This window comes from Dreissena polymorpha, chromosome 6 (genome assembly GCF_020536995.1).
Source record: "Dreissena polymorpha isolate Duluth1 chromosome 6, UMN_Dpol_1.0, whole genome shotgun sequence".
Lineage (NCBI taxonomy): Eukaryota > Metazoa > Mollusca > Bivalvia > Myida > Dreissenidae > Dreissena > Dreissena polymorpha.
This window is the reverse complement of record NC_068360.1, coordinates 116,861,920-117,006,098: the sequence shown is the minus strand read 5'-3', so window position 1 is coordinate 117,006,098 and position 144,179 is coordinate 116,861,920. Positions and strand designations below refer to the sequence as shown.

The 144,179-nt window shown below is 35.5% G+C and overlaps 3 protein-coding genes, 1 long non-coding RNA gene and 1 pseudogene across 12 annotated transcripts in view; all 5 read right to left on the bottom strand.

Moving 5' to 3' along the window:
* Window positions 1-540, bottom strand: part of LOC127835243 (uncharacterized) — a 706-nt gene extending 166 nt beyond the window's left edge. Inside the window, exons 1-2 of the long non-coding RNA XR_008028423.1 lie at window positions 505-540; window positions 134-245 (exon numbers count right to left, since the gene is read on the bottom strand). This is a non-coding gene — a long non-coding RNA (uncharacterized LOC127835243). The remainder of the gene's footprint in view (window positions 1-133; window positions 246-504) is intronic.
* The window catches only part of LOC127835241 (uncharacterized), an 18,030-nt gene extending 1,690 nt beyond the window's left edge, over window positions 1-16,340 (bottom strand). The window contains exons 1-9 of one of the 9 annotated variants that reach the window (XM_052361569.1): window positions 13,480-13,604; window positions 13,370-13,434; window positions 11,265-11,402; window positions 10,902-11,039; window positions 10,152-10,289; window positions 9,448-9,585; window positions 8,621-8,758; window positions 1,015-1,142; window positions 587-636 (exon numbers count right to left, since the gene is read on the bottom strand). In XM_052361569.1, the coding sequence (XP_052217529.1) occupies window positions 1,027-1,142; window positions 8,621-8,758; window positions 9,448-9,585; window positions 10,152-10,289; window positions 10,902-11,039; window positions 11,265-11,402; window positions 13,370-13,434; window positions 13,480-13,598 (990 nt within the window). In that variant the 5' untranslated portion in view covers window positions 13,599-13,604 and the 3' untranslated portion in view covers window positions 587-636; window positions 1,015-1,026. Of the gene's footprint in view, window positions 1-586; window positions 637-1,014; window positions 1,143-5,672; window positions 5,732-8,620; window positions 8,759-9,447; window positions 9,586-10,151; window positions 10,290-10,901; window positions 11,040-11,264; window positions 11,403-13,369; window positions 13,606-15,704 lie in introns of those variants that run through there. The other 8 variants (XM_052361575.1, XM_052361567.1, XM_052361568.1 and 5 more) reach the window with 8 other exon arrangements.
* A 16,989-nt stretch (window positions 16,341-33,329) lies between these two features.
* On the bottom strand, window positions 33,330-36,581 carry LOC127836037 (uncharacterized). The gene has a single exon (XM_052362454.1). It carries the CDS (start codon window positions 36,579-36,581, stop codon window positions 33,330-33,332), a length of 3,252 nt encoding a protein of 1,083 aa, XP_052218414.1.
* A 15,109-nt stretch (window positions 36,582-51,690) lies between these two features.
* On the bottom strand, window positions 51,691-61,083 carry LOC127834791 (uncharacterized). The gene is made up of 5 exons (XM_052360833.1): window positions 61,001-61,083; window positions 57,085-57,213; window positions 56,686-56,814; window positions 53,876-53,992; window positions 51,691-52,249 (listed from the first exon to the last, which is right to left on the bottom strand). Exons 2-5 carry the CDS (start codon window positions 57,089-57,091, stop codon window positions 52,095-52,097), a joined length of 408 nt encoding a protein of 135 aa, XP_052216793.1. The 5' UTR covers window positions 57,092-57,213; window positions 61,001-61,083; the 3' UTR covers window positions 51,691-52,094.
* An 11,888-nt stretch (window positions 61,084-72,971) lies between these two features.
* LOC127836036 (uncharacterized) lies at window positions 72,972-100,894 on the bottom strand (annotated as a pseudogene).
* Window positions 100,895-144,179: the final 43,285 nt, after the last annotated feature.

Below are 144,179 nucleotides of genomic sequence, written 5' to 3'. Positions count from 1 at the left end.
GTTATTAAATTGAATTATTTAAACTTAAACAGCTATAAGCAAGAAAACTGATTTCATATGGTGTTTTATTATAAAACGGTTTAAAATGTAGCAGGATTGGTGTGGCTACATAAACACACACATACAAACATACCATTCCATATCAGAGTCCTTTTGAGCCGAAGGCCTGTCAAGAGGCTGCAAATGATAACTGACAGTTTCTGTCGACAGCTCAGCACTACTGTCCATTGATGGCTGATCAATCGCTGGAGGCAAATCATTTTTTGAAAGATAACAGCTTCGACTTTACCAGCTGAAACATCTATTTTATCTTTCACAAACTAGCAGATGTGTTCAATATAAATATCAATTGGCTGTTGCTCTGCATGTGTTATTAAATTGAGTTTATTTAAACTTAAACAGCTATAAGCAGAAAACTGATTTCATATGGTGTTTTAATTATAAAGAACGGTTTAAAATGTAGCACGATTGGGTGGCTACATAAACACACACATACAAACATACCATTCCATATCAGAGTCCTTTTGAGCCGAAGGCCTGTTCAAGAGGCTGCAAATGATAACTGACAGTTTCTGTCGATAGCTCAGCACTAACTGTCCATTGATGGCTGCTCAATCGCTGGAGGCAAATCATTTTCTGAAAGATAACAGCTGGATTTTACAATCTGAAACATCTATTTTATCTTTCACAACTGGCAGATGTGTTCATATAAATATCATGGGGCTGTTGCTGCAGTGTTCTTTACATGAATTTAAACTGAAACTACTGTAATCCAGGAAACGGATTTCATTAGGTGATTAACTACAAGATTGCTTAAAGTGATATTATAGGCCAGAGGGGCCAGATAAGATGCCGTATTTGCGTAAAGTATGCATGACAAAAAAGAAAATACGCACGACTTAAAAACAGCTATAGGCCAGAAAACTGATAACATCAGGTGATTAACTACATGATTGCTTAATATGTAGCACTTTTGGTGTGCTACATAAACACACACACACCACACAAACATACCATTGTCTGATTTCATGTCAGAGTCCTTTTGAGCCGAAGGCCTGTCAGGAGGCTGCAAATGATGACTGACAGTTTCTGTCGATAGCTGTCCATTGATGACTGCTCAATCGCTGAAGGCATATCATTTGCTGAAAGATAACAGCTGGACTTAACCATCTGACATATCTGCAGTCGAAACTCGATGGCTCGAATTTGTCGGGACCCGGCAACAAAATTCGAGCCATCCGGAATTCGACCCATCCAATTTCTATAAGTGTTGTTTACGAACATTTTACCTTCAGTTGACGAGTACGCATAGTGCTTAAACTCCTGTACCACTTCGTTCTACTTTCTGCTTTTGGAATTAATAACAAGAATATCAGTGAAACTGATGGAGGCTCCCAGATGATGCGCTTTGTCAATCTATGTGTTAATAACCACCTAAAAAAATCTACTATTAGCCTCTGTGACCTTGACCCACCCCAGTGACCTCAAACCTCATCAAAAGGTAGAGGTCCATGCAAGGTACCTACATGCCAAATATGGAAGAGATTGGTAAAGTATTGAAGGTGATATTGAGAAACTGTAACAAAAGTGTGACGAGGGAAAATCAATTATTAGCCTCTGTGACCTTGACCTTGACCCAGTGACCTAAAAACCTCATCAAAAGGTAAAGGTCCATGCAAGGCACCTAATGCCAAAATATGAAAGAGATCGGTAAAGTATTGAAGGTGCTACGAGAAACTGTAACAAAAGTGTGAAGGCAAAATCTATTATAAGCCTCTGTGACCTTGACCCCAGTGACATCAAACCTCATCAAAAGGTAGAGGTCCATGCAAGGTACCTACATCCAAATATGGAAAGAGATTGGTAAAGTATTGAAGGTGATATGAGAAACTGTAACAAAAGTGTGACGGGAAAATCTATTATTAGCCTCTGTGACCTTGACCTTGATCCAGTGACCTAAAACCTCATCAAAGGTAGAGGTCCATGCAAGGCACCTAATGCCAAATATGAAAGAGATCGGTAAAGTATTGAAGGCGCTACGAGAAACTGTAACAAAAGTGTGAAGCAAAATCTATTATTAGCCTCTGTGACCTTGACCCCAGTGACATCAAACCTCATCAAAAGGTAGAGGTCCATGCAAGGTACATACATGCCAAATATAAAAGAGATCGGTAAAGTATTGAAGGTACGTGTACTATGAAAAACTGTATTAAAAAAAAAGTGTGACAGAAAATTCTATTATTAGCCTCGGTGACCTTGACCCCAGTGACCTCAACCTCATCAAAAGGTAGAGGTCCATGCAAGGTACCTACATGCCAAATATGACAGAGATCGGTAAAGAATTGAAGGTGCTATGAGAAACTGTAAAAAAAAAGTGTGACAGAAAAAGTATATTAATAGCCTCAGTGACCTTGACCCAGTGACCTCAACCTCATCAAAAGGTAAAGGTCCATGCAGGTACCTACATGCCACATATGAAAGAGATCAGTAAAGTATTGAAAGGTGACATGAGAACTGTAACAAAAGTGTGATGGAAAAAGTATTTATTATTAGCCTCGGTGACCTTGACCCAGTGACCTCAAAACCTCATCAAAAAGGTAGAGTTCCATTCAATGTACCTACATGCCAAATATGAAAGATATCGGTAAAGTATTGAAGGTGCTATGAGAAACGGTACACAAAGTGGTGATGGAAAAAGTATATTATTAGCCTCGGTGACCTTGACCTAGACCCCAGTGACCTAAAACCTCATCAAAAGGTAGAGGTCCATGCAGGTACTAACATGCCAAATATGAAAGAGATCAGTAAAGTATTGAAGGTGCTATGAGAAACGGTAGCAAAAGTGTGACAGAAAAAGTATTTATTATTAGCCTCTGTGACCTTTGACTATGACCGAGTGACCTCAAACCTCATCAAAAGGTAGAAGGTCAATGCAAGGTACCTACATGCCAACTATGAAAGAGATCGGTAAAGTATTGAAGGTGCTATGAGAAATGGTAACAAAAGTGTGACGGAAGGAAGTACGGAAGTAAGGAGGAACTTCAAACTGGCAACTATATGATCCCCGAAAATTTTCGGGGAGCATAAAAAACAAATATATATTTAAAACTTGTATGTACCAATATTTTATTTTATTCAATGTCATCTTTTACTCAAATCAATTAACGATTGAGTCGATGACATGTTTGAAAACCGGTGTTATACTAAATATTGTGTTCCTTTAATCAAGCAGTCCTATTCGATTAAAAGTTTATGCGACCCGAAGCGAGTTCGAGGCCATCCGAACAAAAGAACGTGTGAAAATTGCGATCGGGACTGTTGAACAGTTTGAGCCATCCGATAATTCGAGCCTTGCGAATTCGAGCCATTCGAACAAAATTTTATATGGATAAACAGTAACAAAAATTCGGTGCTTTAATGAGAGTTTGAGCCTACCGGAAATTCGAGCCAAAAGAGTTCGAGCCATCGTGTTTCGACTGTATTTGATCTTTCACAACTAGCAGATGTGTTCAATATAAATATCAATGGGCTGTTGCTGCAGCATTCCTTTACATGAATTTAAACTTAAAACAGCTATAGCCAGAAATCTGATTCCATCAGGTGATTAACTACAAGATTGTTTAATATGTAGCACGTTTGGTGTGCTACACTAAACACACACACACACACAAACATACCATTGTCCTGATTCCATGTCAGAGTCCTTTTGAGCCGAAGGCCTGTCAGAAGGCTTCAAATGATGACTGACAGTTTTCTATCAACAGCTCAGCAGTACTGTCCATTGATGGCTTCTTAAATCGCTGGAGGCAAATCATTTCTGAAAGATAACAGCTCGACTTGACAATCGGAAACAACTATTTGATCTTTCACAACTAGCGACGGGTTCAATATAAATATCAATGGGCTGTTGCTGCAGCATTCTTTACATTTATTTAAACTAAAACAACTATAAGCCAGAAACCGGATTCCATTAGGTGATTAACTACAACATTGCTTAGTGATATTATAGGCATATTACCATTTATAGGTGTCTATCGCAACCGTTGTTTATTTTTGGTGTTTTCACTTCATATACACTTATATTGTTAATGCAGCATCAACATACTAAAACAATATCCCAGAAAGAGAAAAATAATGCATTTAAACATCAACAGTACTTTCGTTTTGACAACTGATGACACACAAGATTCGATTTACGATGTGAATCTCAATCTAGTGTTAGTGCAGATTCATTCATACGACACAAAGACACTACTTTGTTTTACGAATTATTTCGGCTTAGAGGACTGGGTGAGTCATGTAAAATATCGAACAAAATATATACTTTTTATAATCAACTGGTAGAAAGATGAGTTGCAGATAATTGGTCAGTAACCACATTTAAACTAACTCTTTTGACGTGTTAATTATTTTCAGCTCAATTCAACAGTGAAAAATGCACATAATATCACTTTAATATGTAGCAACATTTGGTGTGCTACAAAAGCACACACACACACAAACATACCATTGCCTGATTCCATATCAGAGTCTCTTTGAGCTGAAGACCTTTCAGGAGGCTGCAAAATGATGACTGATGGTTTCTGTCGACAGCTCGGCACTACTGTCCATTGATGGCTGATCAATCGCTGGAGGCAATCATTTTCTGAAAGATAACAGTTTGACTTTACCATCTGAAACATCTATTGGATCATTCACAACAAGCAGATGTGTTCAATATAAATATCAATGGGTTGTTGCTGCAGCATTCTTCAAATGAATTTGATTAACTTAATTAACTTCAATATTACTTATATGTAGCACTTTTGGTGTGCTACATAAACACACACACACACAAAAATACCATTTTCTGATTCCATATGAGAGTCTCTTTTAGGCCGAAGGCCGGTCAGGAGTCTGCAAATGATGACTGATGGTTACTGTCGACAGCTCAGCACTAGTCCATTGATTGCTGATCTATCCCTGGAGGCAAATCATTTCTGAAAGATAACAGCTCACTTTTACCATCTGAAACATCTATTTGATCTTTCACAACAAGCAGATGTGTTCAACATATCATCAATGGGCTTTTGCTACAGCATTCTTTACATGAATTTAAAATTAAACAGCTATTAGCCAGAAAACTGATTCCATCAGATGATTAACTACAAGATAGCTTAATATGTAGCATGTTTGGTGTGCTACATAAACACACACACACACAAACATACCATTGGCTGATTTCATGTCAGAGTCTCTTCGACCTGAGGCCTGTCTGGAGGCTGAAAATGATGACATACAGTTTCTGTCAACAGCTCGGCACTACTGTCCATTGATGGCTGCTCAATCGCTTGAGGCAAATCATTTTCTGAAAGATAATAGCTCGACTTTACAATCTGAAAGATCTATTTGATCTTTCACAACAAGCAGATGTTCAATATAAATATCAATGGGCTGTTGCTGCAGCATTCTTGAAATGAATTTGATTAAACTTAAACAGCTATAAGCCGGAAAACTGATTCCATCAGGTGATTAACTTCAAGATTACTTAACATGTAGCACTTTTGGTGTGCTACATAAACACACACACACACACACACACACACAAACATACCATTTTCTGATTCCATATCAGAGTCTCTTTTAGAGCCGAAAGCCGGTCAGGAGTCTGCAAATGATGACTGATGGTTTCTGTCGACAGCTCAGCACTAGTCCATTGATTGCTGATCTATCCCTGGAGGCAAATCATTTTCTGAAAGATAACAGCTCGATTTTACCATCTGAAACATCTATTTGATCTTTTACAACAAGCAGATGTGTTCAACATAATTATCAATGGGCTTTTGCTACAGCATTCTTCACATGAATTTAAAATTAAACAGCTATCAGCCAGTAAACTGATTCCATCAGATGATTAACTACAAGATAGCTTAATATGTAGCATGTTTGGTGTGCTACATAAACACACACACACACAAACATACCATTGGCTGATTTCATGTCATAGTCTCTTTGACCTGAAGGCCTGTCTGGAGGCTGAAAATGATGACTGACAGTTTCTGTCGATAGCTGTCCATTGATGACTGCTCAATCGCTGAAGGCATATCATTTGCTGAAAGATAACAGCTGGACTTAACCATCTGACATATCTGCAGTCGAAACTCGATGGCTCGAATTTGTCGGGACCGGCAACAAAAATTCGAGCCATCCGGAATTCGACCCATCCAATTTCTAATAAAGTGTTGTTTACGAACATTTTTACCTTCAGTTGACGAGTACGCATAGTGCTTAAACTCTGTACCACTTCGTTCTACTTTCTGCTTTTGAATTAATAACAAGAATATCAGTGAAACTGATGGATGCTCCCAGATGATGCGCTTTGTCAATCTATGTGTTAATAACCACCTAAAAAAATCTACTATTAGCCTCTGTGACCTTGACCCACCCCAGTGACCTCAAACCTCATCAAAAGGTAGAGGTCCATGCAAGGTACCTACATGCCAAATATGGAAGAGATTGGTAAAGTATTGAAGGTGATATGAGAAACTGTAACAAAAGTGTGACGGGAAAATCAATTATTAGCCTCTGTGACCTTGACCTTGACCCCAGTGACCTAAAACCTCATCAAAAGGTAAAGGTCCATGCAAGGCACCTAATGCCAAATATGAAAGAGATCGGTAAAGTATTGAAGGTGCTACGAGAAACTGTAACAAAAGTGTGAAGGCAAAATCTATTATAAGCCTCTGTGACCTTGACCCCAGTGACATCAAACCTCATCAAAAGGTAGAGGTCCATGCAAGGTACCTACATGCCAAATATGGAAGAGATTGGTAAAGTATTGAAGGTGATATGAGAAACTGTAACAAAAGTGTGACGGGAAAATCTATTATTAGCCTCTGTGACCTTGACCTTGATCCAGTGACCTAAAACCTCATCAAAAGGTAGAGGTCCATGCAAGGCACCTAATGCCAAATATGAAAGAGATCGGTAAAGTATTGAAGGCGCTACGAGAAACTGTAACAAAAGTGTGAAGGCAAAATCTATTATTAGCCTCTGTGACCTTGACCCCAGTGACATCAAACCTCATCAAAAGGTAGAGGTCCATGCAAGGTACATACATGCCAAATATAAAAGAGATCGGTAAAGTATTGAAGGTACGTGTACTATGAAAAACTGTATTAAAAAAAAGTGTGACAGAAAATTCTATTATTAGCCTCGGTGACCTTGACCCCAGTGACCTCAAACCTCATCAAAAGGTAGAGGTCCATGCAAGGTACCTACATGCCAAATATGACAGAGATCGGTAAAGAATTGAAGGTGCTATGAGAAACTGTAAAAAAAAGTGTGACAGAAAAAGTATATTAATAGCCTCAGTGACCTTGACCCCAGTGACCTCAAACCTCATCAAAAGGTAAAGGTCCATGCAAGGTACCTACATGCCACATATGAAAGAGATCAGTAAAGTATTGAAGGTGACATGAGAAACTGTAACAAAAGTGTGATGGAAAAAGTATATTATTATTAGCCTCGGTGACCTTGACCCAGTGACCTCAAACCTCATCAAAAGGTAGAGTTCCATTCAAGGTACCTACATGCCAAATATGAAAGATATCGGTAAAGTATTGAAGGTGCTATGAGAAACTGTAAACAAAGTGTGATGGAAAAAGTATATTATTAGCCTCGGTGACCTTGACCTAGACCCCAGTGACCTAAAACCTCATCAAAAGGTAGAGGTCCATGCAAGGTACATACATGCCAAATATGAAAGAGATCAGTAAAGTATTGAAGGTGCTATGAGAAACGGTAGCAAAAGTGTGACAGAAAAAGTATTTTATTATTAGCCTCTGTGACCTTGACTATGACCGAGTGACCTCAACCTCATCAAAAGGTAGAGGTCAATGCAAGGTACCTACATGCCAACTATGAAAGAGATCGGTAAAGTATTGAAGGTGCTATGAGAAATGGTAACAAAAGTGTGACGGAAGGAAGTACGGAAGTAAGGAAGGAACTTCAAACTGGCAACTATATGATCCCCGAAAATTTTCGGGGAGCATAAAAAACAAATATATATTTAAAACTTGTATGTACCAATATTTTATTTTATTCAATGTCATCTTTTACTCAAATCAATTAACGATTGAGTCGATGACATGTTTGAAACCGGTGTTATACTAAATATTGTGTTCCTTTAATCAAGCAGTCCTATTCGATTAAAAGTTTATGCGACCCGAAGCGAGTTCGAGCCATCCGAACAAAAGAACGTGTGAAAATTGCGATCGGGACTGTTGAACAGTTTGAGCCATCCGATAATTCGAGCCTTGCGAATTCGAGCCATTCGACAAAATTTTATATGGATAAACAGTAACAAAAATTCGGTGCTTTAATGAGAGTTTGAGCCTACCGGAAATTCGAGCCAAAAGAGTTCGAGCCATCGTGTTTCGACTGTATTTGATCTTTCACAACTAGCAGATGTGTTCAATATAAATATCAATGGGCTGTTGCTGCAGCATTCTTTACATGAATTTAAACTTAAACAGCTATAAGCCAGAAATCTGATTCCATCAGGTGATTAACTACAAGATTGTTTAATATGTAGCACGTTTGGTGTGCTACATAAACACACACACACACACAAACATACCATTGTCTGATTCCATGTCAGAGTCCTTTTGAGCCGAAGGCCTGTCAGAAGGCTTCAAATGATGACTGACAGTTTCTATCAACAGCTCAGCAGTACTGTCCATTGATGGCTTCTTAATCGCTGGAGGCAAATCATTTTCTGAAAGATAACAGCTCGACTTGACAATCGGAAACAACTATTTGATCTTTCACAACTAGCGACGTGTTCAATATAAATATCAATGGGCTGTTGCTGCAGCATTCTTTACATTTATTTAAACTAAAACAACTATAAGCCAGAAACCGGATTCCATTAGGTGATTAACTACAACATTGCTTAGTGATATTATAGGCATATTACCATTTATAGGTGTCTATCGCAACCGTTGTTTATTTTTGGTGTTTTCACTTCATATACACTTATATTTGTTAATGCAGCATCAACATACTAAAACAATATCCCAGAAAGAGAAAAATAATGCATTTAAACATCAACAGTACTTTCGTTTTGACAACTGATGACACACAAGATTCGATTTACGATGTGAATCTCAATCTAGTGTTAGTGCAGATTCATTCATACGACACAAGACACTACTTTGTTTTACGAATTATTTCGGCTTAGAGGACTGGGTGAGTCATGTAAAATATCGAACAAAATATATACTTTTTATAATCAACTGGTAGAAAGATGAGTTGCAGATAATTGGTCAGTAACCACATTTTAACTAACTCTTTTGACGTGTTAATTATTTTCAGCTCAATTCAACAGTGAAAAATGCACATAATATCACTTTAATATGTAGCACATTTGGTGTGCTACAAAAGCACACACACACACAAACATACCATTGCCTGATTCCATATCAGAGTCTCTTTGAGCTGAAGACCTTTCAGGAGGCTGCAAATGATGACTGATGGTTTCTGTCGACAGCTCGGCACTACTGTCCATTGATGGCTGATCAATCGCTGGAGGCAAATCATTTTCTGAAAGATAACAGTTTGACTTTACCATCTGAAACATCTATTGGATCATTCACAACAAGCAGATGTGTTCAATATAAATATCAATGGGTTGTTGCTGCAGCATTCTTCAAATGAATTTGATTAAACTTAATTAACTTCAATATTACTTAATATGTAGCACTTTTGGTGTGCTACATAAACACACACACACACAAAAATACCATTTTCTGATTCCATATGAGAGTCTCTTTTAGCCGAAGGCCGGTCAGGAGTCTGCAAATGATGACTGATGGTTACTGTCGACAGCTCAGCACTAGTCCATTGATTGCTGATCTATCCCTGGAGGCAAATCATTTTCTGAAAGATAACAGCTCACTTTTACCATCTGAAACATCTATTTGATCTTTCACAACAAGCAGATGTGTTCAACATAATCATCAATGGGCTTTTGCTACAGCATTCTTTACATGAATTTAAAATTAAACAGCTATTAGCCAGAAAACTGATTCCATCAGATGATTAACTACAAGATAGCTTAATATGTAGCATGTTTGGTGTGCTACATAAACACACACACACAAACATACCATTGGCTGATTTCATGTCAGAGTCTCTTCGACCTGAAGGCCTGTCTGGAGGCTGAAAATGATGACATACAGTTTCTGTCAACAGCTCGGCACTACTGTCCATTGATGGCTGCTCAATCGCTTGAGGCAAATCATTTTCTGAAAGATAATAGCTCGACTTTACAATCTGAAAGATCTATTTGATCTTTCACAACAAGCAGATGTTCAATATAAATATCAATGGGCTGTTGCTGCAGCATTCTTGAAATGAATTTGATTAAACTTAAACAGCTATAAGCCGGAAAACTGATTCCATCAGGTGATTAACTTCAAGATTACTTAACATGTAGCACTTTTGGTGTGCTACATAAACACACACACACACACACACACACAAACATACCATTTTCTGATTCCATATCAGAGTCTCTTTTAGCCGAAAGCCGGTCAGGAGTCTGCAAATGATGACTGATGGTTTCTGTCGACAGCTCAGCACTAGTCCATTGATTGCTGATCTATCCCTGGAGGCAAATCATTTTCTGAAAGATAACAGCTCGATTTTACCATCTGAAACATCTATTTGATCTTTTACAACAAGCAGATGTGTTCAACATAATTATCAATGGGCTTTTGCTACAGCATTCTTCACATGAATTTAAAATTAAACAGCTATCAGCCAGTAAACTGATTCCATCAGATGATTAACTACAAGATAGCTTAATATGTAGCATGTTTGGTGTGCTACATAAACACACACACACACAAACATACCATTGGCTGATTTCATGTCATAGTCTCTTTGACCTGAAGGCCTGTCTGGAGGCTGAAAATGATGACCGACAGTTTCTGTCAACAGCTTGGCACTACTGTCCATTGATGGCTGCTCAATCGCTTGAGGCAAATCATTTTCTGAAAGATAACAGCTCGACTTTACAATCTGAAAGATCTATTTGATCTTTCACAACAAGCAGATATCAATGGGCTGTTGCTGCAGCATTCTTTACATCAATTTAAACTTAAACAACTATAAGCCGGAAAATGGATTCCATCAGGTGATTAACTAAAAGATTGCTTATTATGTAGCACATTTGGTGTGCTACATTAACACACACACACACACACACACAAACATACCATTGTCTGATGCCATATCAGAGTCTCTTTGAGCCAAAGGCCTGTCAGGAGGCTGCAAATGATGACTGACAGTTTCTGTCGACAGCTCAGCACTAATGTCCATTGATGGCTGCTCAATCGCTTGTGGCATATCATTTTCTGAAAGATAACAGCTTGACTTAACAATCTGAAACAACTATTTGATCTTAAACAACAAGCAGATATGTTCATTTTTAAATATCTATGGGCTGTTGCTGCAGTTTTCTTTAAATGAATTTGATTTAAATTAAACAGCTATAAGCCAGAAAACTGATTTCATCAGGTGATTTACTACAACACAGCTTAATTAATGTATGTACCATATCTACATACTGGTATATACATTCAAACTACCAAAACTGCAACTATTTCTAAAGAAGTCAGTATTTTTGTAATTTTTGCTTCCAATAAAGGTTTATAACCATGCACAGCATGGTCATTTATAAAACAAGCTGTTGATAACTTGCACATTGTGATGTGGAATAAATAATGTCAACATGCATGGGAGGTTAGTATTGTATTGGTTCATTGGAAGGTATGGCATAGCCATCAAGTCCCAAAGCCCCATAGCGGTCAACCTTAAGGGAAACTCTACAAGTCAAAAATTTAAAAATATTAAAATTAAACAATCCCTCAAACAATGGCAAAGCAAAGTTGCTTGTCAACACATAAGAATTAGTGATGTTTTTGGCCTGCTCCAGTTGCATGCACGTTCACTTTATTATAAAATTGACTGATCAATGAAAACACTAAACTCCGGGTCGCTGGGAGTTGCAACTGGTTATTTGAATATTCCATGTCAAGTCTCCTCCCCGAAATCTGGGCGCTACTTTATTCTGTAATATTAGCAACATGATCTATTTTCTGGCATAAATAAACACAAACAGATCATATATATATTACAAATGCACAAATTAAAACAACTTACGCAGGGCCCTTTCTACACTTTGGGGGATTGGGGCCGGGCCCTTAGAGGGGGTTTTTTTTGAGTCGTTTTGGGCGAAAAGGGGACTTTTAGAAGATCTTATCACCAACCATTCAACACTTAAAATTGCTATATTTTAATGTAATTTACATAAATATACATGTTATCAAAGGTTCATAGCACAATACCAGCTGGCAACATAGGTATAAAAGTAAAAAAAATAAAATAATATTTTTTTTTTGGAGGGGGAATTTTTAGTTGAAATAGGGGAAAAAAGTATACTATTTTAAGGGGGGAATGGGGCCGAATTTCGGCCCCAAAAACGGCCAAACTAGGGCCCTGTTACGTGATGTGGTGTGTTCGAATAATAATCATATTAATCCCTAATGTTTAAAACATGTCAACAGTTTATAAATATGTTTACGTTTTTTAAATTGAAAAAGCCGAGTACTCCGAAAATTCTGAATTCAAAAATACGCTATTGTTTATCACCGGAATCCTCTGCTAGACAGATCTTGTGTCTAACCAACCAATTGTAATACACTGACTTTCTACGGAACCTCCGTAAGATAGATAATGGTCAATTCAAAACTTGGACTTTCGGTTTAACGACAGTTTTTATAAAAAAAATCTTTTTAGCATTTATCAACAAACAACACGCAAATTTATATCGATGGTAACAGGTATTGTGTTTGTTACGCTGTTTTAGGTTGATTGAATTCGAATTTATAGACAAACTTGAGACTTATTATTTTGACATTGAATTTGGTCTAATCAAGAACAGCTCAGAGCATTCAAAAAGAGCTCAGAGCATTCAAGAAGAACTAACTAGATGTAGTGAATATTTTAGTGTTTCTTGTAGCAACTATGCAAGGTTGATCTTCCTTTTTCCAGATAAATTCTCTAATTACAACAGTCTGTCCACTTGTTAGTCGTGAAAATTTAGTTGTGAAAATTTAGTTGCATCGTAACAGATGCATCTACCCTGTACAGCTTGGCATATTTAGAGGCATCTATCTCATTTTCGATGGGAAACTCTGCAGGAGGCTGGCAACTAAAAAAATCGTTTACTTTTGGCAGCTGAGACCTGAACACAATCAAATTGTCTGCGTAATTCGATTTGCAACAGTTATGATTGCAGCATATACATATGAAAACTGACCAATGGAAAGCGAAACTTTTTGAAGAATCTGGTGCGTAGACCTGTACTGTAGAAGAAACACGGTTGGTTTCGAACAAACACGACATGTCAGCTCCTCTGCGCTTGGAAGTAGATTCAATGACAGCCATGAGGGCAAACCGCATACTTTGCTCGGAAAGAATCTACTTTTCAGAAGGAATATCTCTTTTTCTTCGACAAAGCCCAACTCCACATTTCTTTTAGCGGCCATTCTGGAAATGGCTATAAATCACTTTGTTTGTGGGTTACAAAACACACTTAAAGCATCGGATTCGCTGTTATTTTGATCATTTTCTTAATAATGTAATATAAAGACTCATACAATTAAAAATTATGCACAAAGCATTTGCTAACAGACATTGTCTAACTTCCAGAATCTGTACCGCCTAAAAATTTGGCAGTGAGGGTGGAAGTATTGTTATTGCAGAATTTGCGCAATTTTACCAATTGTAAACATTCATATTGTCGTACAGTATATACATATATCTAATTCCTCTGGGAAATACCCATTTCTGCCAAATCATACAAATGTTAAGATTCATACAAATATAAAGACTCACACAAAGATAGAGACTCATACAATTTAAAATTATACATATAACACGACATATTAATAGTATATCAAAAAGTAAATGGAGGAAAACAAAAGTCCATAAATAAATAATTATTTAATAATGTATGTATACCTGTTATTTACCTAAGTTATTTAGTCATTTTTCTGGGCAGGAAAAGTAAATATGCGCCTCCTGTCAATAATACATGGATTAATTATCTTTCCTTTATGTTCCTCACATTGGGGACCGGCTATCGTCCCTCCCAGGTTGGAGTTGTTGAGGATATCTCCAAATTAACGATTTACTTCCCCAGTTTGCCGGGCCTTTGTTCCCCGGGCGTCTGTTGTTGCAGCCGGACCCCGTGGTTCCAAGCAATTACCCTGTTGTGTCTTGTCAGGCCACAAATAACCCCTTAGCCACTAATAACCCTCCGGCCATAAGTATCCCTCCTGTCCCAGCAGTGTTGACTTTCACAAATAAATAGAAATTCTTCCGTCGCCTACGACACCGGCCACTTGAACGTATCCCTTTTTGTTATAGGTGATGTGCTTTGTAAACAGCAGACTGTGCAGATTTACACACTGGTCACAAAACAACCCTCACTGTAGAACTCTGCCTCTGTTAAAGTGTCATTGCTGAGAATAATGTAATGTAAAAATAATGTAAACAATAATGTAATTCTGTATGCCAAAACATGTTAGTGACCCCAGTTAAAATAAAAATAATAAATAAAACTATTATATATTAAGTATTCATCATTAACTATTTAGATAATAAAGGTTAGGTTATTATATAATACATAGAACTCTTCCTCTAGTTTCAGAAGGACTACAGCCTTTGGTTTTTCCTTTTCGGGAGAAGTTGTTGACATAGAGTTCGCCCTCTAGTTTCAGAACGAAACAGCTTCTTTGTTTATATTTATTACAGATGATATGGCTTTATTCCACGGAGACTGACATCTTCCTGTTTCGCAGGTTGACGTTCAGAGCACAAAAACAGTCTCTGTCTCCAAACCCTGCTATTTAACCGACTGAGCTATTTCCGCGCCTTGAGTTTGAGCGGTATTCCAAACTGAATCAATGGTCGGACGAAGAGAACGCAGAACAGCCTCTGTTCTTCCTTGTGTAGGACCTCCACTAACCTTCTGCCATCTGAGCAAAAAACTACAAACTGCAGCTTTTTCCAGCAAAAGAATGGGCTTTTCCTTCAGTGCAACGGGCGCATTAATGAGCTAGCTAAGCTCTTGCTGCAAAATCATTATTACTCGTGTGACATTAATTTTCGTGGATTGTGTGGATAACCGATTTAAGAACAATTAATTATTTCTAATGTTTCCTTTTTCAAGTTGTATAACCAACGAAATCCAGACACTCGCCCCAACTGGAGTTCCTCTCCGGTGTTGGAATTGTGCCGAAGCTACATGGAGGCTCCTGCTCAATGTATTCCTCCTCAAAGTATCTAACTGTATCTTAAAGACCTTTGTTAATTTGTTAAATTGTGATTCAATGTGCACATCGACAAATGTCTCACATTGCTTGCGCAGTTAATTTGTAAAAATTTGAGTGTGGAGAGCCGGTTATGGGCCTTTCCCTTGTGTTATACAAACATGGTTCGCATAAGTTCGTCTTTGATTCGTGATTCGATCTGACTTCATTATTGATAAACATCGACTTCTTTTCTGTAGGGTTTTCACGATTAGCTTTCCGTGAGGTTCGTCTACAACTACAGCAATCACTAGCAACGACATTAAATATAATACTCACATAAACAACCTCGAGCTAGCAGAGTCTTGGATGTCGCCAACATGGTGAGGTCGAGACTGCCAGGGCAGGTATTCACCATCACATCAACCCTTTGTTGTAGGTTGCAAATGTTAGCTTTTTTACCACCAAGACTGCGATACTGCCAAGTTCACTTTCCCTTCTGTGGTATCGCTGTTTGCAGACATTAATAAATGCGTCGTCTTTCGCTCTAAATTCATCACTGCTGTTTTTCAAGGCCATTTCCAAACTTTGTCTTCATAAACGCTTCTAGAACTTCATCTTCCCGGTTTTTTCGTCCTGGCTGTTCAGGCTTTTCTCTGTTCCCTGGCCCCGAAAAACGAGTAAACTATTTTCAATTGAAATATTACTCGAATTTCCTGGCCGGCGAATTAATTGTATACCCGGTAAGCAATTTTTTACGGCTTACGCGACATTTTAATTAATAAGTGCAAAACAAACAAAACAAAATACGTCAATCAATAGTGTCTCTTGACATTTTCGTGCGTCAATCAATCAATTTAATTCAGTGCAACAATTACATATTGTTTGTCCATTAATAAGCAATAAATAAATATAATAATAATAATCCATTGAGTTATGTCTGTTTCAAGAGCTGAACAATTTGGGTCACAAACCACTTTATCTTGTTCATTGAACTATATGACGTTAAACCCCAATTTCTTGGCACATTGTTTACATTTTTATCAGCGACGCAGACATTGTAAACATTCAGGTCATCAGGTCATCTGGTGCACTTAAATCCGCACCACTGATCACGCGACCTCGACTGCAGACAATGTAAATTCACGTCTAGACGGCTTGTAGCGCATCAGACGTCTAGCATAGGCTACATAGCCTACTATTGGAAGACAATTAAAAATATTTGTGATCCTCTTTACTACTCTGATGTTTCTTTACTGGAAAACTCTATCCTATTCGCGGTGTTGATAATGTACATGTATTTCGGTGTACGCGGAGTATAAAAGTAATAGTTCTCTTAAACATTTTGAGTAAATTAATTTAATTGTTTTGAATAGGTATATGTCCTATTGTCTTATTGTTAACTCGGGTTTTTATCGCAATATTGTCGGAATTACGAAATTGAAATTAATCTGAGCAGTGCTCTGCGAAAAGGGGTTTTAATGCATGAGCGTGAGGCGTCGTCCCAGATTAGCTGGTGCCGTCCGCATTAAACTTCATGTAATTTCCATTATATGACAGCGCTTTAAAGTGCTTTGCACATTCACGGATGTGTTTATTTCCCGTGAAGTGGGTTTTTTTCCATTAAAAGGCCAAGGGAAGATTCATGCTGTGGCAGATGAGTTGTTTTTTTCTTTGTGGTAGGTTGTGATGGTGCCTGACGAGCACTATCAGCCCGCACCGCCGGATGTGGTTTCCCGTGAAAGTGTTCTCGCACATTCACCGATGTTTTTTTGTATGTTCTTATTAAGTCTGGTTTTTTCCTTGTGGTAGGGTGTTATAGTGCATGACGATCACTATCAACCCTGTCAAAAGGGTTAAAAGTATAAGAATAAAAATAATCTTATTTTTGTCCAAGTGTAATACCTATAATTACTTTACATGTATACCGATTAAGTACATTTTGCAGAATAATCACTTCATTGACATCTGGAGGGAAAGACAACTAAAATTAAACAAAAAACTATTTCACCGAGAAGTGGATCCGTGATTCTCGTGAATGTTCGAGTGCAGAAAAACAGCTCTTCCTTCTCTTGGAAATGTTTTCGTGGAAGTCTTAGTGCCAATGTGCTATGCCATGAATTTCATGTCGAAGCACATCTGCCCCGATTTGTTCCGGTACAGCTCTTCCTTCTTTTTGAGATGTTCTCGTACATCCACGGATGTTTCCTTGTGGTCGTATGTGACAGTGCCTAGCGGCCACTGTTACACCGCACCACCGGATGTAGTAACTATTGTTGTGGTCCGCGAAAATTCGGGAAATTTGTACACAAATACTTTGGTTTTCCCTGCAATATACTAGTCTTGGCAATTCCGTCATCTTTTATCCTTCCATGTTAAGATTCGTGAATCGATCTTACTTTAATCACTTCGTCATTTCTGTATCATGTCATTTATTTCAGTAACTTCTATAAATGAACTTCTTTTTTACCAACAATATGCTAAAGCAATGTCCTAGAAGTTTGTCGCATGAGTTTGTTTTTATAGGTGACAGTGCTTGACGACCACAGTCACACTCCACACTGTTTTTTTAAAAAGGGCCGGAAGTGGTATTTCCCGGAGTTTTTCTTTTAAACAATATTTGCTTGTCTTTTTAAATTTTTATGTGACCGTGCTTGACGGCAACTGTCTGGTAGCTTCACTTTGATTTTTTGAATGACCGGAGATGTTACCCGGTGCATGTACACTTTTATTTTGTTTTTATTTTTGTAAAGTACATTATTTCTCAGTGTGTTCTCCACATTCTAATACATAAGTGACTGTACTTGTTGGACGGAAGCCAACAAGAATGTTTTTTCTTGATTAAGTAATTGTCGGACGATAGCCGACAAGAATGTTTTTTTTTATTAACTAATGTGATGGAATTTTAAATATGCAAGAAACATATTGGTCACTAACCGCTAGAATGCAGCGGCCTGTATGTACCCCGTTGGGCAAAGGCACTCCTGTGCCTGCGGGAAGGGGGAAATCATGGTCCCATTTGAGTCTCAGTCTCTTCTGCCTTGGGTGCGACCGTACGATTACCATGGGGGGCGGCGGCCCAAGAGGAGAAAAGTGGGAGGAGTGTAGTGCCGGGCACGAGTCGTCTATGTGCAAAGGAACCAACTTCTATTGGACTACGCTTGGATGTTAGTGGATGTTGGCCGAGCTCCTCGAGAAGCGGGTCCGTGATTCTCTTGTATGTGAGAGTGCAGCCAGACGACCCTTCCTAGACGAGACGTTGATGCGAGCGGACGTGTGGAACTGCTTTGATCATTAAAGAAGCCAGGAAACGTATAATTGTTGTAAGTCACCCTTTATTATATATTTCTGTGTAGACTACCAGTAATGTCCCCGAACCGAAAGCTAACCGGATTAAAAACACAACAGTATGACGTTCATTCGCCTAACTTTAGTAATATTTTATTTCCATAAATATGGCATTGATACAAATTTATACATGTGTATGCAGTAGTAGTAGTAATAGTAGTAGTAGTACTTAGTAGTGCTCAATGCTCGATTGGTCATTGTCGGCTCGGGTACGACTTGCATGTACCCCGGGTTCTCATAAGTATACTTACATGTACCCCGGGTACGGTAAATAAAATATAACGTACCCGGGAAATTTACCGCTATATCGGTCGTTGTCGGCTTTTTTTGTAAATCAATTTATTCACATTTTTTGTCAATTTTCTGTAAAATGACATCTATATTATCGAAACTCATGCTCAAAAAGAACGTCGATGCCGTTTTTTTGATCATTTTCACGCCGTTTAGAAAAAGAACGTATGACGTTCATTCGCCTTACTTTAATAATATTTTATTTCCATAAATACGGCATTGATACAAATTTATACATGTGTATGCAGTAGTAGTAGTACTTAGTAGTGCTCAATGCTCGATTGGTCATTGTCGGCTCGGGTACTACTTACATGTACCCCGGGTACTTATAAGTATACTAACATGTACCTGGACTGCAGCCATTCTATTTTGATTGATACATTATATTATTTGTGCAGGACATTTTATATTCCTGCAGATACCTTTATCGATATATTAAAACTTTAAACATCGATTGATTCGATAGTTTGTCGTCGAACCCAAACTACGCAAATTGCGCGTAGCTAGGCCGGCAACAATGGCGCCCAACGTGGGGCCTATGGTCTATGACGCAAAAGCTAGAGCCGCTAAAATCGTACCAGGTAATTTGGTTTTAGTAAGAAATGTGACTCAACGCGGGAAGCAGAAAATCGCAGACAAGTGGGAAGATGTGCCATATGTGGTAATCGACCAGCCGAACACTGAAATTCCCGTGTATGACGTCAAGAAAGACCAACCAAGTTCTAAACGTATACGTTGTGTCCACAGAAAAATGTTGCTGCCGTTAGGAATAACGGAACAGCATCAACATAAAGAGCAAAAAGCTCCGAGGTACGTTATACCACAACGACGGTCAGACACACGTGACATTTATGACGATGGGAGCGTACCCATACGCGCTCGAACCGCCAACGTAAAGCACCTCACTTGTACGTTGCGGTTTCATGTGATATATGGTAAAGACTACCAGTGATACGATACAGTGACCTGTTTGCTAATGGACAATAGTGTGGCATAAGTTATAAAGAGTTTCGTATAAAAACAAAATGATGTAAATATGTGTCTGCACATGCTAATCTGTAACGGCACTGTACGCACATGCATTATGCCCAGTTTTCTCAGAACGCGACAAATATGATCGAATGCAACGTAGCTCGACCGGAAACTCAACCTGGATAACTAGAAACAAGTTCAGGGTAACAAACAAGAACAAAAGTCGGTCGGGTTGGTAGAACCATACAACCATTTAGAACGAATCTTAAAACATTAAACAGCAGTCAAGAACTATTTACACAGTATGCGGTAATCTTCAACGAGCATAGAACAGACCACAAAGCAAAAGCGCACTTAAATTTAAAGAAATATATCAGGTTTTGTAACATTGATTCGCACTTCTTGTGTATGCCAATCGCGGCTGCTGCATTTGATTAAAATCTGCAGGCACAGTTACTGCTTGACTAATGCAGTCGTTTATCTCAAACACCATGTTGAAATATAATACACCATCTTATGTTATATATAATTAATGCGCTTTATTTATTACAAATAATTTTATTGATTGTTTACCGTGTTCAAAATTGAATTTCTATCGATCGATTTCGAACACTGACAACTTAAAATGAGCTTCGTTTATAGTTTATAAAATGTATTTGAATATTCAGCGGCTTACAAAAAACGTTTCTAAACAATGTTGAGAATGCGTCACATCCATTCCGTGCGAATATTAAACAATTGTGATGCAATGAAGACTTGAAAGTGAGTTTAAACATCAAATTTAAGCATTTTTATTTTGTTGAACCTTAACAATTACAAATGTAGCGTTCGCGAGACTTTTAAATTTTAACGACTCTAATATTTATTACGGTATTCATGCGATTGGACATTAATTCACATGAAACTATAACTTTCATTAAACTTACGCATTTTGTACGACAATGCCCACTTGTCAAGCTCATTTACATATGGTTATTTAAGTTCGTGTATCGAAGTGTTATTGTATTGACTCTGAAGACCGCTTAAAAACATTAATGCAATATGTCGTTACGCCATCCATTACCGCACGCGAATGTTTATCATTTTGAAAAGTAATATTTTTTAACAATATAACAGTGAACTCTTAAGAAGTAACAATTGCGAAACCTATTATCCGAGTATAGTAATACGCCGTTGATAACATTTCAAGTGCGTTTTAGTTCTTACCGTGTATGCTTGTATAAGATTACATTAATTTAAGAAACAAGTTTATATCCGTCGAACAAGGCGCTGAGGTTTCAACCGCGTTCTTAAATTACCGCGAATTGTTACTGTACCATTTTCATGTGGTAGCGGTGATAACGAAGAGACGCTCGGGAACACAAAGTACGCCATCGATCGTTTTCGGAACTCACTACAGTCGAAAACGTTGACTGGCTTATTGTCAAAAACCATATCTCATGTCTATGAAATTCTTATTACAATGTAATCGATTTTGTTTTGACAGTCTAAATCTTTTGTCAACATTACGACGATCGCCATATTCATTAAAACAATGTTAATTGCGTGTTCGGTGTTTCTTCTATGCTGTTTATGGTGTTTTCGGTAAATAGACAGACACTGCGATTTCAGCGCTTTGTTCGTCCGATAAGTATTTACTATTTCAAGCATTTTAATATCTAAGTGTAAACACCAAAAACACGAAGTATGTCGAAGTAGCAAAACCTGATTATTGATTTGCAACTGACGAATTCTGAAAAATTTAGCCAAAGCAGTAACGACACCAGATATCTCCCGTGTGTGCTAGTGTAGGTGTCATTGTTAAGTTTGCATGTTGATTATGGCCACTAAAGGTGATTTTTTGTTTTGATACTAATTTGTTTACAAGTATTTAGTTCTATGTAGCACCTGCACACTGGTGCTACTTGCTGCAGTAAAATTCGAGGTTTTGTGTATTGGAAGGAAATGCTTTCTGCCTTCATATCTTGTCCTGTTTGTGTTTCATATATCTACATTGAACTTTTTCCATAAGTCTTACCGCGGTAGTACGTGGGGAAACCAGTGTGGTACTTAAGCCGGTCTATGGAGTAGACAGTATACACGTATGTCGAACCGCGTTTGTAGCTTGTTTTAAACGGACACACACATTCAAATGTAGCTCTTTGTGTATCACAATAACAATAATACAAGTAAATGCCAAAAAGATTATTCTTTTTCCTATCTGTGTAAGTTTTCAGTACATCAACTGGCATCAAACGAATAGAAACAAAGTCAGTTAATTTACACTTTAAGAATCGCTACATAACACGCCATATACGTGTTTGTGTGTGTTAAGACACACACATTTTTGTAGCACAGTAACATACTCATAAAGCTTCGATATGTTCGATATGTGCAATGCTTCGTAGCATTGGCCTAAGGCCAGACAGAGGCGATGTCGAAGTATACATATTCTAGTATTTTGAAAGTTTTCTGAGCACTAGAAAGCATAAAACAATTGTAGCACGCAGTTGGCGTGCTACATAAAAGTGTTGTGCTACATCCGTGAGTGAGTGTTGAGTGTTGAGTGCTACAAATGTAGGGTTTACACTTCCACACACACACACACACACACACACACACACACACACACACACACACACACACACACACACACACACACACACACACACACACACACACACACACACACACACACACACACACACACACACACACACACACACACATACCATACCATTTTCTGATTCCATATCAGAGTCTCTTTTAGCCGAAAGCCGGTCAGGAGTCTGCAAATGATGACTGATGGTTTCTGTCGACAGCTCAGCACTAGTCCATTGATTGCTGATCCATCCCTGGAGGCAAATCATTTTCTGAAAGATAACAGCTCGATTTTACCATCTGAAACATCTATTTGATCTTTTACAACAAGCAGATGTGTTCAACATAATTATCAATGGGCTTTTGCTACAGCATTCTTCACATGAATTTAAAATTAAACAGCTATCAGCCAGAAAACTGATTCCATCAGATGATTAACTACAAGATAGCTTAATATGTAGCATGTTTGGTGTGCTACATAAACACACACACACACAAACATACCATTGGCTGATTTCATGTCATAGTCTCTTTGACCTGAAGGCCTGTCTGGAGGCTGAAAATGATGACCGACAGTTTCTGTCAACAGCTTGGCACTACTGTCCATTGATGGCTGCTCAATCGCTTGAGGCAAATCATTTTCTGAAAGATAACAGCTCGACTTTACAATCTGAAAGATCTATTTGATCTTTCACAACAAGCAGATGTCAATGGGCTGTTGCCGCAGCATTCTTTACATCAATTTAAACTTAAACAACTATAAGCCGGAAAATGGATTCCATCAGGTGATTAACTAAAAGATTGCTTATTATGTAGCACATTTGGTGTGCTACATTAACACACACACACACACACAAACATACCATTGTCTGATGCCATATCATAGTCTCTTTGAGCCAAAGGCCTGTCAAGAGGCAGCAAATGATGACTGACAGTTTCTGTCGACAGCTCAGCAGTACTGTCAATTGATGGCTGCTCAATCGCTTGTGGCATATCATTTTCTGAAAGATAACAGCTTGACTTAACAATCTGAAACAACTATTTGATCTTAAACAACAAGCAGATATGTTCATTTTTAAATATCTATGGGCTGTTGCTGCAGTTTTCTTTAAATGGATTTGATTTAAATTAAACAGCTATAAGCCAGAAAACTGATTTCATCAGGTGATTTACTACAACACAGCTTAATTAATGTATGTACCATATCTACATACTGGTATATACATTCAAACTACCAAAACTGCAACTATTTCTAAAGAAGTCAGTATTTTTTTAATTTTTTCTTCCAATAAAGGTTTATAACCATGCACAGCATGGTCATTTATAAAACAAGCTGTTGATAACTTGCACATTGTGATGTGGAATAAATAATGTCAACATGCATGGGAGGTTAGTATTGTATTGGTACACTGGAAGGTATGGCATAGCCATCAAGTCCCAAAGCCCCATAGCGGTCAACCTTAAGGGAAACTCTACAAGTCAAAAATTTAAAAATATTAAAATTAAACAATCCCTCAAACAATGGCAAAGCAAAGTTGCTTGTCAACACATAAGAATTAGTGATGTTTTTGGCCTGCTCCAGTTGCATGCACGTTCACTTTATTATAAAATTGACTGATCAATGAAAACACTAAACTCCGGGTCGCTGGGAGTTGCAACTGGTTATTTGAATATTCCATGTCAAGTCTCCTCCCCGAAATCTGGGCGCTACTTTATTCTGTAATATTAGCAACATGATCTATTTTCTGGCATAAATAAACACAAACAGATCATATATATATTACAAATGCACAAATTAAAACAACATACGCAGGGCCCTTTCTACACTTTGGGGGATTGGGGCCGGGCCCTTAGAGGGGGGAATTTTGCGTCGTTTTGGGCGAAAAGGGGACTTTTAGAAGATCTTATCACCAACCATTCAACACTTAAAATTGCTATATTTTAATGTAATTTACATAAATATACATGTTATCAAAGGTTCATAGCACAATACCAGCTGGCAACATAGGTATAAAAGTAAAAAAAATAAAATATTTTTTTTTTTTTGGAGGGGGAATTTTTAGTTGAAATAGGGGAAAAAAGTATACTATTTTAAGGGGGGAATGGGGCCGAATTTCGGCCCCAAAAACGGCCAAACGAGGGCCCTGTTACGTGATGTGGTGTGTTCGAATAATAATCATATTAATCCCTAATGTTTAAAACATGTCAACAGTTTATAAAAATGTTTACGTTTTGGAAATTGAAAAAGCCGAGTACTCCGAAAATTCTGAATATAAAAATACGCTATTGATTATCACCGGAATCCTCTGCTAGACAGATATTGTGTCTAACCAACCAATTGTAATACACTGACTTATTACGGAACCTCTGTAAGATAGATTCAAAACTTGGACTTTCGGTTTAACGACAGTTTTTATAAAAAAAATCTTTTTAGCATTTATCAACAAACAACACGCAAATTTATATCGATGGTAACAGGTATTGTGTTTGTTACGCTGTTTTAGGTTGATTGAATTCGAATTTATAGACAAACTTGAGACTTATCATTTTGACATTGAATTTGGTCTAATCAAGAACAGCTCAGAGCATTCAAGAAGAGCTCAGAGCATTCAAGAAGAACTAACTAGATGTAGTGAATATTTTAGTGTTTCTTGTAGCAACTATGCAAGGTTGATCTTCCTTTTTCCATATAAATTCTCTAATTACAACAGTCTGTCCACTTGTTAGTCGTGAAAATTTAGTTGCATCGTAACAGATGCATCTACCCTGTACAGCTTGGCATATTTAGAGGGATTTACAGACGTTTCGCGCCCAAGTCTTTTCGCACCCTAGTTATTTCGCCCCCAAGACGTTTCCGCCCTGGTCGTTTCGCCCCCATACTAGCGGAACAATAGTTGTTGAGTAGTTTAATTGATGACAATTATATAATTTTATTAAGAGGATATTTATCACGTCAATTACTAAACTTATAGTCTAGACTCTAGAGTAGTAACAAAAAACTAAAAAGAGATATTTTTTCTGACCTATTTATTCATTTGACATACAATAACGTAGAATAACAGTGTAAAACAATGCGATGAACACATACGATATTTCAGTAGTTTAGTTACATAAAACGACAATGAAAGCATTCTTTATTTATATATTTTATGAACCACATAAACACAACAGCGTATAAGCAACACAAAGAAAAGTCCGTAGAGTCTATTTGTTTTTTTATTTGGCATAAAATAACGTAGAATTACAGTGTTGTAAAACATCGCGATGAACACATACGATAATTCAGTAGTTTAGTTACATAAAACGATTTAGAAAAGGAGATGGGCAATTCTTCACAATGAAATTAGATTACATCCATTAAAGTCATGCAAGTGAGTTCAGTATAAGAACATGTAATCATGTAACTTCGAAACACAATGAGCAGTCACTATGACTGTATACTGTCCAAGTCCTCGTCGGTGACGTTGTCATGAATGTCGCTTATGTCGAATCCCATTTCCCAATTTGCAGCAAAGTCATCGACATCAATATCGGCCTCTGATCTATGTGTCTGTTCTGTTTTAGAACAAGGACTGCAGACGAAGTCAAGCTCGCATCCTGACGTCACAGCGGCTTTGTATTCCTCAAGAGAAATACCTGTGGAACGAAGGAATTATTGTTTAATTACTGCATAGCGTCTCTTTAAATAAATACATCTAAAACAAAGGCCTCGATCTAAGAAAAAAGTAATCGCCATACAAATTACAACTTCTACCTTTACGGAGAATTATTAGAAATAGTGACATCCTTTAAATACTTAGGTATAACAGCCCAAACACTAGCAGAACGCGAAAATAGAACTCTACATAGACTTTTCACTATTATAAATTAATACGAAAAAATACATACAAAACTACTGCCATGCAATTTAATAATGTTTGTATAAGTAAATAATTCTTCAATTTTCTCGTATTACAATTTAAGATATAATTTTATAGATTAAGTACTAATGAATTACTGTCTTTTTGTCAACTACATACAAAACTACTTAGACTATAGCAATGTTATTTAATTAATTACATATAATATATCGATGGATTATATAATAACTTTTTATAATAAGTAAATGTATATCGTTTTATTAGTAAATCAAGTACATAGATGAACAAGTTGAATTATCATTTCATTATAAATAAATAATAATAATAACCCTAAAAAAACGACATTTTTAAAATCATTTTTACTGTGAAGCGAATACACGACGATCTTTATCTGATAGTTAAAATAATATTACGCAACAACATCGGATTAGTGGCAATGTTAAGATAAGCTGTCCGCATTGAATGGCATGTTTATAACACCTGTTCATACTGTTTATCAAATATCTATTTAGGGAGCACTTTAAAAGAAAACTGATTTGTTTATTTATTGACAATCGAAGGCGGGTGTCAGTAATTGATTGTTGCCTAAGCACCACTTTGTGCGTAAGCTGTCAAGTTAATCAATGGAACTTATCGCAATTAAGATGTTTAATTATGTCTTACGACTTAAACATAGAGTTTCAAGGTTTATTTCTCGTCCATGACATGTACAATATAATAATACATAAAATAACACAATTTACAAACATGCATGGCCAATCTTACAGATTTGCCCCTGTTAACCTTATGTTAAACACCTGTTATAAAATATTGAAGTTGATACAACACTGGTGTTTGTAAAACTGGGTACTAATGCGCATAGTAAAAAATTATGTAAAAGAGCGACGACCTAAGTGAACTGGTTAACAGCGGCTTTCTGTATTTTTCCTATATAATAGATTCTATACACAAAATATATTCAATATACCATCAACTTATGACTAGAATTTCTTACTATACACAAGTACATTATATAACAGAGATAATAAATATACTATCGCTGCTATTTAGATAAAATAAGCAACACTACTACTTATTTACACATGTCATCACTTTCTTATTATTATTTCTTTTTACAAAGTCATTTTTAATTGAATTTAATAAATAGTAATACTAATAGAATATCACGCATACAAGAAGCCAACTTTTTTATTTCCATACATTGTATTGTATTAAATATGAAATTGCACTACATGAATATTTTTTGGAATATAATAGAACAGAACACATACCCCGGTAGTTTATTCGAGTATACATAGCACACAATAATAAACTAGAAATGGCGCGGCAGAGGCCGACGCGTATCCCCACGCCGCATGTTTGACCCAAGGGCGCCCCAGGGTTGATCATGGGGCCATGCATAGTTGAGATTGACTGTATTGTCATAAGAGAAGTTCAGTATCAATTAGAAGTGAATGGGTGTAAAAATAAAGAAGTTATAGTAAAAGGCAATTTTGGGAGGGTGTGGCCTATGTGGGCGGGGTGCCCCAGGGTTGGTAATGGGGCCATGCATAGTTGAGATTGACCGTATTGTCATAAGAGAGGTTCAGTATCAATTTGAAGTGAATCAGTGTATTAATGAAGAAATTATAGTAAAAGGCAATTTTGGGCGGGTGTGGTCTATGTGGGCGTGGCGCCCCAGGGTTGGCAACGGGGCCATGCATAGTTGAGTTTGACCGTTTTGTCATAAGAGAGGTTCAGTATCAATTTGAAGTGAATCAGTGTAGAAATGAAGAAGTTAATGTAAAATAACCTAAATTTTTTTTATAGTAAATGGATTTTTTTGGTGGGTGTGGCCTATGTGGGCGGGCGCCCCAGGGTTGGGATTGGGGCCATGCATAGTTGAGATTGACCCTAATGTCATAACAAAAGTTCAGTATCAATTTGAAGTGAATCCGTGTAGAAATGAAAAAATTATAGTAAATGGAAATTTTTGGTGGGTGTGGCCTATGTGGGCGGGGCGCCCCAGGGTTGGGAATGGGGCCATGCATGGTTGAGATTGACCGTATTGTCATAGGTGAGGTCCAGTATCAATTTGAAGTGAATCGGTGTAGAAATAAAGAAGTAAATGTAAAATAACCTAAAAAAATGAGTGATAATTTCTGACGCGGCCCCACCCCAACCCCTATAACTTTTGACCCAGGGGTCAGATCAAAATTCCAAATAGTGCACCGTCGCACATATGCTCATAGCTACCATGTGTGTAAATTTCAAGGTTCTAGTGCTTTTAGTGTAGGAGGAGATAGTGGCCAGGACGGACGGACAGACGGACGGACAGACGGACGGACGGACGGCGGAGATCACCACAATATCCCCACCTTTTTTTCAAAAAGCGTGGGGATAATTACAGCAAAGCACATTTATAAACTGAATGAGTCGTAATTATTTACATTACAATATATAGCAGCACTGTTATTCTTTTAATACAGATCTCCAAATGTTTTCACATTTCGTTTTCTACAAATGGTAAGCGCTATAGCTACCATAACTAACACCTGTTTTATCACAATTACATAATGAGGGAATGAAATGCATCGTTAATTTAAGACTCATGCTATTTAAATTTACGGTCAATTGCCTCATATATATATATCTATATCTATATAACCCGCTTATAAAAGATACTCAAATCAAATTGATTGGATTGTGATTATCAAGTCAATTAAAAAAATACTGCATTCATTTTACATTAATATATATACTTATGGTGGCTAATTGCTTTTATCACCTACCCTTTGTCGGATAAATGCGTGATTTACTTACATTATTGAATATAATGGTCACCAATTTAACTACTCAACACCTAGTGTTCCACTAATATACTTACATTATTGATTCAGGGTACTTTCTTTGATGATTATATAATGGTCACCAATTAAACTACTCAACACCTAGTCCCTGGTCGTTTCGCACCTAATATGGGGGCGAAACGACCAGGTGCGAAACGACCAGGGCGGAAACGTCTTGGGGGCGAAACATCCGAGGACCTTTAGAGGCATCTATCTCATTTTCGATGGGAAACTCTGCAGGAGGCTGGCAACTAAAAAAATCGTTTACTTTTGGCAGCTGAGACCTGAACACAATCAAATTGTCTGCGTAATTCGATTTGCAACAGTTATGATTGCAGCAAATACAAATGAAAACTGACCAATGGAAAGCGAAACTTTTTGAAGAATCTGGTGCGTAGACCTGTACTGTAGAAGAAACACGGTTGGTTTCGAACAAACACGACATGTCAGCTCCACTGCGCTTGGAAGTAGATTCAATGACAGCCATGAGGGCAAACCGCATACTTTGCTCGGAAAGAATCTACTTTTCAGAAGGAATATCTCTTTTTCTTCGACAAAGCCCAACTCCACATTTCTTTTAGCGGCCATTCTGGAACACAGGTGGAAGTAACGTACCCTGGATAGTATTTTTTTTTTTGGAGCCCAATATATTCAAATAAATATATAAAATCATGTTTAATGAGAAAAAAATGACAAAGAGCCATGAAAAAAAAAATCCCGACCCTCTGATATTGGAATCATAACAAGGTCATTAACTAGAATTTATCATAGACCTGTCTTCGCTGGCCGCAAAAATGTCAAAAGTAGCTTTAATCAAAAGCATCCATTGATCCTCCTATGGGCAATTGGACAACCTTTCAAAAAAAGTTAACTTCAAAAATATCTGTCCAGCCGTTAACTCACAGTCGGTCAAAAAACGAGCAATATTTCGAGTCCGTTTTTCAACCCGAATAAATCTTCTACAGACTTTCAAACAATATTTTTGAGTTTTTGCCTCTTAATCGATAGCTCGCGTCCTATTCCTTTGAAACAACGAAGCGTGTCAAATAATGCATGCATATGCAACCACTTACCCCTAAAAACTAATTCCAAAATGTTATATTTTCTTTGCAACAACTGTTTTAACTCTAAATTTGATTTACTTGAAAACGAAAGAAGCCATCGCTCTTGAACCCGGCTTAGCAGTGAATTACACTGACAGAGCCAGGCACATAAATATGCAATCAACAACAACAACGATGTTTTAATAAATGTGAATAAATGGAAATTACTTTTCATTCTGATTGTATTGGAATAAGTTTTTAGGGGTAAGTGGTTGCATATGCATGCATTATTTGACACGCTTCGTTGTTTCAAAGGAATAGGACGGGAGCTATCGATTAAGGGGCAAAAACTAAAAAATATTGTTTGAAAATCTGTAGAAGATTTATTCGTGTTGACAAACGGACTCGAAATATTGCTCGGTTTTCGACCGACTGTGAGTTAACGGCTGGACAGATATTTTTGAAGTTAACTTTTCTTGAAAGGTTGTCCAATTGCCCATAGTAGGATCAAGGGATGCTTTGGATTAAAGCTATTTTTGACATGTTTGCGGCCCGCGAAGACAGGTCTATAATAAAGTCTAGTTAATGACCTTGTTATAATTCCAATATCAGAGGGTGGGGATTTTTTTTCATGGCTCTTTGTCAATTTTTTCTCATTAAACATGATTTTATACATTAATTTGAATATATTGGGCTCCTAAAAAATATATATATGAAAAATACTATCCTGGGTACGTTACTTCCACCTGTGTTCTGGAAATGGCTATAAATCACTTTGTTTGTGGGTTACAAAACACACTTAAAGCATCGGATTCGCTGTTATTTTGATCATTTTCTTAATAATGTAATATAAAGACTCATACAATTAAAAATTATGCACAAAGCATGTGCTAACAGACATTGTCTAACTTCCAGAATCTGTACCGCCTAAAAATTTGGCAGTGAGGGTGGAAGTATTGTTATTGCAGAATTTGCGCAATTTTACCAATTGTAAACATTCATATTGTCGTACAGTATATAGGCCAGTTCATTGTTATTGTTTTGATTCCCGATTTTCGCGCATGCGCAATGCACTGGTAGTCAAAAGCATTGCTTGCAGCTAACGCAAAGCATATGGATAACGAGACTTGTTTAGTCAATAAATCAAAAAGAAACTAAAAAAACAACACCTAAATAATATTTTAAAAATATCATGTTTAGTGCCAAAAGAATGCATTAACACATTTATTTGCATTTTAAAAGAACGCGTCATTAGCATAAAAGTAATTAAGATTGTCTGAAGACTGAACGACAGAAAATTCGACGCAACAAAGAGCTCTATGCATTAGCCGTATAATTATTTGCAGAAAAGCTTCAATAAAAATAATGATACATCTAATTATAAAATTATAATTATCATTGCATGCGTAAACTAGAATAATAAAAAATTAGTGATAGCTAGAATGTGTCAGTGTTTCATTGAAAATAAACGTACTACAAAGCCCTATTAAAAACGAAGTTCATGACGGTATTTACATGTAATTTTAATTTGGATGGGTGTTGTTCAGAGAATGACTTGAGGAATATTAACATTCAACTGAAAAACACAACCTCACATGATGTAAATTGAACTGTGTATTCATGTATTTTGTAAACTCGTTACTAGTGATCGAGTATGAGTGACAACTATCTAACATTTAACACACACGCACAAACACACACACACACACACAACATAATATATATACATATATAATATAATATATACACATTGTTTCATTATTATTTACCCCCATTGATGTCAAACGTAATTTCTTGTTTTTATGATGTATTTCGTGCATTGCCGTAACATTACATCTTCATACGGAATGACGTATTTATAATTAACCGATGCCCGCTAAATACGTTAAATATTTTTTATTTACATTTTATAATTCATAAATACTTTATTTTTTTATAAATAAAACGGGCTTGTATCTTTACCGTGTTCAATTTCCGATTATCTATAGACTTCAAATTTGTACAATAATTATGTAACATATCTAATTTAAGCAACTGTTAAGTATGTCGGTGGTAAATTTATTCAACCAAATGCCTAGTTACTTAATACTACCAGAATGAAGACATGGTGGCATCATCAATTGCGTTTAATGACCAGACTGTCATCTGCCACCTAGTGTGATTTATGACACCATGTTGTTAGTTAGGTCTGGACAATATCTGATCAAAACGAGATAATCGGATTAGGCAGAACAAAGGGGCAATTAAACACCGGAATACAAAGGCTTAAACGATTTTAAGATTGATGCAAACAATCAAATTAAAACTATTGCATTTAATTTAATTAAATGTTTATTTAATGTGTCAACATGTTAGTTTTCCCGGACCAGGGTAAAGGTCCCTGCCCAGACAAATACCATTATGGTTAATGTGTAAAAGTTTTTTATTTGGATTTGATCTATTTATTCATTGTGTTCAATCTTAGTTGTTTCAGTAACGTAGAACAACTTGTTGGCATGTTGAAAAATAAAATCTAAATATAATCGTTTAAATTTAATCGATCACGCTCTATTTCTCCCCATTGATTGTATCTTTCTTTTGACTACCAATATAGCCCGGATGTAAACACGCAGGTGCGCGTGACGTCACGCGTGAACTGGTCTATACATATATCTAATTCCTCTGGGAAATACCCATTTCTGCCAAATCATACAAATGTTAAGATTCATACAAATATAAAGACTCACACAAAGATAGAGACTCATACAATTTAAAAGTATACATATAACACGACATATTAATAGTATATCAAAAAGTAAATGGAGGAAAACAAAAGTCCATAAATAAATAATTATTTAATAATGTATGTATACCATAGTTGTCAGATACAGCCGTGATGCTGCTACTATCTCCTTCATCAGGTGGGTCCATATTCATCGGACGTTTCGGCACTGTCCCACTACGTCCTCCTATGGTGTGCCGACCGGAAGTGATCGATTTCCGGCCAGGAGATAGTAAGCTTCCGCTACACTTCCTCATCTGCCAGGTCTCGGTGGCCAGTCCCTAGTCGACAGCCCTGTGTCCCCCTATCCACTTCTCCTCTCTCTTCCGCCATAGCCACAAGGAAGCAGACTCTGTTTCACGTGCAACAACCGATATGGCCCGTTTCCGGACCTGTCCTGTAACCCCCAGTCTGCTGAAAGTGCGCCACAGTGATTGTGCTGGGAAACCTCTGCAGCCCACCTCCACTGGAAAACACCATGCCTTCCAGCCTTTCTCTGTGCAGGTATCTGTGAGGGCCTGGTACTTTTCGCGCTTCCGTTCGAAGCTCTCTTCAATCCGCTCCTCCCATGGTACTGTGAGCTCCACCATCACAACCTGTTTTGATGCAGCTGACCACAGTACTATGTCGGGTCTCTGGTTTGTCACGGTGATCTCCTGTGGAAACTTGAGCTGTTTCTTCAAGTCTGCTTCCATTCTCCAATCTGTTGCCGTTCCAAGAATCCCACATGCGCGTTTGGCCTTTGCCCCTTCTTCTCCGGCTCTGACAAAGGAAATGAATGAGGGGCCTTTGTTGGTCATCTTCTGCTCTTTTCGTGCTTGATCTAGATGATCGGCGATTGAAGCAAGAACCCTGTCCTGACGCCATCTGTATCGACCATCAGACAGGGCTGTCCTGCATGAGCTCAGGACATGCTCCAGATTCGCTGGTCTTCCACAGAGCTTGCAATCTGGCTTTTCGGCAAGACCCCAAGTCACTAGGTTTGTTGGACTTGGCAGCACGTCGTAGACAGACTTGAGCAAGAAACTAAGTCTGTCGCTTTCCATGGTCCAGATCGCATTCCATGTAAGCTTTCTCTGGGGTACTCCCTCCCAGTTCAGCCATTTTCCCTGTTTCCGTAGGGTAACAGCTCTGGTGAGCCTGGATTCTTCCTCCATTCGGCGAATCTCTTCCTGCACTTGGGTGCGTCGGTCTTTTGCACTGGCTTTGCTCCACTGCGAACGGGTGACGCATCCGAAGCCTAGTCGCCCGTGTGCAACATTACCGACAATGTCGCTGTGCCGAAGACGAGCCTCAGCCTCTTCGACTGCCTTGTCGGCCCTCCACTTTCTCCCGGTGTTGACCTGCACTCCTGCTTCTCTAACCTTCTCATCTCTACTGTCTCGTAGCATAATGACTTTCCGAGCCTTTGTGACCTTGTATTCCTCCGTCAGTGAACTGAGAGGTATCTGCAGCTTGCTGCCTGTGCAGTACAAACCGAGGCTGGTGAAACTCTTTGGCACCCCCATCCACCTCCTGAGGAATGAATTTATTGTCCTTTCCATTGCTTCCACTGTTGATGACGGTACACTGTACACCAGCAGCGGCCACAATAGGCGTGGTAGGATGCCATGTTGGTAAATCCAGGCCTTGAATTTTCCTGGCAGACCACACTTGTCCACATCTTTCAACCAGTTCTCCATTTGCACTACCGTGTCTTTGATACTCTGTTTATCATTGAGTGAGTCTCGAAACCACTTCCCGAGGCACTTCACTGGTTGCTCCTTAACAGTAGGGATGAGCTGATCTTTGATTCTATATCTTGCACTCTCTTGAATCTTTCCTTTCCTCAAAACCATGCTCCTTGATTTCTGGGGTTTGAACTTCATTCTGGCCCACTCGATAAGTTCGCCAATGTCGTGCAGCATCCACCTTCCCTCGACGTACGACTTTGCTGTAATAGTCATATCGTCCATAAATGCCCTCGTTGGTGGTTGGATACACCCCGAAGTCATTTTGGGTCCTCTTGATGGCTTCTCCGCTGACTTCACTATCAGATTCATGGCTGCTGCGAACAGCACCACTGAAATTGTGCACCCGGTAACGATGCCTACTTCAAGTCTCTGCCAGTCAGTGGTTATTGCCCTTGTTGAAAATCTCATGATGAAGCCGTCGAAATAGTGCCGCAACATCTGCCGAAATCGAACGGGTACATGATACAATTGTAGAGTCTTTTGTATCATCTGATGCGGAACAGAACCATATGCATTTGCTAGGTCAAGCCAGATCACTGCGATGTCTCCTTTGTTCTCGCGTGCTTCCTTGATGATTTGGGTGATGACACTGGTATGCTCGATGCACCCAGATACACCGGGTACTCCTCCTTTCTGCACAGCTGTATCTATGTACTTGTTCTGAAGCAAATAAGAGGTCATTCTTTTTGAAAGGACAGCGAGGAGTATCTTCCCTTCCACGTTCAGCAAAGAGATAGTCCTGAATTGACCAAGGGTTGACGAATCCTCTTCTTTAGGAATAAAACATCCCTCTGCCTTCAGCCATTCTCTGCAAAGCTCTCCTTTCCTCCAAACAACCTTTATAAGCTTCCACAACCGTAGCAAGATCTTGGGGCAGTTCTTGTATACCCTGTACGGTACTCCATTGGGTCCTGGTGCTGAAGACGCTCTGGCCTTCCTTACAATGTCCTTGACTTCTTGCAACCTAGGTTCTGCGCTATCAAAGTCATGTTCAGGATCATCTGGCGTGAGCAACTTGTCGCACTCGCCCAGTTCCTTGTGACGGTCGCTGTCACTGTACATATCTTTGATGTACTTGTTTGCCTCCTCTTTTGTGCATTGAAGTTCGCCTGTCTTCTTTTCTCCGAGCAAACGCTTCACAAACTGAAATGGATTGCTAGTAAACTGAGCTCTCTTTCGCCTTCTCCCGTGTCTCTTCCGGCGCAGATTCTCTGCTCTCCGTAAACACTGGATCTCCTTCCGTACATCATCTCTCAGTTCTGCCAGACCTTGTTTCTCCTCATCCTCTGCTTGTCTGTATCTGCTGTTCAAGCGTCTGAGTTCTCCCCTTAGGTTGGAAGTCTTCTGCAGTCTTCTATTCCCGCCAACCTTGAGTTGTCCGACTTTCTCTTTAGCTGTTCCGAATCGCTCTTTTCCAAATGTGTAGATCAGCTCAGACATGACATGCAGCTTGCTCTCTACTTTGCCTTTCAGAACGTTCTCCATCACCAGTTCCAGCTCCTCTTCAAACGCCTTCCACTTCGCTCTCTCTGTACTTGCGGGCCACATCACTTTCTTCCGCCGCTCTGTAGATTCTACCGCAGCTCGATCTTCAGTCCTCTCTGCGTTATCAATGGTTACCTCACCCTCTTCTGATGCGTGGAGGCTCTGGACACTGTGGTGTTCATCCTGATCCAGCTCCTCCTCCGTCTCACCAAGTTGCCTTGCGCGTTGCAACAGATTTAGGATTGGTGCGCATCCCATCTTTGTGCGATGAATCTTCAGTCCCACCTTATTCTTACACACCTTCCCACAATACATGTTCTTGCCCAGTCCGTGTTCTGATTCGTTGTCGGTTGATCGGGCGTGTTCGTTACCTGTTGGCTTGTAGGTCGATCATCCTCCCCCACTCTCGTACGACCTTGGGGGTATTTTTTGTGTTGTCTTTCTGTAGCTTGCTCGGGTTTCTTCTTACGAAGAACGTAAACTGACTTGCTGGGACAGTTTACCCCTATGCCAGTCTTTCCTAGCTGCCACCTGTCTCTCCATGGTGTCACTGTACTATTCACAGTTGTCAGCTGGTCTTTCCCAACAGTCACTGGATATCCAGAAGATATAGTTGTCAGATACAGCCGTGATGCTGCTACTATCTCCTTCATCAGGTGGGTCCATATTCATCGGACGTTTCGGCACTGTCCCACTACGTCCTCCTATGGTGTGCCGACCGGAAGTGATCAATTTCCGGCCAGGAGATAGTAAGCTTCCGCTACACTTCCTCATCTGCCAGGTCTCGGTGGCCTGTTATTTACCTAAGTTATTTAGTCATTTTTCTGGGCAGGAAAAGTAAATATGCGCCTCCTGTCAATAATACATGGATTAATTATCTTTCCTTTATGTTCCTCACATTGGGGACCGGCTATCGTCCCTCCCAGGTTGGAGTTGTTGAGGCTATCTCCAAATTAACGATTACTTCCCCAGTTTGCCGGGCCTTTGTTCCCCGGGCGTCTGTTGTTGCAGCCGGACCCCGTGGTTCCAAGCAATTCCCCTGTTGTGTCTTATCAGGCCACAAATAACCCCTTAGCCACTAATAACCCTCCGGCCATAAGTATCCCTCCTGTCCCAGCAGTGTTGACTATCACAAATAAATAGAAATTCTTCCGTCGCCTACGACACCGGCCACTTGAACGTATCCCTTTTTGTTATAGGTGATGTGCTTTGTAAACAGCAGACTGTGCAGATTTACACACTGGTCACAAAACAACCCTCACTGTAGAACTCTGTCTCTGTTAAAGTGTCATTGCTGAGAATAATGTTATGTAAAAATAATGTAAACAATAATGTAATTCTGTATGCCAAAACATGTAAGTAACCCCAGTTAAAATAAAAATAATAAATAAAACTATTATATATTAAGTATTCATCATTAACTATTTAGATAATAAAGGTTAGGTTATTATATAATACATAGAACTCTTCCTCTAGTTTCAGAAGGACTACAGCCTTTGGTTTTTCCTTTTCGGGAGAAGTTGTTGACATAGAGTTCGCCCTCTAGTTTCAGAACGAAACAGCTTCTTTGTTTATATTTATTACAGATGATATGGCTTTATTCCACGGAGACTGACATCTTCCTGTTTCGCAGGTTGACGTTCAGAGCACAAAAACAGTCTCTGTCTCCAAACCCTGCTATTTAACCGACTGAGCTATTTCCGCGCCTTGAGTTTGAGCGGTATTCCAAACTGAATCAATGGTCGGACGAAGAGAACGCAGAACAGCCTCTGTTCTTCCTTGTGAAGGACCTCCACTAACCCTCTGCCATCTGAGCAAAAAACTACAAACTGCAGCTTTTTCCAGCAAAAGAAATGGGCTTTTCCTTCAGTGCAACGGGCGCATTAATGAGCTAGCTAAGCTCTTGCTGCAAAATCATTATTACTCGTGTGACATTAATTTTCGTGGATTGTGTCGATAACCGATTTAAGAACAATTAATTATTTCTAATGTTTCCTTTTTCAAGTTGTATAACCAACGAAATCCAGACACTCGCCCCAACTGGAGTTCCTCTCCGGTGTTGGAATTGTGCCGAAGCTACATGGAGGCTCCTGCTCAATGTATTCCTCCTCAAAGTATCTAACTGTATCTTAAAGACCTTTGTTAATTTGTTAAATTGTGATTCAATGTGCACATCGACAAATGTCTCACATTGCTTGCGCAGTTAATTTGTTAAATTTGAGTGTGGAGAGCCGGTTATGGGCCTTTCCCTTGTGTTATACAAACATGGTTCACATAAGTTCGTCTTTGATTCGTGATTCGATCTGACTTCATTATTGATAAACATCGACTTCTTTTCTGTAGGGTTTTCACGATTAGCTTTCCGTGAGGTTCCTCTACAACTACAGCAATCACTAGCAACGACATTAAATATAATACTCACATAAACAACATCGAGCTAGCAGAGTCTTGGATGTCGCCAACATGGTGAGGTCGAGACTGCCAGGGCAGGTATTCACCATCACATCAACCCTTTGTTGTAGGTTGCAAATGTCAGCTTTTTTACCACCAAGACTGCGATACTGCCAAGTTCATTTTCCCTTCTGTGGTATCGCTGTTTGCAGACATTTATAAATGCGTCGTCTTTCGCTCTAAATTCATCACTGCTGTTTTTCAAGGCCATTTCCAAACTTTGTCTTCATAAACGCTTCTAGAACTTCACCTTCCCGGTTTTTTCGTCCTGGCTGTTCAGGCTTTTCTCTGTTCCCTGGCCCCGAAAAACGAGTAAACTATTTTCAATTGAAATATTACTCGAATTTCCCGGCCGACGAATTAATTGTATACCCGGTAAGCAATTTTTTACGGCTTACGCGACATTTTAATTAATAAGTGCAAAACAAACAAAACAAAATACGTCAATCAATAGTGTCTCTTGACATTTTCGTGCGTCAATCAATCAATTTAATTCAGTGCAACAATAACATATTGTTTGTCCATTAATAAGCAATAAATAAATATAATAATAATAATCCATTGAGTTATGTCTGTTTCAAGAGCTGAACAATTTGGGTCACAAACCACTTTATCTTGTTCATTGAACTATATGACGTTAAACCCCAATTTCTTGGCACATTGTTTACATTTTTATCAGCGACGCAGACATTGTAAACATTCAGGTCATCAGGTCATCTGGTGCACTTAAATCCGCACCACTGATCACGCGACCTCGAATGCAGACAATGTAAATTCACGTCTAGACGGCTTGTAGCGCATCAGACGTCTAGCATAGGCTACATAGCCTACTATTGGAAGACAATTAAAAATATTTGTGATCCTCTTTACTACTCTGATGTTTCTTTACTGAAAAACTCTATCCTATTCGCGGTGTTGATAATGTACATGTATTACGGTGTACGCGGAGTATAAAAGTAATAGTTCTCTTAAACATTTTGAGTAAATTAATTTAATTGTTTTGAATAGGTATATGTCCTATTGTCTTATTGTTAACTCGGGTTTTTATCGCAATATTGTCGGAATTACGAAATTGAAATTAATCTGAGCAGTGCTCTGCGAAAAGGGGTTTTAATGCATGAGCGTAAGGCGTCGTCCCAGATTAGCTGGTGCCGTCCGCATTAAACTTCATGTAATTTCCATTATATGACAGCGCTTTAAAGTGCTTTGCACATTCACGGATGTGTTTATTTCCCGTGAAGTGGGTTTTTTTCCATTAAAAGGCCAAGGGAAGATTCATGCTGTGGCAGATGAGTTGTTTTTTTTCTTTGTGGTAGGTTGTGATGGTGCCTGACGATCACTATCAGCCCGCACCGCCGGATGTGGTTTCCCGTGAAAGTGTTCTCGCACATTCAACGATGTTTTTTTGAATGTTCTTATTAAGTCTGGTTTTTTCCTTGTGGTAGGGTGTTATTGTGCATGACGATCACTATCAACCCTGTCAAAAGGGTTAAAAGTATAAGAATAAAAATAATCTTATTCTTGTCCAAGTGTAATACCTATAATTACTTTACATGTATACAGACAGTGTCCGACAAATCCATTGCCCGGAGCCCGGGGGCTACCGAAATTTTTCATCGGGCTACTGAAATTTTCCAGCTGACGCCTGCCGGGCTACTATAAATCTATAAGAGCGGTAGCCCGGTTTATCGACAGACATACGTAAAATAAACCCGCTGACCATGTGTTAGTACACTGTGTATTGCTTATAATCCGATAAAAAAGTGCAATCAATTATCTAATCAGTCACCGATCACTTGCGGTAATGTCTTAAACAGTAACAGTGTATTTTAATCATCCAATCAGAATCAACATTTGTCGTCTGCTAATAATATAATGAGAGCCGGTTGGATAGTTGGCGCACATGATGCAACATCATTTCGCAGTTTGGAATTCTTTGTTAACCGCAACAATGAGTAATAGCGACATCGTTTTTGATGTCGTTAAATATCCAAGGACGCCAAACATTAAATAAATCAAAACAATAGCGGATTCTTCAAAACGGTAACGAAACCGAAAATGAATATTAATGACAACTTTGTGAACGCGGTTAACACCTGCTAATTAGTTTGCATTGTCAATTAATAATTGGATTAATCGACTGTTAATCAATAATCCCATATTCATATATGCCCGATTTATATTTTTTAAACCAAATAATGGGTGGGTAATATAGACGATCAGAGTCATAAACACAAACGTTTGAAATTTTCTAAAGTGTCAAATGAATTTCGGCATATGTTTCTATTTAAAAATATGATGAAATAAGCTCCCAATCAGGACCGTTGTATTGCAACATGCGTAAATAACCTGCCACGGTTTGCACGCGTTGTGTACAGCTATTTTAGGTTACAAAATTATACATTTAAGAAATGAATTTCTTTGTCCTGATAAAAAGCGCGCGAAAATTGGCATGGGTGTATTTATTTGTAAATAAAAATTTCGTAGCGGGTACAACATTGAGATCATTTAATTTCCATTAAAAGTTTCGTTGTGAATTTCAACTAAAGTATCGGGGTATCTCGCGAATTATTTGGCATTGACATTTTCTCTAAATAAAACATCATGTAAACACGCTGTATCGTTACCGTTACGCTGTATCAGTTCCTTCATTATTGAAACAATTATTGTACTGACTGCACACAAGTGTCGTAACATACGGATGCAATACGTAAATTCGGACAGTACTTAAAGTCGGACACAAGTAAATAAATGATTTAATACTCTTGATTTCTTGAAACTCGGTATTTGTTGTTAAAAAGGGCAATTGCATTGATTAACACCATACGAGTCAATCGTATTGATCATCTAAACGCTTTATTTACGTTTACGACTTAACGTGCTGTCCGAATATAAGTACACATACATGTGCACATACATGTAATATCTACATGTAGTATATGATTTTCTTTGGTACATTTACATTTAAGTACACGATGCCTGTACTGTAACATTAATTTACGATATTGACTGTGTACATCAGACTACTTGCTGTTTTATGCATATGTATGTATACATATTATGTATATGTAAATGAAGAAATAAAATAAAGATGAAAACCTGCCCCTTATCATTTTGTAGGAAAATTTTATGGGCTACCAAATATTTTTTATTGGTAGCCCAGTGGGCTACCTGAAAATAAGAAATTGGTCGGACACTGAATACAGATTAAGTACATTTTGCAGAAAAATCACTTCATTGACATCTGGAGGGAAAGACAACTAAAATTAAACAAAAAACTATTTCACCGAGAAGTGGATCCGTGATTCTCGTGAATGTTCGAGTGCAGAAAAACAGCTCTTCCTTCTCTTGGAAATGTTTTCGTGGAAGTCTTAGTGCCAATGTGCTATGCCATGAATTTCATGTCGAAGCACATCTGCCCCGATTTGTTCCGGTACAGCTCTTCCTTCTTTTTGAGATGTTCTCGTACATTCACGGATGTTTCCTTGTGGTCGTATGTGACAGTGCCTAGCGGCCACTGTTACACCGCACCACCGGATGTAGTAACTATTGTTGTGGTCCGCGAAAATTCGGGAAATTTGTACACAAATACTTTGGTTTTCCCTGCAATATACTAGTCTTGGCAATTCCGTCATCTTTTATCCTTCCATGTTAAGATTCGTGAATCGATCTTACTTTAATCACTTCGTCATTTCTGTATCATGTCATTTATTTCAGTAACTTCTATAAATGAACTTCTTTTTTACCAACAATATGCTAAACCAATGTCCTAGAAGTTTGTCGCATGAGTTTGTTTTTTATAGGTGACTGTGCTTGACGACCACTGTCACACTCCACACTGTTTTTTTTATAAAAGGGCCGGAAGTGGTATTTCCCGGAGTTTTTCTTTTAAACAATATTTGCTTGTCTTTTTAAATTTTTATGTGACCGTGCTTGACGGCAACTGTCTGGTAGCTTCACTTTGATTTTTTGAATGACCGGAGATGTTACCCGGTGCATGTACACTTTTATTTTGTTTTTATTTTTGTAAAATACATTATTTCTCAGTGTGATCTCCACATTCTAATACATAAGTGACTGTACTTGTTGGACGGAAGCCAACAAGAATGTTTTTTCTTGATCAAGTAATTGTCGGACGATAGCCGACAAGAATGTTTTTTTTATTAACTAATGTGATGGAATTTTTAATATGCAAGAAACATATTGGTCACTAACCGCTAGAATGCAGCGGCCTGTATATACCCCGTTGGGCAAAGGCACTCCTGTGCCTGCGGGAAGGGGGAAATCATGGTCCCATTTGAGTCTCTGTCTCTTCTGCCTTGGGTGCGACCGTACGATTACCATGGGGGGCGGCGGCCCAAGAGGAGAAAAGTGGGAGGAGTGTAGTGACGGGCACGAGTCGTCTATGTGCAAAGGAACTAACTTCTATTGGACTACGCTTGGATGTTAGTGGATGTTGACCGAGCTCCTCTAGAAGCGGGTCCGTGATTCTCTTGTATGTGAGAGTGCAGCCAGACGACCCTTCCTAGACGAGACGTTGATGCGAGTGGACGTGTGGAACTGCTTTTATCATTAAAGAAGCCAGGAAACGTATAATTGTTGTAAGTCACTCTTTATTATATATTTCTGTGTAGACTACCAGTAATGTCCCCGAACCGAAAGCTAACCGGATTAAAAACACAACAGTATGACGTTCATTCGCCTAACTTTAGTAATATTTTATTTCCATAAATACGGCATTGATACAAATTTATACATGTGTATGCAATAGTAGTAGTACTTAGTAGTGCTCAATGCTCGATTGGTCATTGTCGGCTCGGGTACGACTTGCATGTACCCCTGGTACTCATAAGTATACTTACATGTACCCCGGGTACGGTAAATAAAATATAACGTACCCGGGAAATTTACCGCTATATCGGTCGTTGTCGGCTTTTTTTAAAATCAATTTATTCACATTTTTTGTCAATTTTCTTTAAAATGACATCTATATTATCGAAACTCATGCTCAAAAAGAACGTCGATGCCGTTTTTTGGATCATTTTCACGCCGTTTAGAAAAAGAACGTATGACGTTCATTCGCCTTACTTTAATAATATTTTATTTCCATAAATACGGCATTGATACAAATTTATACATGTGTATGCAATAGTAGTAGTACTTAGTAGTGCTCAATGCTCGATTGGTCATTGTCGGCTCGGGTACTACTTACATGTACCCCGGGTACTTATAAGTATACTAACATGTACCTGGACTGCAGCCATTCTATTTTGATTGATACATTATATTATTTGTGTAGGACATTTTATATTCCTGCAGATACCTTTATCGATATATTAAAACTTTAAACATCGATTGATTCGATAGTTTGTCGTCGAACCCAAACTACGCAAATTGCGCGTAGCTAGGCCGGCAACAATGGCGCCCAACGTGGGGCCTATGGTCTATGACGCAAAAGCTAGAGCCGCTAAAATCGTACCAGGTAATTTGGTTTTAGTAAGAAATGTGACTCAACGCGGGAAGCAGAAAATCGCAGACAAGTGGGAAGATGTGCCATATGTGGTAATCGACCAGCCGAACACTGAAATTCCCGTGTATGACGTCAAGAAAGACCAACCAAGTTCTAAACGTATACGTTGTGTCCACAGAAAAATGTTGCTGCCGTTAGGAATAACGGAACAGCATCAACATAAAGAGCAAAAAGCTCCGAGGTACGTTATACCACAACGACGGTCAGACGCACGTGACATTTATGACGATGGAAGCGTACCCATACGCGCTCGAACCGCCAACGTAAAGCACCTCACTTGTACGTTGCGGTTTCATGTGATATATGGTAAAGACTACCAGTGATACGATACAGTGACCTGTTTGCTAATGGACAATAGTGTGGCATAAGTTATAAAGAGTTTCGTATAAAAACAAAATGATGTAAATATGTGTCTGCACATGCTAATCTGTAACGGCACTGTACGCACATGCATTATGCCCAGTTTTCTCAGAACGCGACAAATATAATCGAATGCAACGTAGCTCGACCGGAAACTCAACCTGGATAACTAGAAACAAGTTCAGGGTAACAAACAAGAACAAAAGTCGGTCGGGTTGGTAGAACCAAACAACCATTTAGAACGAATCTTAAAACATTAAACAGCAGTCAAGAACTATTTACACAGTATGCGGTAATCTTCAACGAGCATAGAACAGACCACAAAGCAAAAGCGCACTTAAATTTAAAGAAATATATCAGGTTTTGTAACATTGATTCGCACTTCTTGTGTATGCCAATCGCGGCTGCTGCATTTGATTAAAATCTGCAGGCACAGTTACTGCTTGACTAATGCAGTCGTTTATCTCAAACACCATGTTGAAATATAATACACCATCTTATGTTATATATAATTAATGCGCTTTATTTATTTCAAATAATTTTATTGATTGTATAACGTGTTCAAAATTGAATTTCTATCGATCGATTTCGAACACTGACAACTTAAAATGAGCTTCGTTTATAGTTTATAAAATGTATTTGAATATTCAGCGGCTTACAAAAAACGTTTCTAAACAATGTTGAGAATGCGTCACATCCATTCCGTGCGAATATTAAACAATTGTGATGCAATGAAGACTTGAAAGTGAGTTTAAACATCAAATTTAAGCATTTTTATTTTGTTGAACCTTAACAATTACAAATGTAGCGTTCGCGAGACTTTTAAATTTTTACGACTCTTATATTTATTACGGTATTCATGCGATTGGACATTAATTCACATGAGACTATAACTTTCATTAAACTTACGCATTTTGTACGACAATGCCCACTTGTCAAGCTCATTTACATATGGTTATTTAAGTTCGTGTATCGAAGTGTTATTGTATTGACTCTGAAGACCGCTTAAAAAATTAATGCAATATGTCGTTACGCCATCCATTACCGCACGCGAATGTTTATCATTTTGAAAAGTAATATTTTTTAACAATATAACAGTGAACTCTTAAGAAGTAACAATTGCGAAACCTATTATCCGAGTATAGTAATACGCCGTTGATAACATTTCAAATGCGTTTTATTTCTTACCGTGTATGCTTGTATAAGATTACATTAATTTAAGAAACAAGTTTATATCCGTCGAACAAGGCGCTGAGGTTCCAACCGCGTTCTTAAATTACCGCGAATTGTTACTGTACCATTCTCATGTGGTAGCGGTGATAACGAAGAGACGCTCGGGAACACAAAGTACGCCATCGATCGTTTTCGGAACTCACTACAGTCGAAAACGTTGACTGGCTTATTGTCAAAAACCATATCTCATGTCTATGAAATTCTTATTACAATGTAATCGATTTTGTTTTGACAGTCTAAATCTTTTGTCAACATTACGACGATCGCCATATTCATTAAAACAATGTTAATTGCGTGTTCGGTGTTTCTTCTATGCTGTTTATGGTGTTTTCGGTAAATAGACAGACACTGCAATTTCAGCGCTTTGTTCGTCCGATAAGTATTTACTATTTCAAGCATTTTAATATCTAAGTGTAAACACCAAAAACACGAAGTATGTCGAAGTAGCAAAACCTGATTATTGATTTGCAACTGACGAATTCTGAAAAATTTAGCCAAAGCAGTAACGACACCAGATATCTCCCGTGTGTGCTAGTGTAGGTGTCATTGTTAAGTGTGCATGTTGCTTATGGCCACTAAAGGTGATTTTTTATTTTGATACTAATTTGTTTACAAGTATTTAGTTCTATGTAGCACCTGCACACTGGTGCTACTTGCTGCAGTAAAATTCGAGGTTTTGTGTATTGGAAGGAAATGCTTTCTGCCTTCATATCTTGTCCTGTTTGTGTTTCATATATCTACATTGAACTTTTTCCATAAGTCTTACCGCGGTAGTACGTGGGGAAACCAGTGTGGTACTTAAGCCGGTCTATGGAGTAGACAGTATACACGTATGTCGAACCGCGTTTGTAGCTTGTTTTAAACGGACACACACATTCAAATGTAGCTCTTTGTGTATCACAATGACAATAATACAAGTAAATGCCAAAAAGATTATTCTTTTTCCTATCTGTGTAAGTTTTCAGTACATCAACTGGCATCAAACGAATAGAAACAAAGTCAGTTTATTTACACTTTAAGAATCGCTTCATAACACGCCATATACGTGTCTGTGTGTGTTAAGACACACACATTTTTGTAGCACAGTAACATACTCATAAAGCTTCGATATGTTCGATATGTGCAATGCTTCGTAGCATTGGCCTAAGGCCAGACAGAGGCGATGTCGAAGTATACATATTCTAGTATTTTGAAAGTTTTCTGAGCACTAGAAAGCATAAAACAATTGTAGCACGCAGTTGGCGTGCTACATAAAAGTGTTGTGCTACATACGTGAGTGAGTGTTGAGTGTTGAGTGCTACAAATGTAGGGTTTACACTTCCACACTTCCACACTTCCACACTTCCACACTTCCACACTTCCACACTTCCACACTTCCACACACACACACACACACACACACACACACACACACACACACACACACACACACACACACACGCACGCACGCACGCACGCACGCACGCACGCACGCACGCACGCACGCACGCACGCACGCACGCACGCACGCACGCACGCACGCACGCACGCACGCACGCACACACGCACACACACACACACACCCACACACACACACCCACACACACACCCACACACACACCACACACACACACACACACACACACACACACACACACACACACACACACACACACACACACACACACACACACACACACACACACACACACACACACACACACACACACACACACACACACACACACACACACACACACACACACACACACACACACACACACACACACACACACACACACACACACACACACACACACACACACACACACACACACACACACACACACACACACACACACACACACACACACACACACACACACACACACACACACACACACACACACACACACACCGGTATTGCCAACATGGTGAGGTACACGTTTTGTACAAACGTACCGAGGTCTATGCTTTCGAGTAGATCTATACGGATATGTAATACAAGTCTGTAAATAGGATGGGTCATGGATCATATACAACACCTTGTTTGTCAGTAAAAGACTTATTTAAGAAACCAGTATGGCACAATCGTACCGTGGTATATACCTCAGTATGGACACACACGACACACTCATAGTATGGCACAATCGTCCCGTGGTATTTACCTTAGTATGGACACACACGACACACTCATAGTATGTCACAATCGTCCTGTGGTATTTACCTCGGTCTGGACACACACCACACACACTCATAGTATGTCACGATCGTCCTGTGGTATTTACCTCGGTATGGACACACACCACACACATTCATAACATGTCACGATCGTCCTGTGGTATTTACCTCGGTATGGACACATACCACACACACTCATAGTATGTCACGATCGTCCTGTGGTATTAACCTCAGTATGGACACACACACACAGCACACTCATAGTATGTCAAGATCGTCCTGTGGTATTTACCTCGGTATGGACACACACACCGCACACTCATAGTATGTCACGATCGTCCCGTGGTATTTACCTCCGTATGGACACACCAACAACAGCTGTTTCTTCAAAGTGTCCCAATGTGAGGAATGACATTATAATGATGCTACAAGAAAAGTTTGATGAACATCCAACAAGCCGTTCATGAGAAAAAGGAATTTGAAGTTTTTTCTATATTAAACTGTAATGGCCCCTACTAAGGGCCAAGTGCGTGCCCCCATCAAAACTTTGAGAAAGGATCTTATAAGAATGCTACAGACCAAGTTTAATGAAGATCCAGCAGGCGGTCGTTTCAATATATTTATATTTAGAGATTAATACCTCTGATAGTATAGAAGATATTAAAAAATGTCCAGTTTTTTCACGCAAATAATCGTACCGTGGTATATACCTCAGTATGGACACACACGACACACTCATAGTATGTCACAGTCGTATTGTGATTTTTACCTCAGTATGGACACACACCTCACACACTCATAGTATGGCACAATTGTACCGTGGTATATACCTCAGTATGGACACACACAGCACACTCATAGTATGGCATAGTATGGCACAATCGTCCCGTGGTATTTACCTCAGAATGGACACTCACCACACACACTCATAGTATGGCACAATCGTACTGTGGTTTTTACCTCAGTATGGACACACACCTCACACACTCATAGAATGGCACAATTGTACCGTGGTTTAAACCTCAGTATGGACACACACAGCACAATCATAGTATGGCATAGTATGGCACAATAGTCCCGTGGTATTTACCTCAGAATGGACACTCACAACACACACTCATAGTATGGCACAATCGTACTGTGGTATATACCTCAGTATGGACACACATGACACACTCATAGTATGTCACAGTCGTATCGTGGTATTTACCTCAGTATGGACACACACCTCACACACTCATAGCATGTCACAATCGTACCGTGGTATTTACCTCATTATGGACACACACACAGCACACTCATAGTATGTTATGTCTATATTCAGATTATTTCCTCTGATAGTTTTGAAGATATTTGAAAATGTCCAGTTTTTACACGCAGACAATAACCTGGCTGTGACAATTCTCAAACAGTCGAAGTAAAGAAGCAAAGAAAAATCAAGAGTTCGTATCTTTTATTATTAGGGAGTATTTTAACACGAGGAACAAAAATTAATAAACTATTTGTAAGGAAGTATTTAAACATGAGGAACAAAAAAAAAACAGCTGTTTTTCTATAGCTTACTTGCATATTAATAATTATGCAATAAGAACTGTCTCATCGCCCTCTACTATTCGAAGTGCTTGTCAGTAGAAAGAGAACTTGTCAATAAAAGGTGAAGGCCATGATGGTAAACAACTATTCCCAATAGTGTTCATGGTTAACAAGAAAACCTGGACTGAAATGATTTTTTTTTCGAAAATCATGATACATGTATTTCTAAGTGGAAAAGGGACCATTACTCCCCAACTTCTTGTCTTCAAGCTAGTAACACCTTGTTTAGTCTGGACAATCCAATAACAACCTTGTCTAAGATTTTAGAGGGTAACATTATGACCAAGTTTCAGCAAGATTGGGACCAAATTGAGAACTTTTCGAGTGTTAACAAGGTTTTTCTATAAATTGACCCAGTGACCTATTTTTTTTATCAAAACAACCCAATGTGGAACTCATCAATAGTAACATTATGACCATGTTTCATTAAGATTGGGCCAAAATTAACACCAGGAGTGAAAACCACCCCTCCTGCTGGAGCTTGGTAGAATTTTATATGAGGGCAGTCATGGAGAAAGGTCCTTTACAGGAGGTCAATGATAAACTGAGAAAATGTAAGTAGAAAATCTCTTTTGAACTCTGGCATTGAATCCGTCAAACAACATGTGGTACTACATAAAAGACCTAAAGACACCACAGCATTCTTTCAAGTTAACATGCAGCCACAAGTTTCTCAGTGTTATATCCAACATTATTTGATAATGGTTATTGCAATATTTATATCAGTGCAGTCATTCAATAAATCCCTTACGAGAGATTAATTCCTATTGGTAATAAAAAAGTTATTTAAATTCGAACATTTTCCAGCTCAAATGTTTGCCAAAGGGATATAAACACCAATGTGAGCACATTTTAGGAAACCAACAAAGTTTTAGTATCAGAATTGCTCAGAAATATAAAATAAGGCAAAAAGGCATGAGCAAAAATTCTAAAGTGTTAATTGTATGATATATAATATCAGGTAAGCTAATAAACATATATAATAAACATGATCTGTCTAGATTTATCTTTTAAAATAAAAATTTAATGAACTTTTTCAGAATTGCTTAAAAAATTAAAACAAGTTACTCAAATAATAACTAGAACATTGTTAATCCTTGTTTGAAATAACAAAAAAACACCTAAAAAGGAATTACTAGTCCATGAAATAAGCTCATACTGAACTGTTTTATAAGTATTTACAGTATTTCTTTCATAAAATGATGATTAATTATCCAGACAGTGTTGTTTCTCTATAGTATTTTTGTCATATATTTATGGTCAATCACCTTAACAGTGCTCATTTTCTACAGCAATCCAATCACACAACAATTATATAATGATGGCCAATAAACCCAATAGTGGTCATACTCTGCAGTAATTCAATCACTGTACATATAATCAATGACGATCAATTAGCATAAAAGTGCCTTTCCTCTGCAGTAATTCAGTCACATAATGAGGATTAAAAGTAGCCTCACAGTACTCATTGATTATCAATTAGCTTAACATTGCTCACACTCTGCAGTAATTCAATCACTGCACATATAATCATTGACGATCACATAATGATGATCAATTAGCCTTACAATGTTTATCCTTTACAGATGATCAATCTTAAAATGATGATCAAGCAAATTCGTTGAATTGATATCCCCCGCCACATACATTTTGTTCAAAGATGGGTGCAAATCAGACGGATGAACATACTGACAGATGGACAGATGGACAACATCAATATGATATCCCTCCGCCTTTGGCGCAATATAATTATGAGAGAAGGACATACAAGTCAGTACAAAGATGTATACATAATTATGGAAAAAATGCTGGTCAGTTTAGGGGTTTAGCGTACGACCTTACATGAAGTATTTGTGTAACCTTGACCCTTGATGTGAATACCTTGATGCATAGTAAAGGAATAACTAAGTAATGAAGAATTCAACAAATTTGTGACCTTTGACCTCAATGTGTGACCTTGACCTTAGCCCCTAGGATTATGGGTGTTGAATGTGAAGCACCCCAGATGATTGAAAACACCCATGGCAATTTTCATGGCTCTGGTTCACGTGTTAATGGAAATAAATCTCTAAGCATATATTAAAAAGCATTTTTTTTCAAGATACAAGAACCATAACTCCGTTATTAACAGATGGTGTACAATACCATTTGGCGTGCATCATCCTCTTATCCATATATATACTCATACCAAGTTTCAATGAAATCCGCCGAAGCAGTTCCAAAGTATGGCTCCGGACACAAAAGTGCCAGACAGACAGACGGACGGACAACGCCAAAACAATATCCCTTCGCCTATGGCGGGGGATAATTAGCCTTACAGTGTTCATTCTTTACAACAATTCAATCACATAATGATTAACAATTAGTCTAATAGTGCTTATCCTTTACAGTAATTCAGTCACATAATGATGATCCATTTCAGTAAATGAGCCTTACATTCTGAATGTTAATATCTTTATGTTTTCCGTTTCTCAGCCATTATCCAATTATGGACAGTGTTCTTAATTTTTTTTCCAGGTGAGGTTCTGAAGAGCTTCATGTTTCCTAGAAACCTTTTCACACTCATCTTTCTGTAGTTCTCTTCTTATTGCTATATTTGTTTTGAACAAAGTTTTAAGTAGCCTGTGCTGATCTTCTGTAAGCTTCACTACTTCTCCTGAAATATATCAAACATTAATTGAATGACAAGTCAAATGACTTGCCTCACAATAAACCTGGTAGCTTTTTATTATAAAAAGCAATTTCTGTTTCCCCCTTAATACTTTATAAACATTGGCACACAACAGTTAATGTGAAACAGACCCATTCAATAACATTTTTAAACCTAGCAAGGGCTTGGATAGAGAACACAGACCCGCACACAAAATTTCCCAAACTAACACAGTGGTATTTGCACACAAAAGATGGTTGACAAAAATGGGAAAGTTACCGCATAAACAAGATGAAACGTAAAATTTAAACTTCAAATGGCTCCTTTTCAACAATAAGTTGGACAAATTTTCTTCACTCTCAATGGGGTTCTGGCCCTTGATGACATAAAACATCCGTTGAAGTTTCAAAAGGATAGAACTTTATATGTAAAGAAACAAGAAATGTGTTTGTTGGAAACACTATGTCCCCTTCTGCGCCGCTTTGAATTATTTATTTTTTTACCTTTGACCTTGAAGGATGACCTTGACCTATCACCACTCAAAATGTGCAGCTCCATGAGATACACATGCATGCCAAATATGAAGTTGCTATCTTCAATATTGCAAAAGTTATGGCAAAATGTTAAAGATTTTTATTTTTTCTCAAATTCAAGGGGAGATAATTCTGGACTTATAACTCCGATATTGCTCATTTTCAATAGGGTTTGACTCATCATTTAGATAAAGACACTGTGCAAGTTGGGAAATGATTGGATGAAAACTGTGGACTTTATTGCGTAAACAAGCCTTATTTCACAATTTTCTCAAATTCAAGGGGAGATAATTCTGGACTTTTTACTCTGATGTAACCCTCTTTCAATAGAGTTCGAGTCATCATTAATATAAAGACACTGAAGAAGTTTGAAAAGAACCTGATGAAAACTGTGGACTTTATCTCGTAAACAATAAAAAGTCTAACGCACGCACGGACAACGGAAACCTATTTGTAAAAAACAAGAGATGTGTTTGTCAGAAACACAATGCCCCCTACTCCGCCCCTTTGATACATGTTTTTTGACCTTTGACCTTGAAGGATGACATTGACCTTTCACCACTCAAAATGTGCAGCTCCATTAGATACACATGCATGCAAAATATCAAGTTGCTATGTGAAGGGACATAGAAGTTATGAGCATTTTTCGAAACCAAAATGCGAAACCAAAACGCAAAGTGTGACGGAAGGACAGACGGACAGACAGATGGACGGACGGTGCGATCACTATATGCCCTCCTTTGGGGGCATAATTATACTACATATATGACATTTACTCTTATTTTAAAGCATTTTCAACTTAACATGTCTAGCTTTCTTTCCACAGTTTTGTTTTAACTATTAACCCTTTACCACTTAGATAAGTATTTTGACACGTATGAAGTCTCTCAGAAAGTTGAATTTAATCAAATATCTTTCTTACAAGATTCAAATTTTAAAGGTTTTTTTCCAACCCTTAGATATTGATGAGCAGCAATGCATTAAACCTGAACAGATTGCGAGTTATTCGCTCGCTGTTCTGGTTTTATGCTGTTTACACTTTGCCATTTTCACTTTGCATCTAAGTGGGAATGGTTAAATATTAAGTAATTCACTAAACCTGTAGCTGTGCTTGAGTCTCTGTCATGAACGTGCTTGGAGGCTGCAGCCAGGCCTTGTGGGAAAACTGATGCTAGTAAATTCTCAGCAAACTGTTCGTAGACGTCTTGTTGTGGTACTAATGCAAAACAAAATAAACATACATTAGAGACCTTCACACAGTTCATATGCAGCATTCTGGAATAGAACTGGGTTTCATACAATTGCCTAAAGTGTTAAGACATAAGCCTCTGCAGTCCGCACAGTCTAAACTGGGACAACACTTTCTGCCTAAACTAGATGTTTGCTAAGAACAAATTGCCTTTAAAAAAATCCATAAAAGGCGTTCAGTTCGTCCCTGAATAGCTTGTGCAGTCCACACAGGATATATTGGTACAACACTTTACGCCTATACTGGATTTTCATTAAGAAGAGAAACTCTTAAAACCTAAAAATCCATTTAAGCGGAAAGTGTTGTACCAGAATAGCCTGTGTGGACTGCACAAGATATTATTATTTTTTTAAGGATGTTTCTGTGCAAAATGCACATGCGAATCTGGAACAACACTTTACACACAAGTGTAAACTCCAGACAAAGGTGTAGATGATGTACTGGTGTAGAACAAAATCACTACACATACACTAGAAACCCTTACCCAATTCATAATAAAGAAATGGTGTGGAGAATTTCTAAATATACTGGATATCTAAGGTCATAAATAACCAAATGAAAGAAGTACTTTTTTTCAAAATCTAAACAAATACAAGGGCTGTTTGTAAAACATGCATGCCCCCCATATGGGCTGTCATTTGTAGTGGTAGCCATTGTGTGAATACGATTTTGTCACTGTGACCTTGACCTTTGACCTAGTGACCTGAAAATCAATAGGGGTCATCTGCCAGTCGTTATCAATATACCTATGAAGTTTCATGATCCTAGGCGTATGCATTCTTGACTTATCATCCTGAAACCATTTTACTCTTTCGAGTCACTGTGACCTTGACCTAGTAGCCTGAAAATCAATAGGGGTCATCTTCCAGTCATGATAAATGTTCATATGAAGTTTCATGATCCTAGGCCTAAGCGTTCTTGAGTTATCATCCCGAAAACATTTGGTGGACAGACCGACAGACATAACAAGAGATGTGTTCGTCAGAAACACAATGCCCCCTATTGCGCCGCTTTGAAATAAAAATATTTTTTATCTTTGACCTTGAACTTCCACCACTCAAAATGTGCAGCTTCATGATACCGCCGCTTTGAAATATTTTTTTTTTAACCTTTGACCTTGAAGAATGACCTTGACCTTGAACTTCCACCAGTAAAAATGTGCAGCTTTAAGAGATACACATGCATGCCAATTATCAAGTTGCTATCTTCAATATTGCAAAAGTTATGGCCAACGTTTAAGTTTTTTTCGGACGGACGGACAGACTGACACACTGACAGACTGACGGACGGACAGGTCAACTGCTATATGCCTTCCGGGGGCATAAAAAACACTGGTACTGGTCTGTTCTAGGCTATGTTGCAACCTACCATCCAAGCAAGCGGAGGCACACACAGGAAACAGTGCAATTATACAGAGGTACACACCCACACAAAGTCCTCAAGATCGTACTGAGGTATTCACGCATAAAGATGACAAACAGCTGTTAAAGAACAGAGGTACATACATAGCAAGTGCTTAAGTATCTAACCAATGAACCTACCAGTCATGTGCTTCAAAGCGTCATTTATCTGGGGCTTTGAAACCTCATCTTGTTTTGAACCGACACTGCAACCCTGATGTAACGCTGCAGTTGGGGATATTGGCACAGCTTCCACATCCTGCTTTGTGTATAGAAAAAGGAGAAAAGACACCATGTTAATGTAGACTGTAATGAAGTGACCCAGGTAGTTTGTACTGGTCTGTTCTAGGCTATGTTGCAACCTACCATCCAAGCAAGCGGAGGCACACACAGGAAACAGTGCAATTATACAGAGGTACACACCCACATAAAGTCCTCAAGATCATACTGAGGTATTCACGCATACAGATGACAAACAGATGTTAAAGAACAGAGGTACATACATAGCAAGTGCTTAAGTAACTAACAAAGGTACCTACCAGTCATGTTCTTGAAAGCCTCATTTATCTGGGGCTTTGACACCTCATCTTGTTTTGAACCGAAACTGCAACCCTGGTGTACCGCTGCGGTCGGGGATATTGGCACAGCCTCCACATCCTGCTTTGTGTCTAGAAAAAGGAGAAAAAGACACCATGTTAATGTAGACTGTAATGAAGTGATCCAGGTAGTTTGTACTGGTCTGTTCTAGGCTATGTTGCAACCTACCATCCAAGCAAGCGGAGGCACACACAGGAAACAGTGCAATTATACAGAGGTACACACCCATACAAAGTTCTCAAGATCATACTGAGGTATTCACGCATAAAGATGATGAACAGCTGTTAAAGAACAGAGGTACATACATAGCAAGTGCTAAAGTAACTAACAAAGGTACCTACCAGTCATATGCTTGAAAGCGTCATTTATCTGTGGCTTTGACACCTCATTTGGTTTTGAACCGACACTGCAACCCTGCTGTACCGCACTGGTCGGGGATGTTGGCACAGCCGTCACATCTTCCTGCACGCCATCTGGAAAGTAGTGAAAAAGATGTAATACAGACTATAATGAAGTGATCATGGGAGTTCTGTACTGGTCTGGTCAAGGTCATCTGGACTTACACAAAACCTGCCTTCAAACAAACCTTAAGTATACAAGTTTCAGTGCAATAGTAAAGATACTGATGTAGCAAGTGCTAAAGTAACTAACAAAGGTACCTACCAGTGATGTGCTTGAAAGCGTCATTTATCTGGGGCTTTGACACCTCATCTTGTTTGGAACCGACACTGCAACCCTGGTGTACCGCTGCGGTCGGGGATATTGGCACAGCCTCCACATCCTGCTTTGTGTCTAGAAAAAGGAGAAAAAGACACCATGTTAATGTAGACTGTAATGAAGTGATCCAGGCAGTTTGTACAGGTCTGTTCTAGGCTATATTGCAACCAACCATCCAAGCAAGTTGAGGAACACACAAGAAACAGTGCAATTATACGGAGGTACACACCCATACAAAGTCCTCAAGATCATACTGAGGTATTCACGCATATAGATGATGAACAGCTGTTAAAGAACAGAGGTACATACATAGCAAGTGCTTAAGTATCTAACCAATGAACCTACCAGTCATGTACTTGAAAGCGTCATTTATCTGGGGCTTTGGCACCTCATCTTGTTTTGAACCGACACTGCAACCCTGATGTACCGCTGCGGTCGGGGATATTGGCACAGCCTCCACATCCTGCTTTGTGTCTAGTAAAAGGAGAAAAATACACTATGTTAATGTACACTGTAATAAAGTGATCCAGGAAGTTTAGCACTGGTCTGGTCTATGCCCTCCAGAGCTACACTTAACATATGGTCAAACAAGAGCTGTCACCATAGGATGACTTAAGCCCCCTTTTTCCACATTTTTGTAAACCTAAACGAGTGTTTTCCTTATTGTTTGAGAGATTTTGACCCATATTTTTGTCCTTAAAGTTTTGAGACAGACAAAATGACAGACAGGCCAAACAAAACCTTAAGAAAGCACTTAGTAGCAAGAAGCAGTGCCATCATACAGAGGTATGCACCCAAAAACAAATTCCCAGAAAGTCACAATACTGTTAAAAGGCAGGACACTTTCTAAGAATTGCATCTCCTAGTGGCATACATTTATAAACATTTAAAAGTTTCAAGGTCAATGCTCTCAAAATAAAATTTAATCTGACAAAAAACAGAACAAAAATTAATAGAAGCGGTAAAATCTACTTATCCTGGACGGACGGGCAGGTCAATCGCTATATGCCTCCGGCATCAGTAGATGCCGGGAGCATAAAAATCTAAAATAAATACAATTGTATCCGAAAAAAATGTCCAATATTTGCCACTGTCTTTTTCCCATACACGGCCGTTCAATTTTCCAGTTTCAAGCAAAGAAAGGGCAAGCTTAAGGGGTAAGGATTGTATTAAAAAAAAATGATCAGCTATCTTCGGGTTATTTTGGATATTTGATTGTGATCCCTTACAAATTACTTAAAGAATAACATTTTGGTGAATACCTCTATCTGTATGTAGTGTGTTTCGAGTGTGTGTGTGTGTTCCTCGTACCTCACAATGTCTGTTTAGTAAATGTTATATTACACATTTTGTTTGTGTAACCCAGCCAGAAAAATGCCAGACCACCATGGGGATCGAACCCGGGACCTCCCGGTTCCAAATCAGGCAGACACTCTACCGCGTCGCTATAAAAGCTAGCTCATATAGCAAGGCAGTATAAGTTCCCCTTATACCGAACCCTGCTACATTTGTATTCATTTTTTGTACCACAATAACTACAGGCTGTGGTTTTGAACCCATATTAGGCCATACAACCAGTCCGTGGCATCTGAAAAGGTTGTTACTTCAGTTATGACCAATGAATGATAATTTTGTGAACTGATTTGTTAAAAAAAAGAAAAACTGTATGGAGGTGCAAAATCCAATTGATTAAAGATAAAACCATTAACATGTGATATTTCTTTTCTGGCACATAAAAATGGGAGTGGTTCTAGAAATGAGCCGTCCAGTGTTGTTCAAAAACAACTCAAATTCAAGCTCTTGTGGTTCCAAAATGAGCACCAAAGGCCAAAGTGCAGAGGTGGGTCTGATTATTGTAGTAAATGAGATCATAGACCATGATAAATTGGTCTGATGAGCTGGCTCTGCTAAACTTCAACACATTTCTGGTCATTATTTCCTCCATGTTTTTTATTCATATATTTATTACCTTTACGATAGACTATGGATACCTCTGTCTGTATGTGTTCAGTTAAGTACATAACATTCTTCTGCGTGCATGTGTGTGCCTGGTACCTCACAGCGTTTTAACATTTTCAGATGTCAATACACACCAACTTTAAGTTTTACTTTTTTGTGAATACCTCTATCTGTATGTACTGTTTTTCTAGTGTGTATGTGTGTGTGTGTGTGCGCCTTGTACCTCACAATGTCTTTACAGTAAATGTTAGATTACCCGGTACACCTTTGGATTGTATCAATGCACTTTTTGACCACAAAAAGTAAATGCTGTGGGTTTGAACCCTACTTGAGCCTTAAAACCAGTAGGTGGCCTCTGAGGAGTTTGTTGCTTCAGTTATTACTTATTTATTATAATTTTGTGAACTGCTTTATTTAAAAAATATGGGCTGTCCGTTGTAGCGGCAGCCATTATGTGAATACGTTTTTTGTCACTGTGACCTTGACCTTTGACCTAGTGACCTGAAAATTAATAGGGGTCATCTGCGAGTCACGATCAATGTACCTCAGAAGTGTCAGATCCTAGGCAAAAGCGTTCTTGAGTTATCATCCGAAAATTATTTTACTATTTCTGGTCACCGTGACCTTGACCTTTTACCTTGTGACCTCAAAATCGATAGGGGTCATCTGCAAGTCATGATCAATCTACCTATGAAGTTTCATGATCCTACGCGTATGCTTTCTTGAGTTATCATCCGAAAACCATTTTACTATTTCGGGTCACCGTGACATTGACCTTTGACCTAGTGACCTCAAAATCAAAAGGGGTCATCTGCTAGTCATTCTTTTTCTTCTTTTTATTGTTCTCTAATTACAGAACATATAAAATATAATGCACAGGTTTTTTTTTCCACTTTTTGAGAAGATAGCCCATGGCTTTGGAATTGGGAATTTTATCGGCATTTTCATGAAATTGGGAAAATAAATTAATTAGCCTTTTTTCCACATGAAAAGTCCACTGATTAGGGAAATACTAAATTTGATTTCTTTATAATCATTCAAATTAAAAGAACAAAATCATATAATACTTTGTTAGATGTAATTGAATTGAAAATGAGATAAAATACGCATTAGACTCTTTTTTTTTGGAAATTGGGAATTTTTTGCCACATTTTGGGAAAAAAGTATACTTTTGGGATTGGGAACATAGCCGAATTTCGGCTATAAAATCAGGCCAAAAAAAAACCCTGATGCATAGCGCATCATACATGTAAATACATATGAATACATTTTCGGAAATGAATTCACTCAGCGACTGTTTTTCTTCTCCATAAAGTACCGGTAAACGGCACTTTTCCAATTACGAAAAAACTACAAATTTCCCAATTGCTGTCCCAAAAATTACCAATTTAAGGTAAAAAAAAAATTTTTTTAGTTAGTTTCCTTTTGCAGCTATATGGCTTTAACCTAGGTAAATATAATATTGACAGTTTGAAAACACTTAGTTTTTTGAATTTTAAAGTATTTGGGAGCAAATAATCAAATAAACCAATTTCCCAATTTGAGGTTTTCACGACTCTATTTTTCCCAATTTTGAGGTTTTCACGACTCGATTTTTCCCAATTGAACCGGTACGGGTACTTTTCCAATTGGACAAAGAAAATCGCTGTCACTGTTTTTTAAATAAGACGCGATGTCCCTCTTAACACCGGCGTTAGCAGCACTAAACTGGACGCGTGTAACATATTGCTCCAATTTGTCAAGGAAATTGAAGAACTGACTTCCGCGCGTGTTTTGCTCGCAGAACTGCCTTACGTCGTTGATGCATGTGGTCACACGTTGATTAGATATCATGTTCATTCATGTGTTGTCAGCCTCGTCGTCGGCTTTTGACGACATTATAAAATTAACATGCTACGCACAGACGACAAAGGTGTAATTTACTAATTATCGGCTTTGACGCACAACGCGCAGACGATATAGGTGTAAAAATTACGCTCAGTGTTTTGCAGTTTTAACTTCGGATTAAAGATTGATAATAAGTTGCGAATTATAGTGTTGGAACCGACATAATCACTTCGAATTAACGATTTATTCGGTTTAACGAAGTTCGGATAAAAAATGAAATTTTACATTGAACAAAGAAGAACCACAATCGGGACCCGAAAAATAATTCGAAATAACGGTGACTTCGGATTATCGGTGTTCGAAATAACGGTGTTGAAGTGTATATAACCTGGTGTTCGAAATAACGGTGTTGAAGTGTATATAACCTACCGCAGAAACCTCAAACGGGTCCAGACATTTCTATGCACAATATTACCTCGAAAATCTCCTCAAAAACCAAGTCACGAGTCAGTTTGCGGCGGCCATGTTGATTTTCTGCGCATGCGCCCTTGATACCCGTTGACAGCACTAACCAATCTCCACGCAGAGTTGTCGTTCCTTGCTCTCACATACAATGTAATGTAACCGTCGTGCAAGAGATTGCACTAACATGCGAAACTAGTCAACTCGTACCTTAAGTCAACACGTACCTTCGGTCAACTCGTACCCGATTTGGTTAACTCGTACCCAATTTTTGGTCAACACGTTCCCCCACTATTCAACTCGTACCCGATTTGGTCAACGACTACCCTCCTAAAAATTATTTGTATATATATCAAAGACGTGAAGTTTTTTATATGTTTTTCTTGCTTTTTGTGATTTTTTTGGTATTGTACGCAACGGCTATAAATATGTGTAAAAGTTTCATCCTAATAAAAACTATTGTCATCGTCATATTAGAATTTGGCATTAACCTTATTTTTGCCAGTACTTTAGAACATTTATCAGTGACGCTTTAGAATTTATTACATGTATAGCCATGACGGCGTAAAAATCAATTAAATGCACTTATGTTTACAGAAGCAGCTTAACATATTTAAAAATAAATAAAAAGCTGTGTTAATTGTATTTTTTATATTAAGCAATACCGAATGCTTCATGTAAGTCCTTATCATTTTGAAAAGAAAAATGAATTTAATGGATTAAAAAAAAGAAACAAAAACATTTATATCATGACTATTTGTATACTTTTAGGAATAACACTTGCTCAGTACAACAGAATGGTGAAAGGTGTAATCGAACCCCTTTTGTTTGTGTGCCATGTAGAGAAAGGCCACCGGTTGAGGTCATGGACGTGTCTCTCTGTGACGACAGTATCTCGGAATCCGAGTCCGACAATGAGTCTGTGCCCGAGTCCGATCATGAGTCCGTGTCCGAGCCTGGCAAAGAGACCGAGTCTGAGACCGAGAGTCCGAGCCCGTGTCTGGCCTAGAGTCCCAGCTCGAGTCTGGTCAAGAATGCGAGCCCGATTCTGATATGGACACTTCTGTGCACGTGACAACGTAAAACAATTTTCTAGCTGAAGATGTCTCGAATTTTATTTATTTGGTGGTGGCTGCTTTTTGCCATTTTATTGGCGTATAAAAGGGTTTGAAGGACGCCAACACAACACGCCGATGGCTCCGACCCTAAAACTTTTTTAGCGCGTCTATACAACGCTTGCAGAGATGAAGATGCGAAAGATGTGTTGCTACGGCGTTCCAAACGCGCTCTCTTCAGTGCCTCTTGCAGACGTCATATTCAATGTATTTGGAATGATGTCGAAATAATCGCGGCGACATGGCGATCTAAGACTATGCCCAGTCACTGCTCGAAACGTTGCTGGCGACTGCATAACGAGCACCTTTGCGTTATGCATATATCTTGGCTGTCGTGAGTGCGCCATGCAAAGGTCGATGCAACTGTGGTTTAATGGTTCAGCGACATTTATAGAGCTATTTCATTAGCGAAAGTAAAGACATGACTACGCGATAGTATTACATACGCAGGCGATAGTATTGATCATGTTCGCAATAAAATTAGGACAGCAGGCTATAGTTACTATGTGAGAATGATATACCTAATACGTGCGCATGCGATAGCTATTACGTGTGCACGCACGAGTGATATCGTGCGCATGCGATAGCTATTACATGCACACGTGATATCTGATCAATGAGAATAGGTGTCTGATGATTCGTGAATGTTTACGTACGCTTGGGAAATATTTATAAAGTGATTGCTTATCACATAGGGTTCGATTTTATAAACGAATATTTAATTTCATAATTGTAAAGAATTGTTAATGTGACACTTCGAGTGCATAGAACTTCATTTGCAGTAGTAAATTTTTATGAATGAATATATATATGTATGTGTGTATGTGTGTGTGTGTGTGTGTGTGTGTGTGTGTGTGTGTGTGTGTGTGTGTGTGTGTGTGTGTGTGTGTGTGTGTGTGTGTGTGTGTGTGTGTGTGTGTGCATTTGTTAACCTACTGATTCGAGGACGTGCAAAGTGAGGACATTTTGAAAACAGAGGACTTAAACCCGGGTCCTCACATTGTTTTTGCATATTAGCAATCTAGACGAAGACCTACGTTAACTGTATGAATATTGCGATGTCCTCACTTTGAATGGAACTTAAATCTTGTATACACACATAATACACAAATCCGCAAACCACGTGATGTGAAAAAGTGTAAACATTGCTCCACCCCCTGTAAATATTGCTCCAATTAACTTTCATTTTGCAAATCTCATGACGCCTTTGTTAGAATCTGATTGGATGCACTCTTATCCCAGTTGTACGTTTCTAAAGACCAAATCAACTCGGTATACGTTCCGAGCGATTAGTCTATGTTAGCGTTACCAGCAGCCAAAATAGCCCATGACTACTGAAATCTCCAAATTGGCTACTAAATTTTCAAATTGGCTTCTAAAAGTTATGTACATTAGTGAGAAATAAAGCAGATGTTTACCCTTTAGGAGCTAACATTCGAAATAACATGAATTTTTATTCAGATTTCTCAGCGCCAACCTAGATAGTGTACATCGATTTTAATGTTGAAATTCAGGCTAAAATTAGTTTCTTTTAAAACAGGTTGGTAGGAAATTATTTATTCATGAAATACAGTTCGTTCATTATTTATAAATACTAAACGTGATAAAATATATATATCGAAAATCACATTCGACTCCAGACAGTGCCGGTTAGATTTAGGTGCCGCGTTTTAGATAAACATTTCAAGATGGCATATTCGTCGGATTTAACCTTAAACACAAGGTGAGTCAATTACAAGGTTTTCCAAAATGCCGTTTAATTTGTACGAGGTTGTTTTAACAAATATTTATTAAATCCGATCATTTTCTGACATAGTTTCTGACAATAATTAATGTCTTCCATCGAGAAGCATCCAGGTTGATCTAGACAATTATTTCGGATTCGTTTCGGATCCGTTGTATATTCAAATTAGGGAATGTAGAGGGTGTTGGGTATATTCGAACGCCTGAGCTATTTTATTACAAATTATTGTATAAACACTTTGATCTGGTTATTGCTAGTTTGTTTTTGATGGCATATATGTAAAATAAGTAAGCATTCTGTTTTTTCCTATATACGATATCTTTTAATGAATAAAATTTTGACGTGAAATAAGATTATGTCGGGTAGTCTGAACCGCTCATCGGGTTTTTTGGGACGTCAAACAACATTTTGAATAACATGTAATATCAATGATGGGAATTTAATTAACCTTTAAAATATAAACAAAACATTCAGGTATCTATAATAATTTGATATTTTTATATAGTTGATAAAATAATTACTACTGCGGCAGTGTATTGAGAATTTATTGTGCATTTGAATAATATATATGCAGTAAATGCTCTCAACGTCAATAGTCATGACCAACGTTATAACTTATGTATACAACTAATTTAAATGTTAAAAAAGTTCAAAATAAAAAAATGTAACGCATTGAAAGCCTGTAGCAAGGATATAGCCTTGTTAGTGACCACAGCATGGCTAAACGGCTCATCTCTGTAATTGTGAAACGACTCAACGCCAAATTGTCAACTAATTATGAGATTTTAGAAATAAAATTAAAAACTTAATAAATATGCGTGTACTGTTACTGTATGGTAAATGTTAATTCGTTGATCGATCACTCATTTTATAAATAATATATTACGAGGTGCGTTTTTTCCAAACCCAGGCTTAATGCATGCCCGTAAATGATTGCCCAAAGTTGGTTTGTGCAGTTGACACATGCTAATCAGGGATGACATTTTCTGTGTTATTTAACATTCTGTTTCTGTGCAGTGTCTTCTAAACATATTTTCAACATATCCCTGCTAAGCCTTCAAATTGGAGGATCGCAGGTTCGATTCTTAAGGCTCAGCACCATATGTGAGGTTTGGTAATGAAATTATTTCTTCTAAGGCCACTCGCCCCTTTCATTTAGTCAATTAGGGCCGTTATCTGTAACTCGCATGAGTATTAATAATACAGATAACAGGGGTTTTCCTCGCTTCATTGGGAAGAGGCCCCTTGCCTATGGATTTTGGGAAGAAATTGCTCATTTTGGGAAGAATTCTCGCTAAAATTACTTTGGGAAATGAAAAAGCTGGTGTAAGTTAGGATTTTTGGGAAAACTGCATGATGTCAAAGAAATTTTCAATTGGGAAGGGGCCTTTAATAGGCCCCTGTTATATATAAAGGCTGAAAAGCCCTGGATAAACCACCCCACCCAAGTAAACATGTGAGTACGTTAACTGACCGGTCATTTATTTGTGACTGAAATACTGTTGAATACAGCGAAAATAAAAATGTACAAAACAAATAAAGTATAATTATTATATAAACTTGCATCTGAATATTGATTTAGCAGCTAACATGACATTCTTATTTTTATCCATACATTTTTATACATTTATAATAAAGTACTGTACATTACAAAAATATACTGATAAGTTTTATTTCACGTTTGAATGGGACTTCATATTAAGTACATTTCCAGTGAGTTTTCACATCTGGATAAAGATAATTATTATTATATAGGGTTCAAAATTACCCGACATCAAAAATGTTGTCGTTAAATTACGAACAATAAATCTTAAATGAATCAATATTTTTTATTTAGTAGACGTTTGCATATGAAAGTTGTTTCCTTTACCATTATTTTCTGCTTGCGGAATGTCAAGCTATTATTTGGCTATTTTTAAAAGTCTAATTTTAGACAGAGAAAATTCAGTACTGCCCTTCCCAAATTAGTGTGAAAAACTCGTGTTAAACACGAGTTTTATACGTGTTAAACATAGCGGTATTGGCAGTTGGTTTAAGTGGGTCTTTTTAGCTTACCGACTTGGTTAAAACTGTGTAAAACACAGAAAAAATTCACTTGGTTCCATAGTGGGTTTCGATAAATGTTTTTTTGTTGGTTTTGGTAAGTTGGTTTTTAGTGGGTTTTGGTATGTTGGTTTTTGTGAGTTTCAGTAAGTTGGTTTTTTCTGTGTTTAAAGTAGTTATTTTTACCAACTTGGTTAAAACTGAGTAAAACACAGAAAAAACTCACTTGGTACACATATGTGGGTTTAGGAAAGTTGGTTTTTATTGCGTTTTGGTATGTTGGTTTTTTGTGGGTTTTGGTATGTTGGTTTTTTGTGGGTTTTGGTATGTTGGTTTTTGTGAGTTTCGGTATGTTGGTTTTTTGTGTGTTACAAAGACTCACAAAAACCAACATACCAAAACTCACAAAAAAACATTTTGCTTGAATTTTTTATATCGCTCAAAATGAAAGATTGATCTTTAACTTTATACTGAGGTTATTTTTGTCTGCCTATGTGTTAAATTCTCCAAAACTTTTGTATACACAAACACATTTTTTTGTAACTCTTGAATTTTAGCAGTAGAATTAAATTAACGCAAGACAGATTATGTGCTGGAGACAGGTAGATTTTGCAGTGTCTGGATTTTTCTGGATTTAACTGGATTTATTATGAATTTTTATTATAATCCTCATAAAATAAGACTGTGTCCATGCCGCGCATGAACACAGTTTTAAAATACAATTAAAATGATATAATTACAATCACTGTTAATGAAAAAGTCATGGAAAATTGCTTTTTAAGCTTGAAGTATTGATAAAATAAATTCAGATCTAAAATGATTAGTTTTGTTTGAGAAAATCACTTAAAGGATATCCATTCCCAGTTTGATGTCTTATTCAAAATTCACATAATACAGTGTTCGTGACAAGTGATAGGTTTTTACAAATTTTCTAATCTGAGTCCTGGGACTCAATTACTGGCAAATCTATGAGCCCCAGAAATGAAAAAATGAGTCCAATTTATTAAACGATATTATTTTTTTTTTATAAATTTCAATGCATTTTTTGGACTCACATTATTCGAAACTTTGCATTCCTAGAGGTTTTTGTGAGTATAGGATGCAGGACTTGCGTGTAAAAAATCACTGATTGACATTCAATATACAGCAACATTTTAATAATAAAAGTTTTCTTTTTTTTTCATTTGCAGTTCAAGAGTTAGAAAGGGAGATAGCCCGTCTAGAGGGTGAACTTGGCCGCATGAAAGTTCGCCCATCCAAAATGTCGGTTCAGGGCATTATTGATGACAATGATAAGGTATTTGTTTTTATACTTGTAAAATGTACTCAATGAAAAAATACGTAACAAAATATGTCATTCATTCATTCTGGTTATAATACAAGTTTCTTGTTTTGTTATTGTTGTTCCATTTGCAATTCGGTACAATCCATCATTTCGATACTGTGCACAAGTATATGAATGACTTTTATTATGCCCCCGGTAGGGTGGCATATAGCAGTTGAGCTGTCCGTCAGTCAGTATGTCAGTCCGTCCGTTCTTCCGAAAAAAAACTTAAATGTTGGCCATAACTTTTGCAATATTGAAGATAGCAACTTGATATTTGGCATACATGTGTATCTTATGAAGCTGCGCATTTTGAGTGGTGAAAGTTCAAGGTCATCCTTCAAGGTCAAAGGAAAAAAATAAATAAAATATTTCAAAGCGGCACAGTAGGGGGCATTGTGTTTCTGATGAACACATCTCTTGTATACCTATAAGGGGCTAATTGCTTTTCTTTTTAAGTTGGAACATATAGAATAATTATATCACTGAATCCGAATGATTTTTTGTTACACAAAATATGGAATAAAGTCAGTAAAGTACAAATGTTATGTTGATTGTATTAAAAAGCTTTATTTGTATATAATTTCTAATCTTTTTTATTTCCTACCGCAGTTAAAACATTGCTCACTCACAACTCAATATGTTCATGTCACACTGTTTTATTTCAGATGCTGCTCTACACATCTTTTCCTGTTGATGTCTTCCAAGTCCTGGTGGGTGTTCTGAAGAGGTTGGCTCCATTCAACTACTATGCTGGCTGGACTGTAGCCTGCTTCAGCCTAGAGGATCAACTATTAATCACCCTTATGAAATTACGTCTGAATTGTAAGGACTTAGATTTGGCAGTTAGATTCGATACAAGCAGTGGAACTGTTTCGAACATTATAAATACATATATTTCTGTGCTTCATGAAATATTGTTTGAAGGAATTTTACTTAAAGTAGGAATTCCAAGCCAACTCAAATGCATGCCGAAGTCATTTGAAGACTTTAGTTCTGCAAGAATTGCAATGGATGCTATAGAAATTGTGCAGGATGTTCCTTGTAACATGAACCATCAAACATTTTCTTATAGTAATGATAATAGTAGACAAACTGTAAAAGCTGTTATGTCACATGTGTTGCTCCAAATGGTGCATTAGTTTTTTGTTCATATCTTTATCCAGGCTCTACATCAGATGCAGCTATTGTTGATCACTCGAAAATATTATAGGAACTTAAACCAGGTGACTTGATTTTGTCTGATAAGGGCTTCAATATTTTTGATAAACTTCCTGCTGGAGTTTCTTTAAACATTCCTCCTTTTCTTTCTAGTAAAGGTCATTTCATAAAAGAGGAAGCTTTACTTTGCTTTAAAATTGGAAGGAGCCGAATTCATGTAGAAAGGGTAAATGAAAGGATAAACAATTATGATATTTTAGATCATATATTTGCACAATAGACATTTATCGACAAAAATTTTTAAATTGTGTTGCTGTCTTGTTAATCTTAAGGCTCCTATGTTAAAGGAAATAGCAGATAAATATGAAATTGATTCAAACTAGAGCTTTTTCACAGTAAAAGTGACCCAATGACCGAGTTTTTGACCCGGCACGGCCTATGTTCAAACTTGACCTACACATCATCTAGAAAAACCTTCTGACCATGTATGTTGAAGATCGGATGAAAACTACTTGAATAAGAGAGCGGACATCATGCTGAATGTTAAATAACGCACTAAGTGACCCTATGACCTAGTTTTTGGCTCAGCATGGCCCATATTCAAGCTTGGCGGAGATATCATAAAACTTCTGACCAAGTTTGGTAAAGATATTGGATGAAAACTACTTGAATTAGAGAGCAGACAACATGCTGAATGTTTAAAACGCACTAAATGGCCCAATGGCCTAGTTTTTGATCCGGCATAACCCATATTCAAACTTGATCTAGTCATCATCTGAATACAACTTCTGACCAAGTTTGGTGAGGATCGAATGAAAACTACTTGAATTACTTTGTGTACCTGTAAAATTCCTTCAAACAATATTTCGTGTATATGATGCTGTATTCCAAAATCATTTTGTAAAAAAATTAGTTGTGACTTTTATGTACCATAAAGAGTTGATCCTCTATGCTGAGGCAAGTTTCAGTCTTGCTAGCATAGTAGTTGAAAGGAGCGAACCTCTTCAGACACTCTGAAGACAGTGCAGAGGAATGGTTATTACATTTTAGTTGGCAATTTGTATTTCTAATTTTAGCATATGCTTATGCCGATTGTATATGGAATGCTTGTATTTTTATGAACTTTTGTGTGTATTGTTTAAATAACAAATCATACACATTTGGTTGTTGTTCTGCATTTTTATTTCATAAACATCTAACAGATGGAAAGTATGACTGGTATATTCAACCCTATCGGGGGGGGGGGAGGCATAAAACACAAAGAACCAAATAACAAGAGGGCCATGATGGCCCTGTATCGCTCCACTGTTTTTTCTTTGCGAAAAAAACGTGTAATGTGCATGGGTTGAAATGTACTCAAGCATGTGACTTTATCTTTCTATCCCTCGTCCCACTGGGCGCTTAAAGTTGGAAGGGTGAGCATTTTTATATATGGAAAAAGTTACTACCGTGTTAACTAAACAGACAAAAAAGCCCGGGAATTGTTGCACAGGTCCTTTGCTTATAACGTAGGTACATTTATCTCTCCACAAGATATTGCCGTTCTTTCTATTTCACATATTTTTAGATGCTGACGATCAAATCTATGCATTTGATTTGAAACAGATTCACAAGACCCATAGGAATCAAAATGCCTTAACCCTTTACCAAACAACACATTTTGGACTTTCCCAATTTGAAAGAGGTTGCAGACGTCAATTGAATTAAAATGGAATATGAAGGAAATGATCAGGTAGGGTAGAAATAATTGTGATAAAAGGAGAAATTGCTCATCAACCCACACATCCCTAAGACCAACAGGCCTGAGAATATAATGATAATCTAAAGATTATTTCTTTATATTTATAAATGTATTTAATTAAGTAATGCATTTGACTTTTAAGATCAATTCATAACTTATATTAAGAAAATTATTAAATGGTCAGAAATATATATAGATTGTTGAGCAATTGACAATCATTTAAACAATTCATGATCAGTCAAAATTCACAAATGGAACAATGAATCATTAGTTATTAAAAAGCAGCATATACGATAGTTAAGAACATTACACTTCATTAATGTCAACACCTTCTATTGGATACAAAGTTTGAGTTTACCGTGCAGTATCATATATTGACTTTCCTTGAAATAATTATGTTCATGGAAGTTGTGTTTTTAAAATCAATAATATATTATTAAACTGGTTTTAACACTACAAAAAAGACATGAAATTAACATGTCATCCAAAATATTTTCATCCGGATATATGGTCACTTTCGACATATTTAAATAAAACCCGACTTTTTTCATTTTATAAGAAAAACATTCATAACACATGTTCTTACTTCAATGCCTTTGTAAGCAGTCACCATCTGACCTAAAATGGCACTAAATGACAGGGTTTTATCTCATGTTTACAAGATGTTGATGTTGTTGTTGGTCACAGCCAAACGGCCGCAGTAATCTCCACTGGTAAACGTCATATGTTCAGTTTTGTGACCCCCGGGGCCGGGTCAAATTTGACCCCAGGGGAATAATTTGAACAAATTTGGTAGTGGACTATTAGATATCACTACATGCCAAATTTAGTAGCCCTATGCTCTATAATTAAGAACAAAAAGATTTTTAAAGTTTGCACAAAATAGGCCTTATTTAAGCATATGTTTATTTTTGTGACCCCTGGGGCAAGGTCAAATTTGTTCCTAGGGGCATAACTTGAATAACCTAAGTAGAGAACTATTAGATGTCACTACCTACCGAATTTGGTAAAAATAGGCCCAATGGTTATGAACAAGAAGATTTTTATAGTTTGCACAAAATGGGCCCAATATTCAATTGTGTGACCCCTGGGGAACGGTCAAATTTGATCCCAGGGGCTTAATTTGAACAAACTTGGTAGAGGTCTATGAGATGGCATTACATACCAAATTTGGTAGCCCTATGCCATACGGTTATGGACAAGAAGATTTTTAAAGTTTGCACAAAATAGGCCTTATATAAGCAAATTTTCGATTTTTTTACCCCCCGGGGCAGGGTCAAATTTGACCCCAGGATCATAATTTTAACAAACAAAGTAGAGGACTATAAGATGTCAATACATACCAAATTTGGTTGCCCTAGGCCCAATGGTTATGGACGAGAAGATTTTTAAAGTTTTCACAAAATAGGCCTTATTTAAGCAAATTTTTAATTTTCTGACCCCCCAGGCAGGGTCAAATTTGACTCCAGGGGCATAATTTGAACAAACTTGGTAGAGGACTATAAGATTTCACTACATACCAAATTTTGTAGCCCTTGGCCCAATGGTTATGGACAAGAAGATTTTTAAAGTTTTCACAAAATAGGCATTATATAAGCAAATTTTCAATTTTGTAACCCCCCGGGGCAGGGTCAAATTTGACCCCAGGGGCATAATTTGAACAAACTTGATAGAGAACTATAAGATGTCACTACATACAAAATTGAGTAGCCCTAGGCCCAATGGTTATGGACAAGAAGATTTTTAAAGTTTGCACAAAACAGGCCTTATATTGGCAAATTTTCAATTTTTTAACCCCCCGGAGCAGGGTCAAATTTGACCCCAGGGGCATAATTTGAACAAACTTGGTAGAGGACTTTGAAATGTCACTACATAGCAAATTTGGTAGCCCTAGGCCCAATGGTTACGGACAAGAAGATTTTTAAAGTTTGCACAAAATAGTCCTTATATTAGCAAATTTTCAATTTTTTGACCCCCCGGGGCCGGGTCAAATTTGACCCCAGGATCATAATTTTAACAAACAAAGTAGAGAACTATAAGATGTCAATACATACCAAATTTGGTTGCCCTAGGCCTTATGGTTATGGACAAGAAGATTTTTAAAGTTTGCACAAAATAGGCCTTATATAACCAAATTTTCAATTTTTTGACCCCCCGGGGCAGGGTCAATTTGACCCCAGGGGCATAATTTGAAAAAAAATGTAAAAGAGGTTCACCACAGGATCATTCCTGAGAAATTTCATCAGATTTGGACCAGTAGGTTAGGAGGAGAAGATGTTTAAAGAAAAAGTTAACGCACGCACGCACACACGACGGACACAGGACCATGTCATAAGCCCCGCTGGTCTTTGGCCAGTGGAGCTTAAAACAATTACATTTTATTGATAATGGCAACTCAGTTGACCATGATAAAGCTGCTGTTGAAAGGCATGCATTACTTACGACATGAAGAAATGAAAAACAAGCGATGTGTTTGTGAAACACTATGTCCCCATTTATTTGGCCCTGAAGTATGACCTTGACCTTTCACCACTCAAAATGTGCAGCTCCATGAGATAAACATGCATGCCAAATATGAAGTTGATATCTTCAATATTGCAAAGGTTATGGCAAATGTTAAAGTTTGCACAAACCAACCAACCAACAGACAGGGCAAAAAAAATATGTCCCCCAACATTCTGCTAAAAATGTAGAATTAAAGAATAACTGTACTATCACAAAATGGTGCATTTATCTTTATATAAACAATATATAAATAATCAACTAATTGGTAGTACATGTATTAACATATTTCTTCAAAAGGGCCTTTTCACAGATTTTGGCACGTGTTGAAGTTTGCCATTCAATGCTTTTACATTGATAAATGTAAACTTTGGATCTAAAAAGCTCCAGTTACAAAAATATGAATAAAAACAAAAGGTGTAGTCCTCAAATGTGGTCGAACCACTGACCCCTGGAGTCCTGGAGTAATAAAATCTCAGATTTAATGTAACCTTTATTCGTATAGTGATGGTAAAAAGCTCGAAAAATAAAAATCAATCATTTTTGACAGATTGACCGACCACAAATGATCCTTTGCTATTCTGATCACTTGCAAGTCTTTATTTGTCCACACAACAAGATCGCATGCATTAGTTCCCGTTATGTGTAGCTGTCCTTGAATCTGATGCCAGTAGTTGTGGGCTTGCTTGAGGGATAGCCGTCCATCAGAAGATTGATCTGAAATGAGTATGCATCCATGTGTTATAAGGCAATTGTCACCTAGTAGCAGGAATTTCAATTGAAGCACAATAATGCTTTTTTATGCTTTTGATTTTGAAATTGATGGTCTTTCGACTCCTGCAAATAATCTGCATAGCATCATTTTGACACAAATGTAACAAAGAAACTAACTTCAAAATATATTTCTTATACAATTATTGTTTGCATAGTATTTCATTTAAGTATATGCAAAACAACATTTACAGACTATATAAAAATTATTCAGGAACAGAAAACTTCATTTTTTGACCCCTGATTATTTTATTTGACCCCTGAAAAAGTCAAGCATGGGGTAATTTGACTCCTGGTTTACACAAATCTATTGAAATCCCTTTAGTAGTGTTATATACATAAAGAGATTGTAAGAGCAAGACCATCTTTTACATCAAACTGATTTTAATTATAGGAATGGATGTAATTGCACGTTGTATGCAAAATGGGTAATTAATGCATATTTTTTAATTGTATATACTATATCAATATGCATTACAACATTGAAAATGTAGAAATAATAGTTTACCTTGGTAGAAATCCTTGATAGATGAACACGCCTCCTGGATAGTTATGTCTCTGGCGGTGTAGGGGCACTTTACTTATATGATGTCTGCACTTCATGTTGCTTGTCCATGTTGTTGATGAACTAAACCCCTAAACACTCCTTCGACAAAACCATCTGGTGATGCACCCAAGACACCAGACTCGTGCAGCCGCCAAATTCCTGTAATAAAATGATAGAACATAAGATATGACCTTAAAAATTAATATTAATTTTATTACAAAGCATAACTGCATTAACAGGAGAATAAGCACATTATGAAATTCTATAACAACTAAAGATCAATTCAAACTTATAAAAAAACACATTTTTCACTTGCCTGTCGGGCGTACAGCGACTCCTCCAACCTTACAGTATTCAGCTATGCACACCTGCTCATGTGTTACTCCCCACTGCACAGGTGCCCTTTTTCCAGGTAATACGCGCTCAGCAGTCTTTTTTTCAAAGACACTGTCAGTCTTGAAAAACATATAAAAACACTTATTTATCTTGTATGTTTATTTACAAATAAACAACAGTAAAAGTAACGCTCGATTGGTCATTGTCGGCTCAGGTACTACTTACATGTACCCCGGGTACTCTTACGTATACTTTTATGTACCCCGGGTACGGTAAATATACTTAAACATACCGGGGCTATATTAGACTGTACCCGAGTTACTTTCCCGCCCCAAATCTGATGTCATAATAATTGCTACCGATACCGTTAAACGATATTGTTTATCTTAAACAAACTTCTCTTTAAAAAAAAACACTACATCACCATGCTTTTTGAGTATGAGTTTCGATAATATAGAGGCCATTTAACAGAAAATAGACACTTATGTTAACAAAATTCATTTAACAAAAATAGTCGACAACGACCGATTTAGCGTTCAAATTCCCGGATACGTTTAAGTATATTTATCGTACCCGGGGTACATGTAAGTATACTTAAGAGTACCCGGGGTACATTTTTTTAGTACCCGAGCCGAAAATGACCAATCGAGCATAAGTAACTGCAATGCAATAAAAACATGGCAGAAAAAGTAAAGCAAGTCTATTTTTTAATGTCGAGAAACATATATAAGAAGTTCATATTGACCACCCAGTTTAAATTTATATTAACTCACATTACATGAAGACATGTGCGTCATATATATTAAAATTATAGCAATATGTACTAGCACTTTGTTTGTCAAACGCTGACAAGATGTCCGAAGTTAGAGGCGGTAAATCTCAACTTGCGAACAGCTGCCCATAAGGCATTTTCCCTCTGTCCTATAAACAGTATCCAGATTAAGTTTGCAAATCCAGATTATTTGCAAACTTATTTTTTTTATTTATTGAACAATTGCTATGAAATTTTGCATATTTGTAGGGGGAATTGAGTACATATATATTATTGAAAAAAAAAGAGTTAAAATGTTTTTGGAAAATAGAGTTATTTGATGATAAAGATGCCATCCCCCGTTGGATCCAAACGGGGTTTTGGCTCCCCCGTTAAAAATTGCAATTCTCCAACGGAGTTTTTTTCCAGACGGGAGAATTTTACCTATATTTTACAAAAAATGTAATTTAAATATTATGCTTTGTTTTTTGTTTCAATGTTTACAAATACACATGTTTAAGTTATAATTGAGAGAAATATGTACTTTAATAAGAAAATAAAGTGTTTGTAGATTTTCTTCTCCCGTGGGGTTTTGACGGGGGATCCCGTCTATCTCCCATATCAATTTAACTCCAACGGAGTTTTCACGGGGGACCCCGTCAATCCCCCATTTAAATTAAACCCCAATGGGTGTTTGACGGGGAATCCCCGTTTAACTCCAATTTATAAAGAACTCCAATGGGAGTTTGACCAGAGAAGGGAGGGGGGGGGGGATCAGACTTCAATAAACAGTTTATACCCATTGCAATATATTGCATTGTATAAAGTAAAAGACACCAAACTTTATTAAATAATTGATGTTTTCTTTTTAAGGTGTCAAAATCAATTTATAATTTTTGAATTTTCTTTACTCGGTACGTTACGTTGAATAAAATGTCTTTTTGGAAGAGATTAGACCCACATATTGCTATTTCAGGAAAGATGAATTTAAAACGTTCCATAATTATGAAAGACTGTATAAATAATATAGTGACTTATCTCGAAAATATATTACATTTACATTTTGATAATCCAAACGTTGCTTTTATCCATTTCTGTGATGATAAATACAATCCAGAAAGACAATAACATTGGAAGCATAATTATTTTCATTCGGAATTGTATTTCTTTTGCTGTTTATTCCCGTGTAACAGTTTTGGAGGTTTTTTTCCTAGAAATTTAGCTTGCAAACATTTTCGGTGCAATGTCGTACCTTAGCGTACCGGTTACATTCCACACGTTTTTTTTACACAAAATGCCTGAATAGGGCAGTGTGTTAGGTTCATTGTTTTGTTATTGTAGTTGTTTGTTTTTTATCTTTAACAACACCGAGCACTGGTAGCGTTATTAGCAGAGACATGCGGGAGTCATCTTGAAACATACTGTACTGGCTAGTTTCAATTATGGGACACACCACTTCTCCAATAGATTCGATGATGTTTAAATACATTTGAGTTATATTTGCAGTTTCAGTTATTAACTGTTTTGTTTTCTGATAAGGATATGATATCCCAGACGTTAGTTTCTGTGCTGTCTTTTTCCCTCTAAACAAACAGACATATAACACCAAGGACTTATATCACTTTTCATTATTGTGTATAAAATACAAAATACCACACACAACTGAAATATTTGATATAACCCATATAAGCAGTATGATTTCCTTTCTAAATGTAATAAAAACTTAATTTTCAATCATGAACTAGTAGTTTCAGGAAAACAGGAAACCAAGAAAAAATGTGAAACCAACAAAGGCATAGAATTGTGAAATATGCAAGCCAGAGTTCTCGACTTATGATTGTTAAACGCTGCACTTCTATACACCACAACCTACCTTTGTTCGAAGTTTGATGTAAATGGGTCTAATTGTAATTACGTTATGACCCGGACAATAAAAAAGTGAGATAAAAAAAGTAATGAAGGGGCTATAGCTATAGTTCTTGTGCACTGAACTTCTCATCAGTGAGATCTATCCATATATGCATATATGAAGTTTCATGTGAATAGGTGATATAGTTAAAGACTAATACTCTGGACAAAGTACTGGAAGCTGCCCGACCCCAGGCATGACATAATTAATTCCTTAATATGGACTCCATTGGTCATTGTCGACTCGGGTACTACTTACGTGTACCCCGGGTACTCTTAAGTATACTTACATGTACCCCGGGTACGGTAAATATACTAAATCATACCCGGTCGATATTAGACTGTACTTGAATTGTATTCCCGCCTAAAATCATATGTCGTAAAACGCGCTACCGATTATCTTAAACAAACTTCTATTTAAAAAAAAACTGCCTCAACATGCTTTGTGAGTATGAGTTTCGATAATATAGAGGCCATTTTACAGAAAATTAACATAAATGTGAATATATTTAATTAAAAACAAGATGTGTTTGTGAAACACAATGTCCCCCTATATGACGTTTGACCTTGAAGGATGACCTTGACCTTGTGAAGGATGACCTTGACCTTTCACCACTCAAAATGTGCAGCTCCATGAGATACACATGCATGCCAAATATCAAGTTGCTATGTTCGTGAAACACAATGTCCCTCTATATGACGTTTGACCTTGAAGGATGACCTTGACCTTGTGAAGGATGACCTTGACCTTTCACCACTCAAAATGTGCAGCTCCATGAGATACACATGCATGCAAAATATCAAGTTGCTATCTTCAATATTGCAAAAGTATTCATAAAATGAGCGATTTGGGCCACTTATATTTGACCTCTGACCTTGAAGGATGACCTTGACCTTTCACCACTCAAAATGTGCAGCTCCATGAGATACACATGCGTGCCAAATATCAAATTGCTATCTTCAATATTGCAAAAGTATTTATAAAATAAGCGATTTGGGCCTCATATATTTGACCTCTGACCTTGAAGGATGACCTTGACCTTTCACCACTCAAAATGTGCAGCTCCATAAGATACACATGCATGCCAAATATCAAGTTGCAATCTTCAATAATGCAAAAGTATTCACAAAATGAGCGATTTTGGCCACATATATTTTACCTCTGACCTTAAAGGATGACCTTGACCTTTCACCACTCAAAATGTGCAGCTTCATGAGATACACAAGCATATGAAGTTGCTATCTTCAATATAGCAAAAGTTATTGCAAAATGTTAAAGTTGGCGCAAACAGACAGACCAACAGACAGACCAACAGACAGGGCAAAAACAATATGTCCCCCACTACTATAGTGGGGGACATAAAAATAGCCGACAACAACCGATTAAGCTTTAAATTTCTCGGGTACGTTTTAGTATATTTACCGTAACCGGGGTACATGTAAGTATACTTAAGAGTACCCGGGGTACATGTAAGTATACTTAAGAGTACCCGGGGTACATGTAAGTAGTACCCGAGCCGACAATGACCAATTGAGCCCTTAATATGCCCTGTATTTGACAGACATATAAAAGAGACAAATAATATGGAAAGGATGAAAAAAACAACACAGCAGTAATTAGTTTTATCAGAGACATAGATAACAGAGATAACAGAGATAGGCAGCTCGCCAAATATCGGCAAACTCTCGCGCATCCAGTGGTTTTGGCGAGATAGGTTTAATTTTAGTCTGTGCAATAAAAGAATGCATGAACATAGTTTTTACAATTTAATGATATTTCATCAAAACTTCATCATTCATAAACACATATCAATACAACTGGCATAAAAAATAAGCAATTTATTACACGTATTAAGCAAGTTGTTGATATTACAAAATTAATAATATATCGGGAGAAAACAGCTAATATTCTGCAGTGATGCAGGCAACAAACATGTAAGCATAAGAGCCATTATCGTATGGGGCAGGGTATTAATGTTGCTGAAGAAAATTCATAATCATATAAGAATTTTTCATCATGGAGATTGGACTATAAATGCGACTGAGAGTGTTAACATGTTTTTACCATAGTCATGTAAGTAAAAAGCCCCGCCCTTTGTTGGCCATGTTTTTCATGATATCATTGGGACACTCTATAGAGTGTTAAAAAGGTTTTTCGAATCCCGGACAATCGCTCCTACGGACAATCGCTCCTACGCTAAATTTGACAAGGCGGACAGTCGCTCCTACGATGTTTTGACAGGGCGGACAGTCGCTCCTACGATGTTTTGACAGGGCGGAAAGTCGCTCCTACGATGTTTTGACAGGGCGGACAGTCCCTCCTACATTATTTTGCCAACCCGGACAATCACTCGTACATTATTTTGTCAAGCCGGACAATCGCTCCTACATTATTTTTGACTCCACGGCAAAACATATTATTCGCTGATCAAAGGCTTACACCTATAATTAACCAACAATTAAAATTGCCAACCTGTTAACAGAAAGCCAATTTAATTAACATAAGCCGATCAATTTGATTTTAATTAATTAATTTACTTACTGACAAACTATGTTACAGTTTGTCGATTCTGTAAATATAAGGTAGTTATAAGGGCACTTTGGACAATGGTTCCTACATTATTCCTATCAGGGACATTCGTCCCTATATTACATTCATTGGAAAAAGTGCCATTTTGCGAATGGAATAAACATAAAAACCGCATTAAATCAATAATTGCTATAACAACAATGGTAGTATCAATCGATAATGACCACTTTGACACCTATGATGTGTGAACCGTGCATAAAGATAACAGAATGGCGTCACATTAAAGGGGCCTTTTCACAGATTTTGGCATATTTTGAAGTTTGTCATTAAATGCTTTATATTGATAAATGTTAACATCAAATTTTAAAGGCTCAAGTAAAAAATAAAAAAAAAACATTTAAAAAGGAAAACAAAAGTAGCGCGCAGCAGGACTCGAAGTAAAAAACGCATTAGCCAACTGAGCTATCCTGCCAAGGATACATAAAATGCGTATTTTATACCTTATATCATCGTAGTTTCACAAATTTAAACGACATCACTAGAACTTTCCAAATTATTCAATCGCTTCAATCAATTAAACATTGAATACAAAATTCATGAAATGCAACATAATGGCGAATTCAAATGTACATACATTTTTGATTTAAAATTTAAATATCTGGCTTATTTCGCATTTTTCGACACAAGTTGGCAATTTTAATTGTCGGTTAATCATAAGTGTTAGCCTTTGATCGGCGTACACTACATTTTGCCGTGGAGTCAAAATAATGTAGGAGCGACTGTCCGGGTTGACAAAATAATGTAGGAGCGATTGTCCGGGTTGGCAAAATAATGTAGGAGCGACTGTCCGCCCTGTCAAAACATCGTAGGAGCGTCTGTCCGCCCTTGCAAAACATCGTAGGAGCGACTGTCCGCCCTGTCAAAACATCGTAGGAGCGAGCGTCCGCCCTATCAAATTTAGCGTAGGAGCGATTGTTTGTAGGAGCGATTGTCCGGCTACCAGGTTTTTCTATAACTATATATAGACATATAAGGAAAAATGCCCCAACCCCTGGTGCCCATGTTTTTGAACCAACCGGAACCATTTTTGAACTTGCCCAAGATATCATTTTGACAAATCTTCTGACCAAGTTTCATGATGACGGACAATAAACCGGAACAATTTTTTAACTTGTCCAAGATTTCATTTGGAAAAATGTTCTGACCAAATTTCATGAAGTTTGGACAATTAATGTGGCGTCAAGATTGTTTACAAGGCAAATGTTGACGCCACACAACACGCACTCCACGACTGCCAAAAGGCGATCAAAAAAGCTCACCATTAGCACATTGTGCTCAGGTGAGCTAAAGGGCAAAAAGATAATCACTAGAAATTTGTTCCCACAAAAAATGGTTCTGGGCAACTTCCTAACCATGAACATATTCAGTAGTGTGTCCTGCTTCATTAACACATACTTTCATCCTTAAATATGTTTGCCATGCTTTGATCTGAATGTAAAAAGCGAATGTCCAGGTCTGTAGCGTGCGTATTGACAATAAATTGCTTTGGATCACTTCGTTCAGTATGTAACACTCAACCCTGACAGGCACAGTGATCTCAACTTGACAGTCTCCAACGTCAGCTGAGTCTGGTTCTGTTGTTGACGATGACTAACCACACTGAGTTGCTTTTTCTTCATACAATGCAGTGTTGAGAGAAGTATCATCCTCAGTTCTCAGTTATGGATTCATCCTCATCGAGCAAGAAACCATCCTCAAGCGCTGTTGGGGATGATTCATCATGTCGATATGGCTTGTGCTTCTTCTGCACCCCATAATTCAGTCACCCCCTCCTGGACATGGCCAAACTGAAAATACAAATGAGCATATGAGATGAACACCAAATAATATGAAATGTATTATGTGCTATTTTAAATTAAGATAAAACAAGAGATGTGTTCATCAGAAACACAATGCCCCCTACTGTGCCGCAATTTGACCTTTGACCTTGAAGAATGACCTTGACCTTGAACTTCCACCACTCAAAATGTGCGGATTCATGAGATACACATGCATGACAAATATCAAGTTGCTATCTTCAATATTGCAAAAGTTATGGCCAACGTTAATTTTTTTTCGGACGGACGGACAGACTGACATACTGACAGTTCAACTGCTGTATGCCACCCTACCGGGGGCATAAAATATAAAGGCCTCATGGAATTTATAAAGAAGGCATATAAGCATGCAATTTATAATGTTTCATATGTGAAATCTTTTTCTTTCTATCAGCATTTTAACCATTTTAACCCAACAACATTCAGGCTGTTTAGTTGACTTGTTACTGCATAATGTAATAATGGCAATTTCTCCATATGATAAGATACAACAGACTACTGCAGTTGACGGCAAATTACCTTTAAAATAGGATTTATGTGTGTTACATGAATATTGTAACTTAAAAACTCTTCCATAATACAAAATTCCTTTTCTTGTAATAGAATGAGCTTCATTTTTATAAATTCATTGTCATATTTCAGCAAATGAACACAGAAAGACAATAAACAACCAATCCTCCATTTACACCACACAATAACTGGTAATAAGACAAAATGCTGTCTTATTTCCAGGTATTGTGTGGTATTTAATATTACCTATGCTAAGACACCTTATTAAATTATCTTCCTATATTATAAATTGATCAACAAGCACCTGTTTAAAATTAAATTAAAATGGAATCTTTCTTGCCGCGTATTGTTACAACATCCAAACATTAAAAGTTTACTTGGCGCGTTGGCGCATATGAAAAATGCTGTACCGTACCATTCGCACTCGAAGGCGTATCATGCACCGTACTGAGAGGAGACTATTACGATATACCGTCCCACAGAGTACCGTGACACCCTTAATTCTTATCCTATTAACTTGCACAAAAAAGAAAGATGCATGGTACTGCACGATTATTGCATTTGATGTTCATGGGCATTTGAAAAGTGCAGTCACTCATTCAACTTCTATCAGAAAGGAAAGAAAATGCCAGAGTCTCTCCACTGGCGCAGAAGTTGCATGAATTGCCTTTTCAAAATGTAACTTGTATACATGGGTTAACATGGTTCACTAAAATTCTCATGAAATCAATTATTTGACTGATTACTTAACTGTTCCCACACCTATTTAAGCTCCAACACTTATTTTTTGCATAAATGCAGATCATCAATGCAATAGACTGTATTCGGAACTCCACTAATCGTTAGGTACAATAAACTTATTACCATTATGACCCTAGTGTCACATGAATATTCTGGTACCGTACTTACTTAGTTTGAACAAGACTATTTCAAAGCAATATAAGTCCAATACAGATGAAACTCCACCATTTTCAGCAATATTTCTAGTCTATTTGTTGCCATACCAATCAGAATTATTGATCTCCATGTTGCCTTCTATCCATGTTTCAAGTTTCATGAAAAAATATGTAGAACTTTAAAAATTATCGCAGGATCAACTATTTTCAGCAATATTTCTAATCTATTTGTTGCCATAGCAACCAGAATTCTTGACGTAGGAACAAAATGAAATGACGTGCATAATCTCCATATTGCCATCTATCAATATTTTCAAGTTTCATGAAAAAATATGAAGAACTTTTAAAGTTATCACAGGATCCAGAAAAGTGTGACTGGCTGACTGACTGACTGACAGACAGAGCAAAAACCATAAGTCCCCTCCATTTTCACCTGTAGGGGGAATAACAATACGCATTCCCGTGGATCTAGGTCAATTTTATTTGTACCTCATGTAAATTAGCGGAAAAACCAGTTGTAGGCAAGTTCCAAATAAGAACTATTGTTCAGACTTAATCCCTTTAAATACCCCTCGGACCGAGAGCTATCAGAGATCTACACCACTTGAGTAATTAACTACATGATAAGTTGGCAAGTGTCTGATGTTGTTAATATGTCATTTGTGTTCATGAATTGAAATTGAATCTGTTTTCTGGTCAAAAGTAATAATAATCATAAAATAATACTGAGTAATGACCTCTTGTAGAGGTAATCTATAAAATTATTATTTAAGTAATACAAAAGCTATTATTAATGATCAATCCATGATTAATGAAAAAAGTAATCAATTAATAATCATGATGATAACAGATTAACAATTATGATTACCCCATGTCTGCTACTGGCAACTTATTGAAAATATAACCCCATTTCTCAGGTAAAAAGTTTTATCAACTCATCAAATAATTATGAAATGGTATTTGTACTATATACTTCAGGTAAAAATGAAAGTTAGATTTAAAATTTGACATTTGCACAACAGTAGAAAGCAGCTTGTGCTTCAGTGATGTGAGACACAAAGAAACTATTATCAAGCATGTGCAATACCCTTAATGTTTTGAAGCATATTTAATTTGCATGAAATGTACAACTCTTTTATCTTGAAATAATTAATGAGAAAATCAGAGCTTCCCTTGACATACTTTTTTGTATCTTCATCACACCCTAGGGTGAATTAAAAAGAGACAAAACAAAAACACAATTTCTGATATAATATTGGAAATAATGTCACAAAGCATTTGGAGAGAATGTTCAAAAGAAATTGTAAATTTTAAATGTTTATTTATGGATTATGATGAACAATTTAATGATCAATATAAAAAGTGCTTATGAAATGCTGGGAACAAATTAAAATGAATGTTGCCTGATTGAAATCCCATTGTGGTTTTTCCAGAGACTGTTTATCATCTTTGATGTGAGGTGTGAGCATTTAGAAGCCCATAAATCAATTGAAAGTCTGTCACATTGAAACTTAAATTATGAGACTGAATATTGAATTGTGTAAAAGGTCCCTTTTTGGGCTGGACTAAATGACTGCCAACTTATGACATTGAACAACAAGTTTTACTATAAAGTGTCAAATGAGCAGTACAACAATTGGCCCAGTGACACCCCATTTGCACAAATATTTGTTTGCTACTTTTTCCATCATTTTTAACCCTAGCCTTATAACTCCTTAGTTAACTCCTAACAACAAGTATCGTTGAAAGCGATGGATGCTCCCCGATGATGCGCTTTGTCAATCTATGTGTTAATAACCACCTAAAAAAATCTATTATTAGCCTCGGTGACCTTGACCCCAAATGACATCAAGCGTCATCAAAAGGTAGAGGTCTATATATGTAAGATACCTACATGCCAAATATGTAAGAGATCAGTAAAATATTGAAGGCGCTATGAAAAACTGTAACAAAAGTGTGACGGAAAAATATATAATTAACCTCGGTGACCTTGACCTTTAACCCAGTGACCTGAAAAATTCATCAAAAGGTAGAGGTCCATGCAAGGTACCTACATGCCGTATATGAAAGAGATCGGTAAAGTAGTGAAGGCGGATGGCCCTATGAGAAACTGTAACAAAAGCGTGATGGAAAATCTATTATTAGCCTCGGTGACCTTGACCTTGAACCCAGTGACCTCAAACCTCATCAATAGGTAGAGGTCCATGCAAGGTACCTACATGCCAAATATGAAAGAGATCAGTAAAGTAGTGAAGGCCCTATGAGAAACTGTAACAAACGCGTGACAGAAAATCTATTATTAGCCTCGGTGACCTTGGCCTTGAACTCAGTGACCTCAAACCTCATCAAAAGGTAGAGGTCCATGCAAGGTATCTACATGCCAAATATGAAAGAGATCGGTAAAGTGTTGAAGGCGCTATGAGAAACCGTAACAAAAGTGTGACGGAAAGAAGGAAGGAAGGACAAACTGGCCACTATAGGATGTTTTGGGGCTTCCGATAATGACGTCACGTTTGCGCATGCTCAAATTTTGGCCGTCAAAACTGCGGCCATTCTGCTATTGTTTGCATGTGATGAAACACATCGTGATAAGGTTACAATCATATTCGCGACCCTTTTGAAGAACAAAAAAATACTCAGAACTTGCAATTATTTCAGATTAAATTGAATCCAATTAACGAACACAAATAAGGACGAAAACAAACAACAAATTGATTGAATTTATGTAATCAACATATAGAAACTGATTTGAACCTATTTGTCTGTAAAAACTTACCTTGTTACAGATTAACTAAATCCTCTTGATAAATGTAAATGCTTTTATTAAATTGTTCACACCAGTTTTGACACTCTTTGTTTCAGCATTTTTAACCCAGTGTTTAATTGCCCCTTTGTTTATCACAAACCGATTTTCTCGATATGATCGGATACTGTTCAGACAATAACTAAGAAAACAGGGTGTCATAAACCCAGGGACCTATACTTGTATGACTTTGTATGGGGTCTCTGCATAAACCACATGTGTCTGGTCATTAAACACAATTTATGATACCTCCATGTCATCTCCTAGCATATTAAGTCAAAAACTTAACATTTGCTTTAATAAAATATTTGAACATATTTAAAAAATAGACATTTATCCGAAATTGATTAACAGCTAGGAACTATTAAGTATATATATTAGCCAGTTTAAACATAGCAATAAAGTGTTTAATAACTATACATTTAAAATATTTTACAAATTTACTGCTACACAATTGACGTATATAACGGGTACCTGCAAATGTAAACTCTGCTATATAAATGTGTAAAGATCGTGCGTTACTGCAGCAGTGTTCGAAACATCATCATGAAAACAAGCAATCGCGTTTGGTGATTATATACGGATATAAAATACTTGCGTAAAATAAATTAAATGTGTAGATTTATGGTATCATAAAATGCTAGATTTGTATCACTCATCATCACTAGAGAAGAGTTTTCAATATACATGTACATGCAAAGACAGTTCAATTTGCAAAATATGCAGGTGTTTTTTCAAGTGGAATGCTTAAATTATTAATATTTTCATTCAATGTAAACGAAACGAAAATTCATTCAATGTAAAAGAAAATTAAAACTACATTTCAAGATTGACATGTATTGAGCTATTTAAGGGCTTTGTTTTTTTACTGATTCAATACACCTCTTACACTAAATTTCAATCTCCGATCAGAGATGTAGATGTTATCCACGTCTCTGCTCTGATGAAAAATAACACTATCGCATCCACACCACTTATAATATTAATAATATTCAAATTATTATATGTTTTATAATTTTTGAAATATCATTTATTAAAGTCTTACTTAAAAAACAATACGGGTATTTATAGTTTTGTTTTGTGAAATTGTAAGTATTAAGTCTTCCGACGACTTTTACTCTGATACAATATAATAGGCCGCGATCGAGAAGTTGACGGCCAATCTATTTTTAGTAACGGAAAACCCCTCTTGTGACGTAACACAAAAACCTCCTATATGCTCCGCCAAAATTTTATTTCGGGAAGCATAAAGATATAACACTTGTTTAACCCTTTCCCACACAAAAGCAAAGTGGAAGTGGCTATGTGCAAACAGCATAACTTCAGAACAGCCTGTGAATAAAACGCAGGCTGTTCAGGTTTTATGCTGTTTGCTGCTAATCAGTATCTAAGGGTTGGAAATGAAGCCTTTAAAACTTGGATCTAGTAAGAAAGGTTCCCCTTGAATTAAATATAACTTTCTAAGTGACTACAAATGCGTCAAAATACGTATCTAAGGGGTAAAGGGATAAACAAAAAGTAAGGATTTGTAGTAAAAAACTAAGAAGATTGCCAGTAGTATTACAAACAAATAAAACTATGTATTTAAAACTGATAATATTGTCTTTGTGAAATTAATCTGCAGATTCATTAGCCCATTGTTCTCAATAATTAAATCAAATACAACTGATAGATTTACCATGCCAACACATTGTTTAAAACAATTATTATAATACTTGTTTTCCTCAATAAAAAAATAACTTATTTCGTATTCATTTAAAATTAATAAAAAAAACCCTCAAATCTCAAGATTGTTTGACCTGGAGATAATAAGATATTTGTGTGGAGTGTGTCCTTCAGCTTATCAGTTACTGTGTTACTGATTGTAATCTAATAAACCGTGGGTGACTGTGCTCTCTAGGGGTCTAAGGTGACAAAATAAGATAAGACAGGATGCATGTATTTAAGAGGGCATAAGGCACTATTTGGATTTTTTAAATTAATAAATGACATTAAATAAAAATGGAAACTAACAAACTAACAGCTCATAGATTATGGGCATTCAATAGTGGTGATATTATATTGTTAGTAAAAAACAACTGCATTAATTTATCAAAAAGAAACTTAACACATTAAATTGTCTATTTGGTATCTGAATAATCTTTTCTTGCTGAAATTGTGATGTGCACACCATCAATGCATTTGGTTACGTAATATCCCATATTTCTACGAATTCACTGATGGTATTGACACAACTTACATGTAACTGTAACAATAATAAATATTAATAAAAATTATAATGCGAAAAAGTTTCCACCGTAGATTTTCATTTACAAGTAATTGATCGCCTGATAATAAAGGCCAATTTGGTGCAGTCACACCAGCAACCAGTATTCGATTTCCATTCTGGGACCAGGGTCCATGTAAATTGTTTCGGTGGTAACAATACAATATAGGTGGAGCTAAAATTAGGTACTCTGGTTGATCCACATGGCACATGACCATGTCAACTTTAAAATATGTTTTTCAGTGAGTCAGAGATTAATGCATAGATTTAAGCTCTTAATATTGAAAATTCTTCCCACATTTTGAGTCTTAACTGCAGGAGCTCCAGGTCAACACATTGTCATAAGCATGATAATACATATTCATCATCACACACTATCATGTAATTATTTAGGTGAGGAAGGAACTAAGAAATAAAATATATGCACACATGCACACATTTGTTCACAACCTGTGGCTTTCAAGCCTAAAAGATGCAGCAGACGTAAACATCCTCAGGTGTGAAAAAATGATGTTCAATAAATTAAAAATAATCTACAGTAGATACACTTGATTAACCACACAGACGAAATCTACAGTACTGTAACGACACTGAATCGCACTTAAGTATGTGAATAATTTCATCATTGTTCAATTAATGGATTTTTTTCAACATTTGACCAACAAATTTTTTGTTGTAGTAAATACATTCAATACCAACAACAAAAAAATCAATCATAAAAGTGGATAACATTCATTAACCCTTTCAGTGCGGAAACCGAATTTTAAAGGCCTATGCAAAATGTGGCGTCTCATCAGGATCCAAACTGTTTGCTATTCTGATAGTATTCTTTGAAAAAAATCAAAGAAAATGCTAATTTTAGAAATTCAGCAGACGACATTTTAGCAGACGACAAATTTCCCAGCATGCAAAGGGTTAAGGGGGCAGGGGATATATTTTTTTCCCAAATTTCAAGTTCAGAAAGGCAGCAAACAGTCAAATCCATTTCATCAAAACAGAAAGTGACACAAGAACTCCTATTTGTGTCAGTGTCATAACATAGCGCTAAGGCAACATGCATTGAAAATAAAACCAAAGACAAGGCCCGGCCTTGTCTTTGGTTTTATTTTCAATGCTAAGCTTCTTCACTTGTGAAACTATTGCCCTTGATCTTCCCCCCGGAAGCGAGACAATTCACCCCCAAGACAATTGACATGACTCCTTATTTATGATCGCTCTGCCCACTAGAATTGATCCACCAATCAGCGATCGATTAATCGGGCGCACTCGTTAGCAACGACCTGTCCGCCATTTTCTAGACAAGCTACATGTTTAGGTTCACTTTTATTCCAACGAGTTTCTTTTGTTTTACTAATAAAAAAAACGATTAAAAATGGTTAAACGGTGTCAATGGGGATTATGTAACTCGGACAATCGATATCTTGACAGATTAGTTGGTGACATTGAATTTATTTCGTTTCCAAAGCGGAAAGTTCCAACGAGGCAATGCGGTCTTGACAAGAGCGAGTGGAAGCTTCAAGAATTACTGAGATCCCCTTTATAGAACATTAATTTATTTCACAAACTTGAAATGTCATATAAGCAATAACTAAGCATTATTAAGTATGCATTATGTCACGTGTGCATGTAAAATAATTGAGAATTTTGGTACCCAATTCGTGTAACTTTACTACGAAATCCCCGTTAAAAATCGCGTTTCTGTGTGTGTCAGAAACAAGTGAAAACCATTTTGTTATTATTTTAATAAAGACGTATCGATAAATGCTATTGTAAAAGAGTTATTATTACTGATTTTAGTTAACCAATAAATGAGGTAACTTTGGGGAAGTCGGTACCTGCGCGAGCGTCTGATATTGGTAGCCTTATTAATTTATAATAGCCTGACCATATTCCATTTCGTACAACGCTAATTTTATGTCAGACAATGTCCAAACTTACTGTGTTGTTTTTGCGCTTTAAATTATAGTGATTGATAAATGTCCCATAAGCAATGTTTAATATGATTAATATCACTTTTATACGCAATAACATGTGGGATTGAGGTACCCACCCGGCGTCAGAAAGTGCGTAAAAACTTCACCAAATTCCCAATAATAAAGCGCTATTTCGTGTCAAATACACGGGTAGGGGGGCATGTTTCGGTAAAAATTTTGTTAATAACACGGGTAAATACCGGTGAAGTGTTAATTTATTGCAAATTCCACCATTACACGTAATAACGGGTTCGATTTCGGTAAGCGCGCAAGTGTTTGGGAGCGTGTTTAATGTACCGATTTACCCGTTATAAATAGCTGATGTTCTCTTTAATCGTATATTTTTTTTGCATTTGCAGAATAACTCAATTGCATCAACCCCTTTACAAGTGTAATATGGTGTTAAACAAGTCCATAAAATCATCCGGAATATCGCGTAAATCTATATGCAGTCTATAGGCAAAGAAGCCATTTTGGTGAAAGCTTGTCGAGGTTTTCTTCCCGCTGAGCCACTTGATTAAGTGGGCGGAGCGATCACTGATGAGGCGTCATGTCAATTCACCCCGAGGAGACAATTCACCCCCTAGACAATTCACCCCTGCTGCTGGACAATTTTTTTTTATCTTTTGCTGTTTGTTTAGGATTTAGTAATTACAAATATCTGTTTTCTAAGGATAGTTATTTGTATTCTTTTTTATTTTTATGAAGTTCTAATAAAAGCATATTAAGATGTTCTCAGAATTTCTTTCTTTTTTTCATAAAATTACTTGCAATAGAAACATAACTGGGCTTTTTATCTATTCATGTTTTTTTTTTTATTAACAATATCTTATTATTAACAATATCTTTTTATTGTTTTTATGTCATTAAATAATTTATTATGTGTTTATGTTTTATTTAAGATTGATTTTTTTTAATTAAAACAGTTTATATTTGTAAAAAGTGTATAAATAAATAATAATGGTATTGGATACATTATTTGGAAATAATCTAATTGTTTTATTTAATAAGTTATGCAAGATTTCGAAATTTTTATTAGATTACTATATTTATTTTTAAATGGGAAATATAATAATAATATATTTGTCACATAATCAGTCAACAAAGTAACAACACTTAAAAAACAACCTTTTTCATACCAATAAAGGTATCAATAAACAGATAATCTGTCAGGCATTTAGAGCTGATGAGGGTACTGATTATCTAATGGTAGATAAGGCTATTACTGATTGGGGTTGCTTAGAGATAAGGCTGTAGTATGGAATGAGTTAACATACTGTATGATTGAAGTGGACTTGAATTGAGTACAATTTTTGTAAAAAGTACATTACATTTCAAAACATTTCTAAGAGGAGCATACTAGCGGTATTATAGTAGATTTAATAAATCATGAGGTATTGGTGTATAAGTAGCATTTTAAAAAATTATAACATAAAATGGTGTGAATTTGATACTGGCTTTGAAAAGAATACTGATAATTGCAGACTAAAATATGTTTCAATACACAACATTACAAAACACAACATCTATCACTAATCCTTCAATGAGAGAAAATACAACAAGTTACTGGATAATACGAATAAAAATAATAATTTTTTTAATGAAACACTTTTGTTTATAGGCAGTTAAATAAAAAAATAATCAAAATATCAGGTGAACAACAATGGAATTTTTTAATACAATACCAGGTCTTAGAATTGCCCAGCCCAACATAATTATTTGTCAATGTGTGTAACTGAAGTCTTTGTTTATCTGTGTTGACACTTTGATAAAGCCTTGTCAGGTGTGTGAATGCTTGATTGTAATACCCATTAATAGCACGCTTCCAACCAGATTAAATTTCCTTTCTTATTAAACCATAATATTTTATTAAATTAATTATCCCATCTAACATGAATAAATAAGTAATTGTCATAATGTAAAATTCTAAGAATTAAATGAAACTAATTTATCAACTTCAATATTTGACAAAGTTCTCAAATAATAAAATAGCAGTTAATCTAATAATATTATTTCAGTCTTCACGATAGTTCATTTTATCCACTAGCCATTCGGGCTACTGGAATGGTAAAGACAAGTAGCCCAGCAGCAAAATTACTAGCCCAAAGTAAATTTGTTAAAATATACACCCTGTTAAAGGGTTTCATCTTTCAATAGCAGTTAATCTATTAAAAGTAAAATTGTATCCAGGGTATGTTAACTGTAAAGCCTATTGCAAAAACAATTGCAACACAATATAACAAGTCAATGTAATTATGTCCTTTATTAATTATAAGTATTTAACATGTGATAAACAACTTCTTCGTTCATCTAAGCATCACTGCAATTGACATGACGCCTTATCTATGATCGCTCCGCCCACTAGAATTGATCCACCAATCAGCGATCGATTAATCGGGCGCACGCGTTAGCAATGAACTATCCGCCATTTTCAAGACAAGCTACATGTTAAGGTTCACTTTTATTCCAATGAGTTTCTTTTGTTTTCCTCTAAAAAAAAACGATTAAAAATGGTTAAACGGTGTCAATGGGGATTATGTTACTCGGACAATCGATATCCTGAAAGATTAGTTAGTGACATTTAATTTATATCGTTTCCAAAGCCGAAAAGAGATCTTGAGAACTGTAAGAGATGTATAAATACATGCGGTCGTCACCACGAACAACTGAACGTCAACACTGTCAAAGACAATTATAATATATTTATATCGGATATACTAGCAGATTTAAATAGTTTATGTTATCGATCTGATTATCACATAATATTTCACTTTTTTTTAAATAGTTTTATCAGTTACTAGGTCAAAAGCGAGGTTCATCTGCATTACTTAAATAGAAATAAAACCCACCATGAAGCCTAATTCATGCTGTTTTTATTACTCTGATAGTAATGCACTTAATTGACATCATACATGTTATTTGAAGGTGACATGTGATTTATTATCTTATTAACGGTATCTACACATTTGCGCTCATGTGGTGTCACCAATAAACGCTTTTAATCCACACAAGGAGCTCGAATGCCTAGATCTCATTTTTTAAACGAGTTTCTATATTTTGTTCGGATTAATAAACGGAAATGAAATATGGCAAAAACGGTGTAAAAAGGGTTAATGCAACTCTGACATTTGGTATCCAGAAGGATAAGTTAGATGAATTAAATTTATACCATTTCCAACGCGGAAATGCGGTCTTGACAAGAGCGAGTGGAAGCTTAAAAAATTATTGAGATCCCCTTTAAAGAACATTTATTTATTTCACAAACTTGAAATGTCTTATAAGCAATAACTAAGCATTATTAAGTATGTATTATGTTACGTGTGCATGTAAAATAATTGAGAATTTTGGTACCCAATTCGTGTAACTTTACTACGAAATCCCCGTTAAAAATCGCATTTCTGTGTGTGTCAGAAACAAGTGAAAACCATTTTGTTATTATTTTAATAAATACGTATCGATAAATGCTATTGTAAAAGAGTTATTATTACTGATATTAGTTAAACAATAAATGCGGTAACTTCGCGGAAGTCGGTAACTGCGCGAGCGTCTGATACTGGTAGCCTTATTAATTTATAATAGCCTGACCGTATTCCCTTTCGTACAACGCTAATTTTATATCAGACAATGTCCAAACGACTGTGTTGGTTTTGCGCTTTAAATTATAGTGATTGATAAATGTCCCATAAGCAATGTTTAATATGATTAATATCACTTTTATACGCAATAACATGTGGGATTGAGGTACCCACCCGGCGTCAGAAAGCGCGTAAAACTTCACCGAATTCCCAGTTATAAAGCGCTATTTCGTGTCAAATACACGGGTAGGGGGGAATGTTTCTGTAATAATTTTGTTAATAACACGGGTAAATACCGGTTAAGTGTTAATTTATTGCAAATACCACCATTACACGTAATAACGGGTTCGATTTCGGTAAGTGCGCAAGCGTTTGAGAGCGTGTTTAATGTACCGATTTACCCGTTATAAATAGCTGATGTTCTCTTTAATCTTATATTTTTTGCATTTGCAGAATAACTAAATGGCATCAACCCCTTTACACGTGTAATATGGTGTTAAACAAGTCCATAAAATAATCCGGAATATCGCGTAAATCTATATGCAGTCTATAGGCAAAGAAGCCATTTTGGTGTTAGCTTGTCTAGGTTTTCATCATGCTGAGCCATGTGATTAAGTGGGCGGAGCGATCACTGATGAGGCGTCATGTCAATCCTGGAGATCCTCTTAGTCAGAAACCATATCCTGTAAAACAAGCAACCTGATAGTTATTTTCCAGAAGTTTACTTGACAAGTGAAGGCATAGATGGCATACTTTTATCATACATGTTGACTTTTTTCTTATGCTGTGTTTTTAAGCGTAGCTTATTAAACTCTGTCTTAAAGAAAAGGCTTCTTCTTCATCACTGATTTTTTTACCACTTTTCTTGAAATTCACGTTTCCGTGATTTTTCATAGTCATTTGTTGACTTACGACCTGAAGTGGGCAGTTTCTTGCCTGGCTTCGCTCCAGCTACGTATTTAAGCATTATGCAGCCTTATGCGCGTAGGGACTTACAACTTTGGAAATAAACACACAAACAAGGTTACAAAGTAAAACGATGTTTATTCCGGAAATGCAAGCCGCGTACGTTGATAAGTTTACTTCAGCAGAAAACACATCAGCATGACGTGTGCCAATAGTAAATAATCAGTCTAAATTGTTCACCACGTGGCCTGTGTTACGACTCGAAAATGACCGTTGAATGTATGGACCAATCGGAACGCGTTTAAATCTCGTATTTTAGGCGAAGTTGAACGAAGTTCTGTCGGAAATCTTCGCAAAGTACTCACAAAATAATGACTTTTATTACACTTAAAAATGAAACAATATTGATACACGGAATTTCTACTGGCCCGACGGGCGTACAATATGGCAATTTTAATAGGCCAGAGCTATAATTTACATGCCCAGGCCAACGGGCGTGCGCTTATTTCGCAGACTGTTATTTAAATCCAATGCACAAATATTATAAATACAAAATACTTAATTTGTTTCAATTTTATATGTTGTAACACAGTTTATAGAAACAAAAGCATTGGTTGGATTGCATTTGACAAAAAACACAATTTCATCTTTCATTTACATGCTACATGTATTATCTTCACATCAAAATTATGCTACAAAGTCAAAATTATAACCCCAAACATCTGTTTACAACTTATTTTAAAATATGACAAAAGCAAATGGCAATACAATATCATATAAAAAATATGGCAGTGAATTGTCTTGGGGGTGTATTGTCCAAGGAAATCAAATTCTGGAGTGAATTGTCCAGGGGATGAATTGTCTTGGGGTGAATTGTCTGACACCCTTTCCCCCATCCACCTACTTTTTAATGAAAAATTGAGAAATTTTACCCATTTCATGGCAAGCAAAGTACATTCAAACAGAATGCAAGTTTAGTTTTGGCTACATTACTCATTAATTTCAACCATGTGCTGTGCTTATTTACCTAGAAGTCTTTAGATTTTTCACAATTTACCTTTTAAAGTTCTGTTCAGTTTCTGCAGCGTGAAATATTGACCTTCGCAAAAACCTCCTTTTTGGAGATCCAAAATATCCTTGCAAGGGAGCTGTCGCTAGTTTCAATTTTCAATGTTTTTTTTTTTACAATATTTTGAGACATTCTTTCTTAAACCTAACACAAGAAATACCTTTTATAAATTCCTAATCGATTTTTAAAGACCATAGGTTACCCATACCCTAAAGAAATTTAATTTTCCCCCCTTTCACTGATATGTGCTCGGTACGACTAAAGAGCGTATATTACTATATTCGCAAAAGGGGCGAATATCAACAGATATCGGCTGTTTTAAAATGGTTTTCTAACATTTTTGATATGGAAATTCTTCTATGAATATAATTCTTCCTGATGTATTTATTCTGTTAAGATCGAGTGAACATTTAAGTGGTTTTTCGTGACATTTGTGTAATGTCTATGTAGTCTTTGTAGAGCTCTTTTTCAGCGTTCATGTTTTGTTTTTGTTAATTATTTGTATTCTAATTTCTATTTAATTGTTATAAATTTTATATAAGCTGATATGTTTTACTTTTTTAATAAGCTATGACAGATTTTGAAATGTTCATACGTTAGTATGTTAAAGTGATATTATAGGAATATTACAGTTTATAGGTGTCTATCGCAACCGTTGTTTATTTTTGGTGTTTTCACTTCATATACACTTATATTTGTTAATGCAGCATCAACATACTACAACAATATCCCGGAAAGAGAAAAATAATGCATTTGAATATCAACCGTAGTTTCGTTTTGACAACTGACGACACACAAGATTTGATTTACGAAGTGAATCTAAATCTAGTTTTAGTGCAGATTCGTTCATACGACACAAATACACTATTTTGTTTTACGGATCATTTCGGCTTAGAGGACTGGGTGAGTCATGTCAAATATCGACTATAATATATACTTTTTATAAACAACTGGCAGCAAGATGAGTTGCAGATAATTCGTCAGTAACAACATTTAAACTAACTCTTTTGATCTATTAATTATGTTCAGCTCAGTTCAACAGCGAAACGTGCCCCTAATATCACTTTAATTGTTAATTTGGAATTGTAATAATAAACCATATGTCATCTAATCAGTCAATAAAGTAACAATACCTGAAAACACCATATCCTATTTCCCACCCCTAAAATTACAATAAACAGATAATCTGTCAGTCATTCAGAGCTGATGAGGGTACTGATAATCGAGGGGTAGATTAAGCTATTACTGATAGGGGTTGCCTAGAAATAAGGCTGCAGTATGGAATACTTAAATAAATATTTTAATTTGTCAAGCTTTACAATTTAATATTTAATTAATTAATGTAGAACTGTAACTCATGTTCAAATTTTAATAATGCTGGGCAATGTTATTAAATTATTAATAAAATACACATTTGATTCTGTAAAATTGTATTATGACTGATTATTATTGTAAAATTAATAATCTTTGCGTACAAAAATGTTTCAATACATGTAGGTATGATAATTATATATACTCGGTTTATATGATACTAAGCTATACGTATTTGTACTCACGTTAACATTATTGTTATACGTTTTTTACTTATAATTGTGTGCGCAATAAGTTCTCCAATGGTAACGAGATCTTCATTAATAGTTTTATGACAAATATTAAATTCTTAATAATTCATAGCTCTATCAGTCTTTATGTCCTATTCATTAAATTACAATATTAGTGTACAAATTGTAAATCTTTTATAATGTGTGTAAATATTGAAATAAATATTAAAATAAAAGTATATAGATGTATGTCTACTTGTGTACATATTGTACAGCTTTGATACTGTATGTAAATATTGAAATAAATATTAAAATAAAAGTATATAGAATGTCTACTTGTGTACATGATAAAGCTTTGACAATGTGTGTTTCAAATATTTTAATAAAAATAATAGTTAAAAAAATATATTTTAAAAAGTACGTTTACTGTCTGTTATAATGTGCCGATAATGTAACCTGGTGTAAACACAATTTGTTAAAAAAATGTGTTATTTTGTGAAAATATTGCAATAAAAGTATTGAACTAAACTCTGAAAGTATTTCTCATTTGTGTTTTTGCATAAATAACTCATTCAGAACCCATCAACACATCAATAGTTTCACTACCGTGCGAGTTGACTCTTAGGTACGAGTTGACTTCCGTGCGAGTTGACCAAACAACGTGCGAGTTGACTACCGTGCGAGTTGACTTAGGTACGAGTTGACTGTAAACCTTGTATTGTAGAGTCGTCGTGGTTATTGTATAGCCTAAAAACAATGTTCATATTCGCGAACATGACTTTAGAGTTCGAAACATGATAATGGCTAGAGAATTGCTCTATTAATGTTAATTGTCTTAATTGTATTTTAAATTAAACTGTAATTTGTTGATGAAAACATTGCAGAAAAAGCATCAATATTGCAAATATTCGATCATATTCGTTCGTTTCGTTCATATTCGCGAAAATGAGTCATATACGCATTATAGACGGACCCAAAATTTCGAGCAAACAACTTCAAAAACTGTTAAAGGGGAATAAACAACACAATAATACAATTCCGAATGACAATAAGTATGTTTCCAATGTTATTGTCTTTCTGGATTGTATTTATCATCACAGAAATGGATAAAAGCAACGTTTGGATTATCAAAAGGTAAATGTAATATATTTTCGAGATAAGTAACAATATTATTTATACAGTCTTTCAAAATTATGGAACGTTTTAAATTCATCTTTCCAGAAATAGCAATATGTGGTTCTAATCTCTTTCAAAAAGACATTTTATTCAACGTAACGTATCGAGTTAAGAAAATTCAAAAATTATAAATTGATTTTGACACCTTAAAAAGAAAACATCAATTATTTAATAAAGTTTGGTGTCTTTTACTCTTTATACAATGGAATATATTGCAATGGGTATAAACTGTTTATTAAAGTCTGATCCCCCCCTCCCTTCTCTGGTCAAACTCCCATTGGAGTTCTTTATAAATTGGAGTTAAACGGGGATCCCCCGTCAAACACCCATTGGGGTTTAATTTAAATGGGGGATTGACGGGGTCCCCAGTGAAAACTCCGTTGGAGTTTAATGGATATGGGAGATGGACGGGATCCCCCGTCAAAACCCCATGGGGGAAGACAATCTACAAACACTTTATTTTCTTATTAAAGTACATATTTCTTACAATTATAACTTAAACATGTGTATTTGTAAACATTGAAACAGAAAACAAAGCATAATATTAAAATTACATTTTTTGTAAAATATAGGTAAAATTCTCCCGTCTGTAAAAAAACCCCGTTGGAGAATTGCAATTCTTAACGGGGGAGCCAAAACACCGTTGGGATCCAACGGGGGATGGCAACATTATCATCAAATAACTCTACTTTCCAAAAACATTTTAACTCTTTTTTCAATTATATGTATGTACTCAATGCCCCCTAGAAATATGCAAAATTTCATAACAATTGTTCAATAAATAAAAAAAAATAAGTTTGCAAATAATCTGGATTTGCAAACTTAATCTGGATACTGTTCTATAGTTGCTGCAGCTGTTTGGTTGACCTTTTCGTGCGACACCAGCAACTGTCGTCTCAGCCATGAGCGGGGGTCCTTAGCTCCCAGATAATCAGGATGGATCATCAAGTCATCCAGGAGAGGCACTGGTACATCTGGTGTCTGTGGCTCCTCTGCCATAATCCAATGCAGAGCTTCAAACATAAAAAACAGGTCAAATATTAGCAAAATACCATTAAAATAATGCTCATGATTTTTGAAAAATAAACAAGACCATGTGGTATTGATAATTTTTGACATACCAAGGATTTTTTGGAATTATTATTTATAAGTCATACTATCACAACTACATAATTGCCAATGAGACAGCTTAATAAGTAATATCTCACTATTTGTACAGCATAATTTTTTTACATGAAAATTATTGCTTAACATATATATTCAAACGCACATACCTAAAATACTCATACTAACAGGAACCGCTCAACAGTAACCAAAAAAATGCTAACAGGAAAAAATCATGATAACAGGAACAAAACATTCTAACAGGGACCTCTTATGCGAACCTGTAAAGCGACCCAACTGTCCAAGTTGTTTATAAATAAAAGTTCTGTCATCATCTGAGACAGATCTGTTTAGAGCCCTGAGTAACGAGTAAAAAAGGTCCATTGCATTAAAAATATTTATGAAAACAATTATTCTCATGAGTTTATGAATAGATCTAGGATGGTTCGAATAAGAATTATATAGAGTACACAATTTTATTATTTTAAAATAACAGCTTTGAGATGACATTTTTTTAATCATTTTAAAATTCGTTTTCTCTTTACCTGTATTCAGGCTGATTTGGTGGATACATTTCCGCCATCGTCACAGTTTTCTTGGGTGGTGCGGATTTCAAACGCTTGATCCAGGAACACTTAATTTCAGTTTTGCTCGCTCTCTTGTATCTGTATCATGAATTAATTTAATAACAACTTTTAAAAGCTTTAATACATACAAGACATACTTAATACTTATAGTAACACATAAGCATTTGCTTCTACATTCCCTGTGAGAATATTTGTGGTTATTATGAAAAACTTACAAATGTAATTGTTAGCTGAAAAAAGTATCATGAATAGTATACAGATTATTTTCTCTGAGTATATTTACAGCATGTTTCAAACATAAACAATACAAATATATGTAATTTTATGCATTAACGAAACAGTAAAGCAGCAGCCACATGATGACATTTAAATTCCCTCATTGGACACTGACATGTCGATGATTGTATCACGCCGTTGCCCTCTGGTTAAGGTGAATCTAATGAAAAATATATAACAAAATCTGAATCAGAAAATAAATAGTGTTTAAACCATTACGAGTACGATTAACATTTTACTTTGTCATAGTAATTCGGATGTATATAACTAACGCTTGATTGGTCATTGTCGGCATGGGTACTACTTACATGCATCCCAGGTACGGTCAATATACTAAAACGTACCCAGTCGATATTAGACTGTACCCAAGTTTCATTTCCGCCTAAAATCCGATGTGGAAAACGCGCTATCGATTACCGTAATTACGAAGCATGCAAACTTCAATTAAAAAATATCTGCATAAACATATTTTTTGAGTAGGAGTCTCGATAATAAAGAGGCAATTTAACATACAATTGACATACATATTAACATAATTAATTAAAAAAAATATAGTCGACAACGACCGATTCAGCGTTAAAATTCCCGGGTACGTCTTAGTATATTTACCGTAACCGGGGTACATGTAAGTATACTTAAGTGTACCCGCGGTACATGTAAGTAGTACCCGAGCTGACAATGACCAATCGAGCATAACTAACCGTAACATTATATGATGTATTTTTCATCGAAGCCTGGACGCTGGCACGGATTACACGCAGTTCGTCAATAAAGAATTTCAATACCCTGTCGCTTTCAACCGATGCTTCACTGTTTCGACTTAATTTAACATGCAATTCAACGTAGTTAGACCAGTACATTATTGATATAGACATTCTGATTTTTTGTTTGTACCCGGAAGTTGGAGATCTCGTGAAATATCGGTGGTGACATGACGAGACTTACATACATTAACCCTATTGGTAAATGACTGGATTTTTGATGTTGTACAGCTTATTCAATTGATTAAGAAAACAGTATAAAAAGGTTGTTCGAAAATACCAGACAGTACAAAAATACTTGACAACGCTCTACAACATTAGTGGAAAATTTAATTGTATGAAGCTTTTATTCTGAACCTATTTTGCTAATTATTTGTAAAATTACAAATATTAAATACATACATATTTATATAAATTGTTTATCATTCATTTATGTTCTAGTTTATGTAGGCCTACATGTGATAATTTCATTTATATATTTTATGTTATAAAACAGTGCATTAAGTTATATTACTAATTTATTTTTAAGAAATGAAATCATCTAGTTCTTGCTACCATAAAATTAAATTTTGCTCTGTATATTTTCTCACTTTTTGGGTCATAATGGGAAAACCTCAATAGAAAAGTCTACCAGAATTTGACAGTTGATCGACAGTTACCATGAAAACTCACCCAACAGTGCTCTCTATTGCAGCCCTGACTAAGATAATATTGTATTGGCTCTAAAAATATCGGTATATTTAACATATTTTACCTTTAAATACATGTGAACTAAGAATTTGTTTTATAATGATAATAGACATCACTAAGAACAAGTGCCCAAATGAAAAAGATGTTGTTTCACATGCTTCTAACAATAAAAATTCAACACTTCCATGGGCTAAGACGGTTATTTCTTTTCTCCTATCCATTAATCTTCATTTTCTATTTATACCACCGTAATATATTTTTTTCATGTGTACAATTCTGATCAGAAAAACAATATTAAAAAAATCGAACGACTGGTCATAACGATTGCTTGTATTCCTTTTTACATGTAATTCTCCAATTGACCCTTTTCACATTCCCGTTATCGAGTTCTGCAGGAGTTGCCTCCCTTTATAAATCAAATTGAGAACGAGGCTGGAGATGTGGAAGCTGTGATAGCCTATACAGGCATTATAATGATCAGAGGAGAAATTGTTAAAAAAATAATGAAACGTTCTTTTATTTGTCGTTACTCAGTTGAAGATACTTCATTTTGTTGATTTGTTTCCAATTCTTAGTTTATAATACATTTATAATACAAAGAACGCTGTATTATGGGAATTTGGAATAAGACATAACTTGAAATGGACATCATTTAGGTGATTTTCTCGAACAAAACTGTTCATTTCGTGTTCAGAATGTGATTTTGTAATAATCTGTCTATATGTTTAGTATGATAAGCACAGTACCACTTTTCCATAACTTTCAAACACAGTGATTTTTTTTGCATTTTTAATGTATTTTTAAACTGTGTTCCTGCTCGCATAGACACGGTTTCATTTTTTTAGGATTAAAAAATATAATTAAACAACCAGTTTTGTAGTAAAATCTGTTGAAATGATGCATTAATATTATGCAAGTGTCTATTTTACTAAACATTTGTCAAAATGAATAAATTCAACAGATAAAATTGCATATAATGAATTGCTAAAAAAAAACCAGTTTATTCCAAGATTGGTGGCTTATACCAACTTCCCATATTAGTGTGTTAAAATATCTTTAACGATCGCTGTGGATCGCAACATATACTCTTTTGATAATGTACATGTAACTGTGATAGGCATAATGATTTTTTAACCCTGTACCACTTAGATACATACTTTGACGCATTTGCGGTCACTAAAAAGTTTACTTTAATTTAAGACCTTTCTTACAAAAAATAAGTTTAAAAGGCTTCATTTCCAACCCTTAGATACTGATGAGCAGCAAACCGCATAACACCTGAACAGACTGCAAGTAACTGGCAAGCTGTTCTGGTTTTATGCTGTTTGCACATAGCCATTTTAACTTTACTTTTGAGTGGGAAAGGATTAAATTGAAAAATGTCATTTAGAATCATAATTGTATGATTGTCAAAGTTAGTTTATTACAATTGCTAATTTAGTGTCATATAAAACGGTGATTTGCAGAGTTCTTAAAGCAGTTGCATTAAGATATTCATTTAGATTTTCAAATTGGTAATTAAGATAACTAAGACTAAAAATGTCCAAACCTCCTTCTAATCAAAGGCGCATAAAATTGTCTCTAGAAACCAAAATCAAACTGATAAAAGAGTCAGAGATGTTGCCAAATCCTACACTCAAGATGCTGTCAGAGAAATATGGGATAGGAAAGTCTTCAATCGGGGATATCATATATAAATAAACAGTTAAGCTTTGCTGACAGTGTGTGTTTTTCCACATATGGCTATGCATTTGCCTTTTTTTTTACCTTCTGAAAGAAAAGTCCATTTCCCCTCTTAACCGAAATCCTCTCTAAACCGGAATTTCCTATCGGTCCCGGGGCTGTCCGTATAGAGGGGTTTCCCTGTACAACCTCTTCACATATTCAGCATTTTACTTCAAGCTTTTCTGTTTAGGCAACGTAAAACTGACCAAAATTAATTAACTCTATCAGTATTATTAAATTTTTCCCCAAATTCATACTAAGTTTTATCTGTTCATTACATAATTAAACAAAATAACAGAATGATAGCTGGATTGTTTTTTATGTATTTAAATCAGTCTTTGTACGAAAACTTATGTTATCACCATAACAGTACTTACATAAGAGCCTATATATGGGAGTGTCATTCTGTGAAAACAGGGCTTAATGCATGAGCATAAATTGCATCACAGATTACCCTTTTCAGTCTGCACAGGATATACAGGGACAACACTTAATTTATATTGGTATTTTTCGTTTAAAGGAAGAATCTTCTTTATAAAAAATTCACGTTTAATCATTCCTGATTAGCCTTTATGGACTGGCTGGTCTGGGGCTACACTTTACGCACATGCATGAAGCCCCATTTTCCAAAAGCATAAATCAAATCATATAATATTTATGCATTAGGTCAGAATGAATACAGGGGAGTTTAACCTTCCAGTGTAGAGTCCAGAAGGTCAGGGGCAGAGTACTCCTGCGTCCCGCTCTCTTCTTGCTCGGCCTTACTCAGTTCAACACAGTCCCGGTATACGAAGCCAACGTCTAGAACAGAAATAATGTTAGCAAGGCCTGCACATTTAATAACATTCTGTTGCATGATACAGCTGATAATTTGAAAATAAGCAGATTTATTAGTGGAATGTGGAGATCAACTTCATCTTATACCTGATTATTTCTATTCAAATGATGTATGTTCATTCTGGCATTCAGGCATATATTTCTGTATTTTTTCATTTTTAATTTGATGCAGCAATACTAAACTCTGGTTGCTATGTTTGCCTTACAATATTCCCAGCAAGCTTTTGCATCTTATGTCTGAATACATATGTATAGCACATTTCAAAACCCGATGAAAATTAATTACACTCATCACAGTAAAACATGGGAAAACTAACTTGCATCAAAACTAGAATCTTTTTTTTTCTTAATTTCAAAATTGCTTCAACTTGTGTTGAATTCATTGAAATTCACAGTATGAGGGGACAGTTTAAAGAAGCAGGACAACTTACTCAATTCTTCATTCTCCTTCTTGTATACTACATAAAATTCATCACCATGCTGCAATTCTTTACTCTAAAATATAACAAATCATTTTATAATAATTATCAAAAACAATAGAGTTCTTACACATACCGTACTTTTAAAAGCTGTTAAACTAGATTTGTAGTGCATTTTTTTTATTTGAAACAAGTATTTGTAACAAAATATTAACTCTATTCAATGTAAAATGTTAGCTTTGTCTCTGCTGCATTTTTATGAAATTCGTCTTCAATGTATAATTTTTCTTGTCTATTTTTTGTTATTGTAACATATTTTTATCAATTTATTACAATTTAAAAAATATACAAATTGTGCATACTCTCTTTAAGAGACATTAATTATGGACAAAAAACCTGTATGTCAATTTAATTAAGAGCCCTGAAAAATCATAATTTTTTATAAAAACGATGGTGTTTAAAAACTTATAGTGTCCAAAAACCGAGAGTATGTACTTAAGTGTTTTTTTATATTTGTGTCAAATGGCTACCCCAATATAACAAATTTGAGTTTTTTCTAATTAATGATGATGGGAATGGTGTAATAAGTGGTATCAAACAAGTAACTGATGATTAAACCCTAAATGGAAACCACTTCTTCTTCGAGCGGCTTCACTTCTCCCTAACTTCAGCTAATGGAGAAGTCATGTCTCCCTCATATTAGAACTTAGGCTGAGCCCTGAGTTCAGATCTAAATGCAAAGCATAACGACAGACACATAAACTTGATCAATAAGAAATTGTGTATGTTCTAAGTGGCCTAGTCATGATTTACTTCAAGTTCTATAGAGAAAATAAGTGTTTAATTTCATATACCAAAACACACACAAAACATATGAAAAATGAGACATTTTTAATTAATGTTCACGTCTTTACCTTTCCTTATGTCAGTTTGTATGTCATGTTCAACAAAGTGCTATTTGTACTGAAAACAAATTGAAAAGTCATATAGTTAGTATAGACACATTGACATTTGTCCATAAAAATACTATCATTTGACCTTGACAGAATGACAAGATCTTTTGTTCAAACAATTTAAAACACATAAATACATTCAGATAACCTGCCAAAGCAAAATTTTGGTAGACTAAGATTCCATGGTCAATGTCAAAGAGTGTATTAACTCACCTGCTATCATGCAATGTGACCACTCCTGATGCTTCATCCCTCATCAAATAACAGTGATGACAAGACACAAGTTTGTTTTCAGACAAACTGATGTCATTATCTGTAAAAAACACTGTATAATAAAATATTGCATACATCATAAACACAGTTTACTAGACTAAATAAAATTACAGCCACACCAAGTCTTTATATAGAGCACATAAGTAGTCAGAACTGTCCATGGTACCTATGCTGTAAATAACTATCTGATTCATGGATGAAGCAGCAACAAATATAAAACAAATATAACATTTCTATACTTCATTCCTCAATATATTGCCAGCAAGTACCATCTGTAGATAGGTTTTAATACCTCTTTTAAGCAAAACTGATAACTCTGTGTATCTTTATTTTGACATTATCATCCTTATTTAGTCACTATTTCATACATATTTTATATATACTAATCGCAAATTTAACACAAACAAGAAATGTGTTTGTCAGAAACACTATGTCCCCTTCTGCGACGCTTTGAATATTTTTTTTGACCTTTAACCTAGAAGGATGACCTTGACCTTTCACCACTCAAAATGTGCGGCATGTGTTTGTCAGAAACACTATGTCCCCTTCTGCGCCGCTTTGATTTTTTTTACCTTTGACCTTGAAAGATGACCTTGACCTTTCACCACTCAAAATGTGCGGCTCCATGAGATACACATGCATGCCAAATATCAAGTTGCTATCTTTAATATTGCAAAAGTATTCATAAAATGATTAATTTTGGCCACATATATTTGACCTCTGACCTTGAAGGATGACCTTGATCTTTCACCACTCAAAATGTGCAGCTCTATGAGATACACATGCATACCAAATATCAAGTTGCTATCTTGAATATTGAAAAAGTTCTTGCAAAGGTTAAAGTTGGAGCAAACAGACCAACACACAGACTGGGCAAAAAAACAATATTTTGAAATTTGTGTCTAAAAACTACATGGAATTTTTTTCAGAAGTTGACTTAACATGTTTGTTTGCAGTCAGATAATAAAAAAGTTACCTTTTTTATTTCATAATTTTATTTTAAAGCATGTTTTTACATAGACATGCAACTCATTATTAATATACACAATAGACGAGTTAACGCGTGACATCACACGCACCTGCAAAGTTTAGACTCCTCCCACTGGTTGGCAAAAAGAGGTGGAATTCACATAAGTGCATATAGAGAAGGTTGACATAATCATCATTTTTATTGATAATCATGAACTGTATCAAATATAATTTTACCATTTATGTCTGAATAAAACATAAGCATGCGTGGAAATTCATTTTTGGAACGATTATAGTGTTGTTATTATTTGTTCTTACTAAAAACGAGCTCTGAAGTGGTATGTACACTATCTACGAGCTCGGTATGTGGTTACCACAAAAATCTCTACTAAACGCATCTTCACGTCCATTTCAGATACACAATTTCAGAAATGGAAATTCTTTTAGAATAAATTAAATTTCATGAAAGGACACAAATAAGGATGAAAACAAACAACAAATAGATCGCTTTTTGTTCCCAACATATAGTAACTGATTTTAACCTTAATATATCTGTACAAGCTTACCTTGTTACACAACAAATACATTCATAAATCTAATTGTTTTATTTACTTGTGCACACCAATTTTGACACTTTTGTTTCAGCATTTCTAACCTGGTGTTTAATTGCACCGTTGTTTGTCACAAGCATATTATCTCGTTATGATTGGAGACTGACCAGACAATTACACAGAAAACATGCCGGTGTCATAAACATAGGGACATATACTTTAATTGGGTCCCTGCATAGACCACATGTGGCAGACTTTATGATACCTCCATATCATCTCTTGGCATATTGAGCAAGTATATTGAGCAAGCCAAATATTTAAGCCAAATACGTAACATTTGCTTAAACAAATAATTTAACATATTAAAAAAAGAAGATATTTGTCCGAAACGGATTTACAGGAACATGTGTATTCATATGTTAGCCAGTTTAATCATAATAATACAGTGCTTTATAACTTTAAATTTAAAATATTGTTCAATATTCCTGCTACACAATTTATGTATTTAACGCGGGTACCGGCAAATGTAAACTCGGCAATATAGTGTAAAGATTGTACGTTTTTGCAGTGCACATAACACCATCATAAAACCAAGCAATCACAATGGATAAACAATATTTGCGTAATATAAATAATATAAATATATATATTTATCATAAAATGCTAGATTGTTACATGTATCACTCCTTAATACTTGTTAAGAGATTTCAATATACCTGCAGAGACAGTTCAATTTGCACAAAATGCAGGTTTTATTTCCATTTGTATATTAAAATTTATGAATATTGTAATTCAATGGAAACGAAACGAAAATTCATTTCACGGAAAAGAAAATTACCACAAAATTTAACCATTGTAATGTATTCCGTTTTTTATGGCTTTGATTTATAATTGATTATAATACACTTTCGATCGCTGATGAGCAATAAGAATATCCACACCGTTTACAGTTATAATCAAATTAATATATGTTTTATAAGTATTGAAATGTTATTTTTTAAAGTCTTACTATAAAAAAGGATAAAGCTAATTTATTGTTTTGTTATGTGGTATTGTCAGTATTTAGTCTTCCGACCACGTTTGCTCTGAGTCTGAAGCTATTAACTAATTTGTATTTTTATAAAGAGAAATTATATATATGAATATACATTTATTGGTACTAAATATGATATATTTGCACCATTGTTCAAGAGTTGTAATGTTTATTTCGGATTTTTTATCGTTAATTGACTAAACAAAAGCCCTTAATATGCTATAGTCTGGTTATGTCGTGGGTAATTTCCATAAAGTTGTTACATCACAAATATTTTATAAATATAGGACCATGAATCATAATAAAAATAAGTATTAACCTATCTTCTTTAAGATATGTTGCTTTTTTCCAAATGTTTATCGTCTTTAAACATCAAAATAATCGACTGTGTTGATAGTGTCAAACTACCATCATGAAAATAAGCTTCCGGTTGATTAGTGGGTTCTGATTGGCTGCCAGAATTTCAAGATTTGCATACTATAAATAGCCTTTAAACTGACCTTGCAGGACAGGTTAATTTCTTGTGAAAAAAATGTTAACAGACGATGTAGCATGGTAAATACTCATAAATAAACAATTTTGTGTTACTTTGAAACACTATATGAACAATACATAAATGAGGAAATACTTCATAAGGACCTATCAAGTTATGATTAATTACACTATTTATTTGTTTTTGACGCATTTTTTATCGGAAAAAATGGTGACCGTGTCAAAACATTTTTCCGTAACGAACTGCATCATGTGCAAACGTTTTATCGCGAGATTTCACGCAATTTCTATACCCACGAATCAAACAGAACCCACGACTCAACCAGTAACAACCATACACGTTTTACGTGACTGTAACCAGTGTTTTTGCCAACCATTCAGTGCGCATGCGCGGAAAATCCCGAATGTAAACAATAACAATTAACTCGTCTATAGACCGGTTGTTTTTTCTAGGTCATAATACACCAAATAGTTTCCCTATATAATTCAATGTAAAAGCGACAACTTTGAGCGAAAATAAATGCAACATTTTGCACATAGAGACCCCACTCTGGACCAGCAGACGATTTATTTCATAAATCAATTTCTGGTTTAATGGTCGCCATCTTTCGAACTACTTTCAAAAGTACAACAACAACAATAACAGTAAGAGACAATTTTAATTGCGAAAAGTTGAAAAATTGAGTACATGTGTCACGGTTGTTGAGTGGAATAGTGTTATTTTCAACTGTCCACGAAGCATTTGAACTGGTAGTGGAATAACCGAATTGTTGGTGGAAATGGAATTTAGAAATATATCTAGTAATTCATCATCGTGTAGAATTATCATCAGTATCATTTCTGTGGAACATTGCAATATTCCAAATACAAGTGTTTCATAGCTATGGTGCTTTTGACATAGTTCACTAACCATCAAGACTGAAATGATTCGTGCACACAGGTAAAGTAAATAATTGAATTTGTGCAGAACGTTTATTTTTTACAAAATATTATTTAATTTGACCAATTTATTTTAGATAGATTGCACTGAAACTCAAAGTCGAAAGCTTAGTAAGACACTTAAGCCAGTTTTCTGAGAAGAAACAATACTTGTTCAGAGTATAGCAGGCTCACGCAGCCTCTGGTTTATTTATTTTGCCTCGGCCTTTAACCTGGGTCGCTTTGATTTCAGGTGTTTAGCCCCCATATCAACAAGGCTCTCGACCCTATATGTAGTTATTCATATTGTTTAAAGATTTTGAGAACCCTCACTCGGTGCCAGTGGGGATAAAACAGGGACCTTCTTATAGCTAGATGAATGCATCAAATATGCCAGCAACACTTTATAATCAATAACTTTATAATTGATGATTCTGTTCTTTAAACTACATGTTTGTACATTACTTATTTTCCAAAACAATGTGAAACACATTTTTATGCCCCCAAAGGAGGGCATATAGTGATCGCACTGTCCGTCTGTCTATCCGTCACACTTTGCATTTAGGTTTCGAAAAAATGCTCATAACTTCTATGTCGCTTCAGATGTAACATTCATATTTGATATGCATGTGTATATGGACAAGGCCTTCCCATACACACACAAATTTTGACCCCTTTGACCTTGAACTTAGGGTCAGCGTTTAGGTTTTGAAAAATGCTCATAACTTCTATTAAAGCGTTTATCGGGGGCGTATGTCATCCTACGGAGACAGCTCTTGTTTTTGCTACTGTCCTCTGCACAAACCATGATATATCTGCATATATGCATCCAACCAAATCAGTAAAACTATTTGTCACTTAATTACAGTAAACTTATTGCATGTAAACTTTTCAACAATATATATATAAACAAATCTCGAAAAAAACACACATCAAACTTCAAATTGTTTTAGTAAATTATAGGCTTTAATTGGTATTGTGACATTGACACCACTCATGCATGCGACTATACAATCATACAACTATGGGACACATTATTTATGAGAAATTCCAATACATCAACATATCGTCTCAGACTTAAGGCAGATAATCTGGTGCTTTTTTGCTGCCATTTTTACTATTACACATTTTTTCATTTTATGTTATAATGCATTGATCTTGTTTCTAAATTAACCAAGCAATCATGTTAAACTTTTGAAGAAAGATGTTGTCTGATAAATACAGAAAATATAATCACTACAAAGTGAACACAATTCAGTTGAATACTGTGACCAACGAAGATTTGCCAAAAAGCAATTCAGATCAGGATTTAAATTAAATACAAGTAATATGAAAGTCTGCCTATTGGATCCCAGTTAAGACTTATTTATCAAATCTTAACATTAATTCTCCTTTAGCCATGTAGAATTGGGGACTAAATACCATCAAGTCATGTAAAAAGGAGCAGGGTATAGCACGCTGCTATTTATCTCTTGAGCTTTCACATGAATTTTACGGGTAATTTTCATACAACAAATGATATTATATAGTGTAATGATAAAGCATTATGAGCACAAATTATATCTCTAACTAGTTGTGCAAAAATTATTTAAGTGTCACATTTCAAAAGAAAATTTATATAAAAAGGTATTATTAATTGTTAAAACGTTATTAAAGGTTATTTCAATTCACTAAAGCATTTAATTACAAGAACAAGTGCATTTTATGTCCATTACAATACATGTAACAGTATTGGCATTGTATTTATCTGCATTTGATGTGCATTTAATACACTTAAAAATGCAGACAAGACACACTTCTAACAGAAACAAATGTATTTTTTTCTGCATTTTTCCAGCATTAATACTCTTCAAGTGTATTTTTTTATCATCCCAAATACACTTTACCAGGAGAAAGGTATGTTAAAATGCATTTTTAGTTTGTTTTAAGTATATTTTCAAATGCATTAAGACACTCTTTTTTTTGCAAAAAATGTTGAACAAAAACTTGAAAATATTTAATATACTAAAGTGTAGTAATAATTAAAGTTTTGTATGAGCATCAAAAACAGTGTCAAATTTCATACTAGTGCCTATTTAGTAGCAGTAGGCCTTATATGGTCTACTTGTGGTAGAAATAATGCATTTTGTATAATACAACATACATTAATTAAAAAATATAGATGCACATACAGTTCAATACAAGGTTCAATTAACTACACTATGCAAAGTTGAAATATGACATCAAACTTGGAATAATCTTTTCAATAATGAATAATATACTGTTTTAATTTATAAGTGAAATAGACACTTGCACATAAAAACTGATTTTACATCAAAACTAAATTTTTAATTTGATTTTTAGCTCCACTGGCCAAAGGTCCTGTGTCCATCGTGCGTCCGTGCATTAACTTTTCCTTTAAACATCTTCTTCTCCTAAACTACTGGTTCGATTCTGATGAAATTTCTTAGGAATATTCCTGTGGTGAACCTCTTTCAAATATGTTCAAAATATGTCCCTGGGGTCAAATTTGACTCTGCCCTTGGGGTCACAAAATTGAAAATTTGCGTATATAAGGCCTATTTTGTGAAAACTTTCAAAATCTCCGGTCCATAACCATTAGGCCTAGGGCTATCAAATTTGGTATGTAGAGACATTTAATAGTCCTCTACCAAAGTTGTTCAAATTATACCCCTGGAGTCAAATTTGACCCTGCCCCGGGGGTCACAAAATTGAACATATGCTTATATAGGGTATATTTTGTGAAAACTTTACAAATCTTTTCGTCCATAACCATTGGGCCTAGGACTACCAAATTTGGTATGTAGTGGCATGTAATAGTTTTCTACCAAGTTTGTTCAAATTATGCCCCTTGGGTCAAATTTGACCCTGCCCGGGGTCACAAAACTGAACATACGCTTATATGGGGCCTATTTTGTGAAAACTTTAAAAATCGTGTTGTCCATAACCATTGGGCCTAGGGCTACCAAATTTGGTATGTAGTGACATCTAATAAACCTCTACCAAATTTGTTCAAATTATGCCCCTGGGGTCAAATTTGACCCTGCCCCGGGGGTCACAAAATTGAACATATGCTTATATAGGGTATATTTTGTGAAAACTTTACAAATCTTCTCGTCTATAACCATTGGGCCTAGGGCTACCAAATTTGGTATGTAGTGGCATGTAATAGTTCTCTACCAAGTTTGTTCAAATTATGCCCCTTGGGTCAAATTTGACCCTGCCCGGGGTCACAAAACTGAACATACGCTTATATGGGGCCTATTTTGTGAAAACTTTAAAAATCTTGTTGTCCATAACCATTGGGCCTAGGGCTACCAAATTTGGTATGTTGTGACATCTAATAAACCTCTACCAAATTTGTTCAAATAATGCCTCTGGGGTCAACTTTGATCCTGCCCCGGGGTGTCACAAAATTGAATAAACGCTTATAAAGCGCCTATTTTGTGAAGCTTTAAAAATCTTCTTGTCGAAAACCATTTGGACTATGGCTACCGAATTTGGTATGCATTAACATCTTATAGGCCTTTACCAAGTTTGTTCAAATTATGCGCTTTGGGTCAAATTTGATCCTGACCCGCAGGTCACAAAATTGAACATTATATACGCTTATATCTTGCTAATTTTGTGAAAACTTTAAACATTTCATGTCCTTAACTCTAGGACCTAGGGCGACCACATTTTGTATGTAGTGAGATATAGTAGTCCTCTACAAAGTTTGCTCAAATTATGCCCCTGGGGTTAAATTTGACCCAGCCCAGAAGGTCACAAAAGTGTACATGTGCTTAAATAGGGCCTATATTTAAGTATTTGCACATGCAGAGAAATGTGTTTCAGCCTTTTTTTTCAGCAGTGGAGCGATACAGGGCCATCATGGCCCTCTTGTTTAAATACTAAAAAAATGAAACTGTGGTCATGCTTGCATGAACACAGTTTATAAATGCTGTCAGAATTATAAAATATGCAATTACTATAAATACAAATGCCAGGGAAAAGTGCTTAAAAAATTCGAATGAATATAACAATAATACATTCTGAATACTTTAGTATGTAATTAACAGTTGTGTCTAAGAAAATCACTAAATTTTATATATTTATTCAAATTCACATAAATCATATTTCAAAAACGCATAATTACTTCAAATCCTTTCACCCAATACTGAAAAAAATGCACAGTTTCTGATTGTTATTGATTCTTTATTAATTTATACATGTACCATTTTTTAATCTTGATGCATCCTCAATTGTATTATGCACATCTTAATCTGTTTTAACAATTATAATATAAAGATTAAGGCTGACTCAGTAAAATAATAATCCATGATTTCTGCAGTACTTGCAGACAAACTAGGAATACTGCTGTGATATTATCTATCAATCTAATGGATATTAATATGGCTTCAATGGAAAAAAATCAAAGCATACACATGTATATAATGTGCATGTATATATTAGTAAAACGTAAATTGATTGACCATCGATAAAAAGATATTATAATATATATATATATATATATATATATATATATATCTATATATATATATATATATATATAGAGATATAAGATATATATATAATATATAATATATATCTACCATATCATATTAATATATATATATATATAGTATATATATCTCTAATATATATATATATATATAATATATAAATGATCTATATATATATCCTTGTAAAACTAAAAATTAAATAGTATGTTCTACTAACATCATTTAGGACTTTATTTTCAGACAAAGTAGAGGAAGCTTAAGCAGTATCCAATTGTAACATCAATTTTGGGAAAATCAACCTTATCATATTTTCTGTGTTGGTCATGTCTAATTGGTATAAAATGTATATTGAACTGGAAGTTTTCTTTATTTTAAACAATACATTTGCTTGGTCAGCCATAATTGTCACAATCAAGTGGTCTTTTACACTGTAGTTTTCTCACTGACTATGGTTGTTCTGAGAATGAGCCACACTTAGTATCGTTGGGGAGATGAGTTGTCAATTTTATGTTTATCAGTCTTTCATAATCCAGTATACCTGTAAAAAGGGAATTTGTAACTAATAATCATACAATATACTAATTTAAAATTGTATGCATTTAGATTTATTAAGTACTGCACATTAATCATTTTCCAAAAATATGTAGCAACATTATATTATATAATGCTGCAATACTAAAGTAAATTACAAATTAAAGGTCGCTGATGTGTAATGGCTGTGGTGTCCACCTAATGATCTGGAGGTCACTGGTTTGATCCCCAGTGTGGGAGCATTCTTAAGAAATCTCCAAGAGACACCCAAGTACTGGTTCTAGGCCCAGGAAACGAACTCAAGAGCATTTCACATACATGTACGTAGTTAGTAATTAAAATTTAATCGAACTAAAAATGTGTTAAAACTAACAACTGAAACCCTTATTATTACATTTTATTTTGAATTAAGCAAATGTGGAAATTCATTTAAAATAATGTGTAAAATTAAAAAAAAATTACTTTAAAGTAATCATGATAATTTAGATTATTTTCAGAATATTTAATGATGAAAATGATACAATTATGTATTCCCTAAATGATAAAAATTAAACATGTAATGTTAATTTATGAAAAAAACGTTTATTTTATTCAATATCATGGTAATTACAACTAGATACAGGCAATTAGATCAGAAACGTGCATTAATTATATTAATGAAAAACGCAGACATTTGTAGTGATTTATGGTCACTATTTGATTAACGTTCTATACATGACCTGTCATAAAAGGTATTTTTTAGCCAGTACTACAATCGGCAATGATAGTTTGTATTGCATACTTATTCCAACGTCTATTATCGATTCGCTTCCTCAAACTGAACAAATATTTAATGTTTACATCGCGAAACGTAATGCATCCAGTTTCACTTTCGGTTTGGTTGGTTTTGTAAACACCGTAATTTTATCTTAAAAATTGGATGATAGGGTGATTAACTAATAATGGAAAAGTAAATCACTTGGATAATAGGTCAAAATGCAACACAAAAGAACGTTAATAGTGCTCTTAATATCAAAGTTTCGGTAAAAAGTTTGGCGCTAGTTCAACGCGCATCGTATACAGCCTCATAACAATAGACTGACAACCTTTTGGGTAGTAGAGTAGTAATACAAGGCAATATGGCGACCGTTAGGCACGAGGCCTATCTTACGGAGGAATCCGAGATAGCCGTTGTATCACGATTGATAGAGACCCCATAACCATACCTTTTCTTAAAGGCCATTCTAAGCTGAATTGATATATGCAATAAAAAAGATATGTCATGTACAAAGCAAGAAAGAAGTTGACACAAATCAAAATCGACTGTTTTTGCAACTTTTTTTTTCGGCCGTTTCTTAGTGGAATGTAACCTTTTCTAGTGCAACGGTTTACTATAGTCTTCAAGTGTATAATATTTCAGGGATTCAGTAGTGAACACCTTTTCATGCCCTAACATTATCTCCGCAAGATAACATCCGAATAATGGTAAAAAAGTGTAAAACATGCCTTCCTGTCAACTATGATATTTTTTAAGAGAGTACAGCCCTACATGAAGCGATTATTTAGTGTATTGTAACCTATAAGACAACGTTTACTGTTAACATCGCGTATAATAAGCACTTCTCGATACTTATAAATCTATTTTCTATGTGCATGCCAATTTTCAGACCGATCTTTCACGTAGAGATGCTTGAAAATGCATTTTATTACAACGCCTGATAAGCCATGTGGCTTTCGCGTTCGGAGCTTTGATTTATAACCGGCTTAGGCGTAAAACGATTACCCTAAATAATTACAATCGGTCAAAATACTGGAATATTGTTACAAGCTATGTAGAAAAAGAAGTAAACAACGATTAAAACGTGTTCATGCGCTCTTTCAGCACGAATTGTTGCGATTGAGATGCTCAAAACGAGTTTTTGTACGTTTGTTGTCTTACTTTCCTCTGAAAACGTTTTTTTTCCTTAAAAACTCACGATTCTTCTTAAATTCGTGAAACAAACGCATTTATTCCGTGAAATTTGTCAAAACGCGTCATATCTCACTGAAAAATGATGATTTTCTGTAAATACAGCTCCTTTGTGACTAGTCCTGGTTTTGCGTTTATAAGACAACGTTTACTGTTAACATCGCGAAAAAGAAGCACTTCTCGATAGTTATAAACCTATTTTCTATGTGCATGCCAATTTTCAGACCGATCTTTCACGTAGAGATGCTTGAAAATGCATTTTATTACAACGCCTGATACGCCATGTGGCTTTCGAGTTCGGAGCTTTGATTTATAACGGGCGTTCAGGCGTAAAACGATTACCCTAAATAATTACAATCGGTCAAAATACTGGAATATTGTTACAAGCTATGTAGAAAAAGAAGTAAACAACGATTAAAACGTGTTCATGAGCTCTTTCAGCACGAATTGTTGCGATTTGAGATGCTCAAGACGAGTTTTTGTACGTTTGTTGTCTTACTTTCCTCTGAAAACGTTTTTTTTTCTTAAAAACTCACGATTCTTCTTAAATTCGTGAAACAAACGCATTTATTCCGTGAAATTTGCCAAAACGCGTCATATCTCACTGAAAAATGATGATTTTCTGTAAATACAGCTCCTTTGTGACTAGTCCTGGTTTTGCGTTTATAAGACAACGTTTACTGTTAACATCGCGAAATGAAGCACTTCTCGATAGTTATAAACCTATTTACTATGTGCATGCCAATTTCAGACCGATCTTTCACGTAGAGATGCTTGAACATGCATTTTATTACAACGCCTGATAAGCCATGTGGCTTTCGAGTTCGGAGCTTTGATTTATAACGGGCGTTCAGGCGTAAAACGATTACCCTAAATAATTACAATCGGTCAAAATACTGGAATATTGTTACAAGCTATGTAGAAAAAGAAGTAAAAACCTATAAAAACGTGTTCATGAGCTCTTTCAGCACGAATTGTAGCGATTTGAGATGCTCAAGACGAGTTTTTGTACGTTTGTTGTCTTACTTTCCTCTGAAAACGTTTTTTTTTCTTAAAAACTAACGATTCTCCTTAAATTCGTGAAACAAACGCATTTATTCCGTGAAATTTGCCAAAACGCGTCATATCTCACTCAAAAAAATGATGATTTTCTGTAAACACAGCTCCTTTGTGACTAGTCCTGGTTTTGCGTTGATATGTCATGTACAAAGCAAGAAAGAACTTGACACAAATCAAAATCGACTGTTTTTGCAACTATTTTTTTCGGCCGTTTCTTTGTGGAATGTAACGTTTTCTAGTGCAACGGTTTACTATAGTCTTTAAGTGAATCATATTGCAGGGATTCAGTAGTGAACACCTATTCATGCCCTACCATTATCTCCGCAAGATAACACCCGAATAATGGTAAAAAGTGTAAAACATGCCTTCCTGTCAACAATGATATTTTTTTTAGAGAGCACAGCCCTACATGAAGCGATCATTTAGTGTATTGTAACCTATAAGACAACGTTTACTGTTAACATTGCGAAAAATAAGCACTTCTCGATACTTATAAACCTATTTTCTATGTGTATGCCAATTTTCAGACCGATCTTTCACGTAGAGATGCTTGAACATGCATTTTATTACAACGCCTGATAAGCCATGTGGCTTTCGCGTTCGGAGCTTTGATTTATAACGGGCGTTCAGGCGTAAAACGATTACCCTAAATAATTACAATCGTTCAAAATACTGGAATATTGTTACAAGCTATGCAGAAAAATAAGTAAACAACTATTAATACGTGTTCATGAGCTCTTTCAGCACGAATTGTTGCGATTTGAGATGCTCAAGACGAGTTATTGTACGTTTGTTGTCTTACTTTCCTCTGAAAATGTATTTTTTTCTTAAAAACTCACGATTCTCCTTAAATTCGTGAAACAAACGCATTTATTCCGTGAAATTTGCCAAAACGCGACTAAAAAAAAGGAAGATTTTCTGTAAATACAGCTCCTTTGTGACTAGTCCTGGTTTTGCGTATAAGACAATTTCTACTGTTAACATCGCGAAAAATAAGCACTTCTCGATACTTATAAACCTATTTTCTATGTGCATGCCAATTTTCAGACCGATCTTTCACGTAGAGATGCTTGAAAATGCATTTTATTACAACGCCTGATAAGCCATGTGGCTTTCGCGTTCGGAGCTTTGATTTATAACGGGCGTTCAGGCTTAAAACGATTACCCTAAATAATTACAATCGGTCAAAATACTGGAATATTGTTACAAGCTATGTAGAAAAAGAAGTAAACAACTATAAAAACATGTTCATGCGCTCTTTCAGCACGAATAATGCGATTTGAGATGCTAAAGACGAGTTTTTGTACGTTTGTTGTCTTACTTTCCTCTGAAAACGTATTTTTTTCTTAAAAACTCACGATTCTCCTTTAATTCGTGAAACAAACGCATTTATTCCGTGAAATGTGCCAAAACGCGTCATATCTCACTAAATAAATGATGATTTTCTGTAAATACAGCTCCTTTGTGACTAGTCCTGGTTTTGCGTATAAGACAACGTTTACTGTTAAAATCGCGAAAAATAAGCACTTCTCGATTCTTATAAACCTATTTTCTATGTGCATACCAATTTTCAGACCGATCTTTCACGTAGAGATGCTTGAAAATGCATTTTGTTACAACTCCTGATAAGCCATGTGGCTTTCGCGATCGGAGCTTTGATTTATAACGGGCGTTCAGGCGTAAAACGATAACCCTAAATAATTACAATCGGTCAAAATACTGGAATATTGTTACAAGCTATGTAGACAAAGAAGTAAACAACTATTAAAACGTGTTCATGAGCTCTTTCAGCACGAATTGTTGCGATTTGAGATGCTCAAGACGAGTTTTTGTACGTTTGTTGTCTTACTTTCCTCTGAAAACGTATTTTTTTCTTAAAAATCACGATTCTCCTTAAATTCGTGAAACAAATGCATTTATTCCGTGAAATTTGCCAAAACGCGTCATATCTCACTAAAAAAATGCTGATTTTCTGTAAATACAGCTCCTTTGTGACTAGTCCTGGTTTTGCGTTTAGGTCATAATACACCAAATAGTTTCCCTATATAATTCAATGTAAAAGCGACAACTTTGAGCGAAAATAAATGCAACATTTTGCACATAGAGACCCCCATAACCATACCTTTTCTTAAAGGCCATTCTAAGCGGAATCGATTTATGCAATAAAAAAGATATGTCATGTATAAAGCAAGAAAGAACTTGACACAAATCAAAATCGACTGTTTTTGCAACTTTTTTTTTCGGCCGTTTCTTAGTGGAATGTAACCTTTTCTAATGCAACGGTTGACTATAGTCTTCAAGTGTATCATATTTCAGGGATTCAGTAGTGAACACCTATTCATGCCCTACCATGATCTCCGCAAGATAACACCCGAATAATGGTAAAAAGTGTAAAACATGCCTTCCTGTCAACTATGATATTTTTTTAGAGAGTACAGCCCTACATGAAGCGATCATTAAGTGTATTGTAACCTATAAGACAATTTCTACTGTTAACATCGCGAAAAATAAGCACTTCTCGATACTTATAAACCTATTTTCTATGTGCATGCCAATTTTCAAACCGATCTTTCACGTTGAGATGCTTGAAAATGCATTTTATTACAACGCCTGATAAGCTATGTGGCTTTCGCGTTCGGAGCTTTGATTTATAACGGGCGTTCAGGCGTAAAACGATTACCCTAAATAATTACAATCGGTCAAAATACTGGAATATTGTTACAAGCTATGTAGAAAAAGAAGTTAACAACTATAAAAACGTGTTCATGCGCTCTTTCAGCACGAATTATGAGATTTGAGATGCTCAAGACGAGTTTTTGTACGTTTGTTGTCTTACTTTCCTCTGAAAACGTATTTTTTTCTTAAAATCTCACGATTCTCCTTAAATTTGTGAAACAAACGCATTTATTCCGTGAAATTTGCCAAAACGCGTCATATCTCACTAAAAAATGATGATTTTCTGTAAATACAGCTCCTTTGTGACTAGTCCTGGTTTTGCGTTTAGACAACGTTTACTGCTAACATCGCGATAAATAAGCACTTCTCGATACTTATTAACCTATTTTCTCTGTGCATGCCAATTTTCAGACCGATCTTTCTCGTAGAGATGCTTGAAAATGCATTTTATTACTACGCCTGATAAGCCATGTGGCTTTCGCGTTCGGAGCTTTGATTTATAACGGGCGTTCAGGCGTAAAACGGATACCCTTAATAATTACAATCAGTCGAAATACTGGAATATTGTTACAAGCTATGTAGAAAAAGAAGTAAACAACTATTAAAACGTGTTCATGAGCTCTTTCAGCACGAATTGTTGCGATTTGAGATGCTCAAGACGAATTTTTGTACGTTTGTTGTCTTACTTTCCTCTGAAAACGTATATTTTTCTTAAAAACTGTAAAACATGCCTTCCTGTCAACTATGATATTTTTTTTGAGAGTACAGCCCTACATGAAGCGATCATTTAGTTTATTGTAACCTATAAAGTTGTTTCTGTCCGAACGGTCTCGTATCCGAATTGTTGCAATACTAATCTTACCGACAGCCCTGCCGATACGGAACACGTTTTCAATGCACTGGAATGGTGGACTTTCATAATCGCTCAAACTGACTCCAAGCATCAACAACTGACATGCTCTTTGTAATCAAAAATACACGAATTAAGTAATCGCTTAACAAGTTGCTATGTCAGCGAAAGCTAAATTATTGACACGAAGTAAATGTAACTATCGAAAAGAAAATGGCACATTTTCCTGCGGTGTCGTCACTCTAAGGCTGCGGATCTTTGTACGTTAATATTTATATGGACAGATCAATGATAAATAACCGGACCCTAAGCCACTATACAATTTGCAGCCTGAAGATTAGCGGTTCAGCACATGCGTAAAATGCGGGTTCATTTTGTTGCACTTAATAAATTTAATTGGTCCATTACCAGCAAGTGGTCTTAAAAAAAGTCTCGTTAACAGAAGAGTCATAGATATCTACGTTTCTGTGAACAGTTTGGCAACTTTAATAATTATTAAACAATTTATTGTATACATTATATTTCAAAAAACGAAATAACACTTCTCACTAGGAAAAATGACCGTATATTGTTTCGTTTATAGATAATCATAATTCGAAATCAATAAATAACAGAGCGGTTGTAACGTTTTGTATTATTAATTTGCCAATATTATTACTAAGTGCGCCAATGGCGCCCGAAGCCTTAAAACCGTGCTTACAGCCATTCCGGATTGTATTCACGAGAATTTTTTTTAAAGACAATTCCATTGGTGCTAAAAGGTAACGTGTGTCATCTATATTCAATGTCTCATGGTAACTTTTTGCACCGAGGGCGGTGGGGGCTATATCATACATATGTGTCTGTACATTAAATCAAGGATTTTTTAAAATAAAAATAGTTAACACGTCCCTTTAAGTGACCAAGGCATGACAATTGGACCTCTGTTCAACATCGCTACGCGCGTTATTTTTAGAGTCTGATCATTTCAACGTGAAAAACAGTAGAATGCATAGTCTACCGTAAAATCTTCAACTCTTTATCGCATTGTTAGTAATAGTTTTGATGAAGAAAAACACTGTAATAATTTGCAATTGCCAAAACTGGATTGATCAACACTATTTTCATGAAAATATCAAGCTAAAATAACATATATATAGGATCTGGCACGAGTTGTCATATCATACCATATTTTATTAAACGAGTTCAGTAATTTTGTTAGTAAGCGAGCCTTTGGCGAGCTTACTAAGTAATTTCCTGGACGAGTTTAATAAAATATGGTATGATATGAAAACGAGTATCAGATCTTTTTTATCACATGCTTTTAAATGAGCAAATTAAATAAATATTTAGGCAAACATAATGATAAATCCCGAATGTTGTTTACATTTCGTTACGTCATTTGACGTTGCAACGTCATTTCAGCAAAATAACAAAATGCGATGTCAATAAACGAAAACTAAGCCAATGAAAACGCAAAAAAGGTTGTTTTACACATGTGTAATAAAAACAAATATGTAATGATTGTATTTCATGGGACACAGGGTAAAGCATGTGATAAAAGTAGATATGATAAACAACATGTTCATCGAAGAGCAACTAATAAACACTTTATATTCGGATTAAAGAAACTTGTTCTCAGTTGGGAAAAGTAACGATAAAACTTGTCATAGATTAAAAAAAATGTATACATAACGTTTAAACAAGCAAGATAAGACTCACAACTTCAAAAGCAAACATTATTCTTTCATATACTGATAGTCATCATTCAAAATCTGTAAAAAAAAAATACAAGAGTAACGCTTGGGTAGCGCTTTTCAACAATAAATAGGAAAATTGGTTGAGTACGTATGTAGCGTTAATGAAATGTTATTACTAAAGCCTTTGAGACTTTTGCTTCCACAGGTCCCGCGTTCGGATTGCGGAGATATTTATTTTTTTTCAACTGGTTTAATCTTTAATACAATTAGATAAAACTATTCAAAACATAATAGATATGTAAGTTAACATGCTAAATGAGGTTTTTAAACAATACAAAAATGTGAGAAAAAGTTCCTTTAGGCCAAGATTTGTTAACAACCCATTTATAATTGATGGGCCATTTAAAGTCTTAATTCGTCCAGAGAGGACAATGTTTAAGTGCACTGGGTGTGACTTAATTATTAAGCATCGGCACTTTTCTTAGTTTCAGTAAAATAATCAGGGCGTTTACATAACAAAGTAAAATGTTTATGTCTGCATACAGTCAGAAACGTAGATAGATGTTATCTACGTCTCTGATACAGTATACAATTATTTTTCCAGGGCAACTTCGTAACCGGCACAAATGTATATACATACGTAAACGCACGAGCATTTACATTTTACATGTTATCTTGTCACAGTACTTATTTAATCATAAATTATACGTATGAAATTATACTTTTACAAGACTTCACAGATTTTGACATGTATTAAAGTCTTTCATTAAATGCTTTATATTGACAAATGCAAACATTGGAACTAAAACGCTCCAATAAAAAAAAACAAGAATAAAATTAAAGAAAGAAAAAAAAGAAACCCTCAACTGGGCTCGAACCACAGACCACTGTGGTAAAAGTCTGTCGCTTAGACCACTCGGCCATCCGTGCTCATACAATCAGTGATGTATTTAATACTGTATATAGGCAATCCTCGTAGTATCACAAAATATGACGACAACAACAGAACTCTCCAAATTATTCAATCGTTTCGCGTTGCAACGGTTTATAATGTAATTATAACGAACATTTGCAAATCTGAAACAATGTTTCGGCGTTAGCTGTATACGCCAACTTTTCACCTTAGCCTGACCTTTGTTAGCGTCCAATAGAATTCAAATAAAACTTCCCGCGGCCATGTACAGATGAAAACACTTCATTGACTGCATTGGCTGATTTGATAATACCACTAGAATATTGGAAACATGTCCGCGTCTTTGTAACACTGTTTTACTGCGTGTTCAGCATGAAACAGTTTTATCTCTAATTAAAGGGCTTAATAGATATAACAGTTTTACACTCAATCTCGACATCAATACAGTTTGTGCGTGCACCTTTTATTTTCAGAGGATTTCCAGCGCGAAAACGTTGTGTACTTAAAGGCCATTTTCTCATATTTAGTACTGACTTCGATATTCCTGTCAACATGTTATATGTAAAAGTATAAAGAGCAGTGGAAGCGATGCCTCACTTTAATGCAACCCGCGAGGTATAAGAGGTCAGTTCGCGATTAGTGTGTTTGAATGTCAGAGTTTATATACAGGTCCATATGTGCTGATCGGAGTTCGCGGTTAGTAACATAATAGTTATATAAAAAGACGCTATAGCGTGAACTAGGTGAACTGGAATTTTCTTTATCAGAAAGATGGTCAATGAAGATATCCAGCGATATTATTTTATGGCATGTCAATAATATATTCTTAATGTGTTTTCAACAATAACATGATAAATATTATTTTTAATTAATTACAAGAATTATTCCATCATATTGACCAATGTATTATTGCATCATATGACTAATGTATTAAGTATGAGCGCGATGATTCTCGATACTGTTAATAATCGAATCAAATACACGTAGCAATGCCCGATAAACCACTCAAACAGGTTTGTTCGAAGAACGCGCGTATACATATTTAAAATATGTACGGAGACTTCGCGTGTGGTCGGTTGACTTTGGTTTTCTGTTTTGTATCTATAGGTTTATGACCAGCAATATGTAATAATGTAAAATAAGCCGTTTGATGCAGCTAAAAACTGCACAGAAAAAGATATAAGCTATTCTTGATCTCATTCATTTAAATCTTTACCTTCCATAAACTCCAACCAAAATCAACGCCGTAAATATTTCTTGTTTTAATTGTGTCAATTTACCAAAACGTGAAAAGGCTCCTTTAAGATATATGCAGGATATATAAAGCATAAATCCTATCACTAAAACTTGAACATCAACCTGTAAGAACTGTATATAGAAAGGAAAACCACACAAAAAAGCAAAGGAAAACCTTTGTGCGTTGATAGTATTTTTCTGTATTTTAAGAAGCGGAAAATTTTGGAAATGAAGTGTTTAATACGCAATAATAAACTCGTGGTTGTGTTTAAGGGCATACGTGACAAATCTCACAGCACTACAGATAATATCATATCGGATGACTGCAAACTGGAACACGATTATAATATTTGGCTACCGGTAGACATGTTGATAATATATTCTAGTGTTGTTTACCTGTGTTAATAAATGCGAATAATATCACTCACATAATTGTAATCAGATTTAGATACCTCCTGAAGCAGGGGGGCACGCGTATACGGGAGCTTACCGCGTTTAAGTGAGAAAGTTGTTGCAAAACTTCAAAGATGACGTCGTTTAAGTGTTTTTCGTGAAGGAGTAGCGGATATTTTCACCAGGTAAGCCGATATATATTTATATTTCTTTTAAATGAATAAGCCCTTTCGGCTCTAAGGTGTTTGTGCTCCCCTCGGTTTTTTGTTTCAAAACCGTAGACGTCGGAATAAAAAAGTTATTGAAGCAAAACCGTCGACAAATTTGTTGTTTAATTTCTTGACCTTCGAGATGTTGGATGTTCGAATATCATTTCCTCTCATAATAAACAGTATTTGTGCATGTGTACAGTAAAATATAACATAAATCACGAATATTTTAATATCTCGACGCGTTGTTATGTCTATTAATTCATTTAATGCCGAATTATAACGGGTTAACCCCCATTTTTGGAACTAAACTTCCTTTTAAGCACATTTTGGGACCTGACTTCCAATTGATTAACAGCTCTTTCCTATGTTACAAGGTTTTATGCGAAATAACTTTCGTGAATGAATTCCGCATTGGTGCGAATGTCTTGGAAAACATTTTCACTTGAAGAAACCAAGAGTTTTCTTTTTTCTATTAATTGTTTTATTATTAATTTGTATTATTATATGTATTATCGCGTACTTATTGCTAACATTTAGTGTGTGTAATATAAGACATTCGACAGTATTATAAACACAGTGTAATTCTTACCTGTTTATTTTAACACATATGGACATACTTATGTTTGAATATGCATCCAACGGAATACTATGCTTACTGTTTCCAGATATCTAGACGCCAGTTATATATGTTGAGGATGCCAAGATTAAAAAAGACGGCGTAACGAAGTGGGTACCGCTCTAGAATGCGATAGGTACATGAAAACCCACCAATCAAACAAAAAAGATTACGTCGAAGTACCTTGCCAAACAATCATATATACGTGCAATAAAAGTGTTATGAAAAACAGAAGAGGGTAAAGCCGGTTTGATACTAGTATAAGGTTTATGTAACCAAATACTGCCATTGTTGCGATTCGGAATACATGAAGCATTTTGGAATACCTGACATCTGCTTAGAAGATGCATATCGGTAGATGTTTTTTTATGATACTTAAATATGAATTGTTTATTTAATACAATGACATTTGACGCGTTTTACCATAACGATACTGATACATGTATGTGACTTTGATGTGACACATTTTGGACGACCTTCTTTTAAACCAGTTCTGAGTTGGTCACTATATTATAATCGCAAAAAGTGAATTTGTAGTGGATAGAAAGATTTATGCAAATGCAATACACGATATGATTTCAGTAGAAGTGATCAATATAATTTTTATACATGTATGTTTTTTCTCTTTTATACCTATGTGAATACTTATTATTTATGACTGTTGTATTAAGGGAATAAAGTATTGGTTCACTTAGAAAGATTATTTCGTTTGTCCCTAACATTGCCTTCTAATCGTTAGTAGTGTTAATATGTCATATGCATAACGATTTAAATCCGACCCAAATCTTTTTTTTATCATGTATGTAAGTGCTGAATACAATTGAAAATTAATGCAGAGACATCGTAGGAAAAAATGGCGTAACACAGATAATGGTTATTTACATAACAAAGTGAGAAACTAGCATCATGACATATACGAAATAAAACGTGTACGTAAGTAGCACTCATAGCAATTATATGTCAGGCGTGTCTATGTAGACTTTATAAATAAAACAAAAACACTACAAACATCAGCTGTACATGTTTTGTTATGTTCGTGTTTTTATGTGCTGTTTTAGTCCGGCTCTGTTGAAGGAGTCTTTCTTGCATATTCTACATTTAAACTCATGTGGCCCATGAATGGGGCATGATATCTCAATCCTCCCCTGATGTAAAATTCCTGATTACATATACTGCAACGAAAGATGCACTTATTTTCGCCCTTTAACCTGCATCATCTGAAAAGACAGTAAAAGAATGGTTAAAAAAAGTTCATAGCAGAATAAGGTCGACACGTCATAAAATACATGGAATTAATTATAATAGTACTGAAAGATAAACGTTCTATTATCTCGTACATCAGCCACCACACAACCCATCTTCTTGAAAATAGGTGAATTGATTCAATTGGTCGGCAGGTTTTTCGAACAGCATTATTATTATTCTACAGTAAGTAACGTGATTAAGAAATCACTTATATTGCACCACGTAACATGTTATAAAACTATAATATTGAAGTACACATATACACTTTTTTAAGATGGGTAGGTATATCATGTCAAGCTCTTTTTTCATATGAAAGAGCTGTTTGTCATTTGGAAGTCAGGTCCCAAAATGTGCTTAAAAGGAAGTTAGTTCTAAATAAGGGGGTTAAACCAATAATGTTTGCCAATAAATTAATTATCAGTGAAAAAACGGCGTCGGTAAAATGTAATAATTATGAATGTATCTATATTTTACTGTTCACGTGTGTCAATACTGTGTATTATAAGAGAAAATGATATTTGTACATCCAATTTCTCGAACGTCCCGTAAGTAGACAACAGATTTGTGGACGGTTTTCCTTCAATAACTTTTTCATCCCGACGTCTACGATCTTGAAACAAAAAACCGAGGGAAGCACACACACTTGAGAGCCGAAACGGCGTATTCATTAAAAATAATTATAAATACAAAGGGGCTTACCGGGTGAAAATATCCTGCCTTCCTTTAAGAACATCCAACAAACGACGCCATCTTTGAAGTTTTGCAACAACTTTCTCACTTAAACGCGGTAAGCTCCCGTATACGCGTGTCCCCCTGTGAAGTAGCCAATTGTTTATTCATATATTATTCATCCATTCATTGATAAAGACCGCAACGCCAGCCAAGCTCAAAACTGTTCTAATTTTATCTTGTTGTAGTGTAGAGGTTTGTAATTCGAATGTATATACATGTTGTCAAGTGACTTAATAACAACACAAGTTTGAGGTTATATATTTCACAGCATTCTAATGTAGCTTAACTCTACAACTACTAATACTGATGTTACCCCAAGCAATACGTACAAAATACTGAATGTTCGGGCTGTCAGATGTCTGTTTTTTTACTGACACTCTTTAAAATTTATATAATAAATAAAATCTGAAAAACGTTGCGTTTATTATGCAGTTTTCGTTATACTGCCAAATAATGTAACATATACCGGTGTGTTTCGCTTTTTACCTTGTAGCAAAGTCAGAACAAAAATAAGATGTGCTCAAATGCGTGACCACTAGGATGTTAAGATCGTGGGGTAGCTTTTGCGAGTAGCGGTATGTCCGGATGAGGCCGTGTCCAGTTTTACTTTTTTACTTTTACTTATGTATAGAATAAGCAAAACAGAACTGTTCGAGCGATCAGTTCTATAATGCGATTAAGATTAGCGGTGTTTCAGATGCGCGTCATGGATTGTATTATGTGCATTTGCAAACATACATTCATAGAACCTCCTAGTGCTCGAACACTATGTCCCTAAAGCGACTACTAGTATATGAAATTACTGTAAACACGAACTAGCTACTTAATTGCGCACTTAATTCTGTGCCAGCCACCGGTACTACCTCCAATGCCCCGCCGTGATTGCAACTTTCAACATTCGCATATGTACGTGTAGCCCACTGCACGGCATTACATTTGGAGGTGTGTTAAAATTCCCGAGCCGCGATTGGGCACGCTACTTATATTCAACCAATCGAAACGAGCTAGACCATTAAGTTTGTTGACATGATCGGAAATGGTGAGTGTTTGGAATAAAACAAGGGTGTCATGATGTAATCTGTAATTGTATTCAAATCGGAGAAATGTATTCATTTTAATACTGGTGCTTTTCTCTCCATTCCAGACGACATACACTAACAAGGGACCGAAAGGGAGTGACATTTTGTGCATTTATTGTTTTGTGAACGTAAACATTTCTAAAAAGTATTTAAAATCTAATAACTTAAGGTAAGTCAATCGTAACACTTCGTCCATCTCCGGATTCTCCGTAAAGAGTAGACTCGTACCTAACTACCAGCCATTTGGCTTTGATACACCCAACGCGTGATCCGCCTGCGTTATAAGGCGATATACTGCGCATAAAAATAGGCTAATTTTAATACGATTAAACTGTTTAATTGTCTTGACAAAAGTTCATGTTGTCAGAGATTCTATTTTTATCTAAAATTATCTATTTTTAGACAGGTGATATGCACTCATCTTATTTCTGATTGGTCTATTTAATATCTCGTGCGCACGGTATCCGTGAAGAAGCTTTCATACTTGTTTTTGTTTTAGATGAAATCACAGCGTTTAAAAATAAATTAACTTGAAAATAATTTTTATTGTGGTTCTAAGTCATTGTTATCGTTTGTGACTTCGGTTTATTTGGATGAAATGTTGTAAACATGATTCTTTTGTCAAGTAGAGATTTCTGTCGTATTAATTCTATAAACATTGGAAAGAACGATGAAAGGACAATTGAGTGTAGTGTAACCACATAATTTAAAGGGGAAAGTTGCTTCCCCTAGCAAACATAGTCTCTATGTAAATGTTATTTTAAGTGTAAATAATGAGCAATCGATCAAAAAGGGGCACAAGAAGAAAAGATTATAAATCTTTACACACGTCTGGAAAGACAGAAGAAGGGGCCTTCGAAGGGATTGAGACGAACCAAACAAAGAGTTCAGAGATAATGGCGGGATCGGAAGTTAACCAATATGGCATTCTCCAGTTGCCAGATGACGAAGAAGTAGACGAACAGCAATTTCTGGTGATGAAGGAAGAATTAGAAATGCTGAAGCAGGAGGAAGAAAAGTTGACCAGGAGATGGGCCTTCCAGGAGACGAAAAAGGAACTAGACAGAAAAAGGGCAAAAGTGGAATCACTGAAGGGTAAAGTAAACTCTTTACAGAATGACTTTGTTAATGTTAAAACTAAGAAAGATAAGTCAGGAAAACTCACCATCAAAGACTTAAGTAAGAATAACAATTTGAAAAAGACTGTTAAAAAACAAATCTCTTCAATACTCAGGGTTGTTATCAGATTCCGATAGTAGTGATTCTAGTGAAGAAGTTAATAGCTCATCTTCCTCTTCTGCACAGTATTCAACTAGTTTTTATGAAGAATCCCAATCTGAATCTGACAGGGAAAGTGTGCACAGAACTAAAAAAGATAAACGCAGAAAATCAGGAATAGCAATAAAATCACAGGATAAAGTTAAATGCGCACAAAGGTACCCTCATACATATCTACGATATGAATTTGTCAGCAAAAATATATCGTTCGAAGATCTAGAGCTCAATTTATTTATTGCTGGAGAGTTGGAAATCATATCTGATTCACAAACAAAAAGAACTGAAAGAAAAGGGTGATTAGAACTTCTAAAACGAATTCTTTATCTAAGTTCATCGTATGAATTTGAAGGTCTCAAATGTTATTACGCGGCAGTATTGAGAGAAATTGAGTTGGGAAAAAAGAAATGGAGTGACGAATTTCAATATCTAGAAATAGCTATTTTAAATAGATTCTTAATTAAAAGTCATGGCAGCATAAAACGGAACTCTAATGTTAATTTCAAGACAAGAAAAGCTGAAAATCCACTCAAAGAAGAGTCCACAGTTTGGTTTTGTGCGTCATATCAAAGAAACAAATGCCGGCATAAAACGGACCATACCGCCGTAGTAAAAGGCAAAATGAGATATGCTTTACACATCTGTGCGACCTGCTGGCAAAATGATCAATCCAAATTACCCCATCCAGAATGCTCCTCAGAATGCCCCAGTCGAGTGATGTGACTCACAAAAATATCGCAGAAGTTCGAAGATGGAAATGAGATATAGGACGCTTTCTTGCCAAAATTCTGTTTTAAATTAAAATCATGTACAAAAACCATAAATAAGCATTTATGTTCACATTCTAAATCGTGTAAAATCTGTACCAGGACAAAAGGCACAGTAAATGAAACATTAGAAAAAGTGGAGATTCATGAGAAAGTAAAACTTTCTGGTAAACATAATTTTATCGGATGCAAAATCCCAGTAAATTTCAAAATTAACACAGCTTATATGCAGACAATGTTACAAGATTATACGGACATAACTGTGTGTGAATTGTTGAAATATGGTTTTCCAACTGGTGCAGTAGGATGTGATAGCATACTAGAAAACACACTTCCTGTTTGGAAATATTTTAATCATAAAGGTTGCAATGAATTTCCAGAACAAATGTTAAATTGTTTGACTACGGAAAAGCAATATAATGCTATATTAGGTCCGTTTAGATCTAATCCTTTTAGTAGCAAATTAAAGATATCACCTTTAAATTCAGTCCCCAAGAAAGATGTTAACAATAGAAGAATAATTTTAGATTTGAGTTTCCCAAAAGGTGAGGCATTAAATGATTGTATAGCAAAATCAGAATATTTAGGGGACACTATAAATTTAATGTTTCCTAAGATAGATGATATGTGTAGCTTGATTAAATCTAAAGGCAAAGGTTGTTTGCTGTTTAACAAAGATTTAAAACGGGCTTATCGTCAAATTAATATATGTCCAGGAGATTACAATTAAGTATCATTTATTTATAAAAAAACATATTTTTTGTGATACTGTGTTATCAATAGGTCTTAGATCTGCAGCTTATATTTTTCAGAGTGTAACAAACGCTGTAGCTTACATTTTGTTAAAGCTTGGTGTGATAATTTTAAATTATCTTGATGACTTTGCAGGGGCTGAGAGGAAGATATGCAAAATTTGCTTATTTGTGTTTAGAGACCGTATTACAAAAGTGTGGGTTAGAAGAAGCCAAAGATAAGTCAGTAGAACCTTGTACTAAAATAGTGTGCTTAGGCGTTTTGTTTGATACAGTTAAAATGACTATGGAAATAACTGCTGATAGGTTGCAGGAAATATTGTTATTAGTAGATGAGTGGTTAGATAAGGAAGTTGCTTCTTTGAAAGAAGTACAACAGTTGTTGGGCAAGCTTAATTTTGTAGGAGCTTGTGTCAAAGCCAGTCGTGTATACATAAACATATTACTGAATTGGCTTCGAGCGATATATGTGGTGAACTCTGAGATTAAGTCTCATATAATTCCATCTCATGTGAAACAGGATTTGAATTGGTGGAAAACATTTTTACCATTATATAATGGTATTTCAGTCATTTCAACAGAGACATGGTCTACTCCTGACGATATATTTTCTAGTGACGCTTGCTTAAGTGGCTGTGGTGGATATCTACAGGGACATTACTTTCATGCAATTTTCCCCACAACCATACACAATCAAAACTTGCACATAAGCGCTTTAGAAATTTTATCAATTGTGGTGTGTGTGCACTTGTGGTACATGAAATTTAAAAACAGAAGAATTGTGGTACAGTGTGACAATATGGCTGTTTGTGTAGTTTTAAATTCTGGAAAATCGAAATGTCAGTTTATGCAAAAGTGTTTAAGAGAATTAACCTTTTTTGCAGCGTTGTATGAATTTGAAATTAAAGCTGTACATATTCCAGGCATTGATAAAAGATTAGCAGATTATCTGTCTAGATGGCATTTACATGAGGGACATGCCAATCTATTTAAAGACTGTACAAAAGATATTGCATTGAATGAACATTTTGTTCGAAAAGAAGACTTTGAATTTGTAAATAATTGGTAGTAATCTTAATTACATGTATGTATGTTTGTTTCAGACAGAGAATTACGTGTTCTGAGGGATGACCTCAAGGCATCCAATAGAAGGGCTTATGCTGAGGGATTCAGGAAAAATTTGAGGATCCAGTGGGACTCTTTTCTTTTGTTTTGCTGCCATTTCGGGTTAGTTTTCCTTCCGGCTTCTACAATTACATTGCAGTTATATGTACAATTTTTAAGTAGATCTTTTAAAGCTATAGAATCGATTAGAAATTAGGTCAGTGGAGTACGTACCATGCTTCAACTTCTTGGTTTCCCTTTAGAAAAAGTTAATTAATTTATATTGAATCTTACGTTGAAAGGCATTTCGTGAATAACATGTCATAAAATTAAACAAGCATTCCCTATCACTCCAGAATTATTGCTAAAAATTATTTAGCTTTAGATAAGTCTGATATCAATTACATTGTTTATTGGTGCTTGTTTGTTTTTGCATGTTTTCTGTTAGCTAGAAAATCAAATTTGGTACCTACAACGACTGAAGATTTACTTCATAAAATGTTCTTATTAAGAGAGGATGTTTCTATTGATAAGAATAAATTGTGGGTTTCTATGAAATGGACAAAAACTCTTCAGTTTGGACAACGTGTTTTGGTTACACCATTGGTTGTTGTCATGAACTCTCCGCTATGTTCTGTGGCAGCTTTTAAGAATATGGTTAGTAAGATTCCCGCTGGACCTGGATCGCCTCTATTTATATTTAAGTCAGGCAGACCAGTCACATATCGTCTTTATCTCAAAAAGCTTCGAGAAGTACTTGCTAAATGTGATGTCGATCCTAGAGCATACTCGACTCATTCTTTTAGGAGAGGCTTTGCCTCTTTTGCTTTCAAATTAAATATATCAGCTGATAAAATTCAGCTTTTAGGTGACTGGTCCTCTGACGCGTATAAAAGATATTTGCATATGTCTTTAGAAGACAAGATTAACATTGCTAGCTTTATTTCTGAAATATTGTGAATTATGTTTTAACATCATATATACAAATGTTTTCATATTTCTATTTCCAGAATGTAGGCGTAGTGGTTTATTAATACACTGTTTACAAGAATAACTGGTAAGCACTGTTTTAGTGTTTGTTACGCATTGTGCTTTTGCAGAGCATGGTTTCGTTTCTTACTTCGCTTAATTAGATAATTTGGTTTTTGTTATCTATGTTTTTTTAATTATTTTTTTTTGCATGCAATTTTTGTTTAGTGATGTGTTGTCTTTATATGTGTGTTTAATTCTTATTGGCCTATGGTTGGGCTTTATATGAATATTCTTTGAATTATTACATTGAACTGTTACATTTGTATTGTAATTAAATGTTGATTCATCGATTCGCTGTGTAACAAGGACACATACAATTTAATTATCATTTAAATGTTTTATTTGTGTTTCAATATGAAATTCTAAGGATCGAACGGTTATTAGAACTTGATTTCTGTTTAATAATAACTTGCGGAATACAATTGGCTAACTTTAATACGATTAAAATGTTTAATTGTCTTGACAAAAGTTCATGTTGTCAGAGATTCTATTTTTATCTAAGATTATCTATTTTTAGACAGATGATATGCACTCATCTTATTTCTGATTGGTCTATTTAATATCTCGTTCGCACGGTATCCGTGAAGAAGCTTTTATACTTGTTTTTGTTTTAGATGAAATCACAGCGTTTAAAAATTTACTTGAAAATAATTTGTATTGCCCTAATCCCTCCCACCCTTATGATTGACAAGTTATCATCGTTTGATCTTTAAATCATCTAGAAAATAAGCCAGTTGTACAAAATGTATATGTATAGATTATATGTTTAAGTCATGTTTAATGGTAATTGATTATTCAGTTATAGGCACATTGGTTTATCATTGCGAATGGTATTTAATTAAGAGTTGTTTAGTTCAGTCATTACAGATGAGAGATTAAGGTTTTTGTGTGCGTTTGTAAATATATAAAGGTAAATTTGTGTTAAATGTAAATTTAGTGATGTATGTTTGTATTTATTGAATTTGTAATGAAATGTTTCGAATTTGTATGAATATTCGATATGTTGCTGTACTTTTGTTTGTGGCTTTATATGAATATTCTTTGAATTATTACATTTGAACTGTTACATTTGTATTGTAATTAAATGTTGATTCATCGATTCGCTGTGTAACAAGGACAAATAAAATTTAATCATCATTAAATGTTTTATTTGTGTTTCAATATGAAATTCTGAGGATCGAACGGTTATTAGAACTTAGAATGATTTCTGTTTAATAATAACTTGCGAAATAAAATTGTGATGCAATACATAGAGTGTAAACGCATTATAACCATTCCAAATCATTTTCTTATTATTTTTTTATGCAAACACAAGCAATTGAATTATATATAATTACATAATAGATGATAAGTTGATTTTTACGGCAAACGGTATATTGCATGGTATTGTTTACATTTCAGAGTTAAAATGGATTTCAAGTCTGATCTAGAGTATGCGACGAGCAAGCTGAAGATAGAGTTTAGTTTTAGCGACTAACAATTGAAAGCCTTAAAGAGTCTTTATGATTTGAAAGATACGATCGCAGTTCTTCTAACTGGCTCAGGAAAAAGCATATTTTTCAGTTAGTAAGATGTTTTCGCGATTTTACCACGATTGTTATATTGTGTTGAATGACAATAAGCAATTTGCTAATTCCACACCTAGGGACTATTCATAAATATATCTGACTGTTTACTATTCATATATTTCTGAGTAACTATGGACACATTCCTTGTTTAAAGAATGAAAAAAGTTGAATTTTCTGATTGCATTTTCCAGTTCATTCAAAAACCGTGTTTTAAAATGAATTTAATATGGATTGCTGGAATTACGCCAGAACAACATCATATTTGTAATGTGTCGTGTTGTTACAGGGGTTCAGATTTCTGCAAAGCGTACAACAGACTTGAAGACCTGACATGTTTGTTTCCCAAAATACCTCACTTAGCACTTACATCGACAGCAACACCAAATGCTATAGAAAACCTTATTGAAAGCCTCCAATTCAAGAACACAACAAAAGTATTAGCCAACCCTGACTGCCCTAATTTTTTGGGGGGAAAAATAAGAAAGAATGCCAAATATTCACAAATATGAAAAGTATGATATGATAATGCATGAAGAGCTGCCTGAATTTAAAAGAGCAACATATTGAGTTTAAAGTCACCATAAATTATGTACTGTGATAATTTGGAATCTCTAGGCTATTGCTTTTAACTACATTGCTATGAACTAGGAAAGCATGCATATTGTCCTGAATCCAGTACACAACCAGAAGATTGAATCGTAGCACAATTTCTCAAAAACTACAAGGGCAGAATGGAAGCTCACATTATTTCTGAGCTTAGAAAGAAAAATCCAAAAGTTTGTTTAGTGCTTGAAACAGTTGCCTTAGTTATGGGTTTAAACGCGCCTTCGATTGCAAGAGTTATTCATATGCAACCACCTACAACACTTGAAAAGTACATGCAAGAAATCTGTAGAGCAGGTTGCAACGGTAAACCTGCAAGTGCCTTGACTGTGTTATTTTAACAACGGTGACATTTTGAAAAACAGGAAAGGAATGGACATTGAAATGTTCTCGTACATTTAAAACAATTCCACATGCTTGCGCTTACATTTGGTTAATAATTTTGGCTACAGTAACAGCAGTGTCTTGTTTTCAGGGAACCAAAATAGTTGTTGTAGTAATTGTATGGCTGGTTAAATGACTGAGAGATGCCAATTAGAACCTTTTCACTCTGAACCATGAAATAATTTATTCACAACTATGTTTAAAGTACTTGTTTGTTTTTATTCACTATTACATACATTATATAAACATGCAATTTAAAGTATATAATAAGAACAGGGACTATACAAACAGGTATGTATAGGTCCCTGCTAGAATTGAGCAACATCTTTCAATCAAGTACATGCTATGTTTTATCCTTAAACATGACAGTTGCTTGACCTTTCACATTTGATCAATCCAAAATTAATTAACTTGAAATTGAATAAGAAATACCAGATGTTTCCTGGTCACGTTTTGTGAAAATAGTCTAAAAAAGATGTATTTTAATGCAAAAAATGTCATGTTAAGGGGAGTATTTAAAAACTATAAAAATTTTGACGGGTTTCACATTTTAATGTGTTTTTTTTGCAATCAGGTCAATATCAAGGTGTTTACAGTGTATTCTTAATGTTTATGTTGGGTAATAATCAGTTCTGATTATGATGACTCCCTTAGTGCATACATATGTGTTACACTATGTATAGTCCAACTAATTTTAGGTAAAAAGTCGACAATGTTATTCCATTTTGCATCTATCAATATCGCTACTTCTTTATCCATTGCAAGAAAATAAATGCCTGGTAAAATCATGACATTTATATTTAATGTCTTTGCAATTTTATATTCCATATTATATAAAAAGTGCTATTATCACACTATATGTATATTGAAAATCATTACAATAACAATAAACAGCTCTATGCAACTGGATTTGCTTGTTTTACTCATAAACGTAGCACTATATTTTGACATTTTTCTGATAATATTTTTAATATATACTGGTATGTGCTTCTAGAATGATTAAATATAATATAAAAATTAACATCTCTTAAAGTAGAACAAATTTATAATGCTTTATTTCCGTATTATTTAAGTTTTAATTACCATACTTTTTGGGCTTAAATGAACATAACCATCAAAGCGCAATGTATGTCTATATTGTTTAAATGAATCAATAAATGCAAACGGTAAATATAAACGTTACTTATTCACAATTATCACAGAAATCATTACTGACAAAAATATACACCGGCAACTGTGTGTAAGATTAAAAACAGGACTTACATCATCAAGAAACTCATAAATGTTGAAATGATATTCACTTTGTGTTAAAAACTTCAATGATTAAAATCTCCAGTATCCGAGATCATACATAGATTTAAATGTTTCAACAGTACATTAAAAAATCAGTTTTTTTTACAAAGGAACACATTTTAATGTTTTTCCCATAAACGTAATTAATACCTTAAAGTTTTGTGAGTACCTGGGCTGGTTTTCTAGAATCTTCTAACACAAATCTAAAACTAAATTTGACTTAGATGGACATTTTATATCAATTTACTGTGCCAAATTCAACAATATATACTCTCAAAATGAAAAATGTACTTCACTGCATAGAATATTATTTACAGTTGCACAAACAATGCCAGAATCATGTACATTGATATGAAAAGAATTGGTGATTTTCTTAGACAAAACTGTTAATTACATATTCAGAATGTATTATTGTAATATTAATTCGTTTTTTAGTACCAAAGCGCGTTTCTCTTACTTTATTATTTATAGTAATTGCATATTTTATCATTTTGACTGCATTTATAAACTGTTTCATTCTTTGAGTATTTTCAAAATCAAATTTAACAATTAGTTTTGATGTAAAATCAGTTTTTATATGCAAGTGTCTATTTCACTTTCAAATTATAACAGCATATTATACATTATTGAAAAGCTTATTCCAAGCTTGATGTCATATTCCAACTTTGCATTGTGTATTTAATTGAACATTGTATTGAACTGTATAGGAAGCTATATTGATTAAGTAATGTATCTATCTATCTATCTATCTATCTATCTATCGAGCTATCGATCTATCGATCTATCTATCTAGCTATCTAGCGAGCTAGCGAGCGAGCGAGCGAGCGAGCGAGCGAGCGAGCGAGCGAGCGAGCGAGCGAGCGAGCGAGCGAGCGAGCGAGCGAGCGAGCGAGCGAGCGAGCGAGCGAGCGAGCGAGCGAGCGAGCGAGCGAGCGAGCGAGCGAGCGAGCGAGCGAGCGAGCGAGCGAGCTAGCGAGCGAGCGAGCGAGCGAGCGAGCGAGCGAGCGAGCGAGCGAGCGAGCGATCTAGCGATCGAGCTATCGAGCGAGCTAGCTAGCGAGCGAGCGAGCGAGCTATCTATCTATCTATCTATCTATCTATCTATCTATCTATCTATCTATCTATCTATCTATCTATCTATCTATCTATCTATCTATCTATCTATCTATCTATCTATCTATCTATCTATCTATCTATCTATCTATCTATCTATCTATCTATCTATCTATCTATCTATCTATCCTATCTATCTATCTATCTATCTTCTATCTATCTATCTATCTATCTATCTATCTATCTATCTATCTATCTATCTATCTATCTATCTATCTATCTATCTATCTATCTATCTATCTATCTATCTATCTATCTATCTATCTATCTATCTATCCTATCTATCTATCTATCTATCTATCTATCTATCTATCTATCTATCTATCTATCTATCTATCTATCTATCTATCTATCTATCTATCTATCTATCTATCTATCTATCTATCTATCTATCTATCTATCTATCTATCTATCTATCTATCTATCTATCTATCTATCTATCTATCTATCTATCTATCGATCTATCGATCTATCGATCTATCGATCTATCTATCGATCTATCTATCGATCTATCTATCTATCTATCTATCTATCTATCTATCTATCTATCTATCTATCTATCTATCTATCTATCTATCTATCTATCTATCTATCTATCTATCTATCTATCTATCTATCTATCTATCTATCTATACTGTCTAACTCCCCTTTCGGGTATTAACGACAGGTGTGTTGTATTATACAAAATGCATTATTTCTACCACAAATATACCATATAAGGCCTATTGCTACTAATTAGGTACTGTATACATTTTATTCACTATTATTTATATTAAATTCAAGTTTTTAAGGCTTCATCTCCATTCGTTAGATACTGATGGGAAGCAAACAGCATAAAACCAGAACAGACTGTGAGTTACTCGCAAGCTGTTCTGATTTTATGTTGTTTTCACATAGCAATTTCAACTTTAGCTCTGAGTGGGAAAGGGTTAATATACTGATTTCCTAGTAAAGTGTAATTGGGATGATAAAAATACACTAGAAGATTATAAATGCTGGAAAATGCTGAAAAAATACATTATTTCTGTTAAAAGTGTGTCTTGTCTCCATTTTTAAGTGTATTGAACGCACACTAAATGCAGAAAAATACAATGCAATTTCTGTTGCATGAAATGTGCATTAAATGCACTTTTTCTTTTAATTATATGCTTAAGTGAATTAAAATCATCTTTAAATAACCTTTTATTCCCCCGGATCGAATGATCGGGGGCATATTGTTTTTGGCCTGTCTGTCTGTTGTGTATGTCTGTCGAAAACCTTAACCTTGGTCATAAATTTTGCAATATTGAAGATAGCAACTTGATATTTGGCATGCGTGTATCTCATGGAGCTGCAACGTTTGAGTGGTGAAAAGTCAAGGTCATCCTTCAAGTCAAAGGTAAAATACACTATATGATATCTATCGTAAGAATCATGTGTTCTGCTTGAAAAAAAAAATGTGCCACTCCTGTTTTGTTGTATGAAAATTACCCATAAAATTCATTTGAAAGCTCAAGAGATAAATAAAAGCATGTTACACCCTACTCCTTTTAACACGACTTGATGGTAATTAGTTCCCAATTCTATATGGCGAAGGGCAAATTTGCAGATTTGACAAGTCTGAACTGGGATCCAAGGGGCAGAGTCTTTCCTTATCCTTGTATTTAATTCAATTTAAGATCTGATCAAAATTTTGCTCTTTGGTCAATTTTAGTTGGTCACAGTATTCAACTGAAGTTTTTTCACTTTGTAGTTATTATATTTTTATAATTTTAATATCAGATAACATCTCTCTTCAAAAGTTTAACATGATAATAGATTGCTTGGTGAATTCAGAAACAAGATCCATGCATCATAACATAAAATAATAAAAATATGGTAAAATGGCAGTTAAAAAAACAATAGATTATCTGCCTTAAATCTGAGATGATATGGTGATGTATTGGAATTTCTATTAAAGATTTTTTTTTATTCAATATAATACATACAATGTATACATGTATATTATCATACAGCATAGTGGTTGTACAAAGCAATTAAGTTTAGACATGTTATACAAGATATGCTAATATATATTTTTTTAAAAGAGAAAAAAAAGAACAACAGAAGAATAGTTATGAAAAATGATGAGTTGTATAAAGTCGGAAGAAAGCATACTGGACTTGTGTGTTTTGTTGTATATTCACAATGATCTTATAAGATGGAAAAAATTATATACAAAAATATTTTAGAAATATAAACTAACATTAGAGTGAAATGTATATAAGTGGACAAACATTATAAGAATTTAATCCGATTCCATTTTTGTTCAAAGATTTGTAATGTGTCATTACTGAGGGCTATTTCTTTCTCAATCTGGATTTTTAGTTTAAGACTATTGACAAAATAATTAAAATTTGGTACTTGTTTTTTGTACTTCATGTTAAAGATAAAATATTTCATCAATATAAGAATAAAATTCACAATATTATTACAGTCTATTGCTTTCAATGAGTAAATTCCGAAACTTACATTTAAGAAAGATAGTTTAACGTTTAGTTGCTGTTGTTCAAGAAAAGATACTAATTGATTCCAAATAGGCTGGATGTGTTTGCACTCCCAAAAAAGATGTTCTATAGTTTCGATGTTTTCACCGCAGAAGTCACACAGATTTGAGTTAGATAATTTACATTTAAAGAGATATTTATTTGTAGCTATTATTCTATGGATGTATTTATATTGAAAATTTCTCAGTGTGCTTTCAATAGTTGCTTTATATGGCATGGTAAATATGTGTTTCCAATTAAGTTCATGTTCTCCGAAAAGGGCTTGCCATTTATTTTGGGTTTTGGAGTTTTCTGTAGGTTTTTTAATTTGCAGTGTGTAAAATATTTTATTCGGTTTGTTTTTTCTTCCAAGTATGTTTTCTACGAATGTTGTTTGAGTACATGGTGTATTATTTGTATTGATTTCAGATTTAATATGCATGGGTATGCTTTTGATTAGTGTGTAGTACTTCAGAAAATTATTTGAAGGTATTCCGTATATGTAGCATATATCATCAAAAGAGTAGAAATCCTTGATTCTGTAGTCATATAATTGGTCGACATATTTAATGCTTCGTTCAAACCAATCTTTATAGAAAAACGTCTTATTGTTTGAAGTTATGTCTTTATTGTTCCATAAAATAGTTTTACTGCTGGTTTTGGTTTCTAGGTTATGAGTGACATCACTCCATGCTGATAGAACATCAGACAGAAATATGTTTTTGTTTGCAATTTCATGTAAGATAGTATTGCTGATGTTACATTCAAAGAGTAAGGAGTCACCATATTGTTTTAGGATTTTCTGGTAGAATAATTTCCAATTACTCGTATTGGTATTATCTAGGTATCTTTTAACCCAGCTGCATTTGATTGCATTCAAGAATGAGTCAATGTTCGTTAAGTGAATACCTCCATTTTCTACAGATTGAATTAACTGAGTTCGTTTTATTTTATCAGGCTTACCGTCCCATATGAAATTACATATAGCTGATTTTATATCGTTAATAACATCATTTGGTGGATTTGGGAGAACTGTTAATACATAAATTAGTTTAGGAAGTGCAAATGTTTTCAATACTGTGTTTTTTCCGATTAGTGTAAGTTTACGGTGATGCCATGATTTTAAGCAGTTTTTGAAATTCTGTAATTTAGGTAGTATGTTTTTAAGAACTGTATCCTTTTCATTATTTGTGAAAGTAATTCCTAACGTTGTGGCTTCATCGGATGTCCAATTAAATTTCATTTCTTTTTTATATACGACATTACTTTGTTTTAATTTACCTACTCGTAGCACAGTACATTTACTTTTGTTTAGTTTAAGACCCGATGTCATTCCGTAGATGGTTAGTGACTCTATTAGGTTATGGAAAGAATCGTAATTGTCGTTTAAGAAATAAGTTGCATCGTCAGCAAATAGGGACTGTTTGATATCTTCATCAGGATCTAGTGATATGCCTTTTATGTGTTTATTTGATTGGATGTGATGTGATAGATATTCGATGCAAATAATGAATAGCGATGATGAGAGTGGACATCCTTGTCGAACCCCTCGTTCGATGTTAAAACTATTTGAAAAGAAGCAATTGTTAATGATTATACTGTTAATATCGGTATAGAATAGTTTAAGCCATTGAATGAGACTTTCACCAAAGTTCATATTTTCTAAGCAAGAGAACATAAATGAATGATCGAGTGAATCGAATGCCTTTTCAAAATCTGCAAAGAATATAAGACCAGGATTGTTTGAATTGTTAAAATAGTTTATGCATTCTTGGATAAGACGAACGTTTTCACCAATGTAACGTCCTTTTATGAAACCAGATTGAGATTTTGAAATGATTGATGGTAATATTTTTTTTATTCTGTTTGCTATACTTTTAGTTGCAATTTTATAATCATTATTTAGTAAACTAATCGGGCACCAGTTTGATAAGGATTCTATTTTTTTTCAGGTTTTGGAATGAGTGATATAATACCTTGTTTTTGTAGCGTAGTTAAGTTTTCGTTGTTAAATGAATAGTTAAGTGAATTAATTAGATGTGTTTTTATATCATTCCAGAATATTTTATAAAATTCGATTGTGATGCCATCAGATCCTGGGCTTTTGTTATTTTGCATATCTTTTAGGGCTAATCCACATTCATATTCATTAAGTAATCCGCCGCACAGTTGTTTTTCCTCTTGGTTTAAAGCGTGATGTGCATTTTTAAAAAGGGTGTTATTTTCAACATTTTTTCGTTTATAGAGTGTTTCGAAAAATAAACGTTGTTCTTCTAGTATTTGAGTCATGTTTGTTATCTCTTTGCCATTGACTACTATTTTGTGTACAGTTTTTTGTTCACTTCTACGTTTTTCAATGTTTGCGAAGAATTTTGTATTTTTTTCATTGTGTTCAACATGCTGTGCACGCGCTCTTAATATTATTCCATTGAGATGTGTATGATAAATTCCGTCTAATATTTGTTTTTTT

Bases quoted from the DNA above. Each gene is read 5' to 3' on its own strand.
- LOC127836037 (XM_052362454.1), bottom strand. From the start codon at position 36,581: ATGTATTGTGGGAAGGTGTGTAAGAATAAGGTGGGACTGAAGATTCAT.
- LOC127834791 (XM_052360833.1), bottom strand. The intron at 53,993-56,685 runs GTAGGTACCTTT...GTTTTGCATTAG, and splicing joins CGCTTTCAAGCACATCACTG to TACCACAACAAGACGTCTAC. The intron at 52,250-53,875 runs GTTTAGTGAATT...GATATATTTCAG, and splicing joins AGACTCAAGCACAGCTACAG to GAGAAGTAGTGAAGCTTACA.